General features: G+C 41.9%; 2 protein-coding genes and 1 long non-coding RNA gene across 9 annotated transcripts; all 3 read left to right on the forward strand.

Moving 5' to 3' along the window:
• Positions 1 to 662: 662 nt before the first annotated feature.
• On the forward strand, positions 663 to 5,526 carry si:rp71-81e14.2 (uncharacterized protein LOC100002239 homolog). The gene is made up of 4 exons (XM_037763380.1): positions 663 to 867; positions 1,063 to 1,401; positions 2,812 to 2,954; positions 4,359 to 5,526. Exons 1-4 carry the CDS (start codon positions 816 to 818, stop codon positions 4,494 to 4,496), a joined length of 672 nt encoding a protein of 223 aa, XP_037619308.1. The 5' UTR covers positions 663 to 815; the 3' UTR covers positions 4,497 to 5,526.
• A 4,204-nt stretch (positions 5,527 to 9,730) lies between these two features.
• sept9b (septin 9b) lies at positions 9,731 to 101,583 on the forward strand. Of its 7 annotated transcripts, XM_037764424.1 has the most exons (12): positions 9,731 to 9,935; positions 10,540 to 10,969; positions 47,282 to 47,968; positions 80,361 to 80,546; positions 84,176 to 84,304; positions 84,449 to 84,530; positions 85,159 to 85,296; positions 90,573 to 90,690; positions 94,430 to 94,525; positions 94,838 to 94,934; positions 98,173 to 98,224; positions 99,479 to 101,583. In XM_037764424.1, the coding sequence occupies exons 2-12, from the start codon at positions 10,948 to 10,950 to the stop codon at positions 99,693 to 99,695; spliced, it is 1,824 nt and encodes a 607-aa protein (XP_037620352.1). In that variant the 5' UTR covers positions 9,731 to 9,935; positions 10,540 to 10,947; the 3' UTR covers positions 99,696 to 101,583. The 7 variants fall into 7 exon arrangements, with proteins under 7 accessions (XP_037620352.1, XP_037620356.1, XP_037620353.1 ...); XM_037764428.1 differs by lacking the exon at positions 47,282 to 47,968 and having other exon boundaries at positions 9,747 to 9,935; XM_037764425.1 differs by lacking the exons at positions 9,731 to 9,935; positions 10,540 to 10,969 and adding an exon at positions 25,794 to 25,911.
• Positions 101,584 to 104,750: 3,167 nt separating this feature from the next.
• LOC119485672 lies at positions 104,751 to 108,667 on the forward strand. Its single transcript, XR_005206332.1, has 3 exons — positions 104,751 to 104,899; positions 106,548 to 106,649; positions 107,927 to 108,667. It is a non-coding gene; the product is annotated as an uncharacterized LOC119485672 (long non-coding RNA).
• Positions 108,668 to 144,179: the final 35,512 nt, after the last annotated feature.

A 144,179-nucleotide genomic window follows, 5' to 3' on the forward strand; every position in this document is an offset into this window, starting at 1 on the left:
GAGGCACATGATTATTTTCAGATTTGTATCACATTTGCTCCATTTCTACCTACTTCAGCTTTAAAGGTCCCATATTATAAAAACGTGAGATTTTCATGTTTTTTTTATTATAAAGCAGGCTTAAGTCCTATATAAATACTGTGAAAGTATCGAAACGCTCAATCCACAGGGAAATACACACAGCCCGTATTCAGGAACTCTGCATTTGAAACACGCTGTCAGGATTTCTGCCCATTCGTGATGTCACAAATATACAATATTTAGACCCTTGACACAATTTGAAATGTAAACATTCTAAATGTGTCCCAGTTTATTCCTGGTTGCAGTGCATGTGAATGTCATCTGCTGACAGGAAGTAAACAAGGACCCAAGCTGTTGCCTAGCAACGCAATTCTGTTGCAATTTTGTTGCAATTCTGTTGCAATTCCGTCAAAACAGAGCGTTTCAGACAGAGGGGAAGTACAGGCATATTCAGGCCAACAGTATGAGGAAAGTAAAGGGTTTTTTGAACATTACAGCACGTAAACATGTTCTAATAGAAACACAAAATACAAGTATGAACCTGAAAATGAGCACGATATGGGACCTTTAAAGGTTGTTTAGTCTTTATCTTTTCTTCCAGCTACACATTTTCATCGTCTTGCCTTCAACATCGCAGCATTGTAGCCAAGCTAGAGGTCTCGTCACTGTCTAAGGATCATAAGGAAACGACTGGTTGCACATCATCACCCCACATCAAACAGTAGAGGAAGCCCTGTTTGTCGTGCTGTCTGTGTGTGAGATACACACAGACGATATGCAGTCAGTGCTGCAAGATGATGCACCTCTGTTGGTTCACACTGTTGCTCTGTCTTTCTGCCAGTGCAGGTATACGACCATTTACTTTTCTTAAAACATTTTTAGAAAATTGTGCAGGTAATTGAAGTCTGCCTGCAACGATGTTCACCAGACCAGCTGAGAGGAATATTTTTAAACTGTGCCGTTGCTGCTTCCAGAAATACTGTGTAGATGGTTCATGTTTTTAAACCCTCTAATCAGACAGCTTGTCTCTTTTTATGACAGAGTCCAACGCAGTGTGGCGAGTGTCCGGCGAGAGCGTCACCTTGAAGTGTTCCTTCGCAGGATGTTCCAGCATCACTAAAGGGTATGATGGGATGTATCTGTATCAGGATGCTGAGGAGAGGACAAAGGTGTTTTACTATCACCCCAATCCAGGATCAACTGACAAAATCACCCTGGGGACTAGATACACAGACCGGATTCAGACCAACGGATTTCTGAAGTACCACACCATCACCATCAGCAACCTGACTGTGGATGACTCCGGTTTCTACAAATGTGTCTTCATAAAGTTTCCAGATGTGGAAGACGAATGCAGCGTCTACACACTTTTTATAAGAGGTGTGTTTTCTTTCTTTTTTTATTCTTAAAAACGACACAAAGTTTTCTCTCAAGGGTAGTAAACCAAGTACTGTACAGTGTATAAATACAGTATGTACCTTTTTCAGTAACCTATGTCATGCTGCTTTATACTTCTTGTACATATCATAGGGAAATGTATTCTTTACTCCACTACAAAATTGAAGGCTTTAGTTACCAGTTACTTATGACTAAGATTTTACATACAGAACATATGAGTTTATAAAATATGATGCATTTATAAAAAATACTCAACAGTATATAAAATTGGTATAACATTTGTGACCCCACTGCTGTATGTGTATATAAAAAAAAGCCAATTCAATTAATTGATGTTCTGTCCCTTTTCTTATATGTAGCCTAGAAAAGTATTGAAGTGTTAACCCCTCCCTTAACTTGCCACAAACTCGGCTTGCACATTTGATGAAGGTGATAAAATACTGAAATGACAATGACAAAGAAATTCACAGTATGTTATCCTACAAAGTGACGTTACTGTTTGGGGTCAGTTAGACTCCAGAGAAGTCTAACACTTTTTTACACCTCTTTATTGTGATAAAACTCCAATAAAACAAATATCCAAATAGGTAGCATATGAAAATCTATTATTTTATTCCCGTAGCTACTGTGCGTTTTGCTGATAACACTACGTACTTTTCCCTTGGTAAAATATTCAAATGCAGGAGTTCATGTGTAATATTTTTACGTTGTGTTATTACTTCTCTCATTAAATAAATAATCTGAATGTGCAACCACTGGTGGACCATGTCTGTTACTTATTCTGAGCCATTTCCTACAGTATGTCAGGGCCAGTTTAAGGCATAAATAATAATAATAATAATAATAGTAATAATAAAAATAATGCCAGTGGGCGCCCTTCCTCATTTTCTACATTGAGGTAAGAAATTAATAAATAAATTAAAAAAAAAATAAAATAAATACACCTTTCACCCCATAACTCTCTTTCTCACACTTTTTCATCTGCCCGGCCGCACTCATTTGTTAATAAAAGTGTAGATTTCAGCACTTTATTTATATTATAATAAATACAGTTATTTATGAAAATACAAATCGTAATATTTATCTTAAAACCATTGTGATGTTTGATGTGTGTTGCGGTTTACGGGGCTAGGGTTAGGGTTCTGGGGGTCAAAAGGGCTAGAGATGGCCCTGCAGTATGCGCTTGTCTATCTACATACAAAGTGATTATCTACCTTCTTTTAGTTTTAGAGGACCTCTCCCTCAGGTCTCTGTCATTTAGAAGTAAAAAAATATAGTTAAAGTTGTTCTACAAATGCTATCGTTATATGAAATAGGCCTACTATAGGACCATCTGCATGAAGACATTTTATTTGGTGTAACCCTTGTTTGCCTTGTCATCATTTCACTCAGGAGAGGCACCATGTTCCGAATCAGCAGTGGTGGCTCTTGCCCTTACCAACGAGAAAAGTCCACCTCTGGTGTTAATCCTCATCGCCGCCTGCACCATCACCCTGCTGGTCACCATGATCTTCATCCTGCTGATCGTCCCCAGGGTGAGTTCAGATTTCTCTCTACACGCTGTTATAAACTAAAATATCCAAACAGCTCTGCCTGCTTCAGCTGTGGTTTCCTCTTGTGTGTGCAGATAGTATTCACTCTACATGTACACATGTATCAGTCTTTGACCTAACTGCTATAAACACAAGGTTTATCTCTTCAGTCCACATGCTGATTACTTACAGTAGTAAACCACTGAATGCTGTCTGCAGGGTGTGAGTGCAGTTTCTTTAAACTTGTCCGTCTGTTCACATTTCCTCCAACGTTGTCTCAAGATCAATATCATTTGTCTTGGTAGGAGGAGTTTCCTCGACTATACCGAGACATCTTGCTGATTTTTCACTTGCCATGCTTGAAACATTCAACCGTTAAGGAAATAGTTTTTCATTAAGGAAATGGCACTGTCAGGAAAAGGTGTGTGAACCACAATACAAGCGGTTCACACTCTTCAGATCCTTACACTTACACAAGGCATGCTGCTGCAGGTTGTTGTACAGCAATATACAGAGCAATGCAAGAATGTAATTCCCTCCCAAATCATTTTACACAACAAAATACTATTTATGGTTTTAAAAAAACACTAAAAGAGCATTACTTAAGAAGAAACTTTAGTAATAATAAGTATTCTTGGGTGTGTAAGGGTATTATGGGCATTCCATGTTAAATGATGATATTTATCTGTTAGATGAACTGCAAGTTTGCATCCTATGTGAAACCGTGTACTTGTCTTTGTGTTCGCAACATTAAGTTTCACTTGCACTTTTCAAACTTGGTTAAGTTTCTGGGAAAAGATTGTGTTTTGGCTATAAATAACTAAGTGGTTTTGTTGCCTAAACCTGAAGACGCTGTTTTGTTTGTGTTCAAAGCATAACATTTCATTCAGTGTGTTAGAACGTGTTGCTTTTAAGTTTCGCTTTCATTTTTACAATGTTATAGGTGTAGCAGGCCCCTACTGATCCACATCTATGGAGCTTATAATGACCGATTATACCGATTATAGGAAACGCACATTTAATGAGCTGATAACAGTCAAATCGGTGCAGCCAACATCAAACGTTTATCTATTTTATTTATTTTTGTCAGAATGTTTTTTTTTCCCTCAGACAAATCCAACATAATGCTTTTCCCTCTGCTACGCCTAATATACATTTACGTTAGATTTTTGCTTTGCCATTTCTCCTAAAGGAAAACCAGTGACACATAGTTAAAGAGTCACAGCCCTTGAGTTGGTTCCTTTTAAATGATTATAATCTGTGATGTGATTTAAAAATTTTTAAAATGTCTTCTACTGTTATCATTTGCTCAAAAATTCAGTCTTCAACATTTCCAAATTTGGTCTTAAAAATGTCTTCAGTTTATACTATCAGACAATCTCTACAGTGATATTTGACCACCAACAGGTGAAACGATGGAGGAGCAGCAGCAGAAGAACAACAAGTGGCCCGCAGGTCCCTACTGATAATGTGTATGAAGATATGAACAAAAACGGCTTCCGCCCTGCTCGAGAGCAGCCGTCGTCCAGCCCGAATGATGCTTAACATCAAATATTATTGGCTTGGTGGCCATCTTCTTCTTCTTGAGAGTCACTTTTTGACTGTGTTTAACAGCTAAACCCTCGGTTGTTAAATCAGCTAAAAGCATTGCTGTGAAAGCATCAACACATTCAAATCATTAGTATTGATTAACAATATTTAAAATGTATGTACGTTTGGTGCTTTTTTGCTACAAGTACTAGAATAAATGCTTTGAAAATATTTTCCGTGGTCTCATACATTATGAAAAATGGTTTATTAACTTAAATAATTAATCCAAAAATTACGAAGACTGTATTGTAATTGTATTTGCCCCCACTTATTATAGAGTCTATAATAATTACAAATAGGAAACAAACAACTGAGCGAGTGACTATATGATGAATAGGTAAGAGATGCTGAAGGAAATATGATTAATAAGACACTGGGGGGTCTGAACGGTCAGATTATTGATTTGTTTGAGTTGTTTTGTTGCCACCTGGCAAATGTAGCTTTTGAAAAAACAAAAATGTAGGGCAGATATTTTTTAAAGTTGCATGAGAAGGCTGTGAAAAAGCACATGTGGTACAAACCACCGACTTAACAAGGGGGATGGGGGAGATGTGTGTGTGGGTGGGTGGGTGGTTTGCATGTCTACAGTTAGTGTAGAGCTCTCACACAATATATGAATACAAGTATAATCTATATATTCATAATGGAGTTAATTTGGCACAAATATGAAACATAAAAACTAAATTATAGTTATTGTAAATCGATTTTAATGTTAAGAATTGTAATTGTGTATCACTATTAAGGGAATGAATAATATATTTTCATTTATTGTGATAATGTTTGTTTCTAGTTCTGTTTTTTTTTTTGCTTTTATTTTTTTCTTGTGTATATGATGTGTATACACGTACTGTATATGACACAACATTTGTGCTGTAGAATCAAACGTCATGCTGATTTTATTAAAGTGGTTTCTAAACTATATCAGATGTTATACTTTGACAACAAAGCGTGCGAATGGATTTGCGAACAAATGTAGAATATTCAATAAAAGCAACACAGATTAACTGACTTTTGATTTTTATCAATGCAAAATGATCTCACTTCACTGCCACCTCATCACCAGACTTGTGTTCCCGTCAAACTGTACAGCTGGTGTTTGTAGGTGGAGGGCAGGAAGTGTGAGTCAAACTGAACCACACGTGTTACATAAACAAGGTCTGACCGACACTGCAATGATATTAATAATAATACAGTTTGGTAGTTTAAAGTTGAGTTGCAACATGTTTACCCTTGATTCATTTAATAGAATAAACTGTTGATCTTTTATTTATTAAAATGGAGAACACATGCTGTAGTTCACATGCCCCTTAGGCCCATTCTGTGGTATTTGCACATTCATCGTCAGCCACTGACCCAAATAACATGGTGGTATTTGCTGTGACTGTGAGTGTGGGTCTGTTCACAACTGAATGACACCTATTTCATCAGAGCTTACTTTCTGACCACTGTGTTTACCCCAGTTCAAAACCACCAGTTTTCACACTTCCCTTTATTTGACCTGTGTACCTTCTCCAGCAGCGTATGCCTGCTGTTTATTATTGTGTTACCAGTTGCTTCATCTTTTCAGCCTTGTGCTTAATTTGACCGTATCTACCTTTTTTTAATTTTATTTTTTAACCAGTGCCAGCCTGCCTTTGTCTTGATTCATTGATTATATGATGATAAAAATACACTATGATTGCACTGTAGTAGTTAATCACCAAAGATAAAAACACACAAAAACCTTATGATGTGTGTCCATTGAGGTCCGCTGGCAGGGACCAGGTTGCAACCTCTGGGTCTGAGAAGTGAAGCCAAGGAGGAAGTGCCTTAAACTTGCATTCTTTCTAACAGCCAGCAGGGGGCGACTCCTCCGGGTGCAAAAAGAAGTCTGATTGTATAGAAGTCTATGAGAAAATGACCCTACTTCTTACTTGATTTATCACCTCAGTAAACATTGTAACATGAGTTAATGGTCTCAATTGCTAGTTTCAAGTCTTCTTCAATACAGTATGATGTTCATTTAGCAAATTATGGTCCCATTTCGAGTCAAGTAGACCATAATGCATGCTTTAGGGCGGGGCTACCTTGTGATGAAAATGACAGGTTGCTGTACACGGCGATGTTCGTTCTGGGAGTTGTCCGTGTTTTCGTCTTACAACTTTAACCCTTTTGACAGTGTGTTTTCAGTTCATGAAAGTTAATTATAACCTTTTTGGTCACCTGAAAATGTCTTATTCAGCATTAGGTTGTATTTAGCTCCATTCTTTGGCTTATCTTCAAGAACTTTTAAAACCTTTTACTCAGTTCATTGATGCCGTGTGCTCGCTGTGACTGCTCTCTTGTTACAGACTATTATTTGACCAGGTAAAGTTTGTTTAAACCTCATTTGAGTACTTTACTGAGTCTGCTTTTGAGCCGTTTCACCTGCAACAAGTTGTAGACTGCTACATTTTCACTCCCTACTGATTATTGTGTTTCATTATGAACATGTTTGCTGCATAAATGTATATGAATGGAAACTGTATAGGCATATCAATATATAGTATAAACACAGTAAAATTTGGGGAAATTGTGTAAAACTGAGGAGCAGATATTTTGTCCAGTGTAATACAGCAGACACTTTGTCATGTCATAGCAGAACAAGCACTAATAACACCATCCATTTAGATGCTCCAGTTGCAGGTCCCTGCTAATATGCATGCTGGCTCAGTGGGGCACTTACATGAAACCATCATTCTTAGTGTTATCAGTACCATGTGCTGTTCCTGCTATAATAAGAGACTTGGTCTTGATGTTATAGCCTAATATTGCTGTAGTACAACAGCCATGTTTTTTGCCTTTCTTGCGCCAGAGTGAAAGCCACTGAAGTATTGCCAGTCTCACTTTTCACCAGAAGAGGGCAGCATTGGACAGTCGTTTTACTGCAACACACATAAACGTGCCACTGATTATCTGATAGTCATTGCACTCCATCACAGAAGTGCACATTTAGGATTAGCACCAAAGTGAAGGTGTTGTTGAACAGCACTGCCTGGTCAGAGAGTGCATCTGTCAACCATAGAGAGCATCATCATGTCTTTATCTCTTTAGTATGTCTGTATTTTAGGAGTCTGCTTACACCAAAGTGATGTGAAAGGTGATGATAAAGTATCCGCAGCATTAAACGCGAACTTCGGTATTTTTCAACCTATATTTAACCTATATTTTTTATATGTGTTTTTGTGTCAAACTAACTAATAGGGACGGAGTATTGATGGATAACGCTGCAGACGGCAGCTGCTCACAAGCTGTAATATGGTGCTATTGGGGCAAGCTGGCACCGTCATTTATGGCCACTAAAAGTGCTTGTTTTTGCCATGACATGCTCTGATTGTTATTATAAGTGTCTGGCATCGAGTGCTGCAGGAATGAGTCCCAAAACCCAGAAATGAGTTAGCAATATCAGCACTTCTGGTTCCCTTGCTCGAAGTCAATGGTGTTTTTGAATGGGTTTTTAGTTAGATGTCTTCTGGCGATTGCATTCATCCTTCAAAAATCATAATTTGTTGAGATTATTTTATGGAACAAAACTTGTAGGTATCATAAACGTTTGTGCAACACCTGATCAGCTGATCAGTTAAATCTGGTCTGCGCTTGTCGAAATTGAGCCAATAGCAACGCACAACCGTAGCTCCAGTTACACTACGCATGTATAGGTATACCCCATAGCTCAAGCAAAAAAACATATATTGCCAAGAAGTGAAAGTCAATTGTTCGTTCCATTGTAACGTTGGCGCCTAGCAGCAAAGCTACGCCTCCGCCATTTTGGACTGAAAGCGACTACCAGATGCCAGTAAAACGTCCGCCTACAAAGTGCCGTACAAAAGTAAAACAATTTATTTCTATTCTATTGTCATAATTTTAATGTCTCTACCAAAATGTCCTTGAACAATGAAAATATAATATGCATACTATTACAACTATTTGCTTACTTATTTATTTATTTAACTTTTTGCCCGGCTGCTTCCCAGAGGAGCATAAAGTGAGCGATGGATGGAAGTTAGAAAAATACAGCTCACAGATTGTGAGAGCAATCTCAAAGTTTTTCATGTCAAGGACCTCCAAAATCAGTGTCCAATAGACCACAGACCATGGATGTATAAGAGGTTGTGTCCTGTGCTTTTGCCCATTGTGTTAGTAAATAGCCTACAACTACAATAAATTCTGTATATGTCATGCTACTAGCACTACTAGCTACTGGCCGATAGCCGGTTGTTTGGGAACTGAGACGTTAATACATCCAACACGGTACAGGCTTACAGCATACAGCCCATATAAGATAATAAAAGTGATGAATTACAGCCAATATATCCATTATTACAGCCGCACACAGCTAGCAGGAAGCTGGCAGAACCGGACATATCATAAGAGCGTGCAGGGCGCTGCAGTCCCATGGGTCTGATGCACGTTCATTATGCCGAAGAAAACAACTCTGGATTCACCTATTAGTTAATTTTACAACTTTTAGGACATAATGAGTTAAATGAGGGTAATTTAAGTGTACGTACTGGGAAGTTGATTTACCTTGAAAAAAAATTATCCTCTGATTTGCAGACGTCTTTTTTTATACATTCATGGCAATGGCCTCATTGGCGTTTTCAGTCCAAAATGGCGGCAGCGTTACTGCAACACAATCTAGCGGCCATTGTCAAAAAAGCTCTTGTGATATTCACGACTTTGTAAATGGAAAGTTTCTGAAAGCTTGTGTTTGTTGACGCTGTCAGAAATGACGGAGGCCATGACATTTTTCGGTGCATAATAAGTTATTATATATAAATTTTAGTCGTATATTGTTTTTCTTCATAATTTTATATGTCTGAGGAAAATGTTGATATTCCCAACGGCCTCATCTTTGTCCTCTGTCATTATGCATATGCATTTCCTGCATTATGTTGCCCGCTTGCTAACCTGCGAAATTGTTGTCTAGACGCAGACAGTAACTATTGCCATTGCTTAGCAGCAGTGTTCTCACGACACTTCTACGCCAAACATATGGTGTACACGACTTCCAGTGTTGTTAACAGACCTCACCAGTTTTATTAGAAGGCACCACGTGTCTCAGCCTCTTTCAATAAGCCTTGATTGGCCTACAAAAATACGTCATGAAATCTCGCGAGATAACGTGTTGCCGGTGACAGGTGTAGGCAGTTCTAGGTGGGTGCCAGCCTCGATACATCCATGGTGCCAACAGGAAGAGTTTGTTGTGTTGGAGTACAGAAAGCTATAGCTTGTTTTCAGTGTCAAGGCTGCATATCTAGATGATTTCCACAATGTGGATGTGGAGCCAGAGTAGCAGGGATATTCAGAATTCACAACGAGACTTCTCCTTGAACGAGACTTGGACACAATTAAACAAATCGGATCAAGCGAAAGGTAAGAAAAGCATGTTATTTCTCTGTAGGGTTCTTTCCATAATGTTGTTAGACACTTATAATAACAATCTGAGCAGGTCAGTGACAAAAACAATTTTTTTTAGTGGACATAATGTTGCTCATTTGCAGCCTTGCAGCTCAATTCGCAGCGTTATCCTTCAATAATGGACCAATTTCAAAAAAATGTAGTCTCCTTTTGTCACTTTGGCACAAAAACATGAGAAAATAGGGTCCAGGTTAAAAAATACCCAAGTTACCCTATAAGAGTATGGGTCTGTAATATATAGCCTACTATGGAATTTGGGTCTGTTTTCATCATTACTCGTTAATTGCGTATCCCCCACATCAATCAATCAAACAGTCACTAGCTCACTTTTTTCACAAGCTCAAATTAAGACATAAGTTGAATTATCTATTGTTATCCAGAAGTTATTATCCATAATATACGCAGTATATAGTCTATGTAATGCAAAATATTGGAAGAATTGAGGCTCAAGGCTGGAGAATCAAGGCTGTTTTGTTCCTCTGATGAGTCCATCACATATTTTATTTCAGGTCTGTGACTAAATCATTATTTTTAATAGTACTTAATATGTTTCTTTCAGTGAGGAGCCATCCACTGGATAGATACCGTGCCATCTCCAATTGGGATCCGTGCGTAAAAGCGCGTCAGTGGAAACCCTCCTCCATCCCTCCCATCACCCCCACATGCGCACAGTTATCTTACCATGGTCGTGCGGTCTCGAGACTCTCAACTAAAGTGCACATCATCATCGAGCTCAGCGGATCACACGGCATTTCTGCATCTGCTCTGCCTGCAGTCACACACACACAGTGTCATCACGCAGTGGGAGCGAGACGCACAAGAACAAGTGCAGGGAGAGACTGAAACAGAAGAGTCCACTCAGGCTTTTTTGGACGACGAGACGAGACAGTCCCAGGTGTCCTCTGAGGACCTGAGCACTGATTTGACTGACGACTGAGACGTGGACCAGCAGCAGCAAACCCAGAGCATGAAGAAGACTCCAAATTCAGGTACAGATGTTTAAAGAAAGTAAGCTAGAATACACTTAATATAGTGCAATATATGCATCATTTTAACTTATTGTGTCAGATGAAGTATGAATTATGCATAAAAAAATGTGACCTACTTTCGGTGCAAGCTTAAGTATGATTTATAAAATGCTTCTGATGTTTTTGCATGTTAAAGTAATACTGCACACTTTTCATTACATTACATGAGAAGACCTTCTTTGGATTCTGCTGAATGCTCTCTTTAAACTTTATTTCTGCTCATCTTGTCTTTTCCCAACTTGTCAAACTCTGTCACTTATTAGTCCTCCTCGCCCCTTCTGTTGTTTTGGGCCAGTTTGTTTTTCGGCTGAGTGTGCAGCACCCAGGGGAGCACCTCGGGGTCCCCTGGCTATTAAAGTCTGATGTGCATCATCATCTGTCCTTCTCAGCCTGACCTTCTGTATGGATGCACTGGCCCCTTCAGGCTGTGCTCTCTACATGGACTCATAGTGCTGCGCCACACACTTGTGTGTGTGTGTGTGTGCGTGTGTTTGGCTTGAACAAACATTTTTGGATGTTTGCTTGCTCGTGATGCCAGTGCGTACATGCTTTAGCCTGCTTATGCCTGCTCATGTTTGCATCTACATGCATGGCACACAATATACATATAGTGTGTGTGTGTGTGTGTGTTTGTTATACAACACACCACTGGCTTTGCTCAGGCCCGATCTGTGCATCCCCCCCCTCTCTCAACATTTAGGAACAACACAGGATGGGCTCTGGGGAGAAAAATAAAGTGCTCGAGAATAAACAGACACACAAATGTGGCACAAGCTGATGCTGCGGAAGCTTGTGTTGAACACACGACTCATATTTAACGCTGAATTGAAGAAAATGTTCATTCATGCAATAAAAGATTCAAATAAGATTATAAAAAAGCTCATGTCCAAGTCAAATCTTGATAAGCAATTTGCAAGTTTTTGGGGGTGTCTTTGGATAATGACAAATAAAATGGCATGGCATATGAACATTTTCTTTTCAAAGTTGTGTCTACTACATTACATATGGTCCACATTTGATATCTGCAAAAAAAAACATCTTATCAAAGTATTAACGATGTGCAAAGCAACTATCTCAAACACAGCGGCAGTCTGGAGCCAGTAAGGAATCAGTGCTTGACCTTTCAGGGAATAGAAATATGGGAAAGGTCATACTCAGAGGTGAGGGACTGGCCTGTTTAAGGAGTCTTATCACTAACTGTCAGTTTCTATCTCTGGAGATCCTCACCGCTGCACCTGCACTGACACAGAGCTGCTATACAAACACCCTCTAACTATTTGCTGTTGTCTTTATCCAGTGGTGGATTGGTGGCTTAGTAGGTGGTCAAACTGCTGGGGAGGCTGGCAGTGGGCAACAACAGTCACTCGTTAGGTGTGTGAACCGTTTTAAGGTGTTGTGTCATTGCTTTTTTACATCTTCTTAGAAAACAAAGAAATTACAGATGTAATAATCCGTCCAGAAGGCTTGGAAGAGCAAATTGTCTGCCACTGTTGACTGGATGAGGCAGAGTATTTTAACCCAGAGGTCTTTATGTACTTTGATCATTAGCTTGACTGGTAGTGTGATCTCTCTCCAGGCAAAGACAAACCATAAGACCGGGCAGCCACACTCAGCCCAAAGGTCGTAGAAGCTCCAGGAGTTTCTCAACGCGCCATCTTGACCTTAAGGTGTCAAAATGATCCATCGTGCTGAAGCATTTCATGGCTGAACTGAGAGAGAACCCAATTAGCGGTGCTTTTCCTAATGAAGATACTTTAAATAGAGAGTTTTTTAAGCCTTTTTCTGGATATCTGTCAAGCACAAGTTGTAGTTTGAGTGGGCCGTTTCAGAGTGTGATAATGCTGGAGAAAGCAGATGTTTGAAGTTCTGCAGATGTGTAAGTGGGAGCAGCTATCATCTGCTAAAATGGTCAGTACCGAACCAAGAACCTTTGTGTGAAAAACCCTTTCATATCAAATCCCTGTCAGCTTATGTTGTAAACATGTTTCATGTACTATTTACTACTATCAAAAGTTTTGAAATTTGGTACGCACATACTTTGTATCTAAGTATCTAACAGGACAACTTTGAATTTTTCTATTACTATTCTTTTATTAATAGTAAAAATTAAGATCTTTGAAAATGAGGAAAAAGCTATCATTGTGTTTCCATATCATGTTTTCCATATGAAATATCTATTTTACACTGCATGTGTGTGCATACCTTTGCTATTCAACTTATAATGAGTTAATAGATAAAAAACACTTGATTGTGCTCCTTGTAGTTTCTGAGATACAGACATTTTCTTATCATACTATATCTAGTATTTGGGCACAAGGGACTGTTGCTCTTAGTCTATTGCCCATGTGGCCAAATTCTAGGTATAATATGATAAGAAAAATTCATTTTGCAGCTAAACGGTTTGACAGATTTTGAGATTTTTTCACATTTGTGCTTAGGCAAACCCAAATTACATTTTTTAGTTGTGGGCAGAAATGGGTAGGGGTGGGAATCACCAGAGGCCCCACGATATTATCACCTCAACTTATTGCAATTTTAAACATTTTATATTGTATGTATTATATTTTATATGCTGAGTATTGTAATGAGATATATTACGATTTATTACCTTTTTTCAACTACAAATTATGCAGTTTGTCAACATCTGTTTTATCTAATAAGATACAGTTTTCACTCTGTTCATCTCAGAGTTTTCATTCACATATCTTGAGGTCAGAGGTCAAGTGACCCCTTTTGAAAATGGCCATGCGTAACTTTGGAGCATTATTTAGCGTTTTTCCCGACAAGTTTTTAACAACATAGTTTACATAGTACCAATCGATTCCTTAGGTTTTCTAGTTTCATATGATCTTCACTCTAGCCTTCTACAACCTCTGAAAGACAGAATAGCTGCCGTCGGATTGTAAAGAGGTTAATAGTTTATATAATAAAAGATAGATACTTGGCGTCTGTGTATCGATACAATATTGCCTCGCAAAATATTGCGATACTCTGCTGTATCGATTTTTCCCCCCAGCCCTCCAAATGGGTAAAGGATATACCACAAAAGCAGTAAAATACCTCAGTAACAATGTCCAAAAACGACATGCAAACCCAACTTCAAAGCTCTGTTTTTAGAAATCCCCCGCATGCTGTTTGGGAAGAGTGCATTAGATCCATGTTTCCTCCAGTCAGTCGTGCTTAATTTCATTCTCCCGAGTGGGAGCATTGTGACGTCCCTTAGATCACCAACAAAAATATGTTGTCCCCCATTTAGGAAAGGTCCGGTGAGACCCGGAGCTTGTTTGGGCTCAATGAACTGGATGTACCCACGTTGTTCCGTGGTTTCAAGTAATGTGACCCTGAATGAACATAGAGACCCAGTGGAGTAAATGCACTGTTCCTCCCCCTCCTTTTCTCTCTCTTTCTATCTTCCTACGCATGAGAGATCCCAGTCAGCTGTGCTATATATTCTCATGGTCAGGTCATTTTTTTAAAACAGGCTCGTCCTCAACTTGAATAGACTCCTTTGTGGTGAACATTTGCTGGAGGCTGGTTAAGTGGATTTTTGTTGGACTTTTCGTCTTTGATAGAAGATGTGATAAAAACTCAGGGAAGCGTTCTTGATGTTGACTTGTGGATGAAACTGACAGATGATGTATTTTTAGGTCGTCATGTTAGATTTTTATATACAACATACACTGAGTACCACAATGCTGCATGTCATCTGTGCCAGTTTTACAAGGAAATGGCTAATTATTACAGTAACTCAACATCTCAACGCTGTGCAGCACACTGGAGGGGGTGATATAGGATTTAGCCTGCTGGATTAGATGTACTGTAGTGGGTGACATGATCAGACTTTGGCCCACACACTACAATATTTGAGCTGAATTTTGTTAGGACACGTTGGACAGGGGATGTACTTCTAATGAGAATAGCCCACTTTTCATAGCACAGGTCCTATCTGCATCCAAACACAAATGGTCATTAGCATTTATTGAATTCCAGTGGAATTATATCATGATGATATGATCTTATCATGACATCGTTAACAATGTGTTTACATTGCAGTCAGTACAGACTACTTGGCGTACAAATGACACGCCAAAAAGCAAGAACGGCGTTCTTATTACATGCAAAATTACTTGCGATTACCGTGTCATTCATATGCCATTTAGTGCAACCGGGTTGATTGATTATATTATATTATATGTATTTGTTTAATAGTATAATCTACAGAAAATAGTGGAAAATGTCCACCACAAGTTACAAGAGCCCGGGGTGACGTAATACAAATGTTTGGCATTTCTGCCTGATAAATTACTTCATTACCTCCACCGAGGAGGTTATGTTATGGTTTGGTTTGTGGATTGTTTGTCCGTTTGTCAGCAGGATAACGGGAAAACTACTGACCTGATTTTCATGAAACTTGGTGGAAGGGTGTAGCATGGGCCAAAGGAAGAACCCATTACATTTAGGAGCAGAACGGTTTGATAAAGGTGGACTCATGCAGGTCAAAAGAGTAGAAATACTATTCTACGTCCACTGCTCACTGCCCATCACTATAAAAGTCACAACAACACGAGACTGAGGTCTAACTGGTCACAGATCAGTCATTCAGTCTGCTGATGTCAAATCAAGCTCAGCATGATTCGGGGGGATTAGCTACAGTACCATTGGGTCTAACTGGTTTCTTAAAACTGCAGTGACACTGCAGCATCCATCATGTCATCCATCCTCCCACTGAACCACACCAGTAGGTCCCACAGAGAACGAGCAGATGAGGGGAGTCAATACAGCTCTTTATTTCACCTCAACAATGGCTCTTCAGTGACAGCTGAGCCAGATTCCCTTCAGTCTGAGTCATATATTGGCCCGGACTGCCACCACATTCACTACTACTCCCTGTGATAATAAAGCTGTCTTTATTACATCGCTATTCATCGATGGGCGCCTATTTAATTCACTACCTAAGAGTCAAGCTGCCAAGCCTCTCCGGTTCATATAATCCTTATCATATTAAAACCCCTGCTTGAAAGCCTTCGTGAGTATTAGACTACCTTTTATCAGTCTTCTTTCGTGAGTGCCAAGTACAAAAGCTCACCGTCTTAGCCCCTGAGGGCTGCCTTACATACCGGTTACTCAACAAAAGTTTCTGTCATTGAAAGGACTGAACTTTTTCCCCTCAGATAAACTTTCCATCAGCTATTAGCCTAATCCTTTCAGTCCCACCACAGGAAGTGACACATGGTTTTTGCTCCGTCTCTCATGATTTCATCACTCAGTTTATCTCTCCTCACAGCTGTAATTCCTATCTGATTAAACTCAGCTTTGGGCTCTGAAACGCTGACCCATGCTTCATCAATGCATGCGTACCATGAAGGAGACCTCTCTCGCTGCTGCTGCTGAATAGTCCCATAGACCCTCGCAGTGCACGTGCACACACTAATGCAACGTATGACATCATCTGCCACTGTGTCAGAGTTTAGCTATAAATAGAGATGGATGATGGTGATGTTTCAGCTTAACAAAGCCCCCTCCCCTGTGAATAACATAAGGATGAAAACGGGCCATGTCACTGCTGCTTATCATGATGAGCAGCCAGCCAGGCGTGAATGATTTCGCCGCGTGTTCATTAAAGAAACACCTGATGTTACAAGCATATGCCATTAGTAAAGCACGGGCCGATCATAATGAGAGCATCACTGTTCCTTTGCGTTTGTGTTTCTGTGCTCATTGGATGTAGTACAAGGAATAACATTAACATTTATATGTTTCCGTCTTATGTGAGAGAGGTTTTGTTTGTGTATGCATGCATACAAATTAAAATGGTTTAGAACAAAAGAAACATAGGCGACCTTATCCTTATCCTTCACATTTTATAATACTGTAACACTAAAACCACTCGTACTTTCACAGAGATTTAAATTCTATAAATTAGTTCACTGTAATTTCCCAACAATCATCAGAAGTGTTTATGTATTTGTGCCAAAAACTGTAAATTGGCAGACAAATCCTTATCTGATTTTTTGACTCTGAAAAAAACGTATTGACCGGAAAAAATCCAGTGTCAGTCGGGCCCTACCAAGACATCATATCGTCATTTAAAGGGACTGTATGTAAGTTTTTACATGTATAAATGTGTTTTAATCGTTTTTTATTTCCAACGTGTGAATAGATTGTAACCTAACCTAAAAGATTAGACCTTCCGCGACTTTCTGGGTTTCCTCTATCAGCCTGTAGGCTGCTTTTAATGTGAAGAATGCGGGACGTTTTTTGGGGGAAAAATCGAACCAGATGTGACGTCATGCGCGCTCACGAGTGCCTTTATTTTCAGCTCCGCTTCAGGGCCAACAGTGTGCATCGATAGCTAATGTTTGGTTAGAAATGGCGTCCGCTTATTCCACCAACACAACTCAGACTCCAACACAAACTCATCGGAAGCACAAAAAAAACAAAGTTATATCTGGTGAAGCCCGTCTTACAAAACAGGAATGTGACCGACGTCGGAGGAAAACTAGGATCGACATCGGCCGGGCCTTCGATTCAGGGAGGGACCTTCGTTTGGTTTTGGGAATCAAAACGGACCCCGAGCTGGCAAAATTCCTATTGGACAGGTAAGCTGACATTACTGCCAAGTATATGAAATATGTAAGGGACAATGTACAGCGAGCCGGTCATTGTTGTGAAAGAAACCCAGACAGGGCGATACCACTCTCATCGACCTGAAGGGGTTTCTTTCACAACAATGACCCGCTCGCTGTACATTATCCCGCTTATTACACGGCTACTTACTTAAGAAATCAATATTTTGACACAAAAACGGTCCGTCAGAGTCCGACATCAGAACTGCGCCCATAGCAACAGTCTGCTATACATAGCAACGGTCTGCTATAAAGAACTTACAGACCGCAGAACGCTGTGATTGACCAATCAGAATCGAGTATTCAACACAGCCGTGTAATAAATAGTGATATTGTTGTTTTAGCTGTCAATCACGTTCAGTCTCATGTGTCACTGTTTTAACCGATGCCCGCTTGCATCCATGTAGTGCGTGTGGGTGTCACTGTTAACAAGCAATTTCTGATTCTTACATAGATCCCCTTTAATGAGGAAATCAGAAAACTCTATTGCTAATAAATTCTACAAGACATTACGTAATGGCTCGGCGTAATAAAACTGCATATAGACGCAGTATGTTTTTCACACTCAGTCGTCTTGCATTTATTCGGGACGCGCTCCGTCGCCAAACTACACATGAACAGAGATCACCGCAGAGCTCGTGTGTCAGGATCTTGCTGCGTGTGTTCGCATGCACGTGTGTCTTGTGTAAGTGTGTGTGTATGTGTGTAGAGTATGTGTAGACCGTCTGGGTCCGAGTTGTGGATTTAGACATCAGGAGCTTGGCATGCTGATTACAGAGGTCCAAAGCCACAGGGAACCACAGGAACTCTCTTCCTCTCTCCAGCACCATCCCTCCATCAGTTCGGGCTAATTTGCAGAGATGGAGGTTAACGCAACGCGCCTCGGGCTGCGGGCTAATATGGATGCTTTCTGTGCCTTTATGATAATCACATAGCTTTGCTCCTCTCATCCATGCTGCGTCTAAGCTTACCTTCACTCAATTACCTAATGCACAGTTAAGCAGTGAGGATTGTAACAGCACAAAGCACAATGAGGTATATTACACACTGTAGCAAACACTAAGCACTGCTGACAGGCTGTTATTGTTCCAGCTTAACTCATTTCATATGGATTTGTGTAGCCAATATTTCAGGCAGTTTTTATGCTTGCTCCAGTGCCACTCAAAACCACAAAAAGGAGTTCTTCCTGCAGAATGGATAAAAGACACAGTGGCTGCTTCTAGTCTATCTGCTATATCCACATACATACTGTACTTATCAATTGCTACAGCAGACTCCTTCTTTCCTGCAAGGGAGGATATCCCATTTTTACATCCAGCTCCCTCTCACATCTAATGATTACCTTATGGCGAGGAGGAAATGGCCAGCAGTGTTACCACAGCCATGCTGGGACAGACAGACTGCACTACTAGCACTTTTACAGCCCCTGACAGTCCAAATGACCTGAGAACGGGATTTAAATTGTCAAAGAGCTGGAAGAGAGGAGCCTACATGACTTATAGGTTAAAGAAACTGAGTTTTTCTGTGAACTGGATTCGCCTGTGCGAGTGTGTTTCTCCACGTATGTGTGTGTTTGTCATGAGTAACCGGGTCATGTATTGGTTATCATCATGATTTTTTTTTTCTGGTTCTCGCAGACGATTGGTTGAGTGCATCTCAGCATTCACTGGAAGTCGTGCCAGTTGCTGACTCAACATCAGACTTCGGCCCTGAGTTTTGCGCTTTGTTTTGACTACAGATTTTATGAGCTGTGAAACATCTTCACTGGTTGGGAATTTGTGATAATATGTTTAAGTATTGAGGTCAGAGTTTCTGTGTGGATTTTTCAGTGGATTATTCATACCGCTGGAGGCTTAGGTCTGCCTCATTTTTTATGTTTTGTTGTATTTTTAGCCATGCTAGTGGCACGGTCCCCTGACTTCTCATCTAGCATCACCAGCAGGTCTAATATGTTGGTTTATAACCACACTAATGACACCCAGATCAGCTTTAGCTGATTAGTGTTTAGTGCCAATTAGCAGGTCTTAGCATGCTAAACTAAAACGGTGAAAATGGTAAAGTAGTTATGGAGAACCATATATGTCAAATGAGTCCATGGGAATCTCAAAAGTGGGTTTCCAGACAAAGATTTGCAAATTGCATATAAATGATATGTTTACAATTCTCAGACAATCACTCATACCTTTTTATTGAATCCAGGCTCACTGTGTTCACTTAACCCAGCAGGTCAGCAGTTCTGGAAATACCAAACTAGTGAATGGGAAGCAGACTGAGAGATACGGCTTTCATTTTTTACCTGAGATGCATTATATTTAATATATTTGATGCAATGTGAAAAAGAAAAAACACATCAAGTCACTGAGTTTATATTAAAGAACAACAGCAGACCAGCTCTTCCGTTCTGCGTACACTCGGTCAGATTCAGTGGGAATCGTGTGTGTGTGTGTGTGTTGGGGGGGGGGCCATGTGGCTGCCATCAAACCAGGCTGGGAAGTCTGATTGGAAAATAGAGATACAATCAGATCTTGTTATCCCCAGATTGCTGTAATGATGTGTACTTACAGTGTCTGAATAACTCCCGGGCTTATTCAGGATGGTTCATTGTGTTTAAGAGGACTGCTCGTCAAAAATGAATTCCAGATTCAAAACCTCACAGCTGTTATTGTAGAAAAACCCTGAGAACCACCATCACCATCACAGTGGTACTTAAGCATTACTCAGATGATGTCTCTCTGCTGTTTAGAAGATTGGTCGCCCATTATTTTATATTTCCCCAATTTGATAGAATAACACGTACAAAATGAAAATCTTTCTGGAGCGAGCGATGGGAGCTCTTTGTGTTTACAAAAAATACATTTCCTCACAGTTTGCATGAGAGCACGGGGTCCGCTTTTAAATTTGGCTTGTGTAGATGAGTGATGTGAAGAGTTGTGTCGTCCCCGTACATGCCCCAGGTTGGATGTGTAGGCTGGAGCAGCAGCAGCAGGGGACACAAATGAAGAGGACAGCGCCTCTTTCTCTCTTTCTCTCTCTCTCTCTCTCTCTGTGCATGTGTGTGGGCATGACGGAGACGAGGCATCGCATGGGGAAGATGAGTGCCGCGTAGCGCTCTGGTGAGGTCATCAGACTGTGGCTAGCAGCACCACCACTCTCTTTTTCATTCTCCAGCGTCTCCTTGAACCTCTGCGGTTATGTTGGGACAAAGGAGGTTGTTTGGGGACATGAGGGAATAAAGAGAGTGTTTGTGCCTGTTAGGCCTATTACAGCACTTGATAATGTGCCAACACATCGATCTAGTGTTGGTGTGATAGATTTAATTTGACACTGAACCACAGATCAATACACTAAAGGTGTTTGCCGACACGCCACGGCGCCCTTCAGAGTTTAGTTTGTGTTGATCTCGCGTGTGTTTTTCACCCCTGAAGACATGAGCAGCATCAGCTCCTCTTCCTCACCTTTATCTCCTTTCTTCTTCCCCTCCATTTACCTCTTTCACTACTCGCTCCTCCTCTTCTTCCTTTCATCTTTTATCGTCATCCCACTGTTCTTTCTCCTTCATTGTGCATCGCCGCCCTGCAGGCATCCCTTTAGTGTTGGCTGGCATGCTGGTGAGTTTTTTTTTTTTTCTTTGCTCGACTGTTATATAACTATATTTAGCATGTTTGAGTCACGCGTTTGGCCATAGGTCGTGCTCTGAAGTGACGGCTTACATTAATGTGCACCCCAAGGCTCACCATCCACCCGTAGTCAATGTGTGATACACAGTTTTTTTTGGGAGGGATGTGTGTGTGTGCTTGAGTTTGACTCACATGAGTGAACAAGCACACGTGTCCGTCTGTGCCTCATGACCATCTGCGTCGTCGGGTGAAAATATAGGCTACGCATTTGGTATATGTAAGTCAAAGAAAAAGGAAAAAAAAGTGTGTATGTTTACAGGGTGTACTGTCATGCGAGAGGAATCTGCTCAGATAACCCTGGTTTTAAGTGGATGTTCCAGTGTTCATATGCATTTTCTTTTTCAGTTTGAGTGTGTACATGTGTGTGTGTGTGTGTGTGGTGGGAGGGTCTGGCTGTATCTCGCCAGCAGGTCGAGATGATGGAGAGGGCAGGTGATGAAAGGTATGAGTGAGGGAGGCCCTCTCAGTCTGTCCTCTCTTGCATCAGTTTGTCTGAATTATGTCCTTTACAAGCTCAAACAACTTCATTTACTGTAAAACAGCAGTGAACAGCTTCTTCTGGCACCAGGAAACACAAGGAAGTCAGGATTACTCATTGGATTGATATGTGGTTGCAAAACCAAAATAGTTTCAAAAGATTTAATTTGTACTTGTGTTGTTTAAAGGTAGGGTTGGTAGAAATTAGAGCAGTGGTTCCAAACCTTTTCCTTTAGGGGACCCCTTTTCTATCATTGAGTAAACTGACAACCCTGACTAAGTGACATATTTTAAGGATATTTCATTTTATATTCAATACATAACAATAACCGTACATAACAACTGATAAACTATACAATTAACACTTATAGAGAACGCAATAACTGCAGGAAGTTTGTGTAAAACGAGTGATTTGGATCGATTTTGAGCAGATTATTTCCTGTGAACATTGCATCAGATGAGTTTTCCTGTTACTTTTAGGATCTTTTAATACAATTTTCTGTATTAGACTGTATAGACTGTAGGTATTTATTCTTCGAAGACCTACAGTGGTCGAAACATGTTGGCTTTTTAAACAATTTAGCCACTACAATAAAGGCTTTTTAATATATTTCCTTCCTCGTTGCCGCTTGTTTTAATATTTTGGAGTGCCTGGATTGCCTTCCTGTTTATCCTTTTCACTAACAGCTTTGAATAAACTGCAACAGTAGCAGCGCTTCATATGCGCACAAACACATGGCATACATGTGTGTACGTGTATGTCGGAACATGTGTGTTGTGTGTAACGCATAATGAGAGTCAAAAACATGCATAAGCACATGTTGTCTGCTATTTTGACCCTGACCCTGTGATTAACTGCAACGTTTTAAGTCTGGAAAATGATCACGAGACATAAAGAGAAAGCGGGCAGCCAAAAGAGACACGTCTCTATTTTTAAAACCACACTTTTGTCACAGCACCAGCATCCAGATTTCCATATGGATTCAGCATCAAAAGACTCATTTAGAATTTTTTTTTAACACCTTGATCAGAATTTAAGTTGTGGTCGCTGTGGGCACATGGTTGTACTTCAGTGGCATTCTTGCACAAATATCAAAGGAGGCATCTGACTTTATTTATCAAAAACACAGTATTTGGATAACACGCCATCACAATCACAGAGACTGCTGACCAGACAAGTTGAATAGAGTTGCCCTTCAAAATAAAACAATCTGACGTTGACCGCCCCAACACAGACCAAGTCGACGGTCGGCCGTCGCTGAGCGTCCGTCGGCCTAGTTTTTCTGGTGTGTCCCGCACCCATCAGTGAGAGAAATCACTCTGATTGGCTGTTCAGCATAAATTAATCATTGCACGATAAGAGAAACGGACGTGAGGAAAGCAAGCAAACTAGTAAAGTCAAGAGGAAAAACACAGAGGGCTCTTCTCATTTTTCATCTTTATCTAATCTGATGATTCCAATACACGGATATTTTCACAGCGACATGGCCATCTGGAATGAGGCTAAGAATACAGACTACAGCGACCTGCTGGAGAGTTGTTCCATCCCACGCAGGCGCAGAACATACGTCCTAACTGGACGTCGGCTGTAGTCTTTGCGTTGTGTTCGAGTGCAACTTGTCGGCCAAAATAAAGGCGGCCTGAGGCGACGCAACAGGCGGCCTTCGTCGCCGCTAGTTCTCTGATGTCGGGTTGGTGTGTCTAATCCTTTATTAGTTAATGTATGAATACATACAAATATAAATAAGAACCATAATGGCAATCCCTTATTACTATTACATGTTTTAAATGGCATAATATCAATACAATTACATCTTGGCTTGCACACTGAAATAGCCATTTAGTCCAAAACTTCTACATTCCAACTAAATAATAATGTAAAGAGGTAAATCACACTTCATCGGCTTATACAAATCATGTTTTCACTCCGATCTTTAGAATTAGTCAGAGGGCCTTACTGAGGCTAAATCTACTCTCAGTGCAGTTACACTTGAATATCCCTAATCTGCCTCCTCTGCTCTGCTTCTCCTCACTGCTTTATTACGGATGTCAGAAACGGCCCCAGGACTGCAGGGGAGTGGAAGCTCTGTGTGTTTGTGAAGCGGTCTGTATCACTCAGGATGCTCCACCCATCTACCATTTTGTGTTCATATTATAAATGTATATTGTAAAATGTAAAATACTGTGAGGATTCTTAGTCTTAAAAGCTCTGAAATGTCTGAAATATTTGGCCGCCGAGAGCTAAATGCTCTCCGTATCAGAGTGGGGCAGATAGAGAGAGGCGTTTGTCATCACTGCATGCCTGGAGAAACACCAGGTCATACAGTATCAGTGCTTCATCCAAGCACCGACCTCACCCAGGAAAGATGTTCATATTGGGTCCAACACTACCAGATTGTGTGTGTTTCTGTCGTCCGTCTGTGTTTGCATGCACGATTGCTGCTAGTGTTGCTATGTGTAAATCTGGCCGATGTCAGTTGAGGAGGGATGTTCCTTGTAAGAAAGAGGAAGAGGAAGTGAGCTGTGCCTTCTCTCCCTGACACAAAAACAAAGATTGTGTGTGCGTATTGTGTTTTCTTGGGAGTTTCTCATCAAGACGACGGCTCCCTAAGCGGCCCCTGACCTTGTCTCAACTGCAAGTTGAGGATCAGAGTCTAAGCATGACGTGTGCGCTGCTCTGGTAATACCGGGGATTTTTGCCGCAGACATAAATTCTGCTGATAATGCGTTTAGACTGTGAGCAACATGATGAACATCATGATGTCCAGTCATTTCCTACAGAGCTGAGGCTGAGAGACAATCAGCTGACGGACGGGATGTCAACAAGCTTGTTGACATCTTATAACACTGATTATGATTATAAACAAACCGTATTAAGAAGCACATCATACACAAGGACCCGGGACAGAATACTCTTATATAATAAAACTCAGTAATAATAATACTCAGTCCACTCAGATGATGACTTTATGTGTACCATAGACTGTATATAAGAAGCGGACGTATATAATAAGACATTTTTAGGTGACCAACATTTTATAATTAACTTTCATGAGCTAAAAACACACTGTGAAAGTTGTAAGACGAAAACACGGAAAACTCCCAGACCGGACAGCGCTGTGGTAACGACCTGTCAATCACGAGGTAGCCACGCCCTACAGCATACCCTGCTTTATGGTCTATTTGACTCTAAATGGGACCATAATTTACTAAATGAACATCATGCTGTATTGAAGAAGACTTGAAACTAGTGATTGAGACCATAAACTCATGTTTACAATGTTTACTGAGGTAATAAATCAAGTTAGAAGTAGGCTAATTTTCTCATAGAATTCTATACAATCTGACTCATTTTTGCAACCAGAGAAGTCGCCCCCTGCTGGCTGTTAGAAAGAATGCAAGTTCATGGCCACATTGGCTTCACTTTTCAGACCGGAAGTAGCCACTTGGTTTCTACATCCTGACTAGAGGTGATGATGACATGGAAGAGTGTGTTTTGTTGGTATAGTGCAGGATATCTTGGTGGACTGCTGGAGTTTTTCCTCTATAATAAGTGGACTGAGTTTATTTTCAGATTAGGACCTTTGGTCAAAGGGTTAAGGATCTATTTCAAAGACACAATAGAGCTTCAGTGTCAGGGGAGCGTCTTTGTGTATGTATGTGTGTGAGGGAGACTAGATTCAGTATCTAGTGAATAATAGAAAACATTGGAGAGAGCGAAGGGAGAACAGAGGTACAAAAGTGTCAGCTTGTGTTTATCTGGGATAACAGCCTGCATCATGTTGGTGTGTGTCGGAGAGAACGAGCGCTACAAGAGAGAGAAGGCAAAAGAAAGCGACTCCATATGACTCGCACATGGCTGCGGACGTCTGCTCCGTTCACTTGTTATCCTGACAGACTGAAGACATTAAAACTTGGGAGGAAGTAAGAGCGAGGAGGGAGGAAAAGGAGGGAGGAGAGAGAGAGGGAGGGTTGAGAGAGGGGGACAGGGTGACTAAGTTAGGAGAAAGGGGAAGTCTTCATGAAGAAAAAAAAAAAAGGGGAAGGCAAGGAGAGAAAAAGCAGAGGTTACATGTGGCTATTTGAGGTAGCCGTTGAGTTATGGAGCGAGACAGAATAGCCGGTAAGTTGTGGCTTTTTCCAACTTATTTCATACTTTAACGCTGAGAAGGCTTTGTTTGGGAGGGACTTTATTTGACTCTTTTCTTTGTCGCTTCTTAGCAGTGGCAGTAATCAGCTATAAGCTACCGTGGTTGTGTTGGCTTTATTTCACCAGTTAGGGTGGTTTAGAAACCTCTTCTGTGTCTGTATGTCTGTCTACATGTTAACTTTACCCCTCTTATTTATTTCTCTCATGTGTTGTCTGACCTTTTCAGACGTTTCCTCTGTCATTCTCATTGAATGAACCACCACAGTTAAGCTCTCTGTGAAGTGCACACACTATTTCTGAGTAGCTACTACCATAAGCAGAGCAACATTGAGTAAACCTCATGTGATGGGCTGTCAAACACGACTTCCCAGATCCAGGAAACGTAATCTTCAACTGTGCAAAGTGGCTGCTGTGCTGTAATTGGCAGCCTCGGGTTCGGATACTGACTTAACAGCTGACCCACATACAGTACGCGCAAACTATGATCCGACTATACACGGAGGGAGTTAAATCACCACATGATTGGATTTTAAGCAGAAGGAGTCCAGTTGTCAGATTAATTCTGACTGACACAGATGGTTTATTTTTAAGTTACGGGGAGTGGAAACCAGAGCTCATATGTCGGCTTTTTGTTTTTGACAGACAGCAGTACTCTTTTGAGGAATGTTTAGCGTGCATCAGAGTCTGTTTACTGTCCCAAACGCATGTGGCGTTAAAAAAACTCTCAGTAGCTTCTGGCATGACTATTCCTCAACAGAGATCCCTCTTGTTTCCTTTTAACAAGTCACTCTTTTATTGATTGTAATTGTTTAGTGCCAATTGAGATTCAGTGCTCGGGGCCCATATGTGTTCAGTCTGTGCTGAGAGGATAAGACTAATCTGGCATCTTACTGTGATTAAGGCTGGACATCAAGCTGGGTCGACACGTTGCAAATTAGCCTTTAATTCGACTGTTAATAAAGTGGCTGGGTTTGGTGAGCCGTGTGATGCATACAGACACACCGCGCACCCTTTTTTCAGATTTTTTATCACCACTTGGTGGCAGTGTTGCAGTGTCATTTTGTCCTCTTCTGCGCAGCCACCATTTCCCTGTTGAAATGTTCCATGTGGATGATTCATATTGTGCAGACAGAGGGATTTTTTTTATGGGAGAAATGGAGGAATTTAGTAACTCCAGTTGGGGCCGTGTGGTAGAGAAGTGAGGTGGTGCAGCATTATGGCATGCATCACTCCCCCCTTCCTCCTCACTCCTCTCAGTTAAGGAAGTCCTGCATGGGCTGAGCGACTTCCTGGTTTTCAACCTGTGCTGTGTTTGGACCTGTTGCCTTGACAACAGCCATCGCCCCGACCTCCCCCCACCTCTGATCCCTTCAGACTTTGTTTTGATAGGAGTTCAGGCTGTAGGTGGCATTTTCAACCTCTTGATTGTCATCTGCAACACCTCCATCTTGACCCTTAAGTGCTTCCTACTTTGCTTTTTCCCCGAGCCTGCTCAAGATTAAAATAACACGTTCAACGTGACGTGTCATCTGCCATGACTGTCCAGTACGTATGGTCACCACATTGACAGTCGCTAATTGGTGACGCACTGCCGTGAAAATACAGAACAAAGGGAAAAGAAAAGAAAGGGATTCAGTCTGGAAATGAGAGAAACCGTCGTGTCATGTTGCTTTATGCTCTGCCAATTAAACAGGAAGAAAAAATCGCTGTCTCGTCTGCTGAGATGACACTAATTGCAGTATTTGTGTGGCCTGTTTAGCATCAAACTGACAACAATAAAAGCAGAGATTCAGTAGTTTGAGTTGAGGATTACAAGTTGGACAACCTTCTTTGATAGTTTTTGACATGTTTATACTGTACACTCCCCTTAGGGGAATAAGTCGATTAAAACCTGTTCGCATTTGTTAACATGAAGGCCAGGACCCATACATTCCCTACTTTTCCCCCCCTATATTCTATCATACATAATATTGTGATTCATGATGTAGCACTTAGGGGTGGGGGATGAAATTGATACAGTATGGCAATATTTTGCGTGGCAATATTTTATCAATACAGGGACGTCAAATATCTTTTATTATATAAACTATTAACCTCTGAACAATCCGACGCCCGGCTGAGTGAAGGAATCGATTGGTACCAACCATGTCATTTTAGCTTGTCGGGATGAACGCTAAATAGTGTTCCAAAGTTACGCTTAATTTTGGTGAGGAAAAACTGGCATTTTAAAGGGGTTCCTTGACCCCTGACCTCAAGGTATGTGAATGAAAACTCTGAGATGAACAAAGTGAAAACTGTATCTTATGAAGCTGGGCATACACTGTACGATTTTAGAGATGTTGTTGTATAACTCCTACTCCTACTGTACGAGTAGATCGCTTGCGATGTAAAGCCAAAGTTCACCATTTAAGTGCTCACACTGTACGGTCCGATCGTCAGCCACGACCTGAGTGCTCACACTGTATGTGTAAAATAGAAAAAAAAACACGGCCCGTCGGCCCTCTGCGGTTGACAGTTGCGAATAAAGATTAGTTTGAAAGCTCTGAGGCAGGTAAAGTTTGTTTGCTAGCAGAGGTCTGTACGGGTCACAATGCTAACAAGGCAGAAACGTACAGCCTCGATCATCTGTGACATCCTGTCTGCTGAAACGTCTAAAAAAAAACGAGGCGCCGACGTATATAGACTCGCAGGTGGCTCGGAAGAAGTTTACAGTATGCCTTGTATCACTCTTTCTATTAAAAGTCAACATTTGACTTATTTTGGTTCCTCTTGGTCTCATAAAGAGCAGCACATGATGTTCAATGGTACTTTTAAATAGGCCTTTAATTTAACTGTACTTTAATGGTATGTGAGCTCTCGCTCTCTTTGAGTCTTTCCCTCTTTTTCACATGTGAATCTACAGTTTTAGAAGTGCTGATGTATCCACCCAGAGCCCTGTATACTCTCACCCTAAAACCCACGTGCACAGATCCCCACCCACTCCTCCACAAACACACATAAACCCGGAGTTAAAGGAACTCAAGGAAATCACAGAGCTCACCATGTTCCATAAAATAAGTGTACAGGATATCCTCTATGAGTGAACGCCCCGCCGTCCTCCTCCCACTGCCCTCCCAGTATCTCACCTCATATTGTTCCTCAGATTATTATTTCGTAATGATAAGTGAGGGAGACTGTGAAAGCAGCCAGCACGGGGAGTTCAGGAAACGGACCGGGAAGCCCCACCTTCAGTCCACCCAAGGGAGGATCTCTGACAGGTGAAATTATTCAACGTGATGGAAGCACAGGTCAAGCCAGGGGGTGATATAACAGAAATAGATCCTCAGTGAACGCTCATTCAGGTGGTTGTTTACAAGCAGCTGTGTTTGTGGTCAGCAAGGTGCAAAGAGGAAATCAGCTAGTGTCAAACTGTAAATACAGAGACAAGCTAAGGGTGGGGATCTTGCATTTCATGCACAATACATGTGCACAAAAACAACAATATGTGTTACTTTTCATGCCACCAGATACATGTCTGTCCATAATTATAGTATTATTACATTATAAACTTTTGATAAATGCATTTTTGGAACATATTTACAGAATTTTATGCAAAAGATGCACTCACAATGGTCAGCATTTAACTCACCGTATTTAACAGACGTGTATTTCTTTAAAGCATCACAATACCGAAATAATATTTTATGCAAACTTCTAAAAATGAAATGTGATAAAGGCAAGATTGCAAGCATTTCTATTGCCTCCGCACAACACTCAACATAATGGCTCACTAGCCAGTGGGGCACGCTCACATGCACTAAAAGGCACGCACGGCCGGCCCGGCTATGTAAACAAAGCACAGAGAAGCTCTGATCACAACACATACAGAGAGGGAGAGTGACTTCATTCTCTGCTCAGGTAGCCATTACTCCTCTATATCTTTATATAGCAAATAGTTCTTTGCTGCTATATTAACGCTCTGAATATCGAATTTAGCAACTTTAAGTATTTTATATTTGTGACTTTGGCATGAATTCATGGAACAAATACGTTTTGCTCACAAATTGCAGCACGTGACACTAAGAGTACATCACTACATCAAATAAATCACACATTTTTTATCTGTTCAAAATGTGCCTTAAAAGGAGATTTGTCAAGTATTTAATACTCTTATCAACATGGCAGTGTGCAAATATGCTTGCTTTGTACAAGTGCATGTATATATCTTTTATTGGAAATCAGTTAACAACACAAAACAATGACAAATATTGTCTAGAAACCCTCACAGGTACTGCATTTAGCATAAAAACATGCTCAAATCATAACATGGCAAACTGCAGCCCAACAGGCAACAACAGCTGTCAGTGTGTCAGTGTGCTGACTTGACTATGACTTGCTCCAAACTGCATGTGATTATCATAAAGTGGGCATGTCTGTAAAGGGGAGACTCGTGGGTACCCATAGAACCCATTTTCATTCACATATCTTGAGGTCAGACGTCAAGGGACCCCTTTGAAAATGGCCATGACAGGTTATTCTCGCCAAAATTTAGCATAGACGTTATTTAACCTCCTTCGCGACAAGCTAGTATGACATGGTACTAATGGATTCTTTAGGTTTTCTAGTTTCATCTGATATGTATCTTCACTCTAGCTTTAAAACTAAGTAAGTAGGTAAGATGTGAGAGCATCATCTATACTTATATCACCTCTGACATTCAAACAGACATGAAACTAAATGTGCACGTTCTAATCTTCACAGTGGTATCACCCCTGTAGGTGTGCACTTTGTCCACAGATGGATGTTCATGTGATACTTGGGTGTTTGCTTGCAGACTAGATAACTGATACAGATGACATTTGGGCTCAGTATGACAATTTCCTGCACAGCAAATAACATCCAAGTCTTAAAACCGCTGCAGCAATGTTGCTGCCAGCATAAACTGTCCACACAGCTATTAGGCCAATTTAAAACAGCTTACTATGAAAGAGTCAAGGATAATAGGTTTTCCAAAGAACTGTCATATTAATAAAAACGTGTATGTGAGTAGTGGGGCATGGATCAAATTGAGTTTAAAGCAAGGCCGTATGTGTTACTCTCAATGAACTACCTCCCTCTGTCTCGCTGCTCTGTCTTAAAACTATCTATTGCTTCTCCTTTTCTCTTTATTCTTTCTCTGGATTTGTGCAGCGGTTTCACTACCCTCTTTAATTGCACAATGTTCCTGCAGTGACAGCGTGTTATTTAGACTCTGCTACAATAAGTGAGTTTATTCCACCAACATTAGGAAGTGTAATTTTGCCTCCTTCCTGGACATGTGGGTCAAACTGATCATCTATAAGAGGTGTCATTTAGATAAATGCTGAAACCGCAGACATGAGCTCGTTGGTGCAAACAAGTAAGACTCAAATAGAGAGGTTGGGTTTGTGCAACTTCCTGCCAATAAATGTTTGTGGTTGTGCTGAATTCCTGTTTGTCTTAAACTGACCAAGCAACAAAGCCTAGAATCTGAGGTTCATAGTAATGACTCCTGTATCAAATATATATTGATATACAAAAACAAAGGGATGTATTAATAATAAAATATCAATTGCAGTGAAAAAATTGATAAAGTTGGAGCTATTTAGGCATCAATCATACAGTGAATTTGTAAAGAAAAATGAATTTAACAAGGTACAAAGTGAATAACAAACCCCACAAAGATGAATCCAGCATGAAATCTGACGACCTCGCTGATGAAAACAGGAAATTACTTAGGGGGAACAACACTGTGTGTATTCATAAGTAGATTACACACTATCACACACACATAATTGTTGCTATTAACAAGGTGTGAAACAAACACGACTCCCTCAGCGACACAGAGATACAGATATGGGGCTGAATGGTTTTGGTTAAGCAGATTTCGGCTACTACAGTATGTGCATAGACCTCTGTGTTTACGGTGCTATTTCAGGGGCACCGAGACGCACAAACACACCCGCATCCACACTTACAGTCAAGTAACCACATGTGCACATGCTTGCATAGGCACATATTCACATAATGTTACTCATGGTGCAAAAAAAAAACACACAACACACACACACAACATCTCCAGATGTTGTTTTGGAGCGTTCCCTCATTCTGTCGCTCAGCTTTACCTCGCAGCAGCCGGCCCAGAGTGTGTATCCATGTTTAGATAAATACACACTGGCTGGGGGAGGTGTGTGTTTCACACACCGTGTGTTTTGGTTTAATTGAATACTACAGAGGCTTGTGGCATATGGTTTACAGTGCAGCCCACTCGGGCCTGCATGGGCGCAGAGAGCCCACACACTTTGTTACGTATAGTGTACGCATTTATACAGTATATATAGGTCTACTTGTATACAGTATGTGAAAGTGCACTAATTCACATGCACATACAGATGCATTTTCACATGCTTGTTGAGGTATATCCATAAACATGCATGCACTGCATGCACAAACACATCTAACTATAAAGACATGCAGTATTGAATTTGGTGCAATTTGGACACGCAACATGTTCCATATTGATAAACCTTGCATTAACAAGCACACAGCACTCTGTGCAGCAGCAGGAGTGAGGCTTCAGGGCTCTGCAGACTGAGACGAGTATGTCGTCCACAGCGGTGCAGACCGCAGCTCTGCGCTCCGAACGGGCACGAGCCTCCAACAACGCTGCAAGCAGCAATACCAGGAGCCAAGCAATCGTCCCGTTCTGAACGGGTACACGCTCCGAATGGTTGCAGCTCATTGACTGTCGTTCACTTTACAACCAAACTCTTCTTCACTTCCCTGGAATCAACATGAACGGACAGCCAACTGGAACTCGAACCAGAGTGTATTTCACTGGCGCGACCATGAGTAAGCCTGTGTGTGTGTTTTTCCCCCCGTGAGTAACACTGTATTTCCCCGGTGTAAGACTTGATTCTAACTTATAACACTAATACCGTTACCGCCAACAAAATACCTCCGCTAATTAGATCCATGCTCTACTTTATAACCGTGGTGGTCATGACTAAGCAAGAGACTAATACGCCTATTTGGAAATTACCTCCTCTAAGTGTGTTTCACTGATGTTTCTGACCGGCGAGTAACCAATCTGGGTGTTTTTCCCGTGAACCAAAGTGTATTACACCGGTGTTTCTGACCGCGAGTAGCCACGACTTGTGTGTGTGATGCAACTATGTCATGGCAGGTGTATAGCTGAGGACCCCAGGAAAGCGCAGTGTCGAGTGTGAAGTTGTTTGGATGAGCGGTTCTCGAGAAAGCTGCAAGCAGCAACACCACAGGCCAAGCATTCAGCCTGTTCTGAACAGGCATGTTTTCAACGGGCACGGCACTAGTTTACTATAAATGCCCACACACAGCTGTCAGGGTGATGATGCATAATATGTGACTCAAAGCTTAATTGCACAACATAGGACAACAAACGTCTCGGGGGACAGATAGTCTACCCAGTAAAGTTCAGATAGAGTAAAATGCGAATACTGTGTGTGCCATACTCTGGCCTTTATCCGAAGACACCTTTGCTTGTTGCAGTTATAAGAAATAACCAGACTGCACCATAAACACACACAGGGTTATTCTGTGTGTGTTATTCTGTGTTAGCGTCGACCTCTCAGGTGTTAGGGTTAGGGGCCACTGGGTGGGCTTGGCATCTTATTAGTGCCCCTTTTGAATGGAGCTTTTCATTCAAATGGGATTTTCCTGAATACTCACAGGCTATAAAAGTGCCAGGCACTGGTGCTGTACCTTTTTGCCTTCACTAAGGGTGAAACACTTGTGATATCTGATGTGTGACGGTATCGAAGTAACGATATATAGCGATACTGAATATTTGAAACGGTTTCAATGCTCATTTTCCACAGTATCGATACTCTCCAACAGCGAGTTGACACATACTTGCACTGCTATTTATCTTCTTTTTTTATTTTATGTTTAATTTAATGTTGTTAATTTTTCCCCGTGGTACAGAAAATGGTATCAAATATTGATATTTTTAAACGTATTGTATTAAAGTTAGATATTCCAGCATCATGATAACACTATGTGACAGTATCTCTTGGCTATCTAGAAGAAGTGGAAATGCCAGCTTCCTGTGGCCCGTAGCTTTAGTTTTAGGTTTCCTTTGAGCGCTGATTGTGCACCAGCTTCAACATTCACTGTTTTGACCTTAACCATTAGTGTGGTAATGGTAAAGCTGACCCAGAATCAGGGACAATTCATCACTCATCTACAGTCACGTCTGGCTCCAAACAGGAAGCTGTTTAAAGCCGCTCACTCATGACCAATGAGTAATTACAGCGATAGCATCACCAGTTCATGGATAAGAAATACTGCGGCCCCGTCCCACAGGGAGACAGTGGATGCGGTTAAGTAAATGCAAGGCCAGCTTTGATATTTCATCACTTTTCTCAACATCTTTTCAACAACAGTTTCTCTTGTCGTCTCTAAATTGGCCGCAGCAGCTTCAAGGACATGAAGTGTAACCATACCCGCCACATCAAAAGCCGGCTTGTCGTCGATGTCCCTCCCAACAGTAGTGCTGGATTACCTGGTCAGCTGTGTCCACCAGGCTCAAATTCCCATGTTCTTCGGTGTCACAGAGGGCGCGTTGGTGCACGAATCCCCCGCTGATTGCCCAGAGGCGCTGTCGTATATCCCTAATGTCAACTTTCTCCACGAAGCCTCAGACTTTTCTGTCACAGGAAAGCAGCTCCTACACAACTGACTGCACTTTAATTATCGTGTCAGCCAGTTTGTGGAGGTTGTTTACTCAAAACTGAAGCCTCAAACTCTCACTTTAAACTGCCATCCCTCTGTAGCTGTGACAGAGTGGAACTGGCCATTTGAGGAGTTGTAACAGAAGATCTCGTCTGATTGCGGGTTAACTGGGTTATAAAGTGGCGGCGTGACATGTCGTCCACTTTCACTGTCAGAGCCGCTTCAGAGGCTGAATGAGGAAATCAGACCTGAGAGCCACTTTAGTGGAGAAGGGTCTCGGGGAATGACGGGGGTCTGTTGTCTGCGTGAATGCTTGCATGTGCATGTACGAGTGTGTTTGTGGGGGGCAGGGGAAACACACACACACACACACACACACACACACACGCACACTAACACACATACACAGGACATGAGGGAGAAGGGGGAGTGTGTTTCTAGCTGCAGGGAGGGGTGGAGATGGGAGGAGGCTTTGCCTTTTCGCACTCTCTGAAGTCTGAATGCAGCGATATAGAGAAGTTAGTGGCAAGTCAGAGAAAATAAGTTGCTCTTTTAAGAGAGTTGTCGACTTGGACTTGTTTTCTCATTGACTCTATTTTGGATTTTGTTCAGAATTCACTTGAAAGTTGAAAGAAAAATAAGTTTTTTTGGTGAAATTTCATGCCTGAAAAATGTCTGATTCTGGAGTCAATCCACACTTGGAAGGAATTATTTCAGATTTTGAAGGTTTGTTAATTTCTTTCACTTCTACCATCTGTCAGCTGTTTATGAATAGTGTTAATAATGAACAATTATCTATGTATGTGTGTGTGTGTGTGTGTGTGTGTGTGTGCCTGTGTAGTACTATGCATGTGTGTGTGTCTCTGCTTGTTACTGTTAAAAACAGGGTGGTGAGCACATGCGAGCCAAGTCCCTGCAGCCTATAGTCTGTTATTGATTATAACCCAAGTTACGTCAATAATAGAAACAAACACAGCGCTGACACCACACTATTCCAGCACCGGAAAGCCTTCAGCTGAAAGCGCTGCGATGGAGACAGTGTGGAAACCTCAGCTCTAAGAGCTAACATCTGTCTAACCTCCTGATACAACATTCACAACTGTGTCTCTCCTTTGTTTTCTAAGCCGGTGTGTTGAGCTGACATTAGTTCCCTTTGTCCTCCTCTTCCTCCTCCACCATTCTGTCTGTCTTCCTTCCCCACCTCTTTCCTGTTCCTCCTCCGGTCAGACTGCGTCCCTCCAGCTGCTGTTTGGTCTGATGCTCACTGTGAGACGTCAGAAACAGTATCAATTCTCATCACAGGAAGTACTCTAAGCTTTTTAAGCCATATTACTAGTAGTGTTTGATCAGTTCAGACAGCACAACTTCTGTCCGATAGTTTACACAGATTAATTTAATAACCTGTTGACAGCTTGCTTGTGAATTCATCCGTGTTGCTGTCATCTCTGTCTCATGTCTGACTGTAGGGCTGGGCAACAGGACATAATATAATATATGATTATCAAGTACTTTTCATTTGTCATATATTTTATTCACACACGAGTACACAAAAATAGGCTTTACCATGTGGTTATTTCATATAGACCATTTATTTATTGCATTACCAGAAAACATGCTATATCGTGATAAATATTGTTATCAAAATATGAAAAAGATTTTGGCCATATCGACTGACGTAGAAAGTTTTGAAAAGCTGAAAGTAATCTGGCTGGTTTAATGTTACAAAACTGAATCGAAAAACCATAATAATTGAGAAATTGAGATGTGTCAGCTTGCGTGTGCTTGTTTTGTTTGTGACTGTACACTTCCATCTGATTGTGATAATCAGATAAAGCAGATTGAAGTTCTTATGTGACAGTTTCAACAGCTGAAGTGTTGCCGTAATCAGGTTAAGAGCAAAGTCAAAGTGGCTACGCAGAACAGAGAAGTCTGATTTTACCTTGTTTACATCATTAGAAAAGCCTCATCTGTTCTTCAGTTATGTGAACTGGCAAACTTCCCTGACCAATTCTATATTCATTTTACTATTACAGTACTGTGGATATGTCTATGGAAACATCTCAGTTATCCTCATTTGAACGGTTGTCCTTCCTTGCCTCTCTCTATGATGGTTCAGCCCTGCCTACGAGTGTGGCAGTGAGAGAGTGGAACACTTTTGCCTTCAGTCGTGGTCGTACAACACGCCATATGAAGTAGTGAGTTTCAAACATTACCCCTTCATTAACTAGTATATTGTTTCAACAGAAAACATGGCTGTCATTTTTTAGTATTGAAGATTATGATATTAGATCATTAACAGTAAAAAAATAACCTGGTGCTCAGTCAGTGGTGGCCAGGCAGTCTCATATGCTGGCAGACCATTTTTGTGCAAATGGGATATTATAGGTGGATAGGGAGTTCATGTTAACTGTATTCAGAGTGACATAGAAAGGCAGTAAAGCCAAATGTTAGTTAGAGTAAGGTCAATAACAGGTTCCTCCCTGTATGTACTCGTACTTGTAATATCAAAGATAGCATTCAGTATGTACCTACTATCTATACACCGATAGCACCTGCTGTATCCTGTACTTAAAGGGCGGGACTATTATGTTTTTCTTTTAGGTTTTATATCATTCAGTAGCTTCCCAGTCGTGTTCCTTATGTCTTCAAATCCAAACAACTTTTGGTCAAGGTGTGTACGTTTTAGCATCAAAATGCTATTTTCCCTTCAAGCCCTTCTACAAACCTTTTCCCATGTGACCTGACGAAGGTTTCTGCATGATGACGCTGCTACATGTACAGTATAGTCAGTGTATTACATACAGGAACTTAGATGATGGTCGGCACGCTCCCAGTTTGGAGAAGCAGACAGGAGTACCGGCATTGAAGCTAAACAATGCATTGCTGTGTGGACGCCACGTTAGTTTGGATCCGGAAGTCACACAACAACACAAACAAACTAACCGATCGATGGGCAACCGTTTTTGTGAATGCAGTCTGGTGGCTTTGAAGACAGCGATATAACAGTTTCAGTTACTGGTTTCCATTTGAAAAAAAGGTAAAAGAACACAGATAGACTTTCCCTTTAATAGAGACCACCATAATGTACCCCACCAGTAGATTATACTGGTCATTATGAACCATTCTGGTGTTTCCATCCAGCACAGAAACAGCTATAGAGAGAGGTGCTTGGCAAACACTTGACTGAGTAAATCCCCATTTGATCCCAGATCATTATGTTTTCCAGTACATTGCACTGGGCTGTATCTCACACTGAGGAGGAAATAGGTAATGTAATTGGTGAGCACACTAAAGATGTAATAATGCCTCTTGGATGGACTCGTGTGTGGGACTATTATGGAAAATGGATGATAGAAACCACCATAACAGCTGCACACTGAAACAATGTTATGATTTTCTACAAGGTAGAAAAAGTCTCTAAACGTATGAGTCACCACCAGAGGATAAGCCCAGAATAGGCCCATATTTGTATATTCAGAGAGACTTTGTAGAGTCGTACACGGGCTTCTGCTATGGTTGCCAACCTAAACTGAGCTTTGAGTCCAATCCAAGGTATTTTATACTGATTATCTGCTTAAAGGTGCTTTGCTGTTGTTCCAGTGTGGCACGTGGACACAGAGAGGAAATTAATATTGAAATGGAGGGAGTGCATGTGTGTGGTACAATGTGTAAACCTGGCAGAAAGGTCGGTGTGTTATTAAGTTGGTTCGTGGGGATTACATGCATAAATACAACACTTTGTTAACAGGTCTCAGTGGTCCTGTTGGTATTAAAAGAACTATATTAAACCAGGGGTGGCACAAAAAAGTATGACTGTGTCACGCCAGTTGCGTAAAAGTTGGATTTTTACAGATCGTTTATCTGAATCTTTTGTTAGTCAGTCTGTCTCTGATACGAGCACACACTGCAGATAGAGCTGACAGCTCTGCACCGTCATGTTCTCTACCCAGTAATTTACTGGCAGATTTGGTGTCCTGCCTTCTTGAAAAATAATGTTTTTGCTGAAGCATGTTTTTCTGTGTGGGGATGTGTGATTTATGCAGAAAAAAAAAAGTGCTCGGTCTGAATATTTCAATTTCTGCTGTGAGGTCACTGGGTTCTAATTAATCACCTTTAATCCTTTCTGCATCGGTCCATGTTGACAACTTTCTCTCCCCCACACATATCAGAACTTTATTGAAACTCCAGACACTGTGTGTTAACTAGTCTGACTCACCGGATGAAGACTGTGGGTGTAAGACTGCCATTGGTTGCCTATTTCAGCCGGTATTCTCCTCCGCTTTTGCTATCTGCGCTATCTATTTTGCAAGGGCACCATTGCTGCATCCAGTGCTTATGAACGCCCAAGACGATTGTGAGTGGTTTAAAGAAATACAAACAAGCGAGAGTTTTTTTTCCCCCTATACCAGAATGATAATGTGTGGAGCCAGACCTTTCTCTTGCTCTGACACAACAACAACAGAAACAAATCTGGTATCTGTGGCTGTCGCAGGACTATAATAAACCCGTCTAATCATTTAATTTGGCTCGAATGAAATGATTGGACGGGCTACCTGCCTATGCGCACTCTGCCCGTGCACTCATTGCGCATCACCAGATTCTTCCACAAGCTTGACAGCTGTGAGTACTAACAATAGTCATGTTCGTTGTTCACGTTTATCATGATATGTTTATGTTTATAATGATAATTTTGGGGGAGTGGCTTTGGAGGGAGGCCTGAAGGGACGGACTATCAGTGTTGCAGATTTGCCGACTTTCTCTCTAGATTTATGGACTTTAGGAGCTCGTGCTGCTAGCTGCTTTCATTGGAAAATAGTTGGTGACACTGATCTAGATTTTTCTGTTGGATCATTTTTAAAATGTACTCTTGCTAGTTCCTCAGCATTACCGACCCGATGTTTAAGTGGAATGTAGCCCCCATCTTTATACCTTCACTGGTCACTGCTGTAAATCAATCTGCTCATGAAGTGGATAGTTAACCAGAGCTTGATCAAAGGAACAGAACAAGGCTTTACCTGTCAAAGGTTGAGGCCTAAAGAGCCTGAAGCTAAGCACCAGGGCAGCTAGTCAACAGCTGCCTGAATGACTCTTTGTGTGTGTGGGTGTGGGTGTCCTCATTCAGGGGTGAAATCTCCTCTTGGTTCTGATTAGGATCCAAATCTTCCCGGCCCTTTAACATTACTGAAGAAAATGGAAGATTTTGACCCGAGACCTGCACCAACTCCCCTCTTCCATCACACGTCTTCCCTCTTTACCAAACACCTCTTTCGCTCCCAGGATTTTCTCTGTGCTGGACGCGGGGTGTTGGCCAGACCAGCAGGGAACCACGCAGTAAATCTGACGCAGCGAGCTGTACTGCTGCGGGTCAGCATTAGTAAACCCAACACCATCAGTGGGCAGTGAAAGGAAGTGCGTGTTTGACAGTGTAGCATTAAGGGTTTCGTCTGACCAAGCAGAAATACCATAGTGTGGAATTGTATCGTTCATTGTTTGGCCTTGTCTTGTCAAATAGGATGTTTTCCTGGTTTCGACCACATCGACTTGTACTCGGCGGCGACTGACATCAGATAAACTCCACTATGCATAAACTGGTTTTATATAACCAGTGTTTGATCACTTGACTTATTGCCTGAGGTTAGAATAACGGCTCAGATTAGGAGTTCAAGGCTGTGTACACAGTACAGTACATATTTTATTAATTAAAATACTGGTGCAGTGGGTTTGTTGTTGTTACTGTACAGCATAACTGTATTTTTATGTGCTTCAAACAGTTACACATGTACGAGGTTGTCGATTCAATTATTTACAGATGCAAAGTAGAGCCAGGCAAATTCACAAAAATAATGGTCTGAATCTTTATTTACATCAACAGAAAACACCATATACCGTCATGTTTTCTGACCTACTGTTAATGTAAAGTCCACACTTTGTACATCTGTTTCACATCTTCACTTGGAAGGCTTTTAGGAAGTGTCATCATCAGCAGCTTCACATCAGTCATCAGAATTAATTAATCAATAAACCGTACGTGACCGTGCTGTTAGTGATTGAATACATCTGGAAATGTAGATTATGTTGAGTCTAAATAGATTCCTGGCTTTTACAAATGCAATATAGATATATTCAAGATATCATTCTGGAAATAATTTGGGATTTTCAATATTGTAATATCATGATTTAGTATAACTTTGAGCTGTCCTGGTCTTAATTTTTCTGAGCTTATCAGACTTTCCCAGATGTTTGAATAAAATATCAGTGCAAACATCTGTTTGGTCACGTCCACACTACTGATGTTTTTCCCTCTATATAACTTTATATATTCTGAAAGAAGAGTCATTCCTAAGATATTTTCATAGAACAGAGATGTGTAGTGAGAGTTAAGTGAAGAGAACTGGACACAGCGTTGGAGGCAGGCTCTCGTTCATTCCTATGAGAGTTGCTCAGTGCTGCATGGAGCCAAAGCGGCTCGACTGCTGAGTGATAAAGTATTCGATAAAAATTATTTGCCGATTTACGGACGTCTCTTTCTCAATGTAACTCTATGGGTCTTTTTTGGGCCCAATGGCGTCACGTGACGGAAACAGCAGATGTAGTACCACTGTTTGGCCGCTACAAAAATTTGCTTCACAGCCTGGCGCTCTTCCTGGAGACTTGAGTGGGACGTCAGCATTAGTTAATCTTTGTTGACTGCTGTCAGTCACAACCAGTGGGTAACCTCCAGGTCTGAAAAGTGAAGCCATTGCTGAAGTGCCTTAAACTTGCATTCTCTATAATAGCCAGCAGGGGGCGACTCTTCTGGTTGCAAAAAGAAGTCTGATTGTATAGAAGTCTATGAGAAAATGAGCCTACTTCTCACTTGATTTATTCCCTCAGTAAACATTGTAAACATGAGTTTATGGTCTCAGTCGCTAGTTTCAAGTCTTCTTCAAGACAGCTTGATCATTTAGTAAATTATGGTCCCATTTAGAGTCAAATAAACCATAAAGCAGGTGTGTTTTCAGTTAATGAAAGTTAATTATAACATTTTTGGTCGACTGAAAATGTCTTATTCAGCGTTTGGTTGTACTTAGCTCCACCCTCTCATGTCACTTCTGGTTGCAAAAAAAATAAGATGGCGACGGCTAAAATGCCTCAAGGATTCAAAACAGCAGTCCACAAACCAGTGGTTGACGTCACGGTGAATACGTTCATTTCTTACTGTATATACAGTCTATAGTCCCAACTAATATCAGTGATAGAGAACACAATGTGTGGGAACTTTGTCTTGACCTGTTTTAACTTCCCCATTTCTCACCGTGCAACCTCTTTGCCTCTCTATCTCCAGTGTATCCTCCCTCCTCTCCCTCCTCTCCCTCCTCTCCCTCCTGTCTCTCTGTTGGTTTTCCTCCCTCTAACGCTCGACTATCTCCTACTCGTGCATCTGGGCTGAGATGATACTGAATGTTTGTGTTCATTGGTCGGGATGTCCTTGAGAGCAAAGTGATGACACAGATGATAAAGAGGCAGACTAGCCTAACACCTGGGCCGTATTAGGACAAATGACCATGAACCAATGTGAGGATACAGCTGCCTCCATCTTTGTTTTTATTGCGCCAATAGTCTTTTACTATATTGTCTGTGCTGCATTATCTTCCCACACGAGACGCCTTGAGATACCGGACACCGGGCGGGTGATAGGTAGTGGTGGGACGTGGGGAGACGAGACTCCTGGCTGCTGTTAATGAGGTTCCTCTGAGGTGGATTCAACCTCTCGTTTCCAGCTCATAGTCTGGGAATGCTGTTTCACTGGGAACCGTACTCCTTCATCCATCTGTCAGTCCCACACTTCTTCTTCCTAATGCTCCGTGATCCTACACGTATGATATTCATGCAAAGAATATCTTAGATGGAAGCAAAAGACGTATTTCCCCCTTTTGCTTCAGCCGAACAAGAGGAGTCTGTGGGAAGAAGCGTGGTCCTTAAAAACATAGGAGTTGAGTGATCATCTAAGTGAGAGATGCCCTGAATGCCTTTTTCCATTCTCCCAGACAACATTAAAGCACAGAAAGACTCAAATTCATCTCCGCTCTTAAATCATACACACTTGACTGCACGGCCTCTAAATACAAACAAACGGCTCGAGAGGAAAGCACTCAAGTCCTCTTCTGTGGTCCCGTGCCTGTGGCCATATAATCACAAAGCAGCCAAGAACAGAAATACTAATCCAAGATCACTTAACAGGTCACTGGCAAAACAACGTCTTGGTTCAGCGGATCTTATTCGGGCAAAACTTGTGAATATGGATCTTGATATCACTGCCGTTAAATTCTCACAGCTTTTCCACAATGTAATGAAACTCAACAGCGAGTGTCAGAGGATGTTAGAATGAGCCTCGCTCGTTACACAATACAGTCTGAAAGGGAATGCATCATGGAAAATGTACTTTTTCAGTGCTTGTGCACATACATTTGGGTATCTGGAGTGCCTACCAACCCACAAACTGTGAAATAAGACAACCCAGTCAGTTTTTTGTGGGCTGCCGAAATAAGAAAACATGTGATTCAACAAACCATTCAGATTTGGCTGGGCTGTCAAAGTTGACGCGATAATAATGCGTTAGCGCAAATGTGTTTTAACCCCACTAATTTCTTTAACGCATTGACGCAACTTGTGATTTTTAGGTTGTAAAGTTTTAAAGTTTTAAGCCAGAGTGAAGATACTGGCATCATATGAAACTATAAAATCTAAGGAATCCATTGGTACCAACCATGTCATACTAGCTCGTCACGAAGGAGGTTAAATAATGCTCCAAACTTGCGCTAAATTTTGGCGAGGAAAAACTGTCATGGACATTTTTAAAGGGGTCCCTTGACCTCTGACCTCAAGATATGTGAATGGAAATGGGTTCTATGGGTACCCACGAGTCTCCCCTTTACAGACATGCCCACTTTATGATAATCACATGCAGTTTGGGTCAAGTCATAGTCAAGTCAGCACACTCACACACTGACAGCTGTTGTTGCCTGTTGGGCTGCAGTTTGCTATGTTATGATTTGAGCATATTGTTTTATGCTAAATGCAGTACCTGTGAGGGTTTCTGGACATTATTTGTCATTGTTTTGTGTTGTTAATTGATTTCCAATAATAAATAGATACATACATTGGGATAAAGCAAGCATATTTGCCCACTCCCATGTTGATAAGAGTATTAAATACTTGACAAATCTCCCTTTAAGGTTTATTTTGAACAGATAAAAAATGTGCGATTAATTTGTGATTAGTCACGATTAACTATTTTAATCGATTGACAGCCCTAGTTTTTTAACATTAAAGCATGTAAACATGTTCTAGTAGAAACCCCAAATAAAAGTATGAACCTGAAAGGGAGCATGATATGTCCCCTTTAAAGGGTGCATCACAACCTTGCAGCTCCTTATGAAATCTGCATCTGCATTTTGGCAGAGCAACCTGTTCTCTGGCCAGAGTTGAAAGTAGCCACAACCTTGGACTCCCTCACAGCAATCATAAAAGCACAAGACGCAGCGGTAAGAAGGACACAGTCCAGTGGCAATATGGGTTTGGAAACCAACTTACAAATTGCAAGTTTATTGTGTGTAATTCTTTTATATGTATATCTATCAAAGGGTGGATTTTAAAGCTGGTTTACGGTGCCTTACTGGGTAATGAACTCAGAACTTTAGCACAGAAAGTAAGGGACGAGGAGTGTGAGAAAATGATGTTAAACTGGGTATGTGTTTCTAACACTAAGACCTTTTTTGTGCTTATTAAGGGACATGTCATGCTTTCCACAAATAATATACAGTACAGTACATGTAAAGCTAGCCTTACAGCCTCAGCAACAGTCTTCTACAGTGCAAGAATGCCAAAGATGAAAGGTAACTGTGCTTTAACGTCTACATAAAGGGAGTAGTGGAGGGTAAAGGAGATGTGTACCACAAATCACCATAAACTCCAAGACGTGAGTGTAGATCCATTTATTCCCGTGGTGAACAAGAGCGTCCTTGGTGTGTCCGACTAACCGGAAAACAGAATAATACTTTGGCTCGGGCCTGATTTTTATGTTAGGGGGTAAATTGTATCAAATGTCAACCATGTTGGAGTGAAGCAGCTTATAGCAGTAAATTAGATTAGCAGTGCTGGCTGATGTGTATGTGTATGTGTCGGGGGGAGACAGCTTTGATGTGATTGTGTTGAGCTCCGCATCCCCTGACAGAGTTTTCAACTTTTACACAGAGAGCAGTGGGACTGGGGCACGGTCCCCTCCCTGTGGTTGTAGTCGCTTAAAAATAAACACGTATACATTCCCGTAACACACACACTTTTTTTTTTTTTTTTTTTTTTACAAGCACAAGCTTTGAACAAAACTACATACAGTTACATAAAGACACGTGCACACGCAGACGCACCGCAAGCCACAAGCAGATCAAATAATCAGCGCTGCGTTTTAGGATTGCAGGAAACAGGAGATGTTCTTAAGGGTGTGCGTGACGGGACTGGTCTAACTAGTGTGTCATTATGATACCAGCTCCTGGCCATTGGCTTGGCACAGCAACTCCACGATGGGAGTCAAATTCAAGTTGACTTTGAGCCAGTGCTCTCCTCCCAGGGGGTGATCCCATCCTGCAGTATCTTCGTCTTGGACAGTGCAGCTATTTTCTCACATCACAACTAACCGAGGGGAAGGATGTGCCTCTATCTCTGCGCTCGTGTTGCTCACAAACAGGGAGACTTGGGAGTTTTTGTGCCTAAAACGCTTGGCAGGGAACAATGCTTGGCTGATTGCGTGCATTGTAACATGTTGTGAAGCGCTTCGAATGGCTCTGTTGTAAAACCCTAGAATTTTAGTTTGTAGTGCACCACACACGTAGCCTCAAAGTCATGACAAAACAACAAAAAAAAACCTGCCGCTGGTGATGGGGGGATGTTATGAAATTAGATAAGTGGGCTTAATGGCTACTAGTGCGTGCTGTTTCCTTTGTGTTGCCACCAAAATTGCCTCTTCACCCCACCCTCAAACCGCAGGCTCTTTACTACTTGCATACTGTTCATAATGCCTTTTAGAAAAAAACCAATTCGCTTTGTTAACTGCTCAGTTAATTGGTATGACCTTTTTGATGAATATTTTATGATATTGTTCCCACTTCCCATAAACAGCAATCTTGACCCATAAATGGTTTATAAGGGAAAGATGAGCTCAACGTGGTTTACAGAGTCAATGTGCTTTCAATATATTGTGTTCTGTTTTAAGCACTGGTGCATTTCAGATGGAAATATTGTGATATGTACTCCACTAAATTTATTTGGCAGTTGCAGTTACTAATTACTTTTCAGATTTTACATTAAAAATAACATTTGCAAAAGTTTATGAAGTTTGGCTTGTGAACCCTTACCAAAACAAAACTGTGGCTGTGTCCGAAAACATTCACTCATTCATTACTCCCTCCTCTCTATCCAGGGAGTTCTATACAGAGGTTTATATGTGAGCTCATCGGCAAAATGAAAAAAACAAACACTTTCGGACACTACTCATGTCATTTTCTCTGTGCCGCTAATTACGCACAATTAAAACGTGCAATTAATGCCAGCTGGTGGATCCATAATAAATACTGAAATGTATTTTTGTGATAAATACATATTGTAAGCTATTTTGTTGAGTTGCCTCTTAGTGAAGTGCTCTGAGTGAATTTAAGTTCCCCTTGATTTGCAGTGATGCAGCCTATTATGTCTAGGGATTCTTTTGTGAAAGGTAAGAACAGAAGCAGTAAAGCGCTGATGCGCTGCCGTCTGGCAATAAACGTATTTTCCCAAATGAATAAATACAAAGTACTTTGTGGCCGTTAGTTTTGTGATGCAATGCTCACATTAAATATATATTTTTTTGCCGCAACTCATGGATTTGTCTCAATCGTGCTGTTCTTTCCTCTCATCTGTCTGACATTTTTCCTTCCTCCTGTGCAATGCATGATGGTACATAGTGCCTGTTTAGTGAACATCGTTGTTCATTATTTCTCACAATGCATTATGGGATACTTTGAATCCACTATGTAGGGTATAATAATTCTCACTAAACATTTGGACAGCACTACAAAATGGCGAACTCACTATATAGTCCACAGTGGATACTGCAGAAGCAGTACTTTTACTTCTAATACATTAAATACATTTTGCCGATGATACATCTATACTTTCACTTATGTAGGATTTTGCATTAAAGACATTTACTTGTAATTGAGTACTTTAACGTTGTTGCGTTGGTACTTCTATGTAAATAAAGTATCTTAATACTTCTTCCACCACAGTTTTTACCTCGTTATAGTGCACTACTTTGTTGAGTCACAGCTGCGTTTAGTCACAGGAACAATTAAGAGTTATTTTCATTGGCCATTATTTTTTCGTTTAATCAGCCCATGATCCAAAAACCCAAAGATATTCAAGTCACAATGATATAAAACAGAAAAAGCAGACACTGGAAGCAGATAATGTTTGGGACGTCTGTTTTAAAATTGATTCAAATGATAAAAAGATTATCAAAATAGTTGCATCGATCATCTAATCAATGAATCCACTAATAGTTTCAGTAGTCAAATGACCCTACAGTATGACTGATGTGTTGTTTGTCTCTCACATGCAGCTCTGAAGAGGTCCTTTGAGGTGGAGGATGTCGACACGTCATCTCACTTATCCCCCGGCTCCCGTCGGACAACCAACTCCCCTCACCGTAACGCCATGTCTCCCACCAGCATCTACTACCGTGACCTGGGCACCGCCGCCCCGGCCCCGGCCACCAACAACAACAACCTCAACTTCACCCAGCCCCGCTCCATCATGGGCGGAGGAGGCTCCAAGACTCCCGAGCCTGTGTCGCGCCGCTCCGAACTCTCCATCGACATCTCCTCTTCTTCCAGCAAGCAGGTGGATAACATCACCAGCCCTGCTTCCGCACGCTTTGGGGCCAGCAGCGCCCTGAGGCGCCCTGAAGTCCTGGGCCACTCCAGGACCCCCGAGATGAGCCACAAGAGGGAGGTCACCTTTGCCAAGACGCCCACTGATTCCCCAGTGATACGCCGCAACGAGGGCAACAATAACAACAACGGCACCAGCCGAACCCCCGAGCAGAATCACGCTCGCAAGTTTGAGCCTCCTAGTCCCGGAGATGTCCGTAAACCTGACATCAGCATCACCAGAGCTCCCCCAGAAAACAACGGCCACCACCCACCAGTGCACCACCCACACCACCCTAATCCTCACCACAACACTATCGTCACCACCTTCCGCTGCTCCTCGCCGAGTCATGGACGAAAATCTCCAAACCCTGACAGTAAGTCTGTTTAATCATAATATACCGACCCATACTCCTTCCAGTCATATCTTCACACTGAAATACTGTCTTTTATTGAGAAACTTAAAGTATTTTAAATCCAGCATTGTTTACATCCATGTTTACTAACTAGCAATGAGTGTATCTCGGTGCATTACCACCACCTGTTGATCAGCGTAGTAATGGGAAACAACCGGAATTTGCGTCATCCTCATACATGTGCATGTGCGTCCTGATGCACAAGATAAACAAAACGATAAAAAAAACAGCTCCGTAGCGCTACTAGAGATGAAAAGCTACACAGGAAACTTTTAAAATGGCCATCAGTGAGATTTCTTGTGACGGTACGGTCGCTTCCCATTGATATCTGGCGCACTTTCTCTGTTCAGTCATGGTGGCTAAAGATGGTAATGGTTACTATCCAGTTCATAATCTTAATGTTTATTCATCAAGTTCCTTTTGCTGCTGCTGGAAAACAAAAACACAGAACTTTTAAAGCAACATACTGTGGGATCACTCAGCAACGCAAAAGCAGTGAGCAAAACGCTTCTTTCTCATTTAAAACAATTACAAAAAGCCGCCCCCAGGCTTTTCATCACTGTGTGATGTGGGCCTGAATCATTTAAGACCAAATAAACACCAAAAACAAAGCTGTGGAAAATCTGACATCTCATGGCAAAAAGCATGCAACCAAACAATGAAACAAACCCTGGTAATACGCTGTCTAATAAAAGGTTATAATGCATTTAGAATAATGGAACATTAATTAACAATATTACTGCCTTCAAATGGAAATAGTGAGGTTGTATTTTTAATTGCCACTTCTTTCTCTAAAGAAGGACGAGGTGGGAATTGAAGAACTTTAGGCTCAAGCATTTCCTCCAAACCTTTTGTTGTGCATACAATGCATCCAAATGCATACAAATCACATTCACACACCAAAAAACAAACTTACAACAAATTACAATTACACAAATGTACTTTAACCAGTCATTGAGGCAGTTTAGCTCTTTTTATAAGTATTTTTGTGTAGACAGTCAAACAGCAACGAACAGCTTCAATATACAATAAACAAGAAATAGTTACTTATACATTGAGTTCTTACTGTACTTGGGTACACTGACGCGATCTCAAGATTGCACCATGCATTTATATACTGCTTAGTTGTTATTCAGTGGCATACTTTCTGGGATATTGGTTGTTGATGATAAAGGATTAGCTTCCTGGCGGACTGCTCATGTTTGTTAAAATGCTTTGATTCTTCATCATTTCCTGTGGATCTCATGAGGTTGCAGTCTTATTGTGTAAAAGCTGAATCAGAGACTATTTTAGCTCTCCAGCTTGTGTGATTGCTTTAGCACAGTGACACACTGTCATCAGTGGAAAAGAGATTAAAGTGAGTGTGATAGGCTATCTTGAACTCAAATAAAACCAAATTACGTTTAATTATGTGTTAAGGAAAGGGAAACTTTTCACTCTTCCCTGTAAGTTATTTTACATTCAAACCCCACTGGGTATCACATTTTCCAGATTACATTTCATTTGGACTTGGTTGAGGTTTTTTTTTTTCATCTGACTTTATATCTTCCTGCTTCTTCTCCACTCACACTGAGTTTACAGACTAACCCCAGTATTAGATCTCTCACTGTGAAAAAAGTCAGTAACAGGAGCAGCGTTTTGATTAGTCTGATGTCTGTCAGTAATATAAGTAGCCTTGTCCTTGGAGGTCTGTCTGTCAGTAGGAACAGCAGACTGTGTGTCTGTATTTGTGGTAATCCACGTCTGTTCTTAATGCCGTGTTGGAGCCGATGTGTTTTTTTTGTGATGTGATGACAGCGTAACCTTGGCACTGGCAGCACCAGAACAGTAGTATGGTAGTTAGATGGTAAGTTGTGCTGCAGTTGCAATAAAACTAAATACAACAGAGTAGGACAGATTTTAGCTCTGTTTTTGGTCTCCTCCAACTCCTGATGGAAATATCTGTCTCTTTAGCTGCTAAATGCGCCACTATGTTCACCAGCTAGTCTCTCACTGTGTCTGTCTGCTGTGTGGGGCTGAGCAGGGTGTGTACAGTGTCTGCTATGACCAAACATGATGCTTTGAGAGCGTTGATAGTGAAACAAGACACTCAATTTTCAGACCGGAAAGTTAAACAATGAGCTGAAATTCACCATGAAGCTCCGTAAAGCTGAGGGGAACTGTTAACCACCTTGCCATGTACTTTATAATTAGCTCTTGATGAAATATAATGATGGTGCTTGTTGATTTAGGCCATTTCAGGTCATATATTCCTGGTTTGTTCTTTAAACTGGCTGTAAAATGAAACACTTTGTCATTTGGCAGATGTGTCGTTGTCAGATTTCCCAGAGCGTCCCCAGTGTCTGTCGCTGTGTGTTCAGTGTTTCATGTTGTACCATAATGTTTCTATTTCAAATGACTATAAATTTCTAGTCTGTCTCTGTGCTGAAGGTTAACAGTCTTTTAAATTACGGGGGTGGTCGCCACTTATTTGTCCACAGAGAGTTGGCCCTAATAGGGGTCTAAATGAAGGGTGACCTGCCTGGAGGGCTCAGGGGCTCTGACAGGGCCCACCCTGCTCTGCTCTAACACATTATCAAGAGAGCTGAAACTAACAAAATACAACACCGCAACAACACTTATAATAGCACTGCAGTCACAGATTTGAAATACTGTGATTTAAAATGTTAAAGGAACAGTGTGTAGCATTCATCTATTGGCAGAAATTGTAATATCACATTAATAAGTATGTTTTCTTTAGTGTATAATCAGCTCAAAATAAGAATCATTGTGTTTTCGTTACCTTAGAATGAGCCGTTTATATCTACATACGGAGCGAGTCCTCTTCACGGAGCCGGCCGCCATGTTTCTACTGTAGCCCAGAACGGACAAACCAAACACTATCTCTAGAGAGAGCCATTTGCGTTTTTGCGTTTTTGAGTCGGACACCGTACTTCTCCTACACACTTGGCACACCGGAGAAGTTTCAGTTGGTTGCAGGGTGCAACCTCACCGCTAGATGCTGCCAAATCCTACACACTGCACCTTTAAATATATAATAAAAATATAATAAATTCGGTCCAAGTTATATCCAAGGCATGAATACACATTGTTCTCTTAGTATGTGGAGAAAAAGATGGTTTACTAAATGATTATTTGCCGTATTTGCTCCAGTTGTAAGTGCCTTGACTTGATTTTCTTCAGTGACAAGAAAATGAAAAATTGTACACATAGAAGAGCTTTGGGCGACACTATAAGCAAAGATTATTAAGCGTTGTTTTATTATTTTTCCATATTGCTGTCAACTGTGTCTTTGGGAGTCTATTAGGTAAGCTGCTTTCCTGCCCATTCAGTTTTTCCAGGAGGAAATGACATCACTCACATAAGCACACACGGTATCCTGTGCTTCCTTCCGTGTTCAGTCAGCGTGATTGTTTCCCCCGCTGCGTGACCTCACTGTGGTGCACTTCCTCTGCCAGGGGTCATGTGATCTAAGTCAGTCAGCTTCCTAGCACTCTGTACTTTGATCAAAGCATCGCAGAGAGTGAGATCAGGTCAGCATGAAAAGGGTGACTGCAATTCTTGGAAGATCACTGACTGGAGATCAAATACGTCATGTTTTGTATAGCTTGACGCCCTCAGTCAGCGGAGGTCACGCACAGACACCGACACACAGACTAACCACCTAATTAGAGCTGAAACTGTTAGTCGATTAATCGATGACACGATTGACATAATCGTTAAGAGTCATTTTTCAAGCGAACATGCTAAAAAAATGTGATGATTTGCTGCTTTTTTCTTGTTTAAACTAAAACCTTCTGTTGGTTGGACGAAGCAATGAAGACGTCACTTTGAACTCTTGAATGTGATAGGCATTTTATCGCTATATCGTGACATTTTATAATCCAAAAAACTAATGAAAGTAATTAATTGTTAGTCACAGTCCGACAGTGTATTAACCCCTTTAATCTAACGGATAGTTTGGTGGATCCATCATTGAAAACGTATGTTTTATTGTAAGTGTTACCCAAAGCATTTGAATTTTAGTCAAGGTGCCAAGGTTTCCTATACAGTATATTAAATTGTCGACTCAGTTGAATTGCAGAGAAATGTGACATACACTTTAATATTTCAGTCAGTTTAACTGTGAAATAGCTTCAAGTGCTGGAAGAAGCAGATACAGAATCTATACGTTATGACTTCAAAGTGATGTGTTAAGTGATGTTATGACAAAGAGAAACGTGGCCATCAGGTTGACTTCAGGCTACAGACGTCAAACTCAATCTGATCGGTATCTGGTCCGCTCCGCTGTGTTCAGCAGCTGCAGTGTCGTCCCTGTTTTAAGCTGTATTTTCTATTTCTGCGTATGTATGTTGAGAGCATCAAAATGGAGTCAAATTCCTTGTATGTGTTCACTTTTACTTGGCCATTAAAGCTGGTTCTGATTCAGCCAGACGGGGGAACCTTATCTTGACAGGCAGGCCTGCTGTTCATCAATCCATCAAACACCACAGAGAGAACTCCATATCTCACATCTGAGCGTAGGTCAAGGGAAGCACATTTCTTATCACTTTTCAGACCAGCTTTCACATTTGTTTAACCTGGAGACTTTGTTTTGTCCTTCACATGTAGTCGCTGTAGGACAGAGATTAATATAGGGCTGCACCTCACAATTATTTTCTTATTGATTAATCTGCTGTTTATAGAGTGCTACAGCAATGAGTCCTAAAGCCCAGAAATGAGTTCGCATTTTAGCACTTCTGGTTCCCACGTCTGGAAGTCAATGGGTTTTTATTTAGATGCCTGAAATAAGGTCTGTGGTTAACACATGCTGAAGAGATTTTAATGTTTTGTTCTACGATATAAAATATGTCAATAAATACCCCACTCGTGAATTTTGAAGCCTTTGTGTCTTAAAACAGGCGGTTGCCAACAAGTGGCTAAATGAGACTACTAAACGTCATCACGCCGACTCGTCTGCCTTTACAGCCTCGTCGTTTATACTTGCGTTCATGCGACCGTGGCATATTTTGTTTATAGCCTAACGTTAGCTTTTTATTTCTGACGATTGCATTTACACTTCAAAAATCTTAAAAGCAGTGTTCATTTGTGGAGATTATCTCGCTGAACAAAACGTGTAAGTATCATAAACGTGTGTTTGCCACAGAGCTTATTTTCTGCAATAATCCAAAACCCAATGGAAAAATCATATTGGCTCTTCGTCGAGGGAACCCAGAGTGATGCAAACTTCCTGGTTGGCCTACGAAAATACGTAATCCCTGAAGCACTCTGTTCTCCTGATTAATTCTTTTGTCTATAAACAGTCTCGTCAGTAAATAGTGAAAAATGTTGCCCATTATCATTTCAAAATGCTCAAAATAATGAATTCAAATGTCTTGTTTTATTCAACCAACCAACAATCCAAAGACTTTCAGTTTACTATCATATATGACAAGAGAAGCGTCAAATGCTCACATTTGAGAAGCTGGAACAGAGTGAATATTGGGCATTAAAATGATTAATCTATTCTCAGCAATAGTTTGTGATTTTCTATTCATATAAACCATTAACAAAATAATTAGGCACTTGCCCTTTTTGACATTTTAAAGACAAATACTTGCTTTCATTTTGACACCAAAGATGGACTTCTTCTCTTTCAGTATATATCTAGACTCTGGCGAGGTCAGTAGATAGAGAGGTTGACCATAAATAGTGTGGCTATCACTGGGATGATGATGGGACTGGTAGGTTATCATCGGGGTCACATCCAGTAACCTCATATAACAACTCCTTTTGTCTTCAATGTGGAGGAAAAGGATGTCCATCTCAACTGGATTGCTGTTGGCACGAAAGAAAGTGGAATCAAGGCTACAGTAATATGTAGTTCTACCTTCTGCTCTAGGGAAGAAATGTGTCTTTAAAGGGTGTTACTGTGGAGTCACTTCATGTCGTGCCATTGTGTCCCGTCTTCCTGTTGTGGTGGTAAAGAACGAACAAAATATCCTGACGGCCAGATTATGTGTGCTGAACTGGAATGTGTCCTTATATAGCCCAAATAAACAGATTACCTTGTAGTACATTTGTTTTCCTAATTGAGGTGTAGTCATTATGGAAGAAAGAGCAAGTGAAGCCATTTGTCTTTTATTTGGACTGACCTTCTGAAAGTGGGGAGGAGGGGACAGCGGAGGGTGATTTGTCTCTGCCTGTCCATAGGTCAGGAAAGGGCACACACACAAATCTCACATTTTTGTCTTACTTTTGTTGTCCGTCATCGACACACCTACACAAGCACGCACGCACACACACACATACAGGCGCCCTCAGGCGAAGGCATATCCGAGGTCAATCCTCTCCCAGTGTAATTACTCTGGACTGATCCCAGACCATTACTCAGTGTGACCTGTCAGCTAATTACCCAGAAAAAAAGGCAAAGAAAAGGAGAGAGAGATTTTCTTGTGATAGGGAACTGTTGCTGACTGAGAATAACATCGTTGCTAAGTTGCATATGTGGCTGCATAACTCTGAGGCTCTCAAGTGGTCATACCAGAGGTGTGGACTCCAGTCACATGACTTGATGACTTTGGACTCAACTTGACAGAATCAAAAAAGTCTTGCAACTCGACTTGGACTCTTACACCAGTGACTCGTGACTTCACTTGGACTTGAGCCTATTGACTTCAAAATACTTGAGACCTTCCCACAAGCCCAAGTATGTTATTTAAAAAGTGTGCCATGAATCAGTTCATTTCCCTTCATTTCCTGAATCAACTAACATTAATGCTATTCATTACCAACAAGTAGAAAGTAAAGGTGCATTGTGTGGGATTTGGCAACATCCTGCAGTTATGTGGCTACTGTAGTAACATGGTGGCCAGCTCCGTTAAGACCTGTTCCCTACGTAGATATAAACAGCTCATTCTAAGGTGACGAAAACACAATTCTTATTTTCAGGTGATTTAAAGAAAACATACTTATTAATATTATATTCCATTTATGCCAATAGATCCCCTAATAGTTAAAAAATGGACCTTTAATTCACCAGATCCACTTTGCATGAACCAATCCGACAGCATCCAGTCAAGTTGCAGGAGAGAAACATGAAGCGCTAACATTATGTTCCTAAGCGGCAGTTGGGGAAAAAAATGGTACCAAAGATAATTTTGTCAGTGAATAACAACTATGCAGTGGTCAACAAAAAATGACTATGCAAAACATGCGGGTTGGAAAATTACAGACAGAGACGCAAATGGCATTACATTTTGTGAAGAGAACATTATGACTTGTTAGAACTCAAAACTTAAAGTTTAGGACTTGTGACTTGACTTAGGACTTGACTAGGACTGCAAGATGATTTGCTTTACTAGAGGGAATGATCATTTTTACACCATTATTCTAATTTTCATTGAAAATGAATATATGAGTATGATGTGTAGGCCAGGACATCTCTGCAGCACGACAACATTTAATTTAAAATGGTATTTTGACACACATTTCACCTTTAACAAATATTGCAATTTGATTGATAAAATTTGAATTATTCGTGCAGCCCTACTTGGGACTTGAGTGCAAAGACTTGAGACTTACTTGTGACTTGCAAAACAATGACTTGGTCCCACCTCTGGGTCATACCTGTTAAGATTTGGTCTCAGGAAGTTCAAAATAATCCCAAGTGCTGATACAAAGTCTGTCTCCCTAATATTAAAACAATTCAATCAGGTATAATCAATCACAAACTGTAGAACACTCTCTATCGGGAACTTTTATTTTGTAAATCATATTGTGATGATAGTCTCATCATGTTACTGGTCAACAAAATCTGTTTTCCAATTTAATGATTCTGACTAAGCTGTAATGAAATGAAACTAAATTAGTTAATGAGGCTTTTGCTTTACACATGAGAAGAGTTTGTATGTTATGTGTTATGTAATACATAACAGTGAAACGATTCATTGCTTTGGATCCTCATTAATATTATGATGATGATTTAGAATAGAATAGAAAATACGTTGTTGTCTACTTTCTGCGTACAAAAGGCAGAAATTTGTCTTTGGTTATCATGTGCAAAAACTGCTATTAAAAAGGGTACATTAAAACACAACATATCACATCCAGACGGGACAAATTAAAACACATTTACATTAAAACACAATACACCAGTAGAAGCTACATTAAAAGGAGCACCAGGTACTGAATCAAGGTTAAATGAATAGATATAAAATGCTGTGTGCTGAGGTAATCTGGCTTCAAAAAGAAGCTGTCCTTACATATTAAGATACTTTATAGCATTTTTATATATTATATTTAACGATTTTTTTTATAGAGAAAAGCAGACTTTGCACAGTGACAAGCCACGCGTCGCTGATTTCAACAATATTGCTCAGTCTTACTTCTTAAATTTGGGATTTGTGACCCATTTGATACATACTACAGTAACTGAGCTTGTGACATCTTGTCTATGGGAAGGTCTTCAAACCACAAGACCCCCCTCATCATCACTCTTAAATCCTAAAACCGCAAATACTACTGTTTCAGAGTCAGAACCCGTAGCTCTTTGCACGTTTGTACATTTGTACAAGTAATCAAATCAGTGGATTGGATAGGTGGAAAAGGTGACATTAATTCTGAAAAGGAAAAGACTCACAGCAGATGAGGTCATATCGATACCCTTTTAATATTAGTTCATTCACAACCACATGTTTAGCTCGATAGATTCTGGGACCTTTTCGTCTTATCTTTGCCTTCAGATGATCACATTATGACGTTCTTTCACTGAGGCACAGATTGTCCCTGACTGCGTCTTTGACTCAGCTGCCAAATAAAGTTCAGCTTTGCTCACTTGAAGTCTGTGAGCCTCCAGACTGTTGACGTCTGTCTTTTCAGCTCAAAAATGTCCCACGGTGACAACAATGACAAGCGTCACTTCTCATTATTATCTTGAATTTGAATTTCACTGTTGGTGTGCTTCCTGAACACGCCACCAGGAGTCAGTGTGTGACAGGTGAAATCTGTGCAGACACTGAACCTGGCTTGCAGGTGAAAAAAAGCTGTATTTCCTTTTTTTTTTTTTTTTTTAAAGTGAGTTTCATTTAATGAGTTTAGTTTCCTCAAACGACTCCAGGGTCAGAAACTTGGACCGCGCTGGTGTCATGTTGCAGAAATGTACCCAACACACAGATATCAGCCTTTTTCCGTTCATGTTTTTAACACTCCGATGCATCACTGGGATGGACACTCATTCAAAACATTGTCTTGCAGCTCTTTGAAGTGTGGACACTAAAAATGGACATGAAAGCTTTTCCTCTTCTTTTTTTTTACATTGGTGGAGGAAGAGGAGGAGGAGGAGGAGGGTGGAGCTGAGAGAAATGGGAAAGGATCAGCCCTTCAGCTCCAGATAAATAGACACACACTCACACACACAGCTGCACTCTCCCCCAGATAAGGCTTTCGGAAGTTGAAGTTTACATTGAGCATCTGGGGGAAGTCAAGGGTTAAAGAAGTTTCCCACCACTGCAGAAAGACCTTTGTCCTTTTCAGTCATCTCGCCAAATCCCACAACTGCAGTGAACTCCCCCCTCTTCATTCACTTTCTCCTGCATGCTGCGAAGCCGACACATTTCACCTTTGCATACATGTAAAAGCACATACATGTATGTGTTCAAACACACACACACTTCCTCTCATCGCACTTGGAACTTTTGGCAGAAAGATCACACTTTGTCTTCCACGGGGAGCCTAACTTTGGATACACTCAACACAAACCACCTTTGTTGACATTTTCACTCGCCGTAAGATAAAAGACCAATAGTAGGATACGGGCCATCAGAGCTTGATGAAGCAAACTGAGATAACGTTTAGTCTCAGTTGACATTATCTTCGTTCTCCGGGTGAATCCTCCCTCTTGTTTATCAAGATATGAGACTCCGCTGTGGTTCCTTTCTCCAAGAAACTGATGGGAAAATCATGTCCCTTATCTTGGCCGTGGAAATAAAGAAACGGAGTAATGTAGGAAAAAACCCTGCCATGTCAGCGTGAGCCATTTTCTCAGCGTCATCAATCAGACGTGATCTGGAAAAATGAAGGATTAAATACTTTATCGGATACTTAATTTAACAGACCTGCAATGCAACTTTCTTACTCAAGAAAAAAACTCAATGTGAATTTGATTGGTCCGTCTTTCTGCAATCTGTTTATATTCACACCCAGACGTGTTTTAATGAAGAAGAAGAGGTTCATGTGAGGTGAGATTTTCTCCACATTCTCTTCTAATGATGTTTGGCCCACTTGTTGGCAGATAGTGGACATACTGGAAAAACAATAATTGTTATTTTGTGTGTGTGTGTGTGTGTGTGTGTGTGTGTGTGTGTGTGTGTGTGTGTGTGTGTGTGTGGACAGACAGATGGCCATTTTGTGCCGCAGTACTGCCATCTGCTGAAATGAGTAGATGAGGGGGCAGAGGGATTCTTGTGCGAGGGTGTGAGTCTGTCTGAAGTCAGCATGTGTGCAAAATGAAAAGTAAGATGGTGCAGTCTTGTTCCTTATGTTACACCAAATACAACTGATTACTCTGTTGAGTGTGTGTCCTCTACTCTGCGATGATGTAGCAGCTTTTGGCCATTAACATCACCTTACAGCTGGTTTGTTGACTCGCCATGATTTTGTCTCAATTACGTCCTTGTTTTGATCATTACCAGTGCTTTTTCCTAATTAGTTTGGTCATATAGATCAGAAATGTGTTACAGGGCTGTTGCTCCGTGCTCCCAGTAGCTAATGATGGATTTTGTGCAGATTCTGTAGCAATAAACGCAACCATTTGTTTTGGTTGCAAAACTTTGCCAGCTTAGAAGAGTACACCATCGATTTAGCCAACCAATCTCACTCCCAACTCGCCAAGTAGCCTACCACCGCATGGTAAGTGCCCCTCGGCATCGAATACTGATGCGCAAAGACACCCTTTAGCGACTGTATATAACACACCAGGCTTTCAACTGACTCCAATGTGTAAGAGGGGAACCCGGTGCGTCAGTCTCTGATACCGAGGGGGGATCTGACCAAGCTGCGGTATTTGACGAGTTGGGAGTGAGAATGTGTTGATATAGCATTGTGTGCCTACATTACCCACAATGCAACTTGACCGCAGACAGTTCGGTCAGAGTTTTAGGTGGGTTATGCTAGTAGCAGCTAATGTAGCCTCAAGCCCCTAGCAGAGATGAGGAGCGGGTTACAGAGATCTATAAGATCAGATCAGATGAGAAAAAGCCAAAAAGGCTTTATGCAACTTTTTTCCCCATATGCAGTAGGACTACCCAACACCTGTAAACAGATGTTGATCTGTAAAATCCCCTTTAAGTATAAACTCTGCACAGAGGCTGGTCTAATTGTGTTGAGGAGATTTTCTCTATCAAAGATCTAAAGATAACAGATCCTTAGATCGGATCTTGCAAAGCTAAAATACAAAGCTCTGGGTAGTTGGCACTATGAAACCACTCAAAGCAAAGATTATCCTTCTAACATAGATTTTGTGTAGTACATCAAAATCTTGGAGTTTTTACCATAAATAAAAAATCAATCCTGACAATACAAATGCATGACTTCAAAAATATGTTTTGAAGTGACGTAAATTAAAATCACAATCTCACTCCGGCAGGACAGTTGGTGTAGAAACATCATGGTCCACTGTGCTGGGATGAAGTGATGCTGAAGTGCAGTTCCAGTGGCATTTACTCTGTTTCCAGGCTGTCAGCTCGGTAGATGATCAACTGTGCAAGCTCTCATCTCTATTTCAGCTGGGAAGCTCTCCGATCATACAAAAGCATCACAGTGTAAAGGAAAAAAAACCTGGCATCTACTGCTTAACACTGGTTCGATGCCGGCAGAAGAGAAGTAATACCTTTTCTGGTAATAATCCTCATTACCTCTATTGCGCTTAACCTTTCTCACCTCACAGATGAATGTTTAAGATTAGCCGAGTAAGCCGTGTGCAGACGTGCTGCTCATCTAACTGATTGATCCCTCAGTTGGGAATGTACTGGCAGCTTTTATTGAAGGATACTCACTCACGTCTTAACTTTTCAATAGCTGGACCAGACTTTAAAAGCGCTCAGAAACAGAGACTGGATCTTGTGTCCTAACCGAGGTTTGCTGTGATAATTTAGGGATTAAGAGAGTATCCCTGCAGCTGCGTGGTTTACGGGCAATTAGCTTCTTCGAGGAACACCATCATCTGTTGCTGAAAAGCCTTGGCAGTGGAGCCTGGAGGAGCTTTGGGTGAACTTTCACCTCCAGCCTTGATGGCGTGAAGTGCTTTGTGATGCTACGCAGCCGACTGCAAACGTCACCATCAGTCAGCAGAAGAGGAGGCAGATGGAGGAGGCATACTTACAAGTGAAGATTTGGGGGAAAAGGGCGAGTTGCCTCGGATGAGTTACTCTGTGTTAAACTAAAATTCAGTATTAGCTGGAAGTACTTCAAACAAACACATTTTGAATGTAAGACCAGTTCAAAAAAGACGATGGTTCATGATCTGTAGCAGTCTGCTTCCCTGTCTCTGCACATGGAAGGTTTCCATTATAGATAATTAGCATCATAACTGGGTTAGATGTTTCTGGAAGACATACAGCGGCCGCACAACGAGTGTAATCACAGAGCTCCTTTCTCGTCCTCTCTGCGTTTTTGGCGTTGAGTCATCCCCGTCCCTCACCCCCGCAGATGCAGCGAGGGGCCAGGGATTCCCCAGAAGGCCGTTCCCTGGGAGTCGCTGTGTTTATTGTTCATCTGGGGAAGGCTATGACTCCATAACATCAACGGAAATAGAGAGTACATGCTGTAGTGTGTGTGTGTGTGTGTGCATCGTGTGCAAGTTTGTGAGATTAGCTCTGTAGTAAAGAACTTAACAGCAGCTGCAACAAGCTGGGAAATATCCAGAGGCTTTTTTCTTATTAAATACTGGAAACAAGAGAGAGAGACAGAAAATGGAGATGAGTTCTACTTGCAGTGAGATATACAACAACCACGAGAAGGAAACCCTTTGTAAGTATCTGTTTGGTTGTCTTTGTGTCTATACGGGACTGTTTTAGACCGTCACTCTGCAGAAGCAAGAGGGACAACTGGTTTCCATTAAGGCCAATCAAGTCAAGGCATGATGTATCCTCCTCAGACGGGGATGTTGAAAATGGATGCCCCTTTTCTGTCTTTTTTTATTTTATGGCAAACCTCATTGTTTACTTGAAACTGAAATCTGCTTGCTGAACGCTATTTCACACCCTTGTGTAATTCTCTTAAAGAAACAAGTTGTCGCCTCAGTGTCGCTGTGGTTTAATGTTAAAAGAAACAACGCTTTTATGGTAGTTAGAAAGCAGTACTCATTTTCATCATTGATGCTAGATGTCATTATTTAGCAGTCCAGCTGGGAAAGCTCTGGTGGCTTAAAAGAGACACACAAAAAAAAAGACGCCGTAGGCAAACACTTCCCCATAAACAAACGCTCAGACCACAAAATCTGTTCAGTTTATCCTCTTTGTGGTCGTCATTATGCAAACAACACATAGTTTTTTACTCTGGTAAGAAGCTGATGAAAAGGCTGAGTTATTGTAACCTTGAGGTAAAATGCTCAAGCTGGGATCCGAGGGGGAATAAACCTGGAGGAGTGAAGCATTTTACTGTCAACACATGAAGTAGCTGAAGATATATACACAGATTAATACATTACTGTTAATGTATGTGTAGTGATTTCAGTCAGAGAGGGGGAGGTTTTGGAGTCTTGGAGGCCACTTTAGGGTGTTGAGATAAACCATCCTCACTCATCTCACACACATGCTGTCTCCATTTGCACCACAGGGGAGCAGAGCAACCACAGTAAAAAAAAAACACAACAGGAAGTCTCCAGCAGACCCAGCTATCCTCCCTATAGACATCCAGGCGAAGCCAGATGTTCTTTCTCTTTCCCTTGTCCCTCTTGCTCCTGACTCTTCCAACCACCATCACCCCCTCCTCCTTCTCTTTCTCCTCCTTCATCTCTATTTTTCTTTGCCTCCTCTTTTCCTTTCTGCCCTTCCTCCAGCTCCCTCTCTCTTGGGGAGGATGTGTCACCGAGTCACTCGGTCAGCTGAGTCATGGAGGTGACTCTTTTAATCAGCTCCATATGTGCGCTGCCCTGATTTGGTGGTCTTCAGCAATCAGCCCTGACCCGCGGGCCAATCACAGAGCTCCCCCCTCCGACGGTGCTCCCGGCATGCCACGTCATCACCGCATATTAGACTTCAGTAACCCACATGATTTGATGCTGTTTTGAGCTGAAAGGGCCACTGTGTTTCAAAAGAAAAAAAATGATGAAACACAACTAGAATCCCTAAATTTGAGGTTCGCAGAGCAGCGGTTAACTAATGACTTCACTGCAAGAAAATCCGACTTTTTTAATTAAAATGTGGAGGGGCATTTTAATGGGATATGTCACTCGTACAGCACTTTTCTTAAGTTGTTTTCTGGAATCTGTCAGTTCTTTTATGGTTGTATATAATCATAGACTATCTAAGAAGTGGACGTAGTCACCGTGACGTCACCCATTGGTTTGTGGACTGCCGTTTTGAAGCCTCGGATTTGGCATTTTAGCCGTCGTCATCTTGGTTTTTGGCAGTTTTGGGATACATGTTGGGTTTTTGCAAGTGACACGAGAGGGTGGAGCTAAGTACAACCAAACTCTGACGAACCAAAAATGTTATAATTAACTTTCATGAACTGAAAGAACACTGGGAAAGGGTTAAAGTTGTAAGACGAAAATACGGACAACTCCCAGACCTAACAACCCTGTGGTAGCGACCTGTCAATCACAAAGTAGCCACGCCTTAAAGCATACCCTGCTTTATGATCTATTTGATGCTAAATGGGACCATAATTTACTATATGAACATCATACTGTACTGAAGAAGACTTGAAACTAGAGATTGAGACCATAAACTCATGTTTACAATGTCTACTGATGTAAATCAAGTGAGAAGTAGGGTCATTTTCTCATGGACTTCTATACATTCAGACTTTTTGCAACCAGTGGAGTCGCCCCCTGCCGGCTGTTAGAAAGAATGCAAGTTTAAGACGCTTCCTCATTAGCTTCACTTTTCAAACCCGGAGGTAGCCCGCTGTGTATAATGTAAACAGTGAGCTTGTATGGTGCACATGAAAATTGAGTATTGCGTGTCCCCTGCCTTACACAGTTAATCAAGCTCGGATTCTAATTGAATTTATTTGCCATAAATCTTTTGCTCAAAGCTGCTTTTTAGGCTCTCGGGGAGGCTATTAAAATAACCCTCCTAACACGCAGCAGACCTCTCCTTTAATCTTTGGTTCCCACAAGAGGAAATGGTAACTTCAGTCACTAGTGGGTCATGAGTTTCACTGACAACATTGTTTATTGTTTAGTGAGAGCAATATGGAAAATGTTTGCTTTGCTGAAAAGAGATATACAGCGGGAATGTGTCCGAATGCTTTACCCAGAATCCCCCAAAAAAGGCTGTTCTTCAGGATTGCAGGACAGGAAAAACATTTACTTTTTGTCCTGTTTCCACACAGGAGATGATAGATTTAGGATCTAAAGAAAAAAGAATTTGCTGAGAGAAAGACCATTGACTGAATTGCATTTCTGCAGTGAATCTATCAACGGTAACCTGATAAAATATGGACAAGATGGAGCGATGATAAAAACTGATGAAGGCACATCAAAATGTTTGTTATGAAGCCAAGAGGTTGTGGATTGCTGTTCATACACAGTCCTCAAGAGAAATGATCGCCTTGTAGACCGGGTTATGTTACTGACTTGGGATCAGTTTGTCAATCTGGACAGTTAATCTCCACCAAGAGTCAGTTGTGTAAAATGATTATTCAGAGTTCAATAGCACATGAGACCTATAAGACCTGTAAATGGAAACTTATAACAATGTTCCGACAGATTACCTGATATAAACAAATAGACGGATGCATTCATGCTTCCGTACATTTACGTTCACATCAAAAAACACAGCCAAGTGTGACATTCAGCTCCAGCTTTGACAGGAAGGAAACATTTTCTGCTGAATGTTATGAAAATCTCTCTCAGGCCTTCAATCGTGTATGCTGATGGAAAAAAATAGTTGAGCCATATCAACAAAGGAACAAATGAATCACTCTCTCCTTCCAGTAAGTCGGGATCAAATCCATTTTATAACCAGCATCTTTCTTTAATCATAAACTATTCTTAGACAACATCTTTTTAACATGTCGACTACATTTTGCAGTCAGCGGGTTGGCTGATCGGTGATAAGTGCACATCTCTCTGTTGTGGCTGAACTGGAACACAGGAAGCGGCACATATTTTCAGAGAACATTTGGGTTTTGGAACCGCTTTCATCTGTTTTGCAGCCAACATCGACTTCACTGCAGCTTGATTCGCTCAAGTTGTTGTGAGTATTTGATATTCCTGTAAGCTGAGTGGTGGCAGCGCACCAACAAAATATAGATAGAGAAAGCACAACAGCAGCACAGTAAAACCATCGATGTCCCTTAAAGGTACAGTGTGTAGGATTTGGAGACATCTAGTGGTGTGGTTGCAGATTGCAACCAACTGAGTACCCCTCCGCTCACTCCTCCCTTTCCAAGATAACGCGAGTCAGTGAGTGCAAAACCGTGGTAACGCCGTTCGCCTCACTCAGAGCCCATCCTTACCATAATAACGCTACTTTAAGAGCAACGGAAGTCAGGCGGTGGCAGACGGTTCCACAGTTTTGCACTCTGCGGCTCACATTACCGCAGTTTCACAAGCGTGTCAGAGAACAACGGTGGCCTTCAGGTAACGTTAAAAACCCGAATGGCTCTCTCTAGAGCCAGTGTTTGGTTTGTCCGTTCTGGGCTACTGTAGAAACATGGCGGAGCAACATGGCGGACTCCGTTAAGAGGACAAGCTCCCTATGTAGAAGGGCTCATTCTAAGCTAACAAAAACACAACGATTCGTAGTTTCAGGTGATTATACACTAATGAAAACATAGTTTTGAATATTATATTCCGTTTCTGCTAATAGATCCCCCGAAATCTTACACTACTGTTCCTTTAAATATGAGGCTAAAGCCTGGAGAAAGTTTGCTTAGCTTTGCATAAATACTGGAAACAGGAGGCAACAGTTAGCCTGGTATGAGTTTCTCCAAACGTAAAATCCCTGGAATCTTTTTCAACGTGAGGTTGCCAGGCAACCAGCACATACTAGTTACTAGTCACTACACCCGGCCAAGAAATAGTCCACAACCCATAAAACCACAAATTGTCATTATTTAGTGAGCTTTAGAGGTGCTGGTAGGAGAGGGTTTTTTTAACTTTGGAGACTATTTCCTCCTGCTTCACAAGGCTTATTGAAAGAGGCTGGGACACATGCAGGTCTTGAGCTATGTTGTATGACACATGCACAGTGTAACTGGAGCTGCGGTCGAACGTTGCTATTGGCTCAATTTCAGCGAGTGCAGACTGCGCATGTGTTATACCCCAATAATATGATACGATGATGACACGTGACATCTCCTCTTTTCACCCCCCCCTTGCTGTTTCCAGTCATTCACCTGATGGCTCTAGCTTGATATCTAGTGTAAGGATATGAGGGTGTTATCAATCTTCTGAGCTAAATCTGGACAAGAAAACAAAGTGTATTTCCAAAAATGTCCCGCTATGCCTTTAAAGATGTTTTTTTTCTTTTTCTTTTCTAAACTTAGAGTTGTTCTGTGTTAGTCATGGCTTTAGTCATGAGTCAACCACATTTTTGAGGGATGGAGACATTTGTGAGAGAAAGACAGACAGAGAGAGAGAGGAAGGAGAGCCTGAAGGATTGAAGGAGGGAGATGAACAAATGCTTTCAGTGCGGACACACACACACACACACACACACACACACACACACACACACACACACACGTACGTATATATATAATCCAATACTCTCCTCTGTGAAACAAAGCAGTGGGAGGATGAGAGAGCAGATGGACACACACAAGGACAGGGAAGTAAGAAGGATATTGCCTCTTGCCTTGTGCAAACACACACACACACACACACAGGAAATAATGAAAATAAATGTTCCTGTATTTTGACATAAACAAACTCTCCCACTGTCTTTCATTCGGATTAAACTACACCCACACACACACACACACACACACACACACACACACACACACACACACACACACACACACACACACAGCTTGTATCTCTAGTGGGTTTACTTAATCGCACGTGGTCAGAGATAGCCTGCTGTATCCACAATGTTCTCCATTCACTTTCTCTGAATGAGGGGTGTGACTCCCCAGCCACTTGGGATGGCGGTCATGTGACCTGGCTGTGGGTGTGGCCAGAGGGGGGGGGGGCAGCAGCACCAGCACCAGCAGCAGTGATCCAGCCTCACCAGCTGGAGCTGTGATTGAGAGAGGAAGAGAGTGCAGGAGAGGAAGAGAGAGAAAAGAGAAGGAGAGGAAAGGGTTGGGTGAGTTGTCGATTTTTTTGTGTCTGCGGCGTGCTTTTCTGTCTTACGAGGAGAGCTGTGAATCTTGGCCGAGAGGAGATAAAGGGGAGGGGGAGGTGAGAGAGAAACAGAAGGAGGGAGAGGTGATCTGGTGCTCTGAGGCTGTTGATGTCAAAGTTAGTTAGCCAGGTGTCTGGTGTGTGCTGTGTGAAGTTTTGAGGCGGAGAGGTGGAGTGTGTTTTTGGCAGGAGATCTGTAGAAAAACTCATAATTTAGCGTGCAGGCCTTGTACTTTCTCATTTCTTCTATTTTTTCTCTGTCCTTTCCCATTGTTCAGGGAGAGTTTGGGGGGTCAGCACTACCACTCTTTCACTCCTCCCCTCCTCTCTCCTTTTCTTACTCCCTTTCCCCTCCCATTGTGTCTTCAGCTCTGGAGCATGCATGGATAATCAATCTGCCATAATGGGGGGACAGAGTGTTGACCAATCAGGATAGACCACCATTACTCTTTAAGGTCTCCGGGGCTCTCTCTCTCTCTCTCTCTCTCCCTCCCTCCCTCTCTCTCTCTCTAGTCATGTTTTCTCCTCCAGCGTCACGTCAGGCAGAGTTTCCAGCCTGACTTTGATCCAGTGCAGTGGATTAGCCAGGCACTGATGGAGCCAAGCTGTTTCGACGTGATTTAGTTTTTTGACGATCCCTTGTGTCTGCTTTCTCCGGAGAGTTTGTTGCCAAGTTGAAGGAGAGTTGAGGAGTCGAACAGGTCATATTTTCAGTTTTGCTTTTCCACAGGGAATAGTAAGAACTCATCTCTTCCCTCTCTAACTCTTCTTCTTCTTCTGGGAAGAACATCAAGTAGTCACTTAGCTTTTATCTTTCATGTTTTCAGTCAGTGCGTCACATGGTCTACTTTTACCCAGCATGCAGTACGATGGCTGAATAGTTGCTTTGTTGGATGCTGCACAAGTGAAGTGAGATGTTGTAGATGTCCTTGCTTTGCACCTACCAGCCACATTGTATCTCATGAAAAATGATTTGACCTTGTACATTAAGACTACTGCATGAATAAAACGCACTCCCTCAAGTAAGAGCGCCCCAGAAGAACGTTATTGAATTAAGAAATTCATTTATTTTCCCACAGTATAGTCAGCCTGCAGTGTCCGTGAGCTGGAGCTTATAGCACACAATACATTTGATACCAGCAAACCGCTAATGCTGCCTCATATCTGATTTACATTAAGCATTATTACAATATGCTTCACAATAGGCGCCAGTTAAAGCCACTCAGCCAGTGTTTAATCAGAAGCAATTCAATACCACAGATAAACATTTCATTAGGATTGTTTGGCACCAGCGGCGTGAAATAAATTCACACAGAAGTTTTTTTCTTGCTGTTATCTATTACTTGATATCATACCAGTCCAGTCCTGTCAGAGAAAACTGAAATGCCAAAAAGAGATTTTGCGCTGCAGGTGCTGATTCTTCAAAAGGGAAATCCACCGCTGTATAGATTTAACATGTTGTTCCCATCATGTTGGAGAGTTTCGTACACTTTCGTCCCGTGTTTTTGCACCCAAGAATTTGCCCTGAAGGCAGCCGAGTTGGGAGGAGGAGAGGCATGAACATGTTTAACTGTAAACAACCAGACTGTTTGTCTGAAAATATCCGTTCCCACATTACAGTATGTCTTCCTAGTCCTCCGGCTAATTGTATCCACATGTGGTATAATCTCATGTGGTCTTGTCTTCTTTTCCTGTTCCATCCAGTGAGTGAAGGATGTAGTTGGTATGTGACGTTACTCTTTTTTGGTTTCAGCGTATGGAAGTAGAAAATGATGGCCTTTTTGTGAAATGCAACAACTCGTCTGGCAGTGTGTTTCACTCTAGCTGCCCGCGGTGGGAGGATGTTTTCTGTTCTACATCTATGTCACAGGGGGGAGGAAGTCAGATATGTCATGTCCTGTTAGAGGTGACAGGTTGTGAAGAGGTGGAGAGGTGGAGGGGAGGGTGGTATAAACCAGTCTGTGCCAGTATTATGCCTCAAGCAAGGCATTATGGGTCATCCGTAACTGTGTTTTTGATTCTGGGATGATAACAGGAATTGCTTGCACAAATATTGTTATTAATATTAGAATTAGGGCTGAACGATATTGAAAAAATATCTAATTGCGATTATGTTGGCTGATATTGCAATTGTGATATAATTCTCATTTTCAGTGAATAACATATTAAAAGGATTATGGGAGAGCTGCAACGATTAATTGATTAGTTATCAATTATTAAATTAATCAGCAACTGGTTTCTTTTCTCCTCTACGACAGTAAACTGAATATCTTTGAGTTGTGGACAAAACAAGACATTTGAGGACGTAATCTTGGGCTTTGGGAAACACTGATCGACATTTCTTATAATTTTCTGACATTTTATAGACCAAACAACTAATCGATTAATCAAGAAAATAATCAATAGATTAATTGACAATAAAAATAATCGTTAGTTGCAGCCCTAGATTATGGTCTTAAGAGTATGATGTGAAGATCAGGACATCTATGTAGCATGGCAAAATTTAATTTAAAATGGTATTTTGACACACATTTCACCCTTGACTTATGATTTTGATACAAATTTTGATTAATTGTGCAGTCCTAATTAGAATCAATTTCCAAAATGTGTTATTTTATACTATACAGAGGTCTATACAAAGACGTTTAGGCATCTTAGACCACATGCAGCACACCAATCATTCTTGTATCCTGTGTTTCTCTTCACAGTTGGATTCAAACACGTGGTTCTAAAGTAAAAGCAAATGGTGAACTAATAAAGAGAGCTAATTAGCGGTGCATTTTATAGACAACATAATGGTGTGTCTCAGAGAAAAACTTCAAGTGCAGAAGTCGGCTGTGAACAGCGCGATGCTTCTCATGTCTTCTCCTCCAGCCAAATATTCAGCCGCCCCCTTTCCCGCCTTTCCGGTTGTGTGATTTACTGCACCGTTGGTTTGTCCTTTACCATTTACCAGTTCCCCTACTGCAGCTGTGGATAGGTCTGCGGCTGGACCCTCCTAGTTTCCCTCTATGTTTCTCAGAAATGGGCTTTTGGTTACGCCTGTGGTCAGTTAGCCAATAGTCCTGAGAGCTGCAGAACAGCAGTAGAACAGCAGGCTCTTACAGTTGTACTCGGCACCACAATGACCGCCCTGCTGCGTTGGGCTTTGCTTTCTCCTTCTCTCAGTCTCTGCTTACATCCATCGATCCTGTCGCTGTTTTTATAGTATTTATCTCACATCTCATCTCTCCGCTGTCATGCCCTTTACCTCAGTGACCCTCCCTCCACACCTCTTTCTCTCCGTCTCTTCTCACTCTTTAAATCTTTTTTGAGGCGTTTTGGGACAGGTCATTATCTACTCTACCAGAAGTTTCCGTGTGGAGAGCTGTATTTCAACACCATCTGCTTTGCTCCACGTCAGGCCAGGGGTCACATTCTCCGTGGGCCGGCACCAGTGACAAGGCTGAAAGATGATGTGGGCCAGTAGCATTCTTCAGACCCTTTTTCTGAAGTGCCGACGTCTGTTTGTGTCAGCCGTAGCCGTCATCGACCTCACCGAACCTCATCGTTTTACATGGCAGGGAGTTGTTATGATGGAGAATAAGGCAGGGTTTTTTTTAACCGCCACGTTCCTTTGGTTTCAAAGTATGGATGGGGGGATTGAGTGAGAGGGATTTCCTCTTGGATGTACATGGCAGCCCACTGAACCTATATCCTCTATCCAGCTCCCTTCTGTCGACCTCACTCTGTCACTACCTACTGTAGACACAGCGTGTTATCTCCCTCAAACAGTGTAGCATAAAGCTTGTGGCCTCTGCTCCTTTTAAAAACATGCATATGCTTGACATTGAAGTCAACACACCAGGCAAAGACTGGCAAATCCTTTCATAGAGATTTAAGAGAGACTTGTGTTTTTGAAACATATTTCAGTATTGTGACTGGCCCAATATCAGACCTTTTATAGGGTGTAGACGAAATAATATTAACACTTCTTGGAATGGGAAAAGGACATTTAAGGTAGCGCAGTAAATCTGAACTCTAAGCGCTGCCAGAGAATATTATATCATGTGTTTGAGTTCGTGTGTTTGGCCTACGCTGTCTTATTCATATTCATGTCGGAGACTACAGTCAAAATACTTTCGCTCTCCTCTGACTAATGCATCGGATGATTTGGTCACAGTTGATACAACATCATGTCTTGTGTTTCTTCGAAGACTTGTATGCCACGTCTCAATATACTGTAGCTGACAAATGCTGCTACTTGGTGTGTAGCAGTGTTTGTAGCATGGGTTGTATATAAGAAGTGGACATAGTAACCGTGACATCACCCATTGGTTTGTGGACTGCCGTTTCGATGCCTTGATTTCAGCATTTTGGCCATGGCCATCTTGGTTTTTGGCTGTCACCATCTTGTTTTTGTGCAACTAGAAGTGACACGAGAGGGTGGAGCTAAGACACAACCAAATACTGGATTTTCAGGCAACAAAGTGTTAAAATGAACTTTCATGAACTGAAAACACACTGTCAAAGGGTTAAAGTTGTAAGACGAAAACACGGACAACTCCCAGACCGGACAGCGCTGTGGTAGCGACCTGTCAATCACAAGGAAGCCACGCCCTACAGCATCCCCTGCTTTATGATCTATTTGACTCTAAATGGGACCATAATTTACTAAATGAACATCACGCTGTATTGAAGAAGACTTGAAACTAGCGATTGAGACCATAAACTCAAGTTTACAATGTTTACTGAGGTAATACATCAAGTGAGAAGTAGTAGGTTCATTTTCTTATAGACTTCTATACAATCAGACGTTTCTTTGTTGTCGGTGAAGCTTTTTTTGCAAATTCAGTCTACAAGCCTTTAAGGGAAAAAAGACATACTGACATTACTTAGAGGAGTTTATTTTCCGTCCAGCTATCATTTTTGGACGATCAGGAGTCTATTTTTATGGCTCATGTTGTCTTTTTGAATCAAGCTCTTTTTGTGAAACATGTACTTATCTGAACCTTTGTCTCTGCAGAGCACAGCTAGTGATGCACTCTGGGTTTAAGCCATCCATACGCTCTGCATAACAGATTGTGTGTCTTGTTGTCACAGTTGGGGGTTGAGTTCCACGAGTTAGTGTCATTACTCATTATCAGGAAAATAAGCAATTAAAGTAGAGCTGGAAATGATAGTGATGTTTTTATAGTGCTTGTTTCCCAATATGAAATGCTGTATTTCTCATTTGAGACTCTGGCTTAAAAAGCAAATTCTTTACCCGACCGTACCAATAAAACTACTCCATAAAATTTTTAGATGATATTAAATTGTGCATATGTTAATTCTGTATTCCTGTGACACACTTATGACTGTCAGTCAACTCTTGTGCGTAAGTCTTCTTCTTTCTGGACCCTCCGTCCGTCTCATGCAGACTTCAGCAGGCATAAAACTTTACGATCTCTTCCTCTTTAGAGGGAGCCACCAAAGGGCCAGTGGAAATGTCATCTCCGGTTTATAAAAGAGAGAGAGAAAACATGCTTGCATAGACACACAGGAAAGGGAAATATCCAACTGCACCAGGGCAGAGACTCACCTCATGAGAGCCATGTTTTATAGAAAAATAAGAGAGCTTTCAAATAGCAGACAGTGTTTAAGAGCTGTCGGTAACGGTGTGTGAGTAGAAGACCAGACATGATACCTTCTTTTTCCCGAAGCACAACCCCCTCAGGAGTGACTGGACAGCTTGTGAACATATGCTTAGACAGACTGAAGGCAGGGAGGGGAAGAAAACCAGGTATCTTGTTCGGCAAGCATCGCTGGAAAAATGCACTTGTACAAGACGTTTTTAAAAGTGAAATATAAACATGGAAAAAGTTTGGTAGATTTCCACAAAAATCAAGTTAAATTTGAAAGACTGAATCACTGAATTTGATTACTGATTTGTCAGTCGCTGTAAGCCCCATAGATTTGGGTCAATAGGGCCTTATACACCCACTAGTAGGTTTTGTCATCTAATCACATGGTAGATCACCGAAAGAAGGTATAAAAGATCACGACAGCGACCTCTAGCGACCGTAGTAATAAAAGACAGGAGCAGAAGCGGAAGTCAGGTGCTGTAGTATAGACAGCGTGAAACTCCATATGTGGTGTAGGTTGGTGGCTCGTGTTGTTGTCTTTCTTAACAAGCGTTAAGTTTAACTTTCACTTTTGAAACATTGTTTTTTTTAAGCCAAAACACAATATTTTTCCCTAAACGTAAGTGTTTTTGTTGCCTAAACCTAAAAAAGCCTTTTTATTTGTGTTCAAAACGTGATGTTTCATTCAGTTTCGCATTAGAGCGTGTTGCTTTTAAGTTTTGCGGTCACATTTACAATGTAGTAGGCCCCTACTGACCCACATCTATGGTGCTTAAAGCGTTCAATAATGCACATTTAATTGCCTGATAACAGTCGAATCGGATGGCATAGTGAGGTAAAATAATAGTGTGTGGATAAGCTTCTGAAAGACAACACAAATTACGTTATTTACGTTATTTTATACAGGACAAAAGTGATAAACTGTACAGTCTTGAAGAGAGAGAGTGCTCCAATAGATTCAGTGGAAAACATTATAGCCCGATGCAGCATAATTTATTTTTGTTAACCCTGAAAGCAGCATAGCTCAGTGGAGACCAGAAAACACAAAACTGCTCTCGGGCAGCATTCTTGTCCGGCCTCAGCCTTCACAGAGAAGTAATACATCATGTTAATATTTCAAGAGGTATGTGACATGTAAATATTTAGCTGACGGATATCAATGACCACCATCCTGAAGCATCGAACCCACTTCCTTACACTGACCTGTAATGTTACCCTCCTGGAAAACCAACACAAAGTGTTCCCCTTCGATCAGATACTACTTTTCCATTTTGCTGTAACAGAGAATCCCCTTCCCGCTCTGGGACTCACACATAACTCAACACTCCCCTCTCCAGCCTTTCATTAAAATCCCATCAGGCACATCACATCCAACTCTACATTTAATATTCACTGAGTGAATGTGCCAATGCCAGAAACAAAGCCTTCATTGTCTTCTTGAGAGGCCTCTTAAAAACCAAAGAAATTCAGCTTCCTTCGATCCACAAGCACCACTTCACCACTTGTCAGCCCTGCTTTATATTATATGAGAAAGTAGGTTTTAGTGTGTTATTGTTCTGACAGTATTAGTATGGTAAATACCCTGCAGAAAGGGAAAGAAAAACAGGGGGTGAAGGACAAAAAAGGAAATCAGTAAACTGATTCGTGGCATGCACAACAACATGTAATGAGCCAAACTGTTGAAATGAGTGTGTTTGAAGACTGACCTTCTACATACGGAACTGGTCTTTATTAGTTTTCAGTTCTGTATTCAGAAGAACAGTTCATCTCACAAGTTTTGCCTACAGTATTACTGTGCATGTTATACTCATGCTGATGTTTTACTCCACCTCTAACGATGAATTGTTTGGAAAATCCTGCTGCTGTCATGCAGGATACAGTTGCAGGGAAATGAGAACTCCACAATACGACTATTTTCTTGTGTTATCTGTAGCTGGCACATGGGATTGAACTTTATTTCATTGTGGCTGACTATGCACTGGTTGTGTGCATTACGTAGGGCATCATAAGGTATAAAGGTGAAAAGTAGCCCCTGGGAAACTAAATAAAAGAGTAATAGTTCATTGAAGGAGCACTCCAGTGATTTTGTATTCCATAAAGTTGAGGGACTTACAACGAGAGACAGATTTAAAGAATTGTCAAAATTGAAGCAACACAGGCCGAGATATCCTGACTTTTAGTCCTCAGTATATGGGTCATGATCCAAAATACTGGATCCTACAATTTCCATAATGCAGCTTGGTAGCATTTTTCATTATATCCTCCCTATCAGGTAAAAGTCCACTAGGGCTGGGCGATATGGCCAAAATCTTCTATCATGGTATAGGTCATTTCATATCATGATAACGGTATATATCACGATATAGCATGTTTTCTGGTAATTCAATAAATAAATAGTCTATATGAAATAACCATGTGGTAAAGCCTCTTTTTGTATATACTCCTGTGTGAATAAAATACTTGACAAATGAAAGCATTTTCTAATTTTAAGAACTTGCAAGTGCAAACGAACATAACAGTTTTAAGTGAAATAATAGAGAAAAAAGAAAAAAATATAGGCCTAGCCTATATCGCGATGGAAACAATATGGAAAATATATATGATAGACATTTTTATAGCATTTTGACGATATATATCGTCATATTGCCCAGCCCTAATGTCCACATCTTTCAAACTCCATGCCCCAAACACAGGCTTTCTGTTAAATAACGGATGTCTCCAAACTCACATCCTCAGTTTTATTTTCTCAGACTTGACAAAGCTCCCCTCAGATCCACAGAAAACATCATACATTTGCTTTCACAAGCTGAGCAGTTGCTCCTCTTCATGACGAGACATGCACGTATAAAATTTGAGTACCCATTTAAGATACAAACGTTTTTAATGCGGATGTAGTCTCACATAGCAAGACCTATCTCCACACTGCTTTAGCGCTGGAGAAAGGTCTGTCTGAACACATCATAATTCAACACTGAGGGGGAAAAAAACGTCTCTGGGTTGTTTGTATTTTTTTAAACCAATCACAATCGTCTCGGGGCCAGCTAAACCCAGGGTGCATCGATGGTGCCCGTATGAAACATACAGACAGCAAAAGGCGAGGAGAATCCGTCTGAAATAGGCAGGCTAATACTCACAGTGCACATCCTGTGAATCAGACTAATGCGGATGTAAAAGCTGTGGTTTTGTCTGCTGTGTAGCCCTCAGTGACAAACAGGAAACCAAACATCTACCATAACTGTTTGAGTGAAATACAAGCACCAATAAGACAACACTGTAGCTCCTGTCTTTCAGATCGTATTAATAGGTCATGAATGAACAGCACAGTGTCATCCTCAGAAATGTAAGGATATATATATAAATGGCAATGATAGAACTTGAAACAGCCCTCATTCCACTATAAGTGCTCTCATCTGAAGCTAAAGGAGTGGAGTCGTCTCTTTGATGGGATCTATCCATTCATGCAAAGAAAACGCCTGAACTCATCTCCATTCATTAAACAAAGCTCTAAAAATCAGCTAATCCTAAAATACCGCTTTTGCTTGTCACAAGGCAAAGAAAATATAAATTCCTCTGCTTACAGTTTAGTGTATTTATTGGAAGCAATCTTCACACATAACATCTGTCTACAGTTTAATAAAGTTGTTTTCATTTGGAGTCTGTGTGTTGATGAAGGGAGATTAGAGCAGCAGGTCAAATGAGGCCAAAGTTTTTACGTTTCCTCATTGAGCAGTTTCGAAGCACCTGTTTCATTTGAATGAACTGTGCACACCACTGACTCATTGTGGCTTTTTTTGGCTTCAGTTAAATAATAATAATTGTAAGAGCCATATCTTAAGAAGCATATAAGAATATAAAGAATATTAGAATATACTTTGAAGAATGTAAAATGTTGTTTTTTCTCATTTAGGAACTGCACATGTTTTGTCATAATGTGTATAAGTAGCGCTTCTGTACATATATAAATGACGTCAGAGTCGCATTTTGATGAGTCACTTATCAGAAACATGTCTACAGAGTGCAATCGTTTTTTGACCTAGTTACAGTAAATATGTGTTTGTACTGTTTTCTACTTAAGTAAGCGGTTAAAACTTACCTTGGAGATGTGTTTGTCAAGCTTGCTTCTTCTTGTGGACATACAAAGTGTCAATGTTTGGTCAGATGACGCTACAATAATAACTGTATTTGTGTATCACCTGTCATACAGAGAATACAGCTCACAGTTCTTTACAGTATGGCATTATAAATAGTGCACAGCAGAAATAAAATACAAGGAATAAATGGACTTGCATTTATATAGTGCTTTTCTAGTCTTCCGAACTCTCAAAGCACTTTAAACTACATGTCAGCATTAACCCATTCACACACACATTCATACACTGACTCTTGCTCAAGGACACATCGACATGTGACCGGAGCAGCCGGGGATTGAACCACCGACCTTCCGATCGGTGGACAACCTGCTCTACTCTCTGAGTCACACCCGCCCCAAATAAACGAGTTCATAAAAATAGAATAAAGGATCCAATAAAAAGGCAGAAAAATAAAAGTAGTAGAAATGTTAGTAGAAAAAGATAAAAACATGAACTAAACTCCTGCCTGAATAAATAGGTCTTCAGATGATTTTTAAAGATGTCAACAGAGCTTGCGTATCGGATGTAGCATAGTAGCTAAAAGCAGTTTCCCCACTCGTTTTGTAGGTTTCTTTAGGAACAGTAACCAGCATCAGAGGACCTAAAGGCTCTTGTTGGTTGATAAGTAGTTAAAAGGTCTGAGATGTAAGAAGGTGCTATATCATTAAGTGCTTTGCAAGTGAGTAAAAGAATCTTCAAATCAATTTTAAAAGGAGTTAAATGAAATGAAACGCCGCTCTTTGAAGGAAGTTTATTCCAGTGAAGTCCCACGCGCCTGATGCGTCGTTCTATTTTGATGCGCCCGTTGGGTCTGTCTTGTTTCAGAGCAGTCAGGATCCAACGGTCGAGGCCACTGATCTGAGTCATACTGTACGTCTGTAATGAGGTTACTCATCCCGAAATGTAGTTCGCCGTGGCAAAGGTTATCAACGCTTTCTCTGTGGAACATCACAACGCTCGAATGCAGATGTGACTCACTTGAAGAAACACTTTGTTGTGGATGTAAAATGTCACTCTGAGGCGCATAAATAATGATGTTAAGAAGCAGCGAAAGACGATTGCTAATGGCCAGCTCATCCACGGCCCTGAGGATGAAATCATTAGGATGCGGTGTTGATGAAAATGAAAGAGCTCTACTGGAAAGATAAGTGAATATTTAAGCAGACTGTATAACATTTTTGACTCTCCTGGCACCGCCGTTTGGTTCTTCCTTTTTCCGTTGCATGTGTTCTTGTTACTACGCCTGTGTGTTTGCCTCTGCTACAGTATGACTGTTTATCTATTCTTAGAGAGCAGCCATTGAGCCAGCAGATGGCCCCGGGGCTGGCATTGTCACGGTGCCCAGGAGGCAGTTTGGCATCAGACCTGGAGTATGTCATTACAGCTAATCTGCATTCTGCCATTCAAGAGGCTACTGATGCAATCGGTAGATGGAGTTCAGTGCATGGTTAGCCAAATGACTCTATCCAAACATTTGCAAACATCTGACAGGCTAAAGATAAATTGATCCAAATACCTCAGGATCACTTTCCAAGACGCTGCATTTCTGCGTCGGGTTTCTTGAGGACAGCGTTGCAGCAATAAATCAGCTTTAGTCCACCATGATGAGGTATTAACAGGAGGTTCACGTTACAGCATGTACTCCTGAATGTCAGGATGTGCTTTTTTTTACTGATAAAATGAATGTCCTAGCATTAAGGGAAATTGCCTCTTTGGTTGTGGAAGTTACTGTGCAAAAACTAAATCTTGTATCCTGATCATTTACTGACTAGTGATGATGGACACAGGGGGGATGGATATTTCTTATTTCCCCAAGATTTTAGCGATGGATTTGTCAAGTTTTAGCCGAGCAACGTGTTATCACAGCACAGCTGATCAGTTAACCAGTAGACTGTCCGGCAATTGAAAGTTGGAAAGACTGACAGATACTATAGAGCAGGTCTATTCAGTTACTTTTTTAAAAGGATACACATTTATACTGCATGCAAAAAACATTTGCCACAAACTGCATGTGATTGTGGGTACCCATAGAACCCATTTCTATTCACATATCTTGAGGTCAGAGGTCAAGGGACCCCTTTGAATATCACCATGCCAGTTTTCCCTTGCCAAAATTTAGCCTAAGTTTGGAGCGTTATTTATTTATTAGTTATTTAGCGCCCTTCCTGATGGTCGGTACCAATGGATTCCTTACATTTTCTAGTTTCATATGATACCAGTATCTTCACTCTAGCTTTAAGACTGAGCCCGCTACAGTCTCTTAAAGACAGTAACGTCGGCCGGGATTGCTGGCGATCCCACGGGTCAGAGGGTTAAATACTTTTTTCATATTTATAAATAATCAAAGTGCCGAATTGAGTTCGTCATAGGGCCAGATTCGGCCCACTGGCCGCCAATTCAATAGGCTTGGCTGCTATAGACACTGTTGAAGGTGGGGTACCCTCCTTAAGGTCCAAAACTGTAGCTTGGAGGAGAAGAAAAGGTTGTTGAGTTCAGAGCTGACTCATCAATGCTCTCATGACTTTGGATTTTTAAGGTGTGCAAGTGTGTAGGAGGGTGAGATTGTGCAAAAACATGTGTGAAGCAGAAAAGGATATGATCCTAACGTACACTCTGATTCATTCATTGTTTATTAAGAGGTGGTTAAACTGAATCTTTTAAGATATACCATCAACGTTTCAACCTCTCTCAGAGTGTAAATGTGTGTTTCTGTTTCCTGTGACACAGGTGGTCCCAGTTGTACCCTTAAATTAAAAGCACCTACACAGTGGGCTGCTCATAGTGGTTATTAAAGCAGCACCTTTCCCAGGACAAAGCCACAGAGAGCCAAAGAAGGACTTTCTTGTGGAAAGTCTGTAATTCATAGTTGCAGTAAAAGCTCACAACCTCCCGCCGTCTCCTCCATCTCACACTTTCCGTCTCATCTGAGGGAAAGGCAAAACTCTGAGCACATCATATAATGTTCCACTGTTATTTGTGCTGCATTTATATTCTTATAATTATTATGTTGCAAAGGCATGTTACAAGCATGGCTGTCGCTGTGTTTATAATGTCAGACAGACAAAATCAAAAGCACAAAGACTTCTATGTTCTTAGAAATGCTGGTGCCATATGAGAAATCATAATCAACCCAATACAGACAGCTGCAGCGTGCCGTACCTGCATGTAGTCAGGGTGGCTGACTCCACTCAGCTTCAGGTATATGAGTCTGTGGTTTGAAGCGTCTGTGACTGCAAACCTCACACAGACAATACCACAAGTTTCTGTCACACAGCACAGGAAATGTTGTCTCCTCCTACATGAAGAGTCTCTGCTGCTGCAAGCGCACACTAGCACATTTGGCAGAGTCGAGCTGTTGGCACGCAGCCTTTGTCTTCTACACAACAATCGATCCTCCTTAAAGTGAGGTAAGCCGTGATTTGTAGTTGGCAGCGCTTTCTCCCGACGAGGTCTGTTCATTTTGTCTCCCTAATCCTTTTAGGATTATGAAAAACTAATTTACAGATATTCTGTTTCATTTTGGTTACTGAGAGGTTTCTGAAAAGTCTGAATTTCTCTTGTGGGCTGTGCTACTAACACAAGGTAATCGAATGCAACATTAAAGAGCAGATGTGCGCCTGTTCTCATGTGATTTACTGATAAGTTTTACAGCTGAGTGTATGCACTGGAGTAAAGAGCGCTGGGGGAAACAATAATTCTTTATTGAAGAGTTATGGGAAAGTTTGTCTTGGTATTTTATGTTACATCTGCACATGTGTGCACATGTGTGTCTCCCTGCTGGCATAAGCTGGGTTTTTTGGCAGACGGTGTAAATGATAAATTATCACCTTTCAGTGTTGTCTTGTACAAAGGCGGGTGCTCATAAATGCAAATTTTAAAGTCTGGTGTATCCTGTTTCACACAGGAAATGAGCTGCTCAGATCAGTATCTTCACACTGAACTCGATCTTCTCTGCAGTTAATATGATTTCATGTGTACTGAGTCACGCAGTTGCTTTTTTACATCACTCTTTATTACTAAATTTGTACACTTCACTGCTTACAAATCACGCTTTATGCTTGTATATATCGTATAGATACCATGTAAATCTAACATCTCCTTTTATTTCTTTCCCTCAGGGTCAGAGGTCAGTCTGAGCCACAGCAACATGTCGGAGTCCGCCAAGCCCCACCCCCCCACCCCCCAGGGTAAAGGGGATAAGACACACGCCAGCGACTTCAGCTACGTGGGCATCGATGCCATCCTGGAGCAGATGAGGAGGAAGGCCATGAAGCAGGGCTTCGAGCTCAACATCATGGTTGTGGGTGAGTCTGACATTCACGCATTTAATTCAACTTTTAACAAAACAGTCCAAACTGCAACCTGAGTCCATGCAGAAAACACTCCAAACACAACCAGAACAACAGCTACATGAGCAGGATTTTGGCTGCATGTTCTTGCTCTCATCACAATGTCAAGTCCCTTCAGAAATAGTTCAGTCCCTATGACTTTTCTTGCCCTTGTCGTGCTATGTTGTGTTGTTAACCCTGACCTTGCCTTCCACAAATTACACTCATATGCAGCTAATTTGCAATTAACCTTCACTTAATTATGCTTTAGTTGTCATGAGTAGGTATTGTGGGGGTGAATGAAACTGTTAAAGGCTGAAAACGTGTGCTGCTAATGCTGAATAATTGCCTATAAAAATATATTTTTTATGAGAAACGGTTGGATACTGTATGAATACAACTGAAAATGTGCGGTATGATGTAAAGATTAGCTTAACTGTTCCCATCCAGCCCGACCTTGACGTTGATTATGCCTTCATGTTAGAATTAAAGTCTAAACTGACACAGATGTATCCCGAGAAGACTTGAGGCTGTAATTGCTTCCAAATGCAGTTATTGACTCAGCACTGAATTCAGCAGAAAAGATCAGACGGTAACCATTTATAACGTTTTCGATTTAGGCCGCAGAGACACAAAATGCAGAACAAAGCACATAAAACAGGATGTCACACACAGCCTGCTTAGATTGCAGATCCTCTCACTTAGAAAATACCTTTCTGTTGTCTTTCTTTTCATCATGAAGCTTCTCCTCAGCTGTCTTTTCATGCATGTATGTGTTTGTATATGTGGTTCTACTTCGGTTGTTTAGTTAAGAGTCATGGTGCCTTCCTGAACCAGCTCTTTTACTTTGTGTGTCAACAAACACACTTGAGAGGACAGAAGGAGGCTGTCGGGCTGAGAAAGTGGCACAATGATGGCGATTACTCTGCTCACACTTCCTCGGAGAGCAGCGCTGCGCCGCGAGTTACTGTAGATCCTACCGTCAAGTCTGTGCACACACAATTATCCTTGAATGCACCTGTTTACATGCTTGCAGGCACGAAACCTATGCACATGTTGTCTTCAGAGAAAGGAATGTCAAAAGGTGTTTAATTTATCACACACTGAGATACAGATTACTCAACAGGAATATGTTGAAAAGCCTCAGCTACAACCTGATTGGATTTTGAAACCTTGATGTCTGTATCATGTTGTCATAAGAGGCAGTCGGTCTGATTTCAGGCCCTGCAGGGAAGTGTTTTGTGTACACAGATAGATGGCATGTCAGCACAACTCCAAGGAGGACTGATACTGTTTATCAAAAGAGGCATATTGATTTATAGACGTTGGGGAATGAAGTGAAAGTGTAGTGAGAAAGTGGCAATATGACAAAGTGAAGGTTCTATCTGTCTATCCGCACATTTCTGCATAACACCAACGTGTATCCACTCGTAGTGCTCCGACACCTCGAGGATAAATTAAACTGGTGTCGTGAGACGTGTTGTGAAATGATACTCTGTGCACACACCGGAGTAGAACACAGTAAAAGTTTTACAATAGCAAAGAACAATGATGAGTTTAAACCTGCGCAAAGTGATTTTTGTTTGCCAGAGGGAGCTTTGATATAGTGTCAAGTTCTTCTGGGTAATGCGTCGGCAGATAATTGCCCAACACCTCACTGGAGTCCTATTTCTCTGTGTAAGGCCAGCGTTGACCTGCCTTTTGAGCCTGGTCCCTTAAATCCTGAGAAAAATGTCTTAATCCTTTCGGTTTATTAGATGTTTGACTTCATTTTGCTACTCCTCAGATGCTGGGTTGCGTGAGAGATCATACTTGCCAACCTGGAGACCTTAAAAAAAGGGAGCATTTCAAAACCATAGTGGGAGGTCTCCCTTTGTTTCCTGTATTCTGGTGACTTTAAAAAAGAGAAAATAACAAAATAATAAGTACAATGTAGCAGCATTTTTATGTTAAACTTTTGATTTTAACTTAACTCCCAGGAAATAAAACGGAATAATTTGCCCCTCTGGTGTGAACTTGGCGAGTGAATCTCTGGCATAAACTAATATTCATCTGTTTTTATTTATTTTTGCTCCCGCTTGAGTATTTCTTTCTCTTAGTACTCTCCATTTCTCTCTCCTTCTCTCACTCACTGAAGGTCCTTTCTGACACAACGCGACAACGCCACCACTGCGCTCTGCACCCCATTATTTCCAATGGCTTACGCCACACCACGACAACTTTTCGCTGCGTCGGGCAAAGCTCAACTTTGGGCGCTACACGCTGTGCCGCGAGCATAGACTGCTCTCTTCAGCCGGAAAACGACTATTGTCGTCAGGGTGGAAACAGTAGGGATTATACACACTGCTCAGTTCCAGATACAGGCCAAGTTGGCAAATATGAGTCAGATGCCTATTTGTTGCTGTAGCTTTGTTGAGCTTTCTTTGCCTGAACTTTGTTAAGTTCCTAGTTGCTTATATGTAAATTAAAGAATGAAGAATGTCAGGATAACTGGATAAAAGTATAAAAACTAGAGCATCCTTTGTGATTCTAATAAAGTTGGTGTCGAGTGACCACGTGAAAGGTCAGAGCGGCTGTGGTCTGGGCCGTGTCCACTGTGGTCTCCCCTATGAGACACATTAGCCTAATCCTTGCCCTCAGCCAGCTGACCTTTTGATTTCCACCACGCAGAGAGGGCAGTTAGGGTGTCTCAGTGTGTGTGTGAGAGAAAATGAGAAAATGTGTGATTGTGGGTGAATGTGAGCAACTGAGTAAACTGAATGTAGAGTGTGTGTGAAAGAGCAAGTGTGTAACGGAGACGGAGAGAGGTGGTGGTGGTAAAGGGCGCCCTAGGTGTCACAGAGGGCCTGGCAGCTTGGCAACGCTCCACACGCCACGCTGCATGCCCACAGGAGCTGTGAGCGGAAGGCGACGGAGAAATATGGAGGGAAATGAAACAGCCCCGAGACTTGGTGTGTGTGCGCATATCCCTTTTATGCAAGAATTATTCAGTCACAAAGAATAACAATTTTTAAAGTTTCTGAAATTAAACAATGTGTTTAATTATTTTTACCCCATGCCTTATCGGGCAAGTGAGTTGCTAGATTTACTAGCCCAACGTGGCATTTTACTTGCCCTGGGCAAATAGGCAATACTTATTGTTGAGCCCTGAAATGTCATGAATGTATAAAGCTACACTGTAAAGTCAAGTTTTCACCCTGGAGACTCGTCTTACTTGTCTGAATGTAGTGAAAGTTAAAAATGGCTTTTGAATATTTGCTCACGATAGTAGACATTTTTGCGTGTGTGTGTGTGTGTGGTCTATACAATACATCTGTCCTCTAGGCCTCCACAGCTGGCCTGTCTGACCCTGCAGCTGTCCTGCTATGCTCATGGTCTCTGGACACACACGCACACACACACACTGACTTTACAATCCATACGTTAGCGGTGATGTCATGTGCATATTCAGCCTCACTGGTTTTGTGAGAAAAAGCCTAAAAGAAACTCTTGTGTTAGAGTAGAATGACATTATTGTCTTTGTGACTGTCTGGGGTTAAAACCACGACTGAATGTGTTCCCAGTTTCTCTAACTGGTGCATTTGTGTGTGTGTTTTCCTGATCAGGGCAAAGCGGCCTGGGAAAATCCACCCTGATGAACACCCTGTTCAAATCCAAGGTGAGCCGCAAGTCATCGCAGCCGAACCCGGAGGAGAGGATCCCCAAGACCATCGAGATCAAGTCCATCAGTCACGGTCGGCCAGTGTTCATGTTTAGTAGCCTAAATATTGATAGTGTTATTATTAATAATGTGTTTTTTCTGCTGCTCTATCATACTACTTATATGTTGCTTTCTGTGTCCAAAAGAAATACAAATTAAATATCCTTCCTTTGTGTAGATATTGAGGAGAAAGGAGTGAGAATGAAGCTGACAGTAATTGACACTCCGGGCTTCGGGGATCAGATCAACAACGAAAACTGGTGAGCTGAGGTCACTTTACCTGTTACTAAAGTCATTTCCATCATTGCATATGTGTGGTTACTTGTTCATTCTGAATGGTTATCAAAGCCAAAGTTCAGTGTTTTATCTAAATAACAGTACAATTTCATTATTTTATATAGAATATAGATATAATATAAAAGCAATATAAAATGCTTGTTTTGCAGAACACAACTCTGCATGAATCCACGTTGTTCATCACTATAATTCTTCAGTTACTGCCGTAGCTTATTACACAGCTTTGTTGAATGCTCAATTCTGATTGGTCAGTTACGGCATTCTACGGTCTGTTATTTTTTTTATAGCAGACTGGCTGCTATGAGTAACAGAACGTTAGAAGCAATAAAATAACTTTCAAATAAATCAAATCAATTATTGATCTCTTTAGTAAGTAGCTGTGTAATAATGCGGGATAATGTACAGCGAGCGGGTCATTATTGCAAAATGAATCCCTTCAGGGTGATTCAAGTCCTGCTACCCACCCTGTAGGGGTTAATTTCGCAATAATGACCCGCTCGCTGTACATTATCCCTTACTTGAATAACTGTACAGAGGTTTTGACTGTGGTCTGATACAAAGTTAACATCTATTTCCTGTTTCCTTTGTCAGCTGGCAGCCCATCATGAAGTTCATCAACGACCAGTATGAAGCTTACCTGCAGGAGGAGATCAACATCAACAGGAAGAAGAGGATCCCAGACTCCAGGGTGCACTGCTGCATATACTTCATACCCCCCACAGGCCACTGGTAAGATCCCATATTAAAGAGACATGTGACTAAAAACTCATTCTCCCAATTTCTCCCACAGCTGCGAGAGACCAGTCAGACCTTCTGGGAATCTCCCCTGACCCCGTTGTCTGTCCACAGCTCTTTAACCACATCCTTCTCCAGCTTTTCTTTATCAGCTCTGTCTTTACTGACCACATGTGGAACTCATTCTCTCCTCACAGACACTGAATATCACTCAGAGAGTCCGATTTCACAACGAAATTAGACTCTACAGTTCTCATAGTTGAGAGAAGTAGAGAAACGGGGAAACGATTATCACGATGTAGAGAGTGCCTTCTTATCTTGAGTAGGAGAGTTTGTAGTGGTTGAGGCAATATTATACATATACCGTATAAAATATGCTAATGTTTTACTTGAGTATGTTGATTAATGGCTTAATAATGAATATATTTACCACTAAAATGTATGAAATTGTGTAGCCTTAACATGTCTAACTTTCCTCAATCTGCCAAGTTGGGTTGGGTTATTATAGTAAAGTAAAACTGAAACTAAAATGAAAATAAGCAGTGAAAAATATTTTTAGTAAACTGAAACTAAATAAAAACTAAACTGATACGATATTGCCTGATTAAAAAAAATTATAAAAAATTAAATATAGAATAACATAAATACATTTTTCACTACCGAAATAAGGAGACAACATGAGTTTCCGTTAACTGTCATGACATTGAACCACAGAAATTGAACGGGCTTGACCTTCCAGGAGATGGTCCTGTGCAGCAAATGCCTCACTAAATTAGCGCAAAGATTAAACATGAACATTATGGCCATTCCTACACAGTTCTCTAACCATGTATTTTGTATTTATATAGCTACATTATACCTAAACTAAAACTAAATATATAAAAACTAAAACTAAACCTTCCTGGAAAACTGAAACTAAACTCAAACTAGCAAAAAACACTCTGAAAACTAACTAAAACTAAAATAAAAATCCCAAACTATGATAACTTTGGTGCCAACCTGACTCAATCTAGTGAATCATTACGCCTGAAAGTGTTTTTCCGCTGAATTTAATTTGAAAAAGGGGCCGCATCAGAGAGATCTGGATTTGATTATCGATTCAGTGCCTCCATTATTCATTTGGAACATGTTGTTAAACAGAGAGATGGGACACCAAATGGTTCACAGATCCACTCCTGGTGGAGTCCGACATGGCTGTGGTCAGAAAAAGATTGTCCTCTGTGTAAATGATGCGAACAGACGGAAGTTGCGAGGGATTGTAACAGTAACGATGCTGTAATTTGGCACAAGATGTGTCCGAGTTAATGAATTGAAGAAAGGTTCTGCAGGAATAAACTTCCAAAGTGTCCTTTCAGCGTCTTGGCAGAGCACCCGTCTCTTTTTAAACAACCAGGTGGCGGCTGATTGCTTCACTTAACGTGGCGTTTGTGTCTGCACACTTTACCGCTGCAGAGATGACACTAACCGCATTTCTCCCGCTGCTTCGTCAGTGATTAGGCTCTTTTTTTTCTCCTTGGTGTCGACTCTGTAATTTGTTCGATGTAACAGCGATGATTGGTCTGTCCTTATGTGCACTGGGGGTCATGGTGGGTACACAGCAAGGCTCAATGCACACACAGAGAAATTAGAGTTGATAGGAGTATTGTATTGTACACATGCAGATAAAAGCACACCAACTGTAAACACTCACTCACTAACCATCTGAGCGCATATCTCCATGATGGCTTCACATTTCTGTGCACCGGCAACTCAACAGTTGTCCACTTTAAACGCTCTCTTTGTGAATGGGGGATGACATGTGTTTCTGTGTGTGCTGTCCCGCTGTTTGACAGACCCCCTCATCATCTGCTCACGTCGCCACAGCTGCAGCTTCGGAGAATGTGTGTGTTCATGTAAAGCGGAGCGTGTAGTGGACTCAAGTGGGCAGTAGGCATGCTAACACTTGTATAACTACACTTGTGTGGATGCCCTGAATGTGTTTGTGTCACAACTCACAGCTGCTCAGTTCAGCCGTGTTCAACAACACGCTGAACTCTCACCTCTCTCTCTTTCATTGTCAATATGTGTTGCTTCGCACTCTCAGCTCCTATACGCTATAACGTTAATAATAATAATACATACAATATTTGGTGGCGCCTTTCAGGACACCATACAAAGATGAAATAAATACTCAAACAGTTAAAAACAACCAAACACGGAGCAAAAATAGCAAGAGACATTTAGGCAGAGACGTATGAGGTTTGAATAAAACAATAACAGTGTTAAGGGAAGGACACAGAATGACGCACACTAAAATGTTGTAGCAGGCTATATTTAAAGCGTTACTATTCACACACATATAAACATCCCAGACATGCACATTTGACAGAAACATGTTCATAAATACATGAAAACAAAGATGCAAACATCTGTCAGGAAGTGGTGTCTTCCTTACAGCCAACCAGAGAGTTGTACAGTAGGTAGCAGAACAAAGGAGGCGTCTGTCGGGGCTACTGGTGTAACCTGCTGGCATAGAGATGAATGTTAAAAGACTCAATTTGTGTGTATGCATGTACGTAATGTAAGTGTGCATATGTTATATGAGACTTATAATAGGCAACATACAGCACATGCTTGCAATCACATTTTCTATACACCCCAAAATGAGTTTGAACCTTAAATAAACACTTTAATTTGTGCTGGACAAGCTTTGTTGTCCTCCTGTGATTCATGGGGGGAAAAAGGGCTGGAACAAATCTTAAAAACGAAAAATATATCATGCTCTATTATTCTCCTTTTGCTTATTTTCTCTTTTTCATTTCACACAGTAACGCCAGTTTTAAATTAGGGCCTGTAACCAATTACGCAGACACAGCGCCAGAAGCCTTTGGACGCCTCTGCCATGCGACCACAGTCCAAGAATGACGGGCAGGAAAATGATGACAGAACTTCCCTGGTAGCTCTCTACAGGCCTCTATCATGGGAGATAGCTTTTCAATTGTCTTATCGTCTGAAGCGTTTTAAACAGCAGTTTGTATTTATCGAGGCTCTAATGTAATTTGCGCGTCAGCAATTTGCTTTTAAGTTGCTTCTGTGGTTTCAGATAGATGAACGCAGCTCAGCGGAGCAGAACACGCTCATGGCATCGCCAGCCATTTCCGATAATGGCAGAGTCAGGCAGCTATACACAGTTTCCCCTCTGGGCAATCTCGTTGTTACCTCATTTAACATGTCCGCCTGAGAAAAAGAAGGCTGCACTTTGACTCTCATCAACTCAGAGCTGGTTTCTGATGTATTACCGTGTATAAAAGAAGGAAGGAAGGGAGAGCTGTGCTGTTCTCTCCACTTGGAGGGAATCCTTCTCAATTCATATAAACACGACTGCTATTTTTTACCCCCAACCACATAAAAAAAGGAAAAATTGTACATGCTAGCAGGCATTTAAGTGGACATCTGTGCATGCATGCTTATTTATTGTCCATATGTGCATGTGCAAACATACATGTGTACACATGAAAGTGTGCATGTATGCTCCATCATGCGTATGACACAGCTCACATGCCAGTTTGTACGTCCCTCCATCTGTACATAGACTATTTATGTATGCACTTATGTAATTTATGTTCGATAAACATTCACACAGAGAGATCATCAACTATTTTCCTTTGATTTCTCGCTATCCTACCTCTCTGCATGCATATGACACATGGCAGTTGTCCCCTCAGCATGCAAAATGCATAAAAACGTAGTGAAGTCTGGTTGAATGCACCGCTTACTGTGTCATCTCTCTTTACCTCTGTGCAGCTCTGTTTCTGCTTTTCCTCTGCCTCGCTCCATGTAACACACGCTCCCTCGTGTTTCATCCTGTGTTCATGGTGACATGCCTGTCAGTCACTGTGTGGAGAGCCAGTCAGGCCTCTCCTCCTCCTCCAGCTGCCCCTGGGTCTTTGAACCGGGCTGGCCTGGTTTGGCTGGGGCTAATTGGAGGGCAGAGCAGACAGCATGAGGGGAGTCTGTCTGGAGGAGCAACTGGAGGCAATGTTGAGACAGAAAAAAAAAAACGCTGAGGGCAGAGAGAGATGGGAAACATACGGAAAGAGAACAGCAGAGTAGAACTGTATGTAGAGTGAGAGCGTTAATCAGTGCTTCACCAGGCACAATAATAATAACTGTATTTATATAGCACTTTTCAAAAACAAGTTACAAAGTGCTTTACAAAGACATAAAAAGCAAGAGAAATTAATAAATAGTAATACTTAAAAAATAGATACAGTAAAAATGACAAGCAAGGTATGAATGATTAAAACACTAACAACAAGCTACATTTGACTGTTTTATCCATTAACCCTTAAAATGAATGTGCTCTTCCACAGAAATCACACCTACTAGGAGAGTGTAAAAGGACAATGGTTTTAATGAGTGTAGGAAAGAAACTGCAGCATATGTTAATGCAGTATGATGAGTGTCAACATTAGAAACCAGGGTGGACTGATTGTAATGGAGTAGACCATGATTGCCCTCTAGTGGTTATTGTGTTTCATTACATTAATTTTAAGGAATTCACATGCTGCAACTTCAAGTTCAGTGATTTTCAATTGGAGAGAAGATGAGGGAAAAAGCTAAAACATATATATATATATATGAGAAATAAAATGTAATAATAATAACAAAGTATTATTGTTATTAATATTAATACCAATAATAAATATACTATATATAATTTACAATAATATATAACATATCTGAATATTAATTGCTATGCCAAGTTTTATATTTTTTATTTTTTGCCGTTTTGAGGAAAAAAAGCAAAAAAAAAGTATATATAAAAAATAAAAGTTATTATTATTAGTAATAGTAATAATAATAATAATAATAATAATAATGTATTATTATTATTTTCATTAATATAAATAATAATAATAAATATACTACGTATAATTTATAATAATATATAACATATCTGAATCTTAATTGCTATGCAAAGTTTTATTATATTTATTTATTTTTTTTTGCTGTAGTATTGTCAACGGCTTCTTAAGACATTTTGCAAAAGGGGGACCCCGGCCATCAGTTAATGCTGTTTGGGGGTCCTTGGCATGGAAAAGTTTGGGAACACAGTTTGGGTATAGTGATGCACAAATCTGCAGTGTTGTGAGTCGTTTCCCCTTTTTTGTTTCAGCCCAGGACTCCTTCATTTTGAGCATCCAAATAACAAACACACATAGTTACTGAGATATGTAATGCATGTGTATGTATGCATGAAATGAACTGTCGTCTCTGTCTTCCTCCAGTCTGAGGCCTCTGGATGTGGAGTTCATGAGGCGTCTCAGCAAGGTGGTCAACATCGTCCCTGTCATTGCCAAGGCCGACACGCTCACCCTGGAGGAGAGGGACGACTTTAAACAGACGGTGAGAGGAGTGTGTGTGTGTGTGTGTGTGTGTGTGTGTGTGTGTGTGTGTGTGTGTGTGTGTGTTTGGATGAGAGAGGTGTCTGAAAATATTTTGTGTGCGGCTGGTTTTCACATGTGGCTTTCTCCTCCTCCCATCACACCTGCAATAACCTGCAGCAGGTCTTTAAGCTTAAAATAAATGGATGAGTAGGTTATTAAACAGTCGGCGGGTTGCCCCTCACAAACACGCGTGTATGCGTACCCGCAACCACAACATATGGTAACACACGAAGAGCTGCCAGGCGCCACAAACAAAAGCCATCTGGGCAAAACCCACAATGTAGGCTACCCATCCCGGGGAATACTGTATCATCTCTATATCTGTAACATTTCGACAGTCGTGCTCGGTCCAGACGGAAACATTTAAAAAGTCTTTATTTGAAGCATTTATTTACTGAGCGGCGTTCCACAACTCTTCAGTCTGGCTCTTTTTTAGATGGGGGAACTTCTCCCTGGTTGCCAACCGAGCAGGCTAGCCCTTCATTACCACTGAATTACTGGGTGATCGTACCAGTCAGCAAGTTCAGAGAGATCTCCACTTCGCTGTGTGGTAGCCTACATGAAAAAAACATGACCTCTCTGAAACATGAGCAGAATTAAAGGAGCTAGAAGGTAGCATTTATATTCATCAGTTTCCATAAGTAATTTCCCTGGTTTTGATACGTCTGTGATAGCCAAAGCTCTTCACAGTTCATGCTGCTCATTTTTTTTAGCCATGCTAGCAGACATTCGGTCCACCGCTTATAGGTCCACACTAAGGCTGCGGTCGAAAAGTGTAACTGAGTGAAATGACCTGGAAGTATCTGAGTAGCAGCCATGATAAGAGCTGTTTGAATCCTCTAAATGTTAAGGAAAGGTGCTTCAATGCTTCCTTTCTTATCTCCTTTAGTATAGGATACACTGGACCATCCTTTACCAAAGGAAAGGAGATAATACCGTCCCACAATTCCTTGCGGCCGCGACATTTAAAGGGACGCACCATTCGGCCATTCATGAAAACAAACAATATGCTTATCTTGCATAATATTTACATACAGTCATATACTAATTCATGTTCATTTTAATAAATATGAGTAGACTGTGACAACCATTTCCTTTCACTTTATTTTTAATTATTTATGTATTTCGAACATGTAATAAATACCTCAGTAAAAAAAACAAAACAAGAACAACAAATAAAATGAACAGTAAACATATATAGCAAACTGTAAATAAATAAATATTCAACATAAATAGATTACATGTCCGAAAAGGAGCAGGAAGAAGCACAGCCTACACATGGTCCTACCCCTTCACCATGATAATTAACTCAATATTTATCGTATACTCCTTTTTTTATTTCAATTTCAACCTTGGTAATGAAGTTGTATTTTTCAGCCGTTGTCTACATTAGGTCAGATAATCCTTTATTATATATTTTCTTTTAACCTTTATTTAAAAACAAAAAAATATATAATGATGCAGGGAGTTTTTTAAGAAATTTCAAAGGATTTATATGCTAATAAATTAACTGTATTATTATATTATTAAATGTATTAATCTGGATATCTGGACAATTTTTTCGCGCTCCATTTGCCAGAGTTTGCTCGGACGCTGTATGTTAGGAAGAGGAGTCATTCATAGCAAACTAACACACATTGAGACTTCCAAGGCTGATAATCCTCCAACCTGTAACGTCACCTCCTTATCGCAGCTTTCCCTCCTACAGCAGACTCTCGCTCCACCTGGCTTGAGCCTTAAACGGCCTCCGCTGCATCCTTTCCTCGGTGTGTTTCTGTTGGATAATTCTCAATCCACGGGAGGCAGACAGCCACCTGCCATCCTCCATCATTTCCTTTATATCTCCATCCCTCTTTCCAAAACTACAGACTTCCCTAAAAGCTTTATTCATTTTAGAGAAGCACGATGGGTGTCTTGGCTACCGTTTTCCCCCTGATGCCTGCAACACCGTCCAATAAGAACAAAGCAGCGATTGGACCAGGCCCTGGCAGAGAATAGAAGCCGCAGGGCTTGTAGCTGGATTGTTTTGGTTGGCCGCACATGCTCCGTATGACCCTGAAGATTATTGACTAAAACCCTCTCGTGCCAAATGTTTTTTTTCCCTGCAGCAACTTGCAAACAGAAGAAGAGGGGTTTTTCTATTAAACGTTTAGCCTCAGTGTGTCCAGCTGTGCGTGTCTGTTTGCATTCCTCTAACCGACAGTTGATGTGGCTTTTTTTCGTAGAATTTCACTTGGTTTGCATCCTATAATGTAAGCCTGAGAAAGCTTCCAAGGATAAACAATGAAGTGTTTGATCAAGGACCAAGTGGAAATGGTCAGAGTAGTAATTGTGGGAGTGAACAGTCATTCATTAAAATCACATTTCTCCCAGAAGCTTGCCTGTCTATTTTTCTGCGTCCGTGCCTGAGTTCCAGTCATTATAAAGACATATAGAGGAGGCTATTTTATAAGCCATATCTCAGGCTGAATGTAGTCTTTTTTTCCCTTAAGAGCGGTTAACCTCCATGTTAACTCCTCCGTGTCAAGGATATTAGGAACCATTTAACGTCAACACCAGCCAGTATAACATAACCAAGTGTTTATTTAAGTCCTCTATAGCAGCTTCTATTCAAGTCTCCGGCCCAGACTTAAATACTTGTATGTAAACAGGATTCAGTCCAAGCGTCCAGTGGTGTTTGGATGTTATGGCGACGGTTTCGATGTTGGTGAGATGATGGATGAAGGGGTTTGGGCCTGATTGATTGTTTTTGTTTGCCAATCTGACTTCCCTTTCTTCAGTGTCTGTTTTAGCTCTCATTACGGAAACCTTTGTGTAATGATGTGTAATTATTCAGCAATTGTGAAAGCTCTGTTTGAAATGGGATTACGAAATGTGATTTAAGGCTTTAAAGACTGTTTTAGAGTGGTAAAATATCCTTTATTTGACTGAATTAGTTGGTTATTCTGTTCAAAATGTACCTTAAAGGGAGATTTGTCAAGTATTTAATACTCTTATCAACATGGGAGTGGGCAAATCAGCTGCTTTATGCAAATGTATGTATATATTTATTATTGGAAGTCAATTAACAATGACAAACAATGACAAATATTGTCCAGAAACCCTCACAGGTACTGCATTTAGCATAAAAGATATGCTCATATCATAACATGGCAAACTCAAGCCCAACAGGCAACAACAGCTGTCAGTGTGCTGACTTGACTATGACTTGCCCCAAACTGCATGTGATTACCATAAAGTGGGCATGTCTGTAAAGGGGAGACTCGTGGGTACCCATAGAACCCATTTTCATTCACATATCTTGAGGTCAGAGGCCAAGGGACCCCTTTGAAAATGACCATGACAGTTTTTCCTCGCCAAAATTTAGCGCAAGTTTGGAGCGTTATCTAACCTCCTTCCCAACAAGCTAGTATGACATGGTTGGTACCAATGGATTCCTTAGGTTTTCTTTCTTTTCAAATGATACCAGTGTCTTCACTCTAGCTTTAAAACTGATCGCGCTACAACCTCTGAAAGTTTGATTGTGTTACTGCGTTAAAGAAATGAATGGCGTTAAAACAAATTTGCATTAATGCTTTATTATCGTGTTAACTTTGACAGCTCTATTTATTGTATAAGATAACTCTGTATGCTGTTACTGTGTATATTAAGCCAATTTGAGTTAATGTTTCTGTGTCATTGTGCTTGTCTTTGTGCAGATTAGGGAAGAGCTGCGAGCCAACGGGATCGATGTTTACCCTCAGAAAGAGTTTGACGAGGACGCAGAGGACAGGATGATCAATGACAAAATCAGGGTACGTCAGCTCAGTTAAGGCGATCCTCCTGTGGCTCCAACACTTGACATGGCAATCACAACATGTGTATTTTGCAGGTTTAAATTCGAGCCTTTCTTCTTTTTTGTCTCTGATTCTGTTCTGTTTTTTTTGGGGAAATCTTAAAAGTCACGATCGTCACAAAAAAAAACAAGTCAATTACAGCATCTTGTTCGAGCAAAGATGAACAACAAAAAAGCATGACCTGAAAACAAATCAGCGGTATCGCTTCAGTGACCGTGTGCATTTATGCGTGCGTGTGTGTGTGTGTGTTTGCATGTGTGCACTCAACAGGAGATGATCCCTTTTGCTGTTGTGGGCAGTGACCAGGAGTACCAGGTGAACGGAAAGAGGATTCTGGGAAGGAAGACAAAATGGGGCACCATAGAGGGTAATAAGACACACACACACACACACACACACAAACATAACATTGCACAGCTGGCTACTTGTCCTGTCAAACAGACAACAGAAAATGATTCACCAGGCAGAACAATACATGTTTCCTGACGGTCTAAACACAGATCAGCATCAGTTAAAGCTGAAATCTATTGAGGTTTTTAAAAAAATCTTACATTTATATATTACAGATTGACCTAATGATATATTATAATGTCCATCTGCACGGTGGAATTTGTTCAGACACTAAAACGTCTCATTTACCGTGCTCACACCTGGGTCACACCTGTTCAGTTGACAGTGCCAAGGCCATCTAGCTTTATCACTCTGATAGATCATATTATCACATCGGGTCAGTTGACAGCATTCACACAACATACCAGCAACAACACGATGAAACCGCTCCGCAACGCAGACGACGGATTGTCTTTTTGTGGTGTATTTTCAACATGTGGAAATTGACAAACTGCAGCTTTAAAATCTGTCCAGCTGGTTTAACCATCTGTTGTTTGACTACCAGGCGTTTGTTTACATGCGTCTCTCTGAGTCTGTAACTAGGGACATGTATGAGACAGGAGGAAGAGATTTACAAGGACTTTCTGTGTCCTCTGGGATAACGCACACACACTGCCTCACACGCAGCAACTGTAATACAGTTTACACTTGTTGGCCTGTCCTGCATGTTCACACAGCCAAGGAGGCTCTTAGCAAGCAATGTCCTCAAATCACCCATGGGTGTGTGTGCATATATGTGTGTCTGAGAGAGAGAGAGAGAGAGAGGACATCTGTCTGGACAGGGAGTGAAAGTATGATTGAAGGACAATAAGTCAGCTGAAGGAGGCTTGGAAAGGACTATCGCTGTTAAACAAACACTATTTCCTTCCCAGGATGCACTTCAGCACACTCTTCTGCAGTGGATACTGAGCTCTAGTTTATTGGCCGTGCTGCAAGGCATTGTAAAATATAAGTATCTCACTAAAAATAAACCATTTTTATATCCTGTAAATTATTCACACTGTAGAATCCAGAAAGCTGCTTGTCTATTTCTATTTTCTGCTACTTTATAGTTCTACTTCACTATATCTCAGAGGGAAATATTGTACTTTTTACTGCACTACATTTATCTGACAGCTGTAGGTAATAGTTACTTTTCAGATTTTACATTAATACACATAGGAAGCTAAAAAAAAAAAAAAATAGCAGTGACTACCTGGGGCCCCTTGTCACATTTCAGATGTCTAGTTGTGAGTTGTTGATTTCCTTCTTAATATCTCAGATGGTTTTATTTAAATAACCGCTTAATGCACATAGCGGTAAAATGATATACATTCCAATATTTCACAAAAAGCAAAGATTAGCGAAATAAAAAATCCTCAATTATCATCTCACAAGCCCCTTTGCAGGAGGCCTGACCCCTAGATTGGGAACCACTGGACTAAACTACCAAACTACTGTGTAGTTTAAACTAGCTGCACCTCAACCAGCTACAACAGTTTATGATGCTTCTGCATGAATGCATTCATATTAATCTAATAATTTAACAATAATTTATCAGTCACAGGGGCTACAGGAAGTACTTGTACTTTTGATATGTTATATTATGCTGATAATACTTATGTACTTTTACTTATAATGGAATATTTTGACATTTATGTATTTGTACTTTTACTTAAAGGGCCACTGTGTAGCATTTAAGGCGACCCATTGGCAGAAATGGAATATAATATTATAAGTGTGTTTTCTTTAGTGTATAGACACCTGAAAATAAGAATCGTTGTGTTTTTGTTGCCTTAGAATGAGCCGTTTATATCTACATAGGGAGCAAGTCCTCTTCACGGAGCCGGCCGCCATGTTTCTACAGTAGCCCAGAACAGACAAAAAAACATTGGCTCTAGATAGTCATTCACATTTTTGCGTCAGCCACCGAAGTTTACCTGCACGCTTGGCACACAGAAGAAGTTTCAGTTGATCCTGCAAACTCACCGCTAGATGCAGCCAAATCCTACACACTGAACCTTTAAGTAGAGTTTTCACTTCTTCCACCACTGCTTTAGTGGATCACAAGACTCCAGGGTGGGCAAGTGAGCAGGAAGCAATCTATTCAAGATTTAAAAGATAATAAACATGCTGCCTTTTGCAACTCTATATATTTTTATTATTTTACTTGTAATGAATGATTACATTGGTCCTACTTGAACCTCAGAAATGCATTTAGTTCAAGCTAAAACAAGGCAGTCGTACTCCCTGAAAAGATGACATTTCCGAGGCAGTACCATGAACCCTTTTAAGTGTTTGAATTTGAAGGTGACTACTGCTCTCTCAGCAGGCATTATGAAATTAACGCCACAGAACGGCTGGGCGAGAGAGTTGAAGTACACGGACCGCGGGACAAATGCCGTCTTGTCCAGCTAAAAGAACAATGGCTCCATTCTAGTAAAGCCAGACGGAGGCACAGAGGGAACATGGAGAAGGAGGAGAGAGGAAGCTGCTGGGCTGCTGGAGTGGAGGATTTTCAAGGGGCTGGGGGGACAATTAGAGATTGAAGGAGGAAAAGGAGCAGAGTAAGGCATTTATATGTATATAGTATTGCATATAGGGAGAAAGTGGAGATACCAGCAGTGCAGCTTGTTACAAGTTAGTAGCGGCTCCCCCTCGACGCCACTAATCAGCGCTCACAGACCCAGCAGTTATTCCACTCTCCTCCTTTCAAAGAGAATTTAATTTCCTGCCCATGGATTTCAAAGCTTTACATAAATAGCGCCCTCCTTTTTTTTCATTTACACTCTTGACATAATCTATAATTCAAACACGTGTTAGCCCTACTGGAGGCACCAGCAGCTTGTCACAGGGAGTTTGTTAAAACGTCTCACTTAAAGTTCTCCAATATAGAGGAGAGTCGAGTTGTATTAAATTACTCCAAAGTGGAGGAGTGTGTTATCTGGGCTTAAGAAAATTGCTGGAGATGTCATGTTAGAGGACGCCCTTCGGTTGACTCGTGAGCAACACTGCCATTATGTGGTGCTCTGAGGAATGACAGGTAGAATAGAGGGTTCACATTTAGTTACCTCATTACAAACTGTGTCATGTGTTGGGCATCTTTCCCCGTGTGTGTAACATCTAGCTTAATTTATTCCTCACTGCTGCATACAAACTTAACAGTCAAGATTGTTTTTGTGAGTGTTTCTCAAGTATTAATTCAACTAATGTTTTTCTATTTTCTCTCTCTGCAGTTGAGAATATTGCACACTGTGAGTTTGCTTACCTGCGAGACCTCCTCATCAGGTGAGCTTCCATCCTCACTCTAGAGTTGATTGTATGAATTTTACGAGATACAGGAACTGATATAAAAAGCCTGTTATGGGCCGAGCCTCCTGCTAGATTAGAGGCAACGCACTTTATTTGTTTGAAATGAATTGGAAACAGCACCGAGACTCTATGAAGCTTCACTTCCCTGCTGAAATCAATACTAATGAAATTCTTTTAGATGGCTCGAGTGCTTCCCTAGACAGTGTTACAACAGGCATTTCTACATTAAATGTTAGCAATGGAGTTGCTTGTTAGTACAGGAGTCTTATCTATGCCTGAGTTTAGGCTAAAATAATGGTTCCCAAACTCTTTTTACACATGCAACCTTTTCAGCTTAAAATGACCATGGATATTTATTGTTAACAAACTGTCAAAACAAATAGCAGATTTTAGAATTAGTGTACAAAACTATTGTTGACAGTGTTGTAACTTTTCACCTTCCTGCCTGATACGATCACCTAAACTGTAGATCTAAGAATAAACTCTAGGATTGTGTCAATGGCAAACAAAATAGTTAAGCCCTTGACTCAACTTTTTACAGAAAGGACGAGGAAGAAAGCGAGGAGCTCCCATCTCACTATAGAGTCCCTCTGGCAACTAAAAATGTGTTTAAGAAGTCCTTAATTTCAAGCGCCATCAATATTCTTTACTCAACAAAGTGACTGAGTAGATCTAAGCCACAGACACTGACATGAACTGTCATGTTATCTGTAAATTAACATCAATATTACATTTAATAATATGGGCCTCTTCTCAGTCTCTCAGAATAATCTCATGATATATGTTGCCATTGCTACGATAAAATGGTAATGAATAAAAATGAAGCATGCTAAATGGTTAAATGTATTTCTTTTTTGGTCAAAGGTACATTATTTACTACATTTTAATTTTTCATTGGTTGTGTTTTTTTTTTATTTAGCTCTCTTAAATGCTTGAAGAGCTTCTTTGGTGCAGCATATGATAACTTTTCTTTGCAGATGAGGCTTTCCAGTGTGGGATAGCTAGCTTCCACCATTCACAAAAAGCTGTAGGCCACTTAGTGTAGTTAAAATGTACTGTATTAAAATGAACAAATCATGCAGTACCAAAAGCTTGTACAATGGCACCCACTTTCGGAACCACTGGGCTAAAATATATAAAATAACACAAGAACACATACTTCGCTTGTAGGCATTTGCTGTAACATTATGTATATTTACTGATGATGAGATTCTGTCCTCTGTCTTTCAGGACACACATGCAGAACATCAAGGACATCACAGGCAGCATCCACTATGAGACATATCGCGTCCGCCGGTTAAATGAATCCAACGCTCATTTCAACTCCCACCCATCCGACCATCCTGCTGCTCAGCCGAAGGCCAACGGTCAGCCCGAGGAGCAGCCCGGCGCCCTGCAGGCCAACGGAGTGGCTGCTCAGCACGTAGCCCTGTCCCACGAGATGTAGAGCCAATATACGATATCAGGACACAGCCAGGCGCAAAACACACACACACGCATATGTATTCTGTTTACATGAACAAGCCCACATGCACACAAACACACACTCATGCTGTGAAGCCAATTTTATTGTGACCTAGAAGGACTTTTGCCAAAAAACTACCTAACCACAGGAAGTTCAAAAGACATACAATTCAGAGTAAATCCCAACATTTTCCTTCCATGGGCTGTTTTTTTTTTCCATCATTGCAATTCAGGGCAAAATCAGGTCTTCCCTGCAGATCCACATACTGTACAGAACTCATCTTGTTGTTTTCCCCATCTGCCTGAATGCACAATGCAATCTACAGTCAGGATTGTTTACAATAACCCATCCAAGTTAGATAAACAAATCTATACATGTTTCATTGCTGACTGACTGTCAGGAGTGCAGTAGCCATGCAAGTGAGATGTACGTATATCATAAGTGAAACAATGTACAAGATTTTGATCAGAATCAATGAGTATGATGGAAAAAAAGAGTGCCCATAAGAGGAGAAAAAGGCCTGTTGTGTACAGAATAGCTTTGCAGGATGTTGGATTGACAGGTTTAGCCATGCAGGGCTATTCCAGCTGAGGAGAAATGGCATAATTCAAAATGAAGTACAGCATATCAGATGATTAGCTCTAAACTAGGAGTAACTGTTAGTGCCACTGGCCTGGTCTGCTTTGTGTTGTGGTGTATAGTTTTGTATAGATACTAGGGTTAAGTAGGGATATTTACATTAGGTTTATAGTATCATGGAGAAAGTAAAGATATTGTTGACACCTCCGCGCTGCAAAATAATTATAAAAAAAAACGAAAGCAGTGGCAGTGTGGAGCAGCTTTCGGAAAAATTAGTCCCGTTGTCATTTTTACGTCGTGTTATGATGTTTTTAAAACCCCTTTTTTGCCAAACCCATCCTGTCTCTTTCTATATAATGCCAATGTTGTGTGTAATACAGTCGTACCTTGCATTTTACATTCTCATTTACTATTGTGTTTTCATTGCTGTTGTTCATGTTTCTAATATTATTGTATACGATGGGAGTTGTGGAGGAATCTGTGCAACTGTTGTCCCATGCAGCCGTTTTGTCCATTTTTTTTCCCCGACCAAATAAAAGTCATTTTTTCTGTTCTAAAGAGAAGCACATACAGTATATAGAGTTGATTTTATGAATAGGTATTTATGTGTATGTTAAGTGTAATCGGTTAAATTCAACTTTCATTCCAGCTGTTGGCTTCCAGAGGTTTGTTGCAGGTCTCTAACTGTGATGATCTTTTAGCTTTAGACAGTGTTTTGTTTTTAGTGGCCTGCATTCTTACAGTATGTTGTACCCTGTTGGCTAGGCTGCAATATAACTAAGAGTTGTCTATATTTGTACGTTGTTTATTAACAATTACAACCAATGCTGCCAATAGATCGTGGTTATAACAGTGCAAGATTAATTCATTTTGTCACAGGTGGATGTTTTACTACCACTTGGAGGAAGTATTTGTGCCAAAAAAGCTTGCATGATACCCGTAATTTTACATCAAGAGTGAGTTTTTGTTAATATTTGTGAAAAACGTGTGCATTGATACAAACTCAAGGGATATTTTTTAATAGAGGCTACATCTAAATTTTAAACATATTTTCCTAACAAAAATAGCCAAGAGTGTTTTTTCTGCCTCTTTTTAAGTCGCAACAAAAATATGTTCCATACAAACATAAAAAACCAAGAGAACTATTGTGTTTTATCCAGAGAAAGTTATCGGGTTACACTTTGTTTACTGTTGTATAGTTCTTGTGTAATTTGTTATGGTATCATAGATTAAGGTTTTATCTTTGATATGCTATCTCAAAGAATAAAGATTGATATTTTTATTGTTTAAAGTGGATTGTCTTGATTGTCAAAACTTAATTCAGTGAAGAGGAAGCACCTTAGAGCTGATGATTCCCAACGGTTTAATTAATTAGAGCAATTCTCACAATATTAAACCCATGAAAACATGTCAATATTCATCAGTTGCTAACTAAGTTAAAATGACAATGTTATTTAATTAGTTCAGAACATTTTCAGTGTGTCCTGTTTTCAATTATAATCTTTTAGATTTCACCTAAGATCTGATTGACGGAGCCAAATCCTTTTCATCAACATTTAATCATTTGAAACAGATAAATACACTTTGAATGTTTACGGAGGTATCATTCTCTAATTACGGAATAAGCCACTAAACACATTGCTTACTGCACTAAATTTAGAACATCTCAAAGATGTATTACTCCTTCAATGTCTTTTTGCAGACATGTGACTCTAGTCATTTAGTCCAAGTCTAAAGTAAGTCCCAAGTCCTTCTTTCCAAGTCTAAATTAAGTCCCACGTTATTTGGTCCGAGCCTCAAGCAAGTCCGAAGACCTTTGGTCCGAGTCTAAAATAAGTCCCAAGTCATTTGATCCAAGTCTCAATCAAGTCCCAAGTAATTTCGTCGAAGCCGTCCCAAGTCATTTAGTCCAAGTCTAAAGTAAATCCCAAGTCATTTTTTCTTGGTCAAGTCACAGGTTATGACAAGTAAAGTCGAGTCCTTAGTTAAGGCAAGTCAAGTCTCAACTCAAAAATGAATGCAGACAAGTCATTCGAGTCATCATGTCTCAAGTCAAATCACAAGTTTGTAACTTCCAAGTCCAATCTCCAGTCATTTATTTTCTGTCAAGTCATGTTACTAGTCATCAAAACAGTGACTCGAGTCAACTCAAGTCCAAGTCACAATGACTTGAGTCCACATCTCTGTCTTTCAGCCATTCTGAAATCAAAGACCTACATTACTTGCTTTTCACTTTCATAAAACATAGTCATTGCGTGAAAAAATAAAGTGCAAATGTTGGACATGTTCCCTCACTAAATGAGAAATACCTGGCAGAGGGTATAGTTGTTGAACAGTAGCAAAACACTGTAAAGACTTTCAATAATTTTTTTTATTGGTTGAGAAATATGCAGATGAAAATATTACAATATATGCTATATATTTAATGGCACTCTATAGGCTAGAAAATTGCAAGACTAGCCGGCTGTGTCAACAAAATGCTTAGCTGTAAACATACTGGAGATCATTATTTTTTATGTAATGACACCTGCTCATTACAGGAAGAGAGCAACTCACTTTTCTTGAAAACACGCAGTCTAGCCTACATACTACACAATACAACCCCAACTGAAGGGAAATGTGAGTCTGCTGTTGGCATCACACCTCGCTCACACAGCACTGGTTTAATAGGGTTTCTCATTTACACCTCCTGTCACAGTCTTTCTCAACCACCCTGCCGATCGTAATGTGTTGACAGCGTTGTGTGTCGAAGGTCATTGTCACCCTTTCACACGTTGGGAGCTCCTGCTGTGGCTTTCCCTGCCATCTCTGTGTAGGATTCATTGGTTTGAAACTCCTCTCTGTGCCGAGGACGACACCGCCAGGGTGACAAATGACAAACGTGAAGGTGAGAGACAATGAAAGTTCCAGAAAAATCAGTATATATTGAACACTCACCTAACGTTGACACTTCTATCTAAACTGTTTCCCAGGCAGCCATCGTAAAGCATGAAGGTGAGTGATAATGACAACTGTGACACTGCTATGACAGGACCACTGTCTGGCACAGGCACTAAACCAATTTGGTGGTGCATATGAACTGACATCTGTACTCTCTCACTGATACAGCATGTTTTCATCTAATCTGATGACTTTTCCCAATGGAAATTCATGTAATAGTGTGGTAAATTAGACAGTAAAATGTTCGAAGATTAGTGCTGTTAGTAGGCTATTAGTAACTGTGAGTGTAACCAAGAATTTCCAACCGTCAGCCAAAGTCTACACAGCATTTTACACGGCAAGACACCAGGACAGATTTGTTCAGAAACCAGACGGATTACCTTATGGCACACAGAGAGACTGTCTGAGCCAAAATGAGCTTTCAGAGCTTCCTCTTGAAGTGGCAGATTGTGGAAAAAACTAAATATCTGTGGGGAAATAAAATCATTTCCAACATGTGTAACCTCCTCGGAAAAGACAAATAGAAATCCTTTGATCAAAGACGCAAAGATTGTGTTTGACTTTTGGGAAATGTGGTCTAAATTCTGACAGCCGCTAATAATATTCCTGGTTGTGCTATAGATACAAAGAGCTCGCCTATGCTCTCATTTGCTTTGTAAATGTGAAAGATAACTTGCCAACGGGTCTGTACTTGAGTCGGCTAATACACTTCTGCACATGGCCTTCATCAGGGTTTTTTTTTTTTTTAAAGGGACTGTTTGTAAAAATCAGAAATTGGTTGTAGCAGCGACACCTGTGGCCGTTAATTCAACGAAAGTCAGTATCTTGTTGCTCGCGCTCGCCCGTTCGGAGACGATTACGACCAGGGAAACCTGTTGGTCTGGAGGAGCTTCAGCATTTATCGCTGCACTAAAGTCCACTGTACATTTACTAGATATGCTCAGAGCTAAACTAACTCTTCTGCAGTGTGTAGTGTGCGCGCATGCACGTGAGAGATGGAGTGATTTGTGAGTGAAGGCAAGCAGGCAGAGGAGCAGAGCACAGCAGAGACTCCGGCCCTGGAGACGAAAGCTACGGTCTCTGCATCCTCCGACTGCGGCCAACACTGTTTAACAGACGGGCTTCATTAGATATAACTTTGCGGTTTTGGTGCTTCTGTGTAGTTTGTGTTGGAGTCTTGTCTGAACAGCGTAGCCACACGGGAGCGCGCGTGGGACACCGACCCGGATTGATTTATACCTGTAAGAAGTTACAAACAGTCCCTTTAAATGGGGTAAAATAAAATCCCAACCTATATATACACTCAGTTGCCAGTTTATTAGGTACACATAGCTAAAACTAATGCAGTCTAATACAACAGAAAAACCTACAAAACTACAATAGGCTAATCCTCAAATTTTACATCCATTCTGCAGAAGCAAACTGAGAACTTTTATTTTGAAAACTTCCTGTTTTAGGTGCAACATCCTTTAAGGCTACCTACCAGAGTTCTTTCCTATCACGCATGCGCAGGACGCACGTGTTAATTGACCATTACCTGTAGTTTTTGCGGTGTGTTGGAGTCGGTGCGGAGCCCGCCATTTGTGGTGTTTATAGGCTGTAAAATCCTATCCTATCCTAAAATTAAGATAAATTCCCTGAGTGCTAAAGTGTGTTGGTTCAAGCAAGTAAGTCATACAGCTCTCTTTTACACATTTCTTGTTCTTGTGAAGTAGCAACAGCACTGTTAGACTAGCTACTTTACCTGTTTCAGTTCTCCCAGACAAAAACAATGTTAATTTTAAAAGACCAGGGACGTGCAGTCCCTGGTCTTTTAAAATTAACATTGTTTTTGTAGTATTTGCATAATTAGCTAAGCCAGTTTGCTGTTAAGTGAAACTTTTCAGACAAGAGAAATCATGTTAGAGGCGTAATGAGATGAGGGTGGGTGTGAATTAGCAACAATTGGAGCTTTTTTTGGTCATTTTTATTTCACAAATTACCTATAGACTGATGAGCAGAGAACTGGACAACTGAGTTGACAAAGGCACTGTCATTCTCACTGTTAGCTAATTAAGTTAAAGGTCCCATATCATGCTAATTTTCAGGTTCATACTTGTATTTTGTGTTTCTACTAGAACATATTTACATGCTGTAATGTTCAAAAAAACTTTATTTTTCTCATACTGTCTGCCTGAATATGCCTGTATTTACCCTCTGTCTGAAACGCTCCGTTTTAGTGCATTTCAATGGAATTACAACAGAATTGCGTTGCTAGGCAACAGTTTTGGTCCATGTTTACTTCCTGTCAGCTGATGTTATTTACATTCACTGCAAAAGGAAATAAACTGGGACACATTTAGAATGTTTAGGTTTAAAACTGTGAAATGGTCTAAATATGTATATTTGTGACATCACAAATGGACAGAAATCCTAACAGCTTGTTTCGAACGCGCAATTTCTGAATACGGGCTGTGTGTATTTCTCTGTATCTAAGGTAGCCACCTACAGGGTGGGTAAAGGGTACCTAGCAATTTGCGGCCAAATATAGACTATTATGTGAACACCTATCTTTATCCAGATTCATCACGTTTACAGGATTCTTTGAGGTTTTCTTCGAATGAAATGTATAACTAAGGACATACAGTACATACATACTAATGTTAGCTGGGCTGCTGCTACTTGCTGTTCCAGATTCCTCATTTAATGTCCAAATAATGTTATGATATTCAGGAAGAAGTAGTATCAAGTGAGAACCATGGTTTGTTGAATTGCAAGGACACCCCCAGAGGGCTCAATAATAGATTATGCACTCTCCTTGAAACCTGGTGTCAGCAATTCAGTCAGTCAGTAAGTCAGTCATCTATTCATCCACTCATTCATTCAGCCCACCTGGGCACTGCAACTTAACACAGCATGCATTGGATTGTAGCTCAAAAGGATTTCTGTTCTAATCATCCGAACAACTGAAGTTAACAGGATAGCTGACTCTGAGAGCTTACCTCGGCCTGATCAGCACTTCAGAATCAGTGGAGTTTTGACTCATCAAAGCCTTTATTTCTAACAAATATGTAGATAGAAGTCACAAAAGCAGAAGAAACCTCTCCTGGGAGGCTTTAAACATGTTTCCCAGTGTTCTCCAGTATTGGCAGATGCAACTACGTGCAACATGTAGCAGCACACTGTGAAACACTGGGCGGTCTGAATTAATTAGCCATTCAACAACACCCAGCTACACGGCATGATTTTAAGTTATGTCAGCTCAAGCAAGGTAGATGTGACAAGCTTTTAAATCTGACAGCATGCTGAAATGTGTTTCATCACTTTTTCTCTCAGATGGTGAGCGGTCTGTCTGCAGGTGGCTGGCTGGGCTTGGCGCTCTGTGATGATGTGTCTCCTGGATTGACAGCATCGGCGGGGCAGTTGGAGATTGGCAAGGTATGAGTTCTTTTCCAAAGGAGCTTGATAATAATTCACAGGGGTTATAGCTCTTTCAGTGGCTCAGCTGTAACTCTGTACTGATTAATTCTCAGGCAGGAAAGGGTGGCTCGCCTCTTCCCTCTACCACAGAGCTGTATTAGAAATGTAGAAATTCATGCCAAATCTAACAGCAGGTACATTATGTGTCTCAGCTGGATCATATCGCCTAATATATTATTCACCCACCACCATATTGCTCCGCGGCGGCACATTACCAGTGTCTACTGGCAGGAAAACAGTGATTCACCTTGCATTTGTAGGAATAAAGCCAGTAGAAAATTCTGCCTTTTCCACCCTTATAATCTAACAGTGTCTTAGTCCGTAATGGATGTTTATCAGATTAAAAAGTACTATCCATTCGTGCAGAAATTTACCCCCGAATGCAAAAGGGAAAGATCAGAGACAAATTTTAAGAAAGGAAAGAGAGAGATGTGGAAGAAAAAGAACCTCACAGTGTTGAAAAACACGGCTTTCCTTGTTCCTTCACTGGCTCCGTCGTTACCAGGCAGAGTTCTTCCAGCCAGACAGCCAATGAGCCACCAGGCCAGCCAGACAGCCAGCAAGCCAACCAGATAGGCTTCCAGTCAGCCAGTTCACCATCTGGCTGGTAAGCCTATCGTGGAGCGAGCCAACGCCTGTCTGCAATGGTGTGGCACAGTGGCTAGTTGTCTTGCTTCTCTCAGTCCTAAACACACACACACTCACACATCTTTTTTCGTCAGCCTCTGTCTCCTTCAGAGCTACTTAGACACACACACACAGAACAGGAGAGAACTCTGTCATATCAGCCTATTCCTCAGTCCTCAGTCTGCGGGAACAACCCAAAACAAAAGATCGCTACCCGACCCGTTGCCCAGCTCACACACACCCAGCCTCGCTGCACTGCGCCTCCAAAGTAATCGACGCAAGGTAATTTGGTAATTAATCGCCGTTCGTTAATGGCTTTGCATTTATTAAAACTGCGCATGCTGACGATTTGTGTTTTGTCTCGTCCTGTTCCCTCTGGGATAATCAGCACCTTGAAAATCACCTTACTTATTTACACAAATGTGTACACACACACACAGACAGACACAGACCACTAGTATTCTCTAATCCTCTGCCCGATTTACCCTTGAGCCCTGCCAACGCACTCTCCTGGACACGAAGCATGGCGCCCCTGTTTGTTGTTGATGTATGCTAATGTGCAACATCCATCTGTTCGTTTGCTTAATTTGGATTTTGCTTGTTTCTAGCCGTGTTCCCGCCCCCTCCTACTCCGCCGTTTCCTCCCCTCGCCCCCATCCACACCTCCTGCATCTCCCGTTCCTCCTCCTGCGCCACCTTTCCAGCTCCTTCATGCCGCTCCGACATCCGGATCTTCCTGGATCGCGGCCAGGGTGGAGGGGGAGAGGAGGGTCCACCGCCTCCTTCCTGTCCGTATGCAAATTGGCCTTGTTTTGATTAAAAGACAGCTGCATATTTCATTAAAGTCACCAATGGAGGTGGGAGAGGAGAAGGCATGCCTCTCTGGGGAGGCGAAGGTTGTTTAGCTGGAGTGAATGTTGTGGGAGCTGCTGTTTAGTGCTGCTGAGGGGAACAAATAGCGAAGACAAAAGGGCTGCCCAGGGACTGCTTTGGGGTTTAATGGGGCTGACTGACTGGCACATCAGTTAAAGCTCACACTGATGCAGAGCGCCAGTGAATGTGCGTTGCATGATAACTGAAGCAATTGACAATGAAATATAGACCCCCGTCAGCCTTCAAGGTGCTCTGGCATGCCAAGGCAGTTGTGTTGCGACCCACCGCTGCCAGGCTGCTGAGAAAAACAAACAGCAACTCCTGTTTGTGAGTAATAAAATGAGAAATGGTTTCTCATGTGGCCATTTTTTACTTTATGGCAAATAGGCTGCTCCCTTGTGGGCTGGGTGATGGAATAAACATTGCTTCACCGATACATTTTCACCTCTTTGGTGAAATAAGTTGTTTCTCTTAAAGTTTTCATCTTGTGCTCTGGCTTCTCAGTGTTTGAAGGCTGGCTGAGCAATGGTACAAATGTATCATTCACACTTTGTTTGTTTTAGTATGAATTTGTGAACGGCTAAAGGTTAACTCTTCCCCCTCTTTAGCCCTGATCAGACAAAGTACGTTTTAGCAGCCTGGGGCGGCTTTTTGTAATTGTTTCCAATGAGATTGAAGTGTTTTGCGTGCTGCTTTTGCATTGCTGTGCACCTCGCGTTTTTACAGGAGCGCCCTGAATGCCTCAAACTGAAAAAAATTCAACTCAGAACGGAAAAGCGGCTGACGTCATTAGCCTTTTTTCTCATTGTGGTGAATTTGCTGGATACCCAGGGCTATATGACTTTACCAACCGTAGTTACCATGATGTGAACAAACAAAGTAGTGCGGTACTTGATATAAGTTGTTTTCATTAATTTAAACTGTACTATTAACTATTTGGGTTGCGTACAGTTCATGGTTTGTAATGAGGGAACATAAGCACTCATTTGGTAGTTGCCTAGCAACAATATAAAATAAAAAGACGCAGCAAACTGCAAAAAAAAATGCTCTGTCTGATCGGGCAACAAAAAGGCAGTATGGTGCACCTTGCTCTTTCCACCTGCAAAACACGCTCTGTCTGATCGGGGCCTTTGTCTCCTTTTTTCTTTTACTGGTCGCCCTACGAGAGGTGGACGAGGGTGATGTATAGGTGGGTGGGCACGATGTGAGGTCAGAGGGTGGGAATAGGAAGGATGGGGGAGGATCTGTTGGCATGGAGCCAACTCCAGTGGAAATCAAAGACACGGGGAGGGAAGGGAGGACGGGGAGTGGTTGTTGCTCTGCATAATCAATCAGAAACAATAGAGGAAGAGAGCAAGTGGTTCTGCCTTTCTTGACAGGGCTGATTGTATTTATGCAAGGATGGAAGCGAGGGGGGGAAAGGCATTAAAAGGGATTGGGTATAGTGAGATGTGGGCAGGTGCAGGGAGTGCTGTAATGGGTGGCCCCCGCTGCAAAGCCAAGGACATATACCCAAGAGGAACTGATTGAATGCCATGCCAATAAAAGGAGGCAGTTTCATGCACCATTGACCGAGTTGGCATCCTCACAGTCACACTGCGATGAAACCCCCTTCGAGGTCATGATAATGGGAATCACATTTTGTTCCTCTGTGGGTTGCACTGCTCTGAGGAAGAATTAAACCGCACCCTCAAACCTGATTTTTTTTTTTTTTTTTTCGTCTGTTTCTCTTGCGGTTTGTGGCATGTATCTGATGTATTCATTGCACGTCAAAACATGGGGAAAATCAGATTGAGTGTTTGTTTGGACAGAAATGAAAAGATCAAATTCTGAGGCACAATAGGTGGGAAAAATAATCAGATTTAATCCTGCAGTGCGCATACAGCTAGAGAGGCTGTCCTTTCATTTTCTCTGTAGGTAGAGCAGCGTCTCCCGGAGTGGGCTAATAGAATGCTTGTCTTGTATCTCCTCAGCCATGAACTTTTCTCTGACACAGTTACGTTCAGTCTGGAAGGCTGTGTGCCTCGCAGCGAAATACAGCATATTAGCTGAAGCAAAGCAGTCAAATGTTTATGTTGAACTCGACAAGGACGTTCATTCATATACCTCTGAAGTAGTTCTGATATTGGAAAAAAGTGCAGAGCTAGCTATATGTTTATATCATGAGTTACAGAACTGCAACTCTCAAATCCACAGCTCATTTCCTGATATACTATAAGCATTTCCTAGTTTCACATAGAAATTAAATGTATAAATACAGATATATTCAACTGACCCAGATGCATTGAGTTAGTTTTGGTGGTCAAAATGGATTAAACTGCTTTTCTATTGAACAGAGAAACATATTTGGAGTAATTGTCCTAACCTTTCAAAAATATGTTTCATGGGTTTCAGTAACCTGTTAGTGACATGAAAGAAACATGAATCTTTAACTTCAATAAGTAACATGTTCACCCCAGTGGACAACCTCTGTGTCTGAAAAGTGAATCAAATGCTGAAGTGCCTTAAACTTGCATTCTTTCTAACAGCCAGCAGGGGGCGACTCCTCTGGTTGCAAAAAGTCTGATTGTATAGAAGTCTATGAGAAAATGAGCCTACTTCTCACTTGATTTATTACCTCAGTAAACATTGTAAACATGGGTTTATGGTCTCAATCACTAGTTTCAAGTCTTCTTCAATACAGCATGATGTTCATTTAGGTAATGATGGTTCCATTTAGAGTCAAATAGACCATAAAGCAGGGTATGCCTTAGGGCGTGGCTACCTTGTGAGTGACAGGATCGCTACCACGGCGTTGTCCGGTCTAGGAGTTGTCCGCATTTTTATCTTACAACTTTAACCCTTTCACAGTGTGTTTTCAGTTCATGAAAGTTAATTATAACCTTTTTTGATCGCCTAAAAATGTCTTATTCAGCATACGGTTGTACTTAGCTCCACCCTCTTGTGTCACCTCTGGTTGAAAAAAAACAATATGGTGACGGCCAAAATGCCAAACTTGAGGCTTCAAAACGGCAGACCACAAAATAATGGGGGACGTCACGGTGACTACGTCCACTTCTTATAAACAGTCACCGTCATAATTTAGTGCAACTGACCGTATGTTGTCAAATTTAATTTACGGGTGCAATTTCACTGCTATATTTTACCCGTACGGGGTGAGTCTTATGTTGGAGTGTTTGAATGACCATTGAGGTGTTGCAGGCCGTGTACATTTTGTTTTTCATTTATAATTTACATTTCATTTGTTTGAGACATTTCTTTTTCTTGACTTTTATTATTGTGTTTTACATCATAGTTACATACTGTATAAGGTTGGTACGTATTGTGAGTAGGGGACATACTGTACCAGAAAGGTGAACACTGACCGTGAGATTAGACTGTTGAAGCTGGTGTTTGTATGACATAAGTTTATTCAGTCAGCTGTAGTAGAGGATATCTGACTTTATTATTGCATTACTGCATGAGACGTCTGAATGAGACATTACAGTTTTAGTGCCTTCTGTCATACTGACACAGTTTGACACAATTTTCCTGTTTTAGTTAAGCAATGATAAAGAGACATTTTGGGTTGCTGTGATGCACTTGATGCATTTATTTACTTTTGAGAGATGAGTTAAGTGTTTTGAGTGAGTGAAGACCTTTTGCAGCACAAGTCTTTTTTCTGCGCAGTAAAAACTGATGTAGCGATAGCACTTAATGTTTGTGAAGAAACTGTAAAACAACAAATCATAAAGTAAAGGTGGATAGCAGCAGATGGGTACAGATAGTAAGCAGAGGAAGCATGTGTTTGCATCTGTGCTGCTGATGCTGCACCACTGCCTCCTGCTGTTTGTCCACAGCACTGACATCTCAAGCCTGTGCCCGCATGTGCAACAAAGCTAATTTCCCACCGTCAGCCCCTGACATTAATGCATATACTGATCCACGAGCCCCTTGGAGCCCTCTCCACTCCATCCGTCTCGCCTCCTGCGCCCGCTGCTCACTCATGTTATCAATTCACTGTTTTCTCAAGGAAAATATAAGTTAAGCTCACCTTATTTACATTTATATGATCAGATTTTCTTCCTTATGGAAGGTATGCAAATTTGCCCTTTTCGCGAGTCTTAGCCACTGACTGTGTAGATTTGTTGCAGGGATGGAGGTGGAAAAAAATAATAACATTGCCCTCCAGGAGGAAAGAGACCCAAGTTAGAATTTCTGGATCTCATGAATTTTGTAATGATCAATTTTGTTTACCGTACCCCCTCTAAAACATTTTGAGCCAGGGATATATGACATGAGATTGATTTACACCCGGGATGTCCATCTTTCTTTCTTTTCTACAGTATATATACTCTTGCTTGATGCCCCTGCTGTGCTCAGAATATAATTTTTTCATTTTCTTCATCTGATGGCCTCTAAATTCCACTATCAGTTTAGGTGTTTGTGAGATGCAGAGAGGTGGTTTTTCAGGGTCCGTTCAGGTATCGTTCACGTCTTAAATCCTCCGTGTGTTGGAGCAGAGGGGGAATGAAAGGCAAATCTGAGGGCTGGCTGGATGAATGCAGTGAGCTTGTGGAATAGCAGCCTTATCTTGTCTGTGTGAGTGAGAGCGAGACCGAAAATGTGTATGTAGGTGAGCGCTGAAACTCCTGAACCCGTTGTGAATTGAATGGTCGGGCATCGCACTGCTTTGGTGTGTGTGTGTGTGTGTGTGTGTGTGTGTGTATGTGTGTGTGTCAGAGAGGGAATAGCACTTGAGCAAATTGCTTTCTGCCAGCATATTGCCAGCGCCAGTCTTTATTCCTCGGGATGGGGAGGCACGTCTCAGACGATTACAGCCCCCCGATTCGGGCTCACACTGCTGGCCTGCCCCGCTCAACCCACAGTCCTGCTTTATAATGCACTCCTCTATACCACGCTATACCCTGCTTGATGAAATGCTGATGTGGAATATTTAAGTGACACTCCAAGCGAAACCTAATAATATAATCAGGTAATAAGAAATTAATTTTCTCCCTGGCTGCACTTTGACTGGGGTGTTGATACAGGGAAGGCGAAGAGAAATCACGAGGCAAATGTTGGTGAGGGAATGTCGTAGGTAGCCTGGCCTCTCTCTCCCTCTCTCTCCTCTCCCTCTCTCTGTGTGCATCAACATTTCTCATGACGCACTCCGGCGATTCGATAGCCACCCCCACGCACCCATTCACACGCCCCATGCTCCTGTGCACATACAAATTTGCAGAGACCCACACAATAACAAGGATGCCTCCCTCTCTACACCACTGAACTGTAAATGACCAAAGCAAGACGACCGCTCGTGACACACACACACACACACCACTACGAATGCACGTAAACACACTCATGCACACCTGCTGTCATCGCTGTCAGTGAAGGAACTTGATGTCCCCCTGCAGGCTTACATTGTGAGTGGCAGTGCATTGGCCTGCATCACAGACAGTTGTGTGTACGGATGATAGTTCATGTTAGAAAGAGAGAAGCATCTTGCTGTGCTTGTGACCCACTGAATGTAATTCGATTCCATCTCTTTTTATCTCTCTGCATGCATCTTTCCTCTCTCTCTCAATCTTGGTGCCTGTCCTTATGTAGTTAATTAGGAGGCAGGAGTCCATCGGTGTCGGTGCTCTGGTGTTTTATTGTCCCCCCCATGTCCCCCAATGGGGAGACATCAATAACCATCCCCCACGACACACACACACACATACTACGTGCCAGAGTTTCCACGGCCCTGCCTGCTCCTGCCTGGCATAGCCATCCATCTCTCCGTGCAAACCCCCCCCACCCCACCACCCCACTCCTCCTCCTCCTCCTCCTCAACTCACCACCCACCCGACCGCTGCTCTCTCCTCCTCTTCCATCACTCCCCTCCCCTCCCCTCCTCTCCATCCCCTGCCATCGCCTCTCTACCTGAGAGCATTTGTCATCCCGTCGCTCTGCGAGCCGCGGCCAACACGATGAAAAAAGAAAGATAGAAAAAAATACTCAGCGGCAATATGCAAAAATGCAAAAAGGTAGATGCGGGTTGCCCTGGCAACGGCTCCGAGGTTATTTCCAAGCGCTGATGGAAATCAATGTCATGTACCAGGCAGGCAGGCACCTCCGTCCTCAGGAAAATTAGAAAAAGAGGGGGGAGTTGAGGGAGGAGGAGGGAGGACTGGAAGGACAAAGAAAAATGCAGAGGAACAGAAATCAGCTTTTTCTCCTCTCTGAACCTTAAGGGCTCCTGACTTTTCTTCAAAGGAGCTCGAGGCGTGCCGCATGTCATTTGGGCGCCGCCGTGGGTCACTTTCTTTTGCTTTTGTTTCTGCCTTTGCATTCACCGTACATTCTGCCCCTCCTCTGCACATTTAACACTGCCAGCGGCCTTTTTCTCATTTGTTTATGTACAAAGAGGAAAAACAAACTCTCTGGCTATGAGGGCGCCAAATCACAAAGATAAGGGTGCTGGAAGAGGAAGAGGTGAGGGAGCGGTGGTGGTGGTGGAGGGAGGGTTTGTGTGTGTTTGAACTGGCGCAACAACTGAGTTGTTTATCTGTGCTGTGATACCAACCAGCAGCTTCACACAACAACAACAACAGAAATGTCACTTGGGAAAAGGCATGTAGAACTATGTCAGGATTAGCTGTGCTGGACAGGTCTAAACCAGGGATAACCCGGTTCCTGGAAATAATGATCCAGTCTGATTTTCAGGGTAGACCAAGGGCTAGAAGTTATACTGAGTCTTTCCCAAATCTGCTGACCATGTTTGCAAACTCCAGTGCCGCAGGGGCTGCAGTGACAGGTGGAACATTGTGAACAGTTAAGTAAGAATAACGTGTCCTCTCCTCAGCTTGTGAGACAGTAGGTAATGTTAAAGACCTCTTATTTATCTAGTGCTCAGGTGTGGTCTAAGGTGCAGGTCTGGAGTTTATTGTAGGTGTTCTGGTCGTAAGTGGACAGCTGTTAATACGACGGGTGGGAATCACCCTTGTGGGGGGCCCCACGATACAGTATCATCACAATACTTAAGTCATGTGACGAACTTATTGCGATTTTAAACATTTTGCATTAAGATATATTGCGATTTATTACCTTTTTTCAACTGCAAAATTATACAGTTTGTCCAAATCTGTTTTACCTAATAGGATACGGTTTTCACTGTGTTCATTTCAGAGTTTTCACTCACATATCTTGAGGTTAGAGGGCAAGGGATCCCTTTGAAAATCGCCATGCCAGACTAGACTAAGCCTACTACAACCTCTGAAAGACAGAATAGCGGCCGGGCCCACCGGCAGGCCATTGGATTGTTAGGAGGTTAATAGTTCATATAATAAAAGATCAATACTTGGCGACCATGTATCGATACAATATTGCCATGCAAAATATCACGTTACTATGCTGTATCGATCCCCCCCCCACACTCTTAATAAATACAGGATGCATTGATTTGGTCAAGGTAATCAGAGACACATATTGTATATATCAGCATATACTGTGCAGTATAGTATAGTGCATAGTCAGTGTGCATATGGCAGTAGCGCTTGCATTCAGAAAGCAGGACGTTTTTGCTGTCACTGAGCGCACAGCGAGAGATATATAGGATTAATTTTCCTTAGGTTGGAATCAATAACCCATAAACTCTAATTTATGGCATAAACCCGCTGCAACCACCACAGGCTGTCTCTGACAAGCCTTGTATCACTGTGGCAGGCTGCTGTGGAATAGATGGGCCATGCATGCCAAGCCAATAGGTTCTCCTCCTCATTTGCATACCTAACATGGCGTTCACACTCCAGTTGACACATTTGCAACCCGCCACTTATCCCATTACCGGCTGTCCCTGGTCGCAGCATTGTTTGCTGCGTCGGCACTCTTTCTTGCTGGCTGGCCAGCTCATTTCCCACTGTGTCGTGTGTCGAGGCACTCACAGGTTGTTTGGATGCAGCTGAACTCGACACAACTGTGCTCACGGGCACATGTGCACAGTCCGACACGCATGCCAGCACACATGCACATATACAGACACACCGCATGTACAAATCCAGTTTATACCTGTTGAGGGATGACCAAAGAAAAACAATATTAAAAGTGAAATGTACAATTTACTAAGTTAGTCGAATATATAATAGTATATCATTTATATAATTTTTGTCTTTTTGTTATTACGGTTGCTTCCATATAGTTTAAATAATATTATAACATGATTTTGTTGAATAATCAATTGTGATTGGTCAATTACGGCGTTCTACGGTCTGTTACTTCTTTATAACAGACCGTTGCTATGTATAACAGACCGTTGCTATGGTATATTATAATATTTTGATCCTGTTTGAATTTCGCCATGAGTCACACATATGGTGTTTGTCAATTTAAAACATAATTTTGCAAGTCAAGAAAGTCGCCGTTTGGTGTTAAACTGTTGAAGATTAAGACTGTGACAATTAGAAAGACTACACGCCCAAAAGTTGCGTAAGTGACGTCTCGCTCGCTGAAGCCACGATTATTGTGTGTTTCGTACTGGATTGTACTCACACGAGCAACAGGTCTCGCTCGTGATAAAAAAGACCAGGAGTCGTTGGATAAAACGCATCAGGTAAGATAACAATACATTTGTGCTTAAGAGATGTAGTTCACTGAGCGCTTTCACACAAAACTAAATGATACTATGACAAACTGTGACTTTCATGACTTGCAAAGTTATGTTTTATATTGACAAACATCGTGTGTGTGTGCGCAGTTCAAACGGGATGACTGCCGTACATATGTTTTCCATAACAAGATCCCATGGGGTCCAGCGGACGGGGAGGGACGTCCCCTCTCTATACTCCTGGAATAAGTGATGTTCACTGTAAAGGTTAATCCATTGCATATTTTTCTTGTTTCAGGTTAATGTGAGGCATATGAGTAGTAAAGCTGATTATTATTATGCTCTCCCATAGCCTATATATACTGTATATAGACACACACACAGTAAACACATGCATAAGGTCTCCCAAGCCACCCCCTCCCTCAGTGTCTTTTCTGAGCTATTAATATGGGGGTTATAATTTGTCATTATGGGTTTAATTTTTGTTGGCGCCTTTGCTCTGGATGTTTAATTTGAGTCTTAAATAAACCCCCTAGACCCTGCAGCCATTTTTTGCATCTCTACCCTACCCTCCTCTCCCTCCCTTGCTCCCTCGCTACCTCCCTCCCCCTTTCTCCTTCCCTCTCTTTTGGGAGGGCAGCATTACAGTACAAGTACAACTGATTCCCACAGGCAACAAAAGGAAACACCTATTAGTGTTCAAGGATGAGCTTCCTCGCTCACCTTCGACATCGCTGCAGGATGTAGTCCATCACCGTCTCTGAGCCACAGTGACATTTGCCTTTTCCCCGACTGGGAGAGTTACAGCATGTTGTTGTGCAGTTAAGTCTTTCAGAGTTTCTTGTTTTTACAGCAGAGGGTTCCGGTATCTTTCACACAAGACTTGCATGATGTTGTTGAGCTCTGTTATCAAATGGCTGTGTAAACCAGCTTACACCAAGACTCTGAACTCAGTGAACTTAAAATCACTGAGCAGATTCTCCATGCTGCAGCTTAATGCTGTATGTCACCCATGGATTTTCTGATAAGATCATTTTCCGCCCTGCACATCTATTTTTGATGTGCTGTGTTGGTGGCGCACCGAACAGATGAATATTCATGAATGTGCAGAAAGCTCGTATATGTATCGTAGTGATTTCCACCCGTGTCATCAAGCTATGCAAATTACATCCTCACATCTCCACGCGGCCATACAGCCCCCCTCTTTCTCCTTAATTAATAACATTGAGAAAATGTTTTTTCATCCAAAGAGAATTAGCTCCTTCAAGACGGAATCGGTGCAGATATTAATGGGAAGTGATCATTCTGAACTTGTTTTGACTTGATGACTGAAGGAAATCCATATTCTCCATCAAATGGTCACACCTCTTTATGTGACTCTCGTAAAAATGAGGTTGTAAATACTTGAAGATGTGAATTTACTGCCAATTTTACCCTGCGGGGATAATAAATCAAAAGGGAAATCTGATTGGATAGACTTTTTTGCCCATTTGTTGTACTATTGTTACGTCCATAACATATTTAACTTGAAACCATTCACTCATATTGCATTATTCATCGACAAAACTGGAACCCTGTCTCCTAGAAATTGCATTTATATACTGATAATTGGGCTGCAACTAACGATTATTTTCACTGTGGATTAATCTGTCTATTATTTTCTCGATTAATCGATTAGTTGTTTGGTCTATAAAATGTTAGAAAATGGTGAAAAATCAGTGATTCCCAAAGTCCAAGATGACGTCCTCAAGTGTTTTGTCCACAGCTCGAAAATATTAAGTTCACGGTGATAGAGGAGTAAAGAAACCAGAAAATATTCACATTTAAGAAGCTGGAATCAGAGAATTATGACTTTTGTTTCCTTAAAAAATTACTCAAACCGATTTATCGTTTATCAAAATAGTTGGCGATTAATTTAATAGATGACAGCTAATCGATTGATCTATTAATGTTGGAGCTCTACTGATAATTTTCAACAGCAAATACGGCCAAAAGCCACCTGAATTATATTTTTTATCCGCAAAATGAGGAATCATTTTTATTGAGCATATCTGATCATTTAAATGATAATTCAAATTCAAATTTTCTAGGTATGTCATTGTGGTCATTATGTTTTCCTCTCTACAGAAATATAATAAATGTGACTAACATACCAAAATGCATTAAGTATCTTAATGAAGAAAGTTTTGTCTTCTGATTCTGGCATATTATACGTTGGCTTAGATACTTAAGAGGCGTTTTTCAGTGAGCTATATGTTACACCTACAAAGACCCCCCTCCACCCTGCACTATTATAAGATAAAACATACCTGACAGCTGGCAGATTCGCTGAATTACAAGTCATGCGTTCTACTCATCATCTATGGCCAATCCGGGCGACGAATCTTGTCTTCATCTTCAGAGATGAAAAAGAAGATGAGACAACTTGTAAAGAAAAGAATAAAGGGCAGAAGTGAGGATAAGCGGTAAAGCTGACATTAGGGTCAAGTACTGATCTGGCATCACATTTCCCTTTCAAATCCATCTATATGCATATGCTCACATGCACACGTTGGGGTCTTAAGCCGCACGTGTGTGCCGCTGCGCGCCCACACGCTCTGCTGGGAAACCCGCCAGAGCGAGGTTAAGTCACACAGCGACAAAAAGCAGATGGATGAAATCAAATGAGTAAAAGAGAATATCGCAAATTATTTAAGTGTGTGCTTATGTGTGTGTGTGTGTTCGTGCCACACAGAGAGAATATACTGTGCGGAGGAGAGGAGAGGGAGGCAGAACCTATTCAGGATGGAGGTAGTAGCTCACTGACAGACTGCACTGCCATGCTCAGCCAGTTCATTGCTGTCATTCCTTACATCTTTTGACATTTTCAATTATGTCTTTCACACATGGCTGGGCGCTTGTTTTTTTTTCTCTATGCTCCCCTCATCATCCTCCTCCGCTTTTCTCTCGCTCTCCCTCCTTCCTATTCTGTTCCTCCACCTTCATTCCATTTCCTTTTTAAGTGGACGCTCCCTCCTTGCTTTGTGCGTCGGCCCTTTTCATATGTGGGGGTCAGGTAGCCCGCGGATCCCATTACTCCCCCCTCCTCCGCTCTGTGGCGGATGGAGGGAGCAGGGGACGAGCGAGGTGGGCGAGGGATAGGGCACGTCGAGGAGTGAAAAGGCTGCTGTCAGATATGTCAAGGACTCCTGTTCAATTTACCCGGTGATCCTGAGGGGGGACCTCACAGGGCGAGGTGCAGACAGCATAGGTAGACTTGTGTTTTTTGGATGGCCACATCCAACCTGACAATAATGGAAAGGGGATTTATATTTGGCAGGGATGTCTGCTGTAAAGGTGTTTCCAATATGCCATTTATTCTTGGTTTTCTTTTCTCAACTGTTCCTCTCATTGGTCGCAATGCTAATATTGTTAGCCTGTGTGTAAAACCTGGATTTTGCTCATAAAAATATGTATTATTGCAGACAATGGTGGAACGTTGGCACATTTATGCAGTTACTGGACTTTTGAGGTACAGTTTTTACAACCCGATATGTAATAAAACCGCCGGTACACCAGAGGATAGCGTGTCAGTGTCACATTTTGCCTCACCGAGTGAATATTACATGCGTGTATGAAGGTGCAGTAGCCTACCAGCAGGAGGCAATAAAACCACTTAGTTCGGTTTAGGAAAAACGTCATGGTTGGGCTTAAAATAAGCACATAATCTATGCAAAATACATACGAAAACTACATAACATAAGTACAGAAAACACGTCACGAACGTAACTTACAAAACAAAACACCGGTCTCGATTGCCGATCTCCTGGTTGAATGTCCTGTGTTTGTTGGATCCATCCGCCTCCCCTCCCGCCTGCCATTAGTGGCCTTTCTCCCTTTTTATTTTACGCCACTTGCTCTGAGCGTTGCTTATTCATGCGAATGCATTTACATTGCTTTCAATACAGACTACGTGGCGTAATGTATCACGTCACCATGTCAGTTACTGTAGAATGCACTCCACACTGTAAACACACCAACTACTGACTGATTGAGTGGCTCTGTGATTGATTATCTGACTGACTAATTGATAGAGTCATAATGAGGACATGATGTTTTTCTCCACTAAGAGCATCAGAGGACACACAACATCCATAATGCATGTTCCATATTAAGGGGAGCAGGGATCATTTTCCCACAATACCAACTGATGGATTTACTGATTGATTGATTAGCTGACTGACTAATTGATTGGTTTTGTAATGAGGGGAAAACACATTTTTCTCCATTAAAGCGAACCGGGGGGTGGGATTCCCCTTGCTGGCATCAATGATGTAATGCGTAGGTTTCTAATGACCTCAGCATAATCACCACCATTATGAAACAGGCGCTCGGCTCTCAGAACCACTTCATCATCAGAGTGTTGCCTACTCATGCCTACAGTTACAGCCATCGCTCATTCACTCCTCGCTCCTCTTCCTGTCAGCCAAACAGATCACCGACGCTAGCTGCCAGATCTGCAGCCAAGTCACAGCAGAAATGTAGCCGGCTGCCAACAAAGCTTTGTTTGGATGAAAAAGAGAGAGTGTGTTTGTGTGTGTCTGAGAGGTAGTGGACTTCTGGTGTTGCCAAATTGGCAACCCTGGCTGCATTCAGTTTCACCAGGGGGCAGTCAAGTAGGTGGGAGGCCAGGTTGCTGTTTTTCCAGGCTAATCATTGGAGCGGGTTGCCAGGTCTTCTCCCCCCTCTTATCCCCCTCCTCTCCTGCTGACTCTTAACCCTGACCCTCCAGCAGGAGATCCCTCTCTTGGCAAGAGGGAGGTAGAAACGTGAGAGAAAAAAACGGGGGAAGTCAGTGGCATGAGCTGTACAAGAGAAATGGAGGGGGGGAGTCATGGTCAAAGGCTGATTAATGAGCCTTTAATTTAATCAGCAATTCCCATCTCGCCGGGGCCTCTCCACATGGCTCTGTATAGCTTATTATTTTTAACAAGTCTGTGATCTCCCACTTTTCCTTTGCTCTTTTTTCTCCCTCTTTCCGTCTTTCCCACTTCCTCTTTTATACCGAGCTCTTATCTGTGTCAGAGTCTGGGATGTGAATAGAGGGGCAATGATTAATGAAGATTTAAGACCTATGAAGGATGTCTAATCACTCCCTCTCTCTTTCTCTTTCTCTCTGTCTCCCGCGCTTCCTCGCTCCTTAAACAAAACTGACTGCTGTAGATGGAGTCTCAGACCGGGCAGCTGCTGTTATGTAGCCAATTACAGTGATGAATGCTCGAAGATGGCCCATGACACTAATTTTATATTGTAAGATCAGAGGTGGGATGAGAATGAAAGTGTGTATGTGTGTGAATCCTGCTCTGTACATTTGTATTTGCCGCGTATCTTCTTCTGTCCAAAGTTTGTTTTCATTGACTTGTTTCTTCACAGAGAGCAACATTTGTTTCACACTTTGACATGTTAATCCGGATAATTGCGTTTTATTACAACATGGGTGTTATTTTCATAGTTTGGGTCATTCTTCTTTGTAATCATGAAGCTTAGCCAAAGTTCAGTCAGGAAGACTATCTTCATGCTTACTCTGTTTATTCCGATTTTTTTTCATCCTTTTCCACTTTCAAAACAATCAGCTGACCGAGGGCGTTGACACGTTTCACTTAAACCAATCTGATTTTGCCACAACCTCTGTGAGCCAATCATGTCTTTGCTGTCAAATTTTACTATAACTGATCCTTTCTCTGCTGTTTTCAGCTGTTATTTCAGTGTCAGATCAACGCAACCCACCATAACCCAATTCCCCTTCAGTTTCATCAAAACCACCTGTCCACCTGTCCAAATCCACATTACATCCATCCAGACCTTCGGCTAGGCTGTACATCACTCCTTCATCCAACCCTTCACCTTTTAACTATTGTGCACTCTATATATATATATAGCTCTTTAAGCCCTTCTTTCATTTAGTCCCTCCTGATTAAAATAACATTACTGTATACTCAACAAGTTAATTGCTGAGATATGGGAACATAGCAACATCAATAAAGTCTAGTGGGGTGTCAGACCAGCTCGCTCACATTCCCAGGGCGTCAAATACAGACGCTGTGTCGCGGCCATCATCGGTGTGCGATCCGCTGTACAAGGCACCCTTTAGCACATCAGGTTTTCAAGTAACTACAATGTAAACTAGGGATGTGCATTCCAAGCAAAAATACTATTCAATAATCACTGGGAACTAGTAGATGATTTTTCGAAAATCGCTGCATATGAGTTTTATTCTGTTTCTGTCGGGTTTGAATGATGATATGTTCCGCTGCTCTAACAGCTGATCTACCAGCTGAAACTACGAGAGGCGTGGCGCCACTTGCGCACACACACACACACACACACCTGCGCTGACAGAAAAGAGCTGAACTGAACATGCCACACGCGTTTTACCGGTAGTTACGTTACTATCAGGCAGCGCCTGCGACGGTTAAAACAAGGGAAATATATATATTTTTAAGACGGGACGATAGTCGCATAAACTAGTAAAGAAAAATATTATTTAATGACAATTCAAAAAATCGTGAGAAAATCATGACCCATCCCTAATGTAAACCCATCCACGTCAATGTTAACAGCTCAGAGAAAGATTCAGATTCAGATTCAGATTCAGACAACTTTATTGATCCCAAGAAGGGCAATTCAATTCACAGCTTACCCCATAAACACACACAGACAACATCCAGACCACCATCCAAAATGTTATGTCAATCACATACCAGTAGAGCTGACAAACAGAGGTCGGTTAAGGACAGCAGATAAGTGAGTTAATAAAATATAATAAATAGTAATAACATAGATAAAAAGAGAAAACAAATAGATAATAAATAGACATTGTTACATGATTTATCATGTAAGGGAACTGTCAATAAAAATCTCACATGAAATGACTACTGTGTGAGTTTAATAACCTGATAGCAGTGAAGTGGTCGGGGAGTGTGGTGACGTAGTTTAAGGAGCAAAAAGTCACACATTGGGCATGCGGGAGGGGAGGTGGATGGGTCCAACAAACACAAGACTTTCATCCAGGAGACCGCTGTTTGTGTCCCACGCATTAAGTTTCACTTTCACGTTACAATCAGCTGTTCATGCGTCTCCCGCGTTCATGTTAAGTTTAATATTCACTTTACAAACATAGTCATTTTAAGCCCAACCATGTTGTTTTTTCCTGAACCTAACTAAGTGGATTTGTTGTCTTACCCTAAGCAAGTGTTTTTGTTTAAATTCAGAATGTTAAGCACGTGTTTACTGCGACCGTAAAATGACGCCAAGGGGTCTGACAAAGCCTCAGTATGTGAAGAGTTGGGATGAGAACGTGTTGGACATACGATCCATAGAACCAACAGAAACAATTGTCCCATACTACAAAAAAAATAACCAGATTTATCCTTTAACAATTCTTCTGTGAAAGTACTGTATGTTTGTCAAATGAAACAACAGTGTATATAATTGTCGCAGCCCTCCACTGACAGCAAGCTAAAATAAAACCTTTTACCTTTCAAGCCGCTCTGCATACAGTAGATGCCCTCGCTCACAGTTTGGCTGGATATAAAACAGCACACACAGCACCTTTTTTCAAATGCAGAAGCAATTCATTTATTTCTAGATAATTAGAAATGATGGCAGGTTAAAAAAAAGAGAGTACGAAGTGATGGAATAAGAAAGGCTTTGTAGTGAGTCAGAATGGAGATGAGAGAAGCTCTTTAATTCTACCTCTGATTACTAAGTGGCTCCGTCCATTATCTTTACACAGTGAATAGCAGAACACCATAAAGGTAAAATGTGACTCATCCATCCCCACCGGTTATCACTCTCGATGGCTTATGGGAGTGCCCCCCCCCCCCCCCTCTCCCCTCCTCGCCCCCCCACCCCCATCCATCCCCACACACTTTGACACAGTGCCTACTTAACATAGCCCTTCAGAAAGTGCTTTTAGATTGCGTATCCAGGAGATGTTTACACATCGAGCATTTTACACTGGATGCCCGTGGATGTATGTTTTCAAGAGAGACTTTTGTGTATGTATGAGTGTTTGTGTATGCATGAAAGTATGTCTTTTGTAAGAGTGCGTGCGTGTCAGGTCGTTTCATATTCGTCTTCTCTCAATCGGAGACAAGGGGAGGAGTATGTAGGTCCCCTCTCCCGTCCTCTGCCATGGGGCTCTGAGAGGTATTGCCTCCCTTATTGCTGTTGAAAAGCCCCATCAGTGCCAAGCGCTCTGATTTATGTCCCTGAACCCCTCCACCTCCAGCTCCTTTCCATTAGGCTTTACAATATTCCCCCCATTGTTCAGCTCCCGGCGTTATCGGCCCTGCCCAGGCCTGTCAGCGAGACCTGCCCCACACACAATCACACCAGGGGCAGCGAGAGTGGAGGAAGGAGGAGCGTGGGGGCTGATAGGACGGAGCGAGAGATCGAAGAGGTGGGGTACAACAGATAGGAGGGGAGGGTGGGAGAGTGCTGGGATGAAGAGGGAGATAGAGAAGTGGCAGGTAGAGATGGGTGGGGGGGAGGAAGGAAAGGAAGATGAGGTGGGAGGGCAGCATGTTGAAGGGAAGTGTAGAGATGGGAGATGTCCATCTAAGCCCTGGTTTTATTGTTCCTGAAAGCATGGAGGTGGAGGTGGTGGTGGTTCAGGGCGAGGAGAGGGAGACATAAGTTAGGCGAAATGCGGGAGGTTGACTCTAACGATGAGGGGTGGAGATGCCATTTGGTTGCATTACTGCGGGACATTCTGTTAGTGTATTTCCATTAAGATATAGATTTTATTGCCTCAGAACGGGTCGGGGTTGCTGTGCGTTCAGTGCAGTGTTGCCGAGATAAGGTGATGGCGACGGTGCCAGCTAGTGTGGACACCCACTTCTTGTCAATTCCAGTCAGCTTTATTGCCTTGAAGAAAGGTTGGGTGAAGAAGAAGGAGCGCGTTGATGCACTTGGTTAAATGTAGGTGCCTTTCACACGGAGGTTTACAATATAGCTCGGGCAGATGCAACGGAGTCGTTAAGCGCGGCACAATGAAGGCTTGAAAGGCAGCCTCGAGAAAGGTCGAGAGGGCCGCATGAGCAGAATGTGAATGAGGCAGGACTATTTAAAGAGATTCAGGATCGATGCTTGTCTTGATGATGTGCAAAGACAAAGCACATAAAGGTTGTTTGCGAGGGTGAAGCATCGAGAGTTCCAGCCGCTTAATAAGAAATGTGCTGGTTATTTTAGCCCTCAAACACCCACGAGGTAACTTTTCTGCGACAATACTTAAAGTCGTATTTCTTTTGCTGTTAATAATGCAAACGCAATCCGGTGGAATGTCATCGTAAATCTGTAATGTATTCCTTTTCCCTACCTTCTGTAAATGGATGCCACCTTGACTTACATCCCCCCCTTATTCTAATTGTAATAAAAGACAATCGCTCACAAATGGCAAAAATTCTCCCTATTTGTTTCAGTGCTGCATATGCCTACCCAGACAATGACATGGTAAATTTAAAAATGAATTGCAAATTGCCCTCATTTTGTATGCAGGGGCCTCTCCTCCCCCTTGAAGAGCCGGGCTCGTTCCTGTAAAAGATCTCTCTGACATATACCTTTTAAGAAGAGGAAGATGAGAAAGCATGGATGAAAAGAAAGAGGAGGAAGGAGAGAGGAGGGGTGGGCCGGGTGGCAGATAAGCTTGCTTGCTTTCAACTCTGTGGAGGATAAGGGAGAAGAAGTTTTAATATCTCTAAATCAGCGGCTCGATATTGAAAGTGTCATCTAATTGAAAATGATTTAGGACACCGGGCCCGCCTGGCAATCATATATAAATTCACTCCTGACACCAGCTCCAAAGTCTCTCTATTTCTACTTTATGAGTCATTTGCATGGTGGGGGCCTTGGAGAGTATAAACCATGCAAATGATATGGAGCGCTGCGCAAGGTGATGTATCCCCTCCCCGCTCCCTCCCTCTCCTCCTCCATCTCTCCATCTCTCTCTCGTTCTCCCTCTTAGCCTCAGGAGAAATGCTTTCTGCTTTGCTGCCGCCTTTGTCCAGAAAGTCATTTATTTCTCTTGTTGTTCGCTCGCTTGCTATTTTACAGCTTGCCGCATAGGTTAGGGGGGAAAAGAGCCGGCTGCCACCCCGTTCGGCTGAATAACTGTCATCTCCTATTTGCGAGCCCGTGTTGTACGTGGAAGTCATTTCCTTATTTTGTGAAAAGACAGATAGAGATGCCCACAATAGAACTGGTGGTGTGTATCCCAATAGTACATAACAATAAATATAACTGTGCTTTAATGTGACACTGAGAGCCTGGGAGTACATCTTTGCACCTCCAGACTGTAATATGAAGTAATACCTGTACTGTCTGTGACTTGAGGCTGTTTGAAATGTTTTGTTTTTATCTTTCAATGAGCTTTCGTCTCCTTTTGCAAAGCTGTCATTAACATGAGTGCTTTCAAGTCACTAAACACACACTTGGCAGGTAGAATCAACTCCAAAGTGCATCACAAAATCAGAAGCCTTGAAACAGTGCAATTAAAAACAGAAAATGGAGAAAAAAAAAGAAACCTCCGAGCTGAAAAGAAAAGGCTTTGCTATTGGATTATTTCCAGAGCAATTCTTTACCTGACTGCCCTTCTCTCCTCTCAGATGGATATAAAGAGCAGGGAGTGAGAGTTCAGAGGGGGCCGGCTGTACATGCTTACCCTTTACGGCTCCTATAAAACTTTTATGACTTGAAAATCCTCTATTTCTCCCCCTGGAGAGAAACACTGAGATTAAAGGATGAAAGCGTGAGGGTGAAATGGAGACTGATGGAAAGCAACAAAATGAGCATCTCTGTTGTTGCTCTTCTACCATAAACGGACACAAATTTGTAGACAAACCCCTTTCGGTGTTTTCGGGCTTTTCGTCTCACCAAAGCGGCTGTTATTGAGGCGTAAGTAAACCGGCGTAAGGGGAATATCCGTGTGCACATTATCATCTAACACTGTGTGGCCTTTCGTCGTAGAAACGGGGCTAAGTTATCCCACAGGGTGTAATTTGTGTGTAAACATGTGTGCCCTCGTTTTTTCCCCCCGGATCTGTGGTTTTGGTCCATTTACCAAGAGGAGCAGGGCTGCGCTATAATCCTCTGTGTATGTTCGTGTGTGTGTGTGTGTACTGTATGTGTGCATGTTTTGTGTGTGAATTTTACACAAGTGTGTGTTTTCAGCTCCCAAAAACGAACATCTATGCGTGCATCATAATTTGGTGGTGAGTGCTAATGTACGTGCATGTGTGTGTTTTTCCTATACGCATTAGTAAGTGTATGCAAGGTTTAGAGGTAGGACTGCTCATGTGTGTGTGTGTGTGTGTTCAGGAGCTGGTGAGTGAATGACTGCAGCAGTCTCAAGTGTTGCCCAGGGAGCTCCTGCGTGCGGTGGCAGTCTTGTTTGTCTTCCACTGCTGCTCAAACAATGGCTCCCCATGGGCCCTCTCTCCGCCTAATTGAGAGACTACAGAGAGAGAGAGAGAGAGAGAGAGAAAGAAGTGATAGGGCCGCGCTTACACCAGCTCAATTACACACACATCCACTTACACACCCGCCACTTCCACGCGCGCACAAGTAAACACCAACACATGCATGTAGCCGCATGAAGAAACTGGTGTTAGAGGCACTGTGGAGCCCGCTGTACATGCCCTATTATGTGTATCAAAACACACCAATCACATCTGATGAAGAGGCAGCGGCACTTAATATAGCAGCACTAAGAAGTCTCTCAGCGCAGAGCAAGGGTAAACCAAATAGTCGATAGAGTGTTCTGTTGTGTCTGCGAGGCCTTGAAATGTCTCCGACACTCTCCTTCAGGATGACGTGATTGTTTACTATATACTCTAGGGCTGGAAGAAAATATCAATACACCTTGCCCCTGAAGTGCATGTGATTATCATAAAGTGGGCATGTCTGTAAAGGGGAGACTCGTGGGTACCCTTGGAACCCATTTTCATTCACATATGTTGAGGTCAGAGGTCAAGGGACCCCTTTGAAAATGGCCATGCCAGTTTTTCCTATTTAGCCTCCTTTGCGACAAGCTAGTATGACATGGTTGGTACCAATGGATTCCTTTTCTAGTTCCATGTGATACCAGTATTTTCAGTATCTTCTCTAGCTTTAAAACTGAGCCAGCTACAACCTAAAAATCGCAAGTTGCATTAATGCGTTAAAGAAATTAGTGGCGTTAAAATGAATTTGCGTTAACGAGTTATCGCGTTATCTTTGACAGCCCTAGTATATACATAATGTATACATGTAGTGTGTCAAATTACAACACAGTGTTCACAGCTCAAAGGACTGAATCAGCTACATGTAAAATTACAGAATAACTGTTGTGGTATATTTATATGTTTTCCCAGGCGGCAACCTCCGGGTCTGAGAAGTGAAGCCAATGCTTAAGTGTCTTAAACTTGCATTCTTTCTAATAGCCAGCAGGGGGCGACTCCTCTGGTTGCAAAAAGAAGTCTGATTGTATAGAAGTCTATGAGAAAATGAGCCTACTTCTCACTTGATTTATTACATCAGTAAACATTGTAAACATGAGTTTATGGTCTCAATTGCTAGTTTCAAGTCTTCTTCAATACAGCATGATGTTCATTGAGTAAATTATGGTCCCATTTACAGTCAAATAGACCATAAAGCAGGGGATGCTTTAGGGCATGGCTACCTTGTGATTGGCAGGTCGTTACCACGGCGTTGTTCGGTTTGGGAGTTGTCCATATTTTCGTCTTACAACTTTAACCCTTTCACAGTGTGTTTTCAGTTCATGAAAGTTAATCATAACCTTTTTGGTCGCCTAAAAATGTCTTATTCAGCGTTCGGTTGTACATAGCTCCACCCTCTTGTGTTACTTCTGGTTGCAAAAAGCCAAGACGGTAACGGCCAAAAACCAAGATGGTTAACTCGAGGCTTCACAACGGTAGTCCACAAACCAATGGGTGACGTCATGGTGACTATGTCCACTTCTTATATACAGTCTATGGTTTTTCCCTCTCAGTCACACACATGCACACACAGTTTGGAGGCAATGGTCCAATATTTCTCCTGCTTCTATCTGGGCACTCCAAGACCATTAGGGGAAGAGAGTGTGTGTGTGTGTGTGTGTGTGTGTGTGTGTGTGTGTGTGTGTGTGTGTGTGTGTGTGTGCAGTGAGCTCTGTGGGCCCATTAGAGTGGTATAGTGCAGGGCAACTACCAGGAGAATAGACTGCAGAAACAAGTGGATTAGGACTTTCTAACGAGGACAGGCAATACCTCTTGATGGATGACAGCCTTCATACTGTACTGCCGCGCTTATATAGGATGTGTGTGCCGAGGGGGGCTCCGCTGTACATGTGCATGTTAGTGCGTGATTAAGTTTTGAGTGTGGATGGCTGTGTGTCGTGGTTCGAATGTGCATGCCTGCGTGCCATTTACTGTCTGTGTCAACGCTTGCGTATCCACTCTCTGAAGGAAACTGTGAAAATGATGTCCTTGAATTTCACATCCAGGTTTCTTCCTTCTATTTATTATTATATTTTTTTTCCCATCAAAGCAGCGGCATAAAAGACCAGCTCACGGATGTCAATATAAATATTTGCCACGCACTAACGCTCCGAGCCTATTGAAAAGAAGAAAAAAAAGAAGACACAGGATATTGTTGAGCATGGCGCCTGTGTTCGTCCAGTATCGTTGACACATTCACTTGGTAGCACAATAGAGGCAAAAGCGAGGACGCATGGAAGTGTCGGCTGCTTGTGTAGTCAATGGGGCCCTTTTACAAGCTATTTAAGGGGATAAAAAGCATGTCCTTTTCAGCGTGACACTGGTGTCAGTGTGTTTCAAAGGCGCTCCAGGGCCATTTAGGAGCAGTGGCAGCGCCGCCCGCTTTGATTAAAGCGCTACAGTGCAGAAAGGAGAGAGGCAACACTCTGCTAAGTGAATATGGAAATGACCTTCGCCATCCTCTTTTTGCTCCCACGCCAACCTCTCCAAACGCACAGAACAGCGTGATAGAGACGAGTAATGTCCTGTTTCTGTTTATGTGTCGGCGTCGAAGCATTAAAGGAGGGTGTCTAGTGCGTCTCTAGTTAAGATATAGCTCACGAGGGATGTGTGTGTGAGTTGCAGAGGAAGGGGGGAGGAATGAGGGGAGAAAGAGAGAGAGCATGATGACATGATAGGCCCTGAGGAGTGGTTGCGAGCTGCTCAAGTGTCCTGGTTTTGATTAATTAATATGCTTCCAATGATAGCGGCCCCTGACAGACTGAGAGCATTGCCAGGACCTCAACTCTCTCCTCCTGGTGGAGCTACCGGCATTACACACCAGAGACCAATATAACTAATACTGAAAATACATGCAAACATAAATTATCTCTCTGACTCTCTTTTTCTCTCTATAAATATTTACTTTAGGGCAATATATTCACACATGGACAGCACAGGCCAGATATACGCATTCAACCCCAACCTTTATACCTATGAAATAGTAATAAATTACCGTGAAAGAAACAGTCCCTTTATCTATCTCTGCAAAATGCAAAAGCATACCCATACACACCAGCATACTGATACCTCATCCATTACACAGATCACATACTCCAGCATGGCCCTGTACTGTAGGTGAGCTCATTTGCATGGGCGCTCTGTTACGTGCCATTGGCCCTCAAATGGATGTGTCCCGCCATAGAAGATTCCAGTAATTAACCCAACACAACATAGTTGTCATCCGCTAATTGACCTAATTGTTTGGCTTGTCAGCTCCCGTTCTACGTATTAAGCATTAAATACGCCGGGTGTCATTAATCAGAGGGTGATCATGTATCCAGGGGAGGGCGAATGCACTGTGTCTCCTTCTTGTTTAGCAGTGTGAGATGTTATGGGGTGTCCGCAAGGTGTTGTATAACCCCGCTACTTTCCTCCGTGTGTTTTAATCGCCATAACACTTTTACAGGCTTTAAGCCTTTAATAGCTTGTGAAAGTCCTTATTTTTTACAGCCCAGCAACACTCCATCAAATTATCCACAGGGTTTACAGTGTGCCGCCTTTACCAGGCAAAGTGGGGTTCTTTTGAAAATTGTGTAAAATTGAATTTTGTTTAGCCTGGGTAAATCACAAATCAAAATCTGTTATTCCCAACACCATCATCCCATTACTGTAAAGCTCCCCACTCTAGCCTTAATGTACTGTCTGAGAGTGCCAACATCAGCTTACCAGCCCTGATACTTTTCTATAGGCCCTTATGGAGGTGTGTGTGTGTGTTTGTATATGTGCGAGCAGGCAGATGGCTCAGGTCCAATTCACAGCTGATTCACAGCTGAGGCTTATGTATTTAGAAGCAGATTGCCTCCAGGTTGCTATAAAAGGTGTTGAGCTGCCACTTTTATTGGATTTTTAAAGTGAGGAGATTACATCCCGTATATGTCTAATGGTTCCCCACACACTGCTTATTCAGTTTTGTCTCTCTCCTCTGGTCCGGCTTTTTGTATTGTCTAGAGCAAAGGAGGAGGGGTGCGCTTCCTTATACCTCATGCACACACCCAGTGCATTAATAACAATAACAATAAAAAGGTAATCAAATCTGTAAAAACAATATGTACTTAATGTTAGCCCAGGATCCACTGCTAAAAGCCCACCTCATCAAACTGCAAATTAGTCTCGGCCGTAACTTTATTACGGCCTGGCCCGGAGACGGGCAGCCATAAATAATTCAACTGCGCCGTCTCTGGAAGCGGTGAGATTTAATTCTACTGAAGGGAAAGCGTGTGTGTGTGAATGTGTGTGCACTTGCTTAGATGCATGCATGCCTGCGAGGTTTTGTTTGAGCTAGCTGTGTGTATGTATTTGTGAAATTAGACAACCCCTCCTCCACACAAAAACACACACACAGCCAACACCACCTCCTCTTTGCCTCTGTTCTCCCATTGGCAGGCGGCTGGCTTTAGCCTCCCATTGCAGAATATTCCCCACCAGGTAGCACCATGGCAACGTGCTCAGCCTCATCCATCAGCCAGCCAGCGCCCCAACCCTCCCAGCTACAACCACCTAGAGAGAGAGACACACACGCAGGGAGAGAGGGAGTAGCAAGGGATGGGGTAAATCGGTGGAGAAAGGAAGAAAAACAGGAGAAGAGATAGAGAAAGGCAAAGAAGAAATACCAAGGCAGCATCAAACAAATAGTTGAGAATTACAGGAGCAGAAGGTGAAACTCCAGATAACGTTAACAAACAGTTTTGGCATTTCATAAAATATCATTACAGTTTATACAGCTTGGGTAATAAACACGCAGGTTAGCCTAACGTGGCAGACAAAGATGAATGGTAACATTCTTGCCAAAACTTTGGGTTTATGAAGCTGCCCAAAAAATACATCTCAAAACATTTTATCCAAAATGTCCATGAATATCCTTTAACAGTCTGACATCTTGGTTTAACTTTAACCTACCGTGCTCTAGTTGTTGTGCAATGATACATTAATATTATTATATAACAACGTTGTGGTTTCATTCTCTTTTGATTTAACCTCCAAGTAAGGACTAGTGCATGGTTCCTACACCAGTGCCCGCAAACATTACGTATTTAGTCTTAGTGCATAGCCAGACCTATCTCCACAGCGCTGTGTCAGCGCTAAAGAAAGGTCTGGCTCCACTCATTATCCTTCTTGTATAAGGGAAAAAACACTCTGGCTTGTTTGTATTTTTTTATCATCTTGGGCGATGCTATGCCCAGGATGCAGCGACAATGCCCTTCAAAATAAATAGCGGAAGGGGAACTGTATCGTGCGAGCCACTGGACCGAACGAGCGAGCGACTGACTGAATAGCGAGAGTGACTGAGCGACTTGACGACTGGATCAACCAACTGGACTGAGTGACCGACAGGATCACCGGCCTGAGTGAGCGACTGACTGGACAGATCCAGAGATCGACCGACTGGACAGATCGACCAACCCACCGACCCACCGACTGACTGGTAACTGTTGCTGCCATGACGGAGATCTATTTCAGCATTCAGCAATTGAGGGGCCTGGCAGAGTCCTCAGAGTTGTTTTGTAGCACGTCACCAGAGATGAACTAAATCCATGATATGTAAAACATTGTCATTGTGTGGGACATATGCTTAAATACCAAAAGCACCTTCACCTGTCAAAATGCCACGTTTAAACATTATTATCATCATTCATATTTCAGTTCGAGTGAGCGACCGCCTGGACAGAGCGAGCGACCGCCTGGACAGAGCGAGCGACCGCCTGGACAGAGCGAGCGACCGCCTGGACAGAGCGAGCGACCGCCTGGACGGGAGCGAGCGAGTGACTGGACAGAGCGAGCGACCTGACATTGTTGATTTGATGTAGTGTTGTTGCAGTCACGGATCTCAGCAATTACTTTGGTGAGTACAATGTTCTTGTAACACGATGGCCAAAACTATGAAAATAAGACCCACGTTGTAAAAAAACGTAATTCTCGTTTAATAACTTATTGAAGGAGGTTTATTTAAGCCTTGTGTCAGTACCATGGGATCCTTTAATGTCAGAAAACAATAACATAAAATCATCTTGTCACAATCATTTTGTCACAACTTGCAGAGTTTTCCATCTGACGGCACACACACAGCTCATTTCCATAAAACTCCTCACTACCTGTTTCTCGAGATGTCCGAAACTGTGGACTTGCCAAATCACAGAGCAGACAGCCGTGGTATGAACCGATGCCTCGGGACAGATGGAAGCTGTCTGCTGCCCATGAAAATGTCATCAGTGTACCTGCGCCATATATCTTCATTAACGCAGCTCAGATAGGCATCGGGGGAAATGCCCCCAGTTTGATGGGAATGCTCAAGTGCAGTGTGTTAAGCTCGATGTGGTGCACAGCAGGCAATTTGAATTCATTGTGTGTGCAGAATCAACCTATTAGTGGCATTTAGCTTTCAATACTGCAAAGTCCCCCCACTATTGTGTGTCAACCTGTCTATACTGTATGTGTTTGCGATTGTTTGCAAGGCTAAGTGACAACCAGAGACCTAAACATGGTGATGTATGGTGTGGTATAGCAGCAGAGCACATTAACAGGCTCCTGTATTCTCTGACATCCGCACCTTGTTTACCGAGTGAGAGGGACCCTATCCTCTGGGTGGGGGGTGAGGAGAGTGGGTCGGGGGAGGAAGGGGGCACAAGGGGAGCCTCAGGTCTCACTTGTAATTGAGGACTGGAATGAGAAAATGTGGACGGAAAAAGTGAAAATAGTCATAGAGGGAGCAGGGGTGGGCGAAATGTGAAATGGTTTTCCCCTGCCCCTCCCTTGTGAGTGTGTTTGTGTGTATGTGTGACTCTCCTAGCGGCAGGAGCAGAGGTTGTGGGTGCCTTGATATGGCTGGATGGCAAGTGATAGCAGTGGCTGCATCGAGGTGAATGCAGAGCGTTCAGGGAGTGTGTGTGTGTGTGTGTGTGTGTACGCATGCGTGTGTGTGTATCTTGAGGGATATAACACCAAGGCAATATCAGTGGCAATATTGGTGGCCCAAGAAGGGGCTTGAGTGAGCAGGACCTGGGGGACTATGTTTCTCTCTCTCTCTCTTTATGTGTGTGTGTTTGTGTTTGTGTGTGTGTAACCGCTCTGTGGCCGCAATCAGTTCCACCAAGCTGACATTCCAGCAGCACCTGCCTCGCCTCGCCTCGCCTCGCCTCGCTTCACCCCCACCACCACCACCACCCCCACCCTGTGGCTCACTGAGTCTCGGCATGGATGCAGTGGCGCGAGCGATAAGGCCAATATTACTCGGGGATAAAAGCGGAATTAGCTACCTGCTGTGAAAAACGGGCACCGCGAGCCGTGATGGAGAGCCAGGGGGTTTCAGGAGGGGGGGGGTACAAGGTGTGTAAAAGTGTTTGTGTGTGTGTGTGTGGGTCGTTCTGATAATATTGGATCGCTGTGAGAAAAATGGCCTTACAACGTCCCTTCAGACTCCTTTAGGCTCTCTGATACTAACCCTCACTGCTGCACTCAGATTTTTCCGTTCAGCTTCTTTTTCTATCGCTAGCTGTTATTGCTTTACCTTTCACTCTCTCAAACGATATTTAGAGGCTGTTCTGTGTAAGAAAATATTGATACACATGAGTTTCGTGATATTATGTTTCACAATACATAATCGATTTTCCAAAACGCTGTACCAATTTTTGATTAACCTCTTAAAAATCCCATGGCTCGTCGGCAAACCCGGCCGCTATTCTATCTTTCGGAGGTTGTAGCAGGCTCCGTTTTAAAGCTAAAGTAAAGGTACCGGCATCAATGAAACTAGGAAACTTAAGGAATCTAATCTCATACTAACTTGTCACAAAGGAGGCTAAATAACGCTCCAAATTTACTTCCCCGAACTCAGACCATAAATTTCTACGGTGATTACTTGTGACAATGCAGAGCAGTCAGATAATCAGACAAGTTTGTGAGCAAACCAATAGTTCAGCCAGACTTTCTACTACATCAGTTATAAGTCAAACTGAAAGTGAGCATACATGTTGGTAATAATAATCCCTCATTGCTCACAGAAACACAAATACAGGGAGTACAGTACAGTAGAGTAGATCAATGTTGAAACAGGTGTTTGTAATCTTTGATGGATGTTTACAACAGTGTGGAAAATAATTCTCAAGTCTGCCTTCATTTCTCTTCCAAATAAGGACTGACTAACTTGACTAACCTGGTTGTTTGATGAAAACCCTGTCTAGTCATCTGACTGCTCGTGTTTCTTCACTCCATTTCATTCCCAGATCTCAGCAATTAACTTGATGAGTCCAATGTTATTATTACTGACAAGGATGGCGGCCTAAACTAAGAGAATTAGCCCCAAGTTGTAATGAATTGGAATTATTCTTGAACTCAGAAGAAGACTGATAAGAAGAAATGAGAGCAAGTAGAAGAAGAAAAGGACGAGCTGTAAAACAAGTCGGGCTGATGGAATCCAAAGACGACAGCCTGAGGGGCCTTTTTGTGGCTCAGCAGCAAAGTCCCCAGAGATGGACCGTATCCTGACTTATTGGACATACTGAAACATGTCAATAAATTCAGGCTCAGTTTGAGACAATGTGGCCACGCCTTCCCCTAAACAAATAAAACAAACACACACTTCAGTGAAACCCCATCTGTGCCGCTTTGCTGTTGCTCTCATTCAGGTATAACGGCTCGTACCCACTGCCTGAGGGAAGGGAGGTTGGAGGTGTGATGTGACCTATCATTGTACAGATAAGGGTAAATACAGTATAAAGGAAGGGAGCTGAAATATTGATGAGGGCCCGACATGGAGCCTGCAGCTCTGTAGCCTTGGCTACTATATAAGGTGCTTTATCATTTGCGGCTGTAATTGAGCAGTAGGAGAGAGAGAGAGAGGCCCTCAGGGCAGCTTGCAAGAGCCAGCAGCTACACTCCTGCTCCAACCAAGGACCTCACAGACTGAAACAGGGAATTCTGGGGAATCTACTTTCCAATCTCGCATTAATTGGACATCATTTATCCTTCAAATGCTCCTAAGTCCGTCTCCACTGGGACTGATTATAGCATTATGTCTGGATAGTGCCCCCCTCTACATGAAGACTACTTTTTTTCAAATATGTATCCGATCAAATTTGACTGGTGAGTGGGACAGGCAAAGTTATGATTTCTACATCATTTCCACAAAATATATGGTAGCCAAGAGCGATTCATTCATTTTCTGCAAAAAAAAACAAAAGAAACTGCCTGGGCTGAAAACTGCTGGAGGCAGGACTGTCTATGAAACAAAAATTGTCACTCAGACAGATTTTTGTTACATTTCATTTTATGGAAATGAGATTTCATTTTTTTGCAGTCGCCGATTATCCCGTGGCTGTTGGCTCAGTTTGTTACCCAGACTCTTCAAATTGTCATTTTGCACTTTTAGAAACATCAGATGCTTTGACATCAGGACACGGCTCTCTCTGCAACAATGGAGCTCCATTTGGGTGCTCAGGCAATTTAACAAAGCGCCTCACGTGAAGATGTGGATTATTAGTATGGGTGGCTTACCTGGGAATGAGCCATGGTGTGTCTGCGGAGTTACAGTATGCATAGAGAACTCTCAAAGGGGATCATTATAGAGTGTTGAATTTACTATAACACACAATGGGCTGTTGCTTCAACATGTGGCCTCTACTATAGCGACAAAGCAGCACTGTTTTCTATTATTTTTTTAGATTTACGGAAACTCTTAAATCGTCTTTTCACATACTTCCTCTGTAAAATGTCATTATATTGTGACTACGTTTACATGCTAAAAATATTCTGCCCTTATTCCGAAGAAGACAATATTGCTACTAAGCTGTTTACATGGCGAATGAAGATGAATATTCCACTAATATTCCCGTTTACATGCAGCCGTGCATACTCCGATTAACGTAACCAGTGGCGAACTTCATCCTCCCTCTTTCATTCCTTCAACCACCTTCTTGAAAAGGTCAGCCAGCGATATTTGCGCATATCAAAACCTGTTGATATCCAAGTCTTTCGTGATGTTTAAAAGTAGGTGTGTTTCTCTTTCCAAACAGAAGACATGCAGACTTATTTTTGGGCATGCATCTCTGCAAACTATCGGCTAGTTGGTTTGTGTACAACGCACAGAGCTGGACGTAAACAGGCAAGAGGCCGTGTGTCGCAAACTGCCGTAAAAACCCCAATTGATACACATATTCCGAAGGCGCTGCATACATGTCCAAAGAATGCTCCTAAAACCAGAATAATATCAGCATATCCCACATGTCTTGATCGGAAAATGGTCCATTCGGAATAAGGCCCAGACTCTTCAATTGTAATTTTGCACTTTTACCAACATCAGATGCTTTGACATCAGGACACAGCTCTTTCCGCAACACTCCCCTTTTCATTCTTGCTCCGTGACACTTTCAACATTGCTCTCATTTACATATTTAGCGTAATCCCTCCCTGTGGAGCTGCCCACGATAATGACCATGTTGTGAAATGAGCGGCAGCGCCCGTGCCAATGAGCCATGTGGGCACGGGGGCACGGTGGCTTGCCAGTTGGCAGGGCGGAGAGCGTGCCTGGGTCGGCGGCTGTAATCAAATAAGTCAGCGGTTGTGTTGGAGGGTCGGAAAGAGAAGAAGCAGAAAGGGAGGGATGGAGTGAGGGATTAATAGAGAGAAAGTTTGTGAGCTAGAGATGGGTTTTGATAACTGGAGGCTTGGGGGGGTTTGGAGGAAAGGGGGCGGTTCAGAGACAAGAACCCGCGCCCCGTGTCACTCCGCTACGCACTCCCATTTAAATCAGTTAATTAGTACAAGGCTACATAGAGGGAGATTGACGAGTGTGTTGCCATGAGACGACTTGGCTGCTAATTAAGACGAGCTCTGGGAGGGAGGGGGATGACTCCGTGTGTGAGTGAGCGCACGCTCGCATGAATAACCTTTTGCATAAATCTGTGTGCGTATTTTTTTTTTTGTGCTTGTGTATCTGTGTGTATACTCCGTGTTGTGTAAGTACACGTGAGCGCGTACGCGTTTAGAGAGTGCAGGGGGTTAACAGTCGCACAGGAGAGGAGGGGTTGTTGCAATCTGCGGGGGCACCGGCGTGTAACAAGCGTGGAAGGTGGAGAGGGAAAATCTGTTATTTTGCGTAATTACCTCATAATTGTGTCTCTGACTGTCAGTGATTGCTTTGTTTATTAGAGAGAGAGGGGTAAATGAACTCCTGGTGGTTTGACTCATACCGTCTCCGCTGTTCCCGGTGTCTGTATTTGTCATTAGGCATGTGTGCCTCGTGGTCCTGTTTGTTAACATACAGTAGGCGGTTGGTATATTAGAAAAGCGGTAAGGAAATGTAACCTCAGTCAGCTTGACAGTGTGTGGCAAAGTAGAGGACATTTGTAACTCGGTGGTGTGCTGTCATTGCCTCATAACAAGTAGATTCAAGTATGCCTCCACTCCAGTTATTGCCTGAAATGAATAGAAAATACAAGTATGGTTGTACAGCAGGTGTTCAGCCAGATTTTGTGTTGGATCACTACTACCTACTTGATCAGCATCCACTCGAGGTAAACAGAATATACTCACTAAATATAGTCCAATGGATTGCACATGCAGCTGTAATCTATACCATGAGACTCCACAAAAACAGCATTACAGTACATGCAAATGTCGTACTATCATCCCACATACTTGGTGTCTTCATTTTCTCTGCCCACAGTGTTTTTACAGAAGGGCAAGACCTTCCATACTTCCAGTCTGGAATAGCCTTCGTATAAGAAATGACTCATTCTGTCTTCTTAAAGTTATTTTTTTGGGGGCATTTTCCATTTTTATGACAGGACAGTGGATAGAGTCTTGAAAGGGGGGAGAGAGAGAGTGGATGCGGAAAGGGCCACAGGCCGGATTCGAACCCGGGCCGCCGCGGTCAGGACCAAGCCTTAATATATGGACGCCCGCTCTACCAACTGAGCTAACCCAGGCGCCCTCATTCTGTCCAAGCAGCATTGAATTGTGGGAGATCATGAGTGTGTAGCATAACATTTTAATTATGAAAAAACAAGTCTTGGGATTGGGGTATGTCCTTGCTGGGAATTTCCAACATGTTCAATGCAATTCACCAATAGAAATAATAATCATCATGCTTCTGTTGTCCTCATAGTCATAGTAACTACAACAATGGAGCTCCATTTGGTTACTGTGACTACGTACAGTAGCTGTTTACATGGCTAATGAAGATGAATATTCCACTAATATTCCCGTTTACATGCAGCTGTGCATACTCCGATTAACGTAACCGGTGGCGAACTTCAACCTCCCTCTTTCATTCCTTCGACCACCTTCTTGAAAAGGTTGGCTAGTGATATTTGCGCATATCCAAAAACCTGTTGATATCCAAGTCTTTCAAAATGTTTAAAAGTAGGCGTTAGTCCTTCCAAACAGAAATGTGGACTTGTCTTTTTGGCATGCATCTCTGCAAACCGCCGGCTAGTTGGTTTGCGTACAACGCACAGAGCTGGCCTTAACCTGGGGACACACCAACCCGACGACAGAGAACTAGCGCCGACAAAGGACGCCTGTTGCTTCGCCCTCACGTCACTTTTGTTTTGGCCGACAAGTTGCACTCAAACACACCACAAAGACTACAGCCAACGGACAGTTAGCCCGGACGTTCTGCGCCTGCGGGAGATTAAATAACTCTCCCTACCAGCAGGTCGCCGTAGTCTGTATTTGTCATTTAAAAACGGAAACTGGAAGACCGATGACTGCGGCTATACAAGTTGCCCACTGTCTGCTTGGTGTGTCAGGGTCTTAAAACAGGCAAGAGGCCGTGTGTCGCAAACTTGAGATGCAAATTCTGAATACGCTGTATACACGTCCAAAGAAATAAACCCCAAATATCGGCATGTCTTAATCGGAAAATGCTCCACTCTGAATAAGGCCTATTCAAAATATGCAAATGGGATATGCTGTTTACATGACCCAGAAATTCTGAATATTGTAATATTCTGAATAATAGTGGAATATAAGTGTGCATGTAAACGGTGTCATTGAAAGAAGAGCATACGCACAATTGCGTCTTAAACTATTGAATCCACTTGTAAGGCTTTTGCGTCATTCTCCATCTCGCCTCCATCTCTCTCCCTTTTCTTTTCTCTGTCCTTCACTTTCACACATTCTGATATAGATATGCTCAAAGTGAAAGTACCAAATGACCTTCAGCTGTCTCTCTCTCTCTCTCCACTCCGCTTCTCCTCTTTCTGTTGTCTTCTAAAAATAGAGCCTCCCCCCGCTAATCATCAGAGGAGTGCTGCGACTGGCCCTGTGGGCACAGGATTCGGCGAGAGGGTGCCAGAGATGAGCCTAATTAACTCATTGAGAAGGAGAGAGCAAGCGAGGGAGAGGGGGAGTAGAAAGGAAGAGAGGGACAGTGGCAGAGGGGGGGTGAATAATGACAGAGAGGTGGAGAGGGTGAAAGATGGAGTGGTGCAAAGAGGAAGACGAGGAGGAAGAGGGGAGCAAGAGGAGGAGGTAATGAGAAGGAGGGGTCAGAGACGGAGAATGGAGAGGCGAAGCAAGGTCTCTCGGGTGAGGATATAGTAGTGAACAAGGCAGAGGGAGAGTGATGGAGAGGAGCACTAATTAGACGTAGGACCAAAGCCCCTTCTCACTTTACATGGCGGTAGAAGGGGGAATGGAAGAAAGGAGGAATGGAGATAGATGGGTCGGGCGGCTGCAGCGCCAAGATATGAAAAGGAAATATGTAATCTTCAATATAGAGAGAGCGAGACGAGCGACGGCAATCTAGCCAACTCAATTAGCCCACGTCCATAAAACAAACTGCTCTTAATCGCCTCTGTCAGACACTCATAGGCAAATGAACTGGCTGCTTCCTGAAGGGAGGTGGGGGAGAGATAACGGCAAAAGATGGAGACACCCCATCACCACCTCCACCACCACCACTCCACCTCTCCCAGCACTTATCTGACGTCCATTCAAGGTGCTTAAAAAAACCCTGTTTTATCCATTCTTGACTGCTTTTTCGCTCAGCGTGTTCATTTTATTTACCTTCTCCTACTGCTCATGTTTTTCTACATATATTATCTTTTTTCCCCCTCTGTCACCTCATTTATTCCCCTGTCTACCTTCTTCAAGGTAAACAGCCACAGTGAATAACAATTTAATCCTTTTATGCTTTCGCTTTCAGTGCAATATTCTTTTCTATTCTAGTATTGCTTTAATCAAAAGTATTTTTGCATACTTCTTATTCACATATTCCACCAGCTACATTCAGTGTTGTAATTGTCAGTGTATAAATTGACAGTTTTGTGTGTTAATATACCTCTTTTGCTATTTTTTTTTTTAACATTCTGACTTCCTGCCCATTGTCAATTAGCTGTCGTGATCCTATTTCCTTAAAGCATCGTCGTAGTGGCTTTGCATGTTTTAATACAAATCACTTATGCTTCACATCACAGCTTACCGTACCATTCTGCTGGTTTCCATTCATTCCCATCTAAAATATATCAGCACACTCTTGAAACCAACACAGTCAACATCAAGTCTGAATTATGTTTTTGGTCTTAGATACATTATTGCAGTGATGTAATGCAGTGCAGCCTTTTGAAATTCATCTGCATTAACACTCAATAATAATGTAACATTGACATGAATTTATGCAGACTTGATGTTCACGCTAATGGAAGCCAATGGCTCTCTTGAAATGCAGGAAAAATACATTAACGAACCTAATGCGTTTGACCGGTTTGATCCCGGGACCGACAGGATAAATGTGGGTGGGAGGAGTGAAAAAGCATCGCTCTACTCTTCTTCATTACCAACAGTAAGGAGCCCTTGAACAAGGCCCTTAACTTCCATGGCCAACAGATCACACTGTGGTTGTACTGGACAGCTTCCACGTGTGAGTGTGAGTCTGAACAAGTGATAAAGAATGCAAACATGCCAGTATGGTCCTTTAAGTTGCATAGAGTTTTGTCTCATTTTGGATTTCTATTTGCCGTTCGTTTCCACTGCATGTTTCGGATTGACTCGACTCTACTCGACTCGCTTTTGGTTGCAGGTGCTCTTCTCAGTTTCGGTTTTCCCCTGCAGAGATACCCATCAATGTAGGCGGGATTCTTAGCTGCCGTGACATCATCTTTGACGCGACACAGCATGCGTTGCTCGCTCCGGCGTCGCCTATGGTAACAGGTACTATCCACAATTTTTGCCAATGGAAAAACACTAAATAACGACTCTAGTTGAATCGTGTCACACCATGCAGTGGAAATGAGGCTTTAGTTTGGACAATTTTCTAACACTCTGCACTCTTACGTGTATGCACCACATACCACCTCAGCCATATGTCCCCATACTACCCCTGCCTGCCCTCCTGTCTTGCGATCAGTGGCCCTTGATGAGTGTCCTGGCCCAGGCTGACTGTAATTACCAAACAGGAGGAACAAGTAGGCTAATTAACACGTTAAGGAGCAGCAGCCAGCCGACAAGGGCCTACAGCACCGCCAAGCGTGAGTCTGACAACTCAATCCTCCATCTGTCACCAGGCACACACACACAGACAAGCACCTGTGTATGTGTGTGTACGCATTTGTGTGTGTGTGCTGCATAGCATACAACAAGGTCCACCCCTTCTGCACAGAGGAGCTGAATAGAGATGTTGATGGAGTGCGTTGAAGTTAAGTGCCTTTTGTTAGTCAGACTGGTGGTACCCTCCCGATGCCCCCGTGCCACTGTGCGGGGGGCCCCTGCCTAGGCAGCACCATACATCACAGTTGGCATCAGCCAGGTGGTCTGGCTGTCTGTGCCAAGCCCAGCCATGCTGTGCTGTGCTGTTCCACGCTGAGAAGAGGCAGATCATTTCTCAGAAGTGTTTGTCTGTGGTTGGGTTCGACTAAAATGGGATTGTGT

The sequence above is a fragment of the Sebastes umbrosus genome, chromosome 3 (genome assembly GCF_015220745.1).
Source record: "Sebastes umbrosus isolate fSebUmb1 chromosome 3, fSebUmb1.pri, whole genome shotgun sequence".
NCBI classification, from domain to species: domain Eukaryota; kingdom Metazoa; phylum Chordata; class Actinopteri; order Perciformes; family Sebastidae; genus Sebastes; species Sebastes umbrosus.

Bases quoted from the DNA above. Each gene is read 5' to 3' on its own strand.
- si:rp71-81e14.2 (XM_037763380.1), top strand. From the start codon at position 816: ATGATGCACCTCTGTTGGTTCACACTGTTGCTCTGTCTTTCTGCCAGT. The intron at 1,402-2,811 runs GTGTGTTTTCTT...CATTTCACTCAG, and splicing joins CTACACACTTTTTATAAGAG to GAGAGGCACCATGTTCCGAA. The intron at 2,955-4,358 runs GTGAGTTCAGAT...GACCACCAACAG, and splicing joins TCCTGCTGATCGTCCCCAGG to GTGAAACGATGGAGGAGCAG.
- sept9b (XM_037764423.1), top strand. From the start codon at position 35,322: ATGTCTGATTCTGGAGTCAATCCACACTTGGAAGGAATTATTTCAGAT. The intron at 47,969-80,360 runs GTAAGTCTGTTT...TCTTTCCCTCAG, and splicing joins AAAATCTCCAAACCCTGACA to GGTCAGAGGTCAGTCTGAGC. The intron at 98,225-99,478 runs GTGAGCTTCCAT...TCTGTCTTTCAG, and splicing joins CTGCGAGACCTCCTCATCAG to GACACACATGCAGAACATCA.